Source organism: Adiantum capillus-veneris, chromosome 10 (genome assembly GCF_014529385.1).
Source record: "Adiantum capillus-veneris isolate H3 chromosome 10, ASM1452938v2, whole genome shotgun sequence".
In the NCBI taxonomy this organism is placed as follows: domain Eukaryota; kingdom Viridiplantae; phylum Streptophyta; class Polypodiopsida; order Polypodiales; family Pteridaceae; genus Adiantum; species Adiantum capillus-veneris.
The window spans coordinates 70,252,735-70,396,913 of record NC_140940.1 but is presented as its reverse complement, the minus strand read 5'-3'; the positions used below and the strand labels follow the sequence as shown (position 1 = coordinate 70,396,913).

The window sequence follows — 144,179 nt, the reverse complement described above, 5'->3', positions numbered from 1 at the left end:
ACAAATGTTGGGGGGATTTCCTGACCTTTTCTTTGACAACTATGAAAGAATCACATGTATTACAGTGGAGGAACACCATATTAAGTTGAAGGAAGGGGTAAAACCAGTTGTGAAAAAGCTACGATGGTTGGGGGTTATACAAGAAAAGGCACTCCGAGCCGACGTAAGGAAGCTACTAGAAGCAGGGTTCATCAAAGATCTTGTGTGGACTTCACATGCCAAATTAGGACAACTAACACCCATGAAGATCATCTATATCTTCAAGATCAACGATAAGGGTTCAACAGATCTACCAACCTATCTGTTTAGGGATTGTTATAACAACAACTTTGTTATGATGACTCTTGAGGATGTGGAACAAACCAAATACCAAGGGTACTCCATAAGGGATTGGATATTGGGTCAAGGACCAGAAACTATTCCAAGAGATGACCTCCGCGAGAAAACTTTTGAGAGTAATGTTAAGAAACCAGAAACCACCTCATCACGAAGAAAACGGAGTGACACTAATGTTACCATATACATGTGGTAGTGATGTGTGTGAACACACTAGGACCGCCGGGGCATTTTTTCCCTCTTTAGGAGGTTTTTTCCCCCGTGCATTGTATATACGCCCATCACTCTAGGGCTATCTATCTTTCCATTGCACACTAAGTAACACACTCTCTATTGTGTGCTTTGAGCTTCCTTCGTCTTCTCCAAGCTGTGTGTGTTTCTCTGCAACCCTAATTCCAACAATTGGTATCAGAGCAGGTCACGTCCTCCCGGGCTTAGTCGCCAACTGCTCCAGCACACGCCTGCTCACTTTCTCCGATTTCAGTGAGCTTTGGCAAGCGTTCACAGGTCGACAATTATTTTGGGCGAGCTCGAAGAGCTCGGTCTGCTCAGAATTTTGATTTGGGCTCATTTCGGCCTCCGTTTCCACTACGGGCAGTACTGCACAGGCTATTTCGTCATTTTGTGCAAATTCTCTGTCAGTGCCGTTTTCTGCATAACAGGTGCCTTATAGTCTTCTACGATTTGTGCTATATAGCACAAGTTGTTCCCGCTCCATTTCACCTATTTTCGGGCAGTTTTCACATCAGGTGCAGCATTTACCATGGCTGACAACAACAACACAGATGTGTTCAAGATGTTTGCTGCTGAGGACAGGTTGGATGGGGACAACTACCCTATGTGGGCTTATATGATGCAACACGTTCTTGTGTCAAAAGGTGTCTGGAACATTGTGCAGGGCATTGATGTACGTCCTGGTTCTGAAGATGTAGGCGATGTTGAGGATGTTGCAGGTCTCGCTGCAAGGATTGCAGCTGTTAGAGTTGTTTTGCCTACAGCAGAACAAGCTCGTTGGGATGTTAAGGATGCGCAGGCTCATGCATTGATTGCATTGTCTGTGAAGCGCACCATTATTCCTCACATCCGTTCAGCAAAATCTGCAAAACAGGCTTGGGATATTCTAGCAGGTCTTTATGCAAGCCGCAATGAGGCTAAAATTGCTTTGCTGCGTAAAGAGCTAGAGTCGAAGATTATGCATGAGGAAGATGATATGGACACTTTCCTTGCTAGTGTCAAGGATATCAATGAGCAACTCATTTTTGCAGGTGAAGTCATTTCTGACAGTTCCCTTGTGCAGACTGTTCTTGATGCCTTACCAGATTCCTACCAGACTTTTGCTAGTACTTGGAGACTGATGACCCAAGGAAATCCTGAAGTTGTCAAGTTTGATGCATTATGCACATTGCTGTTGCAAGAGTCACTTTCTAGAAAAAACAGGACTAGGCAGCGTGCAGTTGAACAGGCTTTTATTGCTTCTCAAAGAAAGGGTGGTAACAGTAATGCAGCCACTTCTTATGGTTCTGCTGCGAGTGGCAAAATTTCTGTTCCTAATGCTTCTGCTGGCAGCACTTCGTCTGGCAATTCTGGTGATAAGGGCAAAAAGAAGATGCGTTGCCATTATTGTAAAGCCAATGATCACTTGATCAAGTCGTGTCCTAAGTTGAAGGCCAAAGAGGCTAAGAAGAAAGAGGGTGGTTCCACTGCAAATGCTGGTTCCACTACAAATGCAGCCATTGTTGAGTCTTCTGTGAAAGGAGATTGTGATGCTGATGTTGATGCAGAATGGGCTTTTAGCGCAGAGTGCACTTACAATCCTGCTGTCCATGATGCATGCTTGTCAGTTGCTGCAGATTCACATGTGTGGTATTTCGACAGTGGTGCTACAAAGCACATTACCTCACATCGTAAATTGTTTACCTCTCTCGAGTCTGTCCCTCATGGGAATTCAGTCACTTGTGCCAACAACGCCTCTTATCCAGTTCAGGGAGTTGGAAAGATTGTGCTCACTGCTGCTAATGGCAGTTCCTTCACACTTGTTGATGCACTTTATGTACCTGGGATCAAGAAGAATCTCTTGTCTGTATCCGCACTTGCTAGACTTGGACTTGTAGTCAAATTTGTGGATGACAGATGTACAGTTCATGATCTCAGTTTTGGTGATGAAATTGTTGCATCTGGGCTTTTGTGCCGTGGGCTGTATAAGCTCACTTTGTATGACAAGTGTGGACAAAATTTTGCAAATGCTGTTGCAGATTCAAGGGCTATTTCAGATGCAAAACTTTGGCATGCACGTTTTGGTCATCTGAATTTTGCCAGTTTGCTGCGTTTGCAGAAATCTGATATGGTTGCTTCTTTGCCGCCTCTTGAAGCACCTATCAAACATGTTTGTGAAGGCTGTATTCTGGGTAAAATGCAGCGTTCTAAGTTTCCAAAGGATGGTTCAGTTAGGGCCACATGCAGGTTGCAGCTTGTGCATAGTGACGTTTGTGGGCCCATGCAAACTCCGTCCTTGGGCAATTACCTGTACTTCGTGACTTTCATTGATGATTACTCCAGGCATGCGTGGGTATTTCCGCTTAAAGCGAAGTCCGAAGTTTTTATGTGCTTCAAACAATTTTTAGCTATGGCTGAAAATGTCTCAAAATGTACTATGGGCACCCTCCGTTCCGATCGAGGGGGGGAGTATATGTCTCATGAATTTAATGCATTTATGGCTAGTCGTGGGATAAAACACCAATGTACAGTGCCTTATACACCTCAGCAAAATGGTGTTGCTGAGAGGAAAAACAGGTCACTAACGGAAATGGCACGATGTATGGTCAAAAGTCAAGCTTTGCCGCATTCTTTTTGGCTTGAGGCCATCATGTGTGCCACTTATGTACTTAACAGGTGTCCTACGAAAGCTTTGCAGTCTATTACTCCATATGAAGCATGGCATGATAGAAAACCTTCTATTGAGCACATGCGTGTTTTTGGCTGTTTGGCATATGCTTTGGTGCCACAAGTGCAGCGCAGAAAATTGGATGATAAGGCTGTCAAATGTATTTTTGTTGGTTATAGTGCTGAAAGCAAAGGTTACAGGTTGTATCATCCGCAAACAAAACGTATTTTGGTTTCACGGGATGTAGTGTTTGTGGAAGATTCTGTTCAACCCTTGCTGTCATGTACTAGAGACAGTAATGTAAGCTCACAGGACATTTATGACACTTTGTTGCCTCTTTTCAGTGGTGGAAATACGAATGTAAGTTCCAATGAGGCAAATGTACAGCCTATGGGGGTTTCTGAAAATGTTTTAGAACAGCCTATTACTGATGCAGATGTACATGATGTACTTGATGAGGAAAGGGCTGAAAATGAGCAGGCTAGAGGTATGCCAAAATGGCTGGTGCATACATTGCGTGACAGTAAATTGGATGCACCTTTATCTAGTCGTACTCGTTCAGGCTCTCGCCATGCATCTTATGCATCAGATTGTTATGCTTTGGCTGTGTCTAGTTTACATGATGTTGAGGAGCCTCTGTCTTTTGATGAAGCACAGAATTCAGAAAATTGGATTGCTGCCATGAAATCAGAATATGATGCACTTATAGAGAATGACACATGGACTTTATGTGATTTGCCTCCTGGCAAAAAGGCCATTGGTACGAAGTGGGTTTACAAGTTGAAACGCAAGCCGGATGGTGAGATCGATCGCCATAAGGCTCGACTTGTTGCAAAGGGTTATGCACAACAAAAAGGCATAGATTATGAAGAGACTTTTGCTCCCACTTGTCGTATGACTACTGTGCGTTTTCTATGTGCATTGGCAGCTCATTTTGGTTGGGATGTACATCAATCAGACATTGTTACTGCTTTCTTGAATGGTGACATATTTGAGGAAGTTTATGTAACGCAGCCTCGCGGTTTTGTCATAAAAGGACAAGAGGACAAAGTGTGCAAATGTAAGAAGGCTTTGTATGGGTTGAAGCAATCTCCTCGTGCTTGGTATGAGAAAGCTGACACTCATTTGGTTAAACGAGGCTTTTGTAACAGTCCAACAGAAAGCACATTGTATGTAAAGCGTGAGGATGATGTATTTCTCATTGTGGTTCTTTATGTTGATGATTTGCTGATCACTGGACCAAATGAGAGACATATTGCTGAATTTAAGGCTGATTTGAATGCTACTTTCAAGATGAAAGATTTGGGGCTGTTGCATCATTACTTGGGTATACAGTTTAAGCAGTGTGATGGTGGTATTGCCTTGTGTCAGAAAAGTTACATAGAGACATTGCTATGTAAGTTTGGACTTGAGGATTGCAAACCTATTGCCACTCCCATGGAAACAGGTTTGAAGTTGAGTCTACATGATGCTGGCGATCCTGCTGATGTCACTCTTTACCAAACTGCTGTTGGCTGCCTCATTTATGTATGCAACACGAGGCCAGATATTCAGTTTGCAGTCTCGCAGGTCAGCAGATTTATGCATAGCCCAGGGTCTAAGCATTGGCAGGCTGTCAAGAGGATTTTCCGCTACCTTAGTGGCACTTTACATCTTGGCTTGTTTTATCCCAAGGGGGGATCATTGCCGCCAGACATACATGCTTTTTCGGACTCAGATTGGGCTGGTTGCTTTGACACGCGAGTGTCCACAAGTGGTTTTTGTTTCATGCTTGGCAGTTCATGTATATCATGGTTGAGCAAGAAGCAACCTACTGTGGCCACTTCGAGTTGTGAGGCTGAGTACAGGGCAGTCTTCACAGCTACGGTTGAGTGTGTATGGCTCAGACGCCTTATGGCTGACTTGGGTGTTGGACAGGACACTGCCAACACTATCTACACTGACAGTCAGAGCGCATTGGCAGTTGCGAGGAACCCAGTTTTTCATGCTCGCACAAAGCACATTGAGGTGCATTACCACTATGTCAGGGAGAGGCTCTCAGCAGGAGAGATCAGCTTGGCTTATGTGCCAACACAGGACAACCTTGCAGATCTTTTCACAAAGGCATTGTCTCGTGAGAAGCTTGAAGCTTTCCGCAAAGCTTTGGGCTTACTCCCCTTTGTGGACTGATCCTGTCCTCAGGGCATGGCACTTCCCTTTACTCATGTGCCAGCTCTCGTTCACCGCATCACTCCAGGGGGGATTTGTTACCATATACATGTGGTAGTGATGTGTGTGAACACACTAGGACCGCCGGGGCATTTTTTCCCTCTTTAGGAGGTTTTTTCCCCCGTGCATTGTATATACGCCCATCACTCTAGGGCTATCTATCTTTCCATTGCACACTAAGTAACACACTCTCTATTGTGTGCTTTGAGCTTCCTTCGTCTTCTCCAAGCTGTGTGTGTTTCTCTGCAACCCTAATTCCAACAACTAAATCCAGTCCAGGGCTACATGAGTCACTATTTCCAATAGAGTGGTTTGAAGGACTCAAAGCAGGACCAACTACCAGAAGACCGGGAGTTGGACCAAATAGACGTGTCAGACCAACTGATTTTCAGAAATGTGTCAGAAAATACAATGGATATGGGGATCCATACGACCACTTAGCAAGCTTTATAAGCAAGTGCTAAGAGCAGAATGTATATTCAATTTCCATACTCAATTCGAGGGGTTTGAAATGACATTAGAAGGAAAATCATTGGCATGGTTCCAAAACATTCCACCAAGGTCAATCATGGACTTGAATACATTGCTCAAGGGTTTATAGATGCTTGTTCCAAAACGGGGATCAAACATAATATGGTGGCTCAAATCTATAGCTTTAAACAGAAACAAGGTGATTTTGTTAGTGATTGTGCAACTCGAATGAAACAATACATTGCAAGATGCCCAGAGCTAGAGATACCCGTAGAAGAAAGACTAGTATCATTGTTTCTAGAGGGACTGCTAAACAAAGAACTTCATGCTATATTGTATAGCAAGAAGCATACAACCCTAGAAGAGTGTGTGTCAGACAGATGCTATTGACTTAGGAGACAATTGTGATATTCCCAATGAAGAAGATGTCCCTAAGGATAACCAAAGCAAAAAAATAGCATCCACCAAACTAGCACAAGTGGGAATGGCTGTTGTAGTACCGCTTTCAACCATAGAAGACATGCTCAAAAGGATGAATGACATGATGAATGACATGATGAATAACATGCAAAAAGCACCTATGAACGGGGCCAGGGCAAGGGATACCTCAATAGGGGCAACCAATTAGGTCGCAAAAATGGTGTGCAATTGAGAGTAAATGGACCAACCATGGGACCAATGAGTGCTATTACCGACCAAAGTATGATGGGAATGTTCAATACGTGCCTATGAGGCCACAAGGACAACCCATGTACAAATATCAACCTAATATGGCCCCAGCTCAAAGACCACCAATGGGTATGGAGAGACCTCAACCCGTGTTGGGTCAACAACCTCCATATCCGGGACATAATGCAGTGCCTGTAAAGTACATGCATCCAGAGGGAGTCATAGATGAACAAGCACTAGTGCATGTTATACCCTATGTTGAGCCTAGTCCATCTACAGTAATGGTAGAAGGAGATTGGTATAATTCACATCCACCACCAATGGAAGAACCTGTGACTTATACTAAACCAGAGCTTGCACCAATGTATTATGTAGCTAATCAAGGTCATAGAACTCCAATGGTAGGACCCATCATTAAGCCAAGACCTAAAAATTGTCATAATTGTGGTGCAGATGATCATTGGAAAAATGAATGCCCAGAGCTTGACAAGAACCTCAAGCCAGTTGAAGCTTATTGCATACAATGTTGCAAAAAGGGAGAACACTTCCCGGAAAATTGTCTAAAAAATCCTTTAAACAAGGGTAAAACAGTAGTGAACGTAGTCCAAGTGATACCTAGTAGCTCTACTAAGAGTGAACCGATTGTTCCAATCAAGGTAATCACTAGAGCCCAGGCTAAGAAAAAGAAACATAACTCCTTTGATGATTCAGAAAATACAAAGATTTCCTCTCAAAAGACCAAAAGAAGCAAAAATAAATGGTATGAGATGAGAAAAAAGAAACAAAGGGTTGAAATCAAGGAGAAAGCAAAGAAGCTATTCCAGGAAAAGGTGAAAGAAACTGGAAGCGAAATCGAGGAAACCACCGTGAAATCTGGAGGATCAATTTTGGTTGACAAAATTTTTAAGCCTATTAATGTAGCTTTGGAAGCTTACTAAGTGGGGCTTTAAGCAGGCCAAAACATGGAAACCAAATGGAAAAACTATCCTTCTCCAGACATGGAAGCAGCTAAGCTTAAAGCTTATCAAAATTTTGTATGAATCACGCAAGAGATGATGGAAAAACAAAAACCCAAGCTCGAGAGTATGGCAAAACCTAAGGAGCTTGTGATAAGAGCCAATAAAGAAAAATCCAAAGTGGTGGTAGAAACCCACCATAAAACAAAAGATCCAGAACTTATAGTGTTGGACAACAAAGATGTCTTAGACGGAATTCCATTCGTAGAAGAAGACTATCCAGGACACTTATGGGAAAAAGTGAGAGAGATCAATGATGGGAGCCTAACTCTGAAGTCAGCTCCTATAGAGGAAGTTTGGTTAGACAATATATCTACTAATATGGACATGGATGTTTAATCCTTGTATGGGGATTATGGATTTGAAGCTTCAAGAATGTCTAAACCATTGATCTTGAAAACACTACCTCTTACTTGGGAGATAACGAAGATGAATCCATAGTGTGTATAACCACTCAATTAAAAAGAACGGAACAGACCCTAGAAGTAGACAACATTCATTCAATCATGTCTACACCCATCCAAAGCACTCTTACTTTAGGAGAACTATTAAAAATCAGGCCATATCTATGGAATGATTTACATAAAACTCTAGAGAAGGTGGAAATAACGGGGCTAATCGCAAACAATTTGGGAAAGTTGAAACATGAGATGGATAACAAAGAGATTAGATCTGCTCCAATGAACAACGTCGGAGAATACTACGAAGGGGAAGAAGGAAACACAACCCTTCCAGTGAAATTATATAAGGACATAGAAACCATGGCAATATTGGATAGTGGGGCAGGCATAGCCATAGCCATGAAAGTAGTATGGGAATCTTGGGGACAACCAGCCATTAGACAAACTCGAATGAAATTGAAATTGGCTAATGGACACATCGAAAGACCCTTAGGACTGCTTGAAAAAGTGATAGTTAATTCCTGTGGGATTGAATATCAACACACTTTTGCCATTGTAGACTTTGGAAAGAAACTCAATTACGAAATCATATTGGGAAGACCTTTCATGCAACAAGTACAACTCATCCAAGATTGGGGAAACAACTATCTGTACTTGAAGCAAGTGAAATCAATAACAAGGGTTAATCTAAAAGATCACAAGTATAGAGATGTCATGAAAACGTCCATACAAGAATTTGATTCAGTCTCTTCAGCTGAAACTAAGCTTCCATCTTGGTTGAACAAAGACATTCCTATTTGGATGTGCGGAGCGTCAGAAAACGGGAGCTTAAAACGAGATGAATGTATCTTAGAAAGGGATTGCACATATGAATACTATGTACTTGAACCCTTTCCAAAGCATTTGTTTGAGCCATTTGAGTGGACTCAAATTTTAGCGACAATGGATGTATGTGTAAATACGTCTATGCCTACTCAATTTTGCAATGAGCACGGCTACGACATAATTCCCATCCAAATGATCTCAACCCTTCACATTGAAGACAAAATTCTGGAACCCAAGGACTTGATGAAAGCTCAACAAGTTTTTTTAGACCTCTACTATGATGCAATAGATAAGTTAGAAAGAACACTCAGCTACCTCAAATGATTCGGGGTCGGAAAAAGAACATGTGAGAGCTAAGCTACTCATGAAAGGAGGGGAGGAAAAGTTTTTTGACTTTCCTAACCAGAAACCGAGAAGAAAAAAATGGTATAGATGAAAAAGAGACACGAGAAATTTGAAAGCTAGACCTATACCATCAGTCTCCAGTAGAACACAATTCTTGATGCAGATAGATGCACATGATTCTGTCAAGGACAAAATCACTGGTAGATATCCTTCAAATGAAAATTCAAAAATGTCCAAAACATTGAAAAACACGAGAAAGGAAACTCAAGTAAAACCTGAAAACCAAGAAAAGCGTTCAACCATGACATAAGTTGAACGAAAAAACAAATATCAAGAGTTGAAAAAAGCTGTAAAAGAGTTATATACGACTGAAACGGAAACCAATGAAGAGGATGCTAAAAATGTAATGAGTGTTCCATCCCATTACAAGAAATATACTCTCCAAGATCGGAACATCATAGTCAAACAACCTATCAGAGAATTACGAAAACACGGCAAATCCTACGAAGGGCCTGAAAACGCAGAAAAGATAGATCTGGTGGAACCACGAGAAGAGACTAGACCAGCCTATATTGCAAATGACCTTACGGAAGAAGAAGAAGAGATTTTATTAAGCTTACTAAAATAATACCGAGATATCTTTGCTTGGTCTTATAAGGATCTCAAGGGTGTTGATCCATAAATCTGTCAACATACAATACCCATGAGAGATGATGCAAAACTAAGTAGACAAAGGCCATACACATATAATGAAACATTTGCCAAAAATATCAAAGAAGAGATTGAAAACCTAAAGGAGGCCAAATTCATTTATGAAATTGAACACACACATTGGGTGTCTCCAATTGTGATAGTGCCCAAGAAAAATGGAAAGTTACGAGTGTGTGTCAACCTCAAGAAAGTGAATACAGCTACCATTAGAGACAACTTTCCTCTTCCAATCACTGAACATGTTTTAGAACGAGTTGTAAGAAAAGAAGCTTACAGCTTTTTGGATGGCTTTTCAAGATACAATCAACTTTTGGATGATCCCAAAGACCAGCATAAAACTGCCTTTCCAACTGAATGGGGTATTTTTGCCTATCCGGTTATGCCTTTTGGGTTAAGTAATGCTCCTGCCACCTTTCAAAGATTGATGAGCCATGATTTTAAAGAATATCTTAGGAAATTTTGGAAGTATATATGGATAATACATGTGTTCAGTCATCAATTCGGGCTGATCATTTTGAACACCTCAAAAAGGTATTCGAAAAATGTATTTATAGGATTTGCTTAAATCCTGAGAAGTGCACATTCATATTTGGACAAGGAAAATTTCTTGGATACATAGTGTCTAAAAATGGCATAGCTACTGATATGGACAAAATTCATGTTATTGTTGATTTGCTTAGACTGGCAACAGTTAAGGGGGTTCAAGCCTTCATGGAACATTGTGGATATTACAGATGGTGATAGACCGCTTTTGGCATGTACAAAGTAGAGTGTATATGCATGGTCATATGTATAAAAAGATGTAAATACATGCATTTGGGATCTCAAGTTCTAAAAAAGATGCAATGTATACACATTGTGAATAGTCAGGTTTGTGTGCCAGCAGTCGGACACATGTACATGCCTGGATAGGGTATCGGGGCCATGGATATGGTTCTAGGTGGATTATTTTGGCTCTAGATAATGTGTTTGATCTTTCTATAATGTAAATAATGCAAGTGACAAGTGTGGGCACTCTCATCCCGCTCGAGAAGTTTGGGACATGAAGTAACTGTCTATTTGTGGTACCTGATCTGCGGTGATGCGTGCATCACCCTAGAAGTGGTCAAAAATGGAATGTGGGGATGTGGAAACGTGATTTGGGTATCAAGGATCAAGCGTGCAAAATTTGGTGAATTTTGAAGTCCGTTTGGGGTTTTTCCCGCGAAAAATGCCCGGCCCGGGGTCAAAATTTGCCAAAACTGGGCCAAAAAAGGTGTGAAAAGGCTTCAAATTGCCACATCCATCACGGTGCTGTGATGGTCCAAGTTGACGGAGAAATGTTGAGGAGAAATATCAACACTTTCACCCCTCTGTGTGTGGGAGGAAGCAGGGTTTCTACAGGTGGTCTAGTGCAATCCCGTCGCGTTCGCGTCCTGTTTTCGAGTGTGTGGAGGAGTGAATGAGAGCTTTCTCTCGTCAATTTTTCACTTGGGAGAGTATATGGAATTTTTGAGGTTTCCATGGATGTGTGTGTGCAAAGAATTGAGGAAAGAATGTGCGGCTTTTTGCAAGACTATGTGACCCTGTATCGGTGCCATTAGGGTTGGTGCTACTCCAAAGAGTTCAACACAGTGGAGTTTGGTGAAGGCTTTGCAATGTTTGAGAGAGGCCTTTTGTGGCTAGAGTTTTTGAGTTTTTGATGGTTTTTCTTGTATATTTTGGTTATCAAGTGTGATTTCAAGTGTTGATCAACTCGACTCACCTTGTAGTGTTTGCGGGCAGCCAAGGTCTTGTAGGTCAAGGCATTTGGAGTTTCAATCGAGCTTGTGGGTAGATTTTTTAGAAAGCTCTTGAGTGGTGGTGAGTGACGTGAGGAATTTAAGTAAATTCCTTGTGTGGTGTTGAGTTGTCTGGCTGTGTGAGTGTGCGTACGGCATCTTTTGCTCCATTATCCTTTGGTGATCTTGTTGAAGAGCGGAAATTTGCCGGTTGTGCACCTAGGTGAAGCGGTTTTGTTGTGAAGTTTGAGCTTCTTTGAAGAAAAGTGGTGGTTTGGTTGAGGTGCAAGACTTCAACTTTTGTGGAATTACTCACGCAAGAGAGAAGCGCCTTCAAAGGGATGGCATATAGTCGGCCAGTGTTCACAGGGAAGGAGGATGTGAAGGACTGGATTGTGGATTTCGAGTAGCATACGCTTTGTATGCACATTGTGAATGACGAAGCAAAGCTTCATGTATTTCCTCTTGCGCTCAAAGGATAAGCTTGCGAGTGGTTTGAAGGTTTAGAGGAAGACAAAAAGCAAACATGGGAGCAAGTGAAGCTGGCAATTTTTGACAGGTTTGGAAAGAAACTAATTACAACAGAAGCGACGACAAAATTGAGAGGTTTGCAGCAAGATGTTCATGCTAACTTTAAAGATTTTTTTCAACACTTCAAAGGACTTTGGGTGCAATTGGAGGCAGCATCTCAAGTACCTCCAGGGGATTTCATTAAAGTGCGTGAGTTTATGGATTGTCTCCATCCAAGTGTAAGGGAGAAGGTCGATCAAGAGGAGCCTGCTACATTTGAAAGAGCTGTGGAAATTGCCGAGGCCAAGAGCAAGAAGATCAAGAGAAGGTGGGAGAAAGGCATGACACACGCTGAGTCGGTTGTGGTGCAACCAATGGTCCTTGTGGTAGCAGATGACAGAGTGGATTGAATGGTTCAAGGTCCGGATCTCATTACAGCCCGGGTTTTGCATGATCTTGCCGGTCAGTTGCAAGAATTAAGAATTAACATAATGAATAGGAACCAAAGAGAAGAGCGGCCAGCTGGGAGAGGTAGGGGACAAAGGCTACAAGGTAGATGCTACAATTGTGATGAAGAGGGTCACTACGCCCCTGATTTTCGTGAGCCACCAAGAGAGAGAGGAGGGATATACCCCTTATATGGACGGGTCGAGGGAGAATAGAAGAAAATCATCAAGAGCGGGCACTAGAAGCACAGCCGCCGCAACAACAACCACAACCGTTGCTTGCAAACGGAGAAGGTAGGGCTATTAACATCATTACCCTTGAGCATCAAGATGTGGATGTTTTGTCCAATAAGAGAGCTAGCATGAGAGGGAGAAAGAGAAAGAAGAAGAGAGGGAAACAAGAGCAAGGAAAGGAAAGGCTAAGGTAGAAGACAAACCAGAGAGTAGCAAGAGGCGACGAAGAAGGAAAATAGGTCCAAAGGACTACCCCCTTGGCCAAAGCGTTGAAGGCTATGATATTGTTGACGACATACAAAATCAAAAGGCAAATATATCTTTTGGTCAGTTGGTGGCTTTGGACGCTAACTTGAGGAGGCAGTGGACAAAGTGTGTGAGTACGTAGCTTCCTTCCAAAAAGGAAAAGCATCAAAGCATGGTGTCTTCCTTGAGGGTTGGTCACCCGCTGGATATGGTTCCAATAGTTGAAGCTATGTTGGGAAAGAAGATGGAAGTGCAAGCATATGTGGATGGTGGTGCCCAGGTGTGTGTCGTGACTGAGGCTATCATGAAGGAAGAAGGCGTCAAGATGTTAGTGAATGCTTCGATCCGTTGACAGACGCAAAGCGGACCACGAACCCCGACGGCCTCTAAAACGCCGGGGGTCGAATGGCTCGCCTCGAGCCTACCACGGTAAAGCAAACAAGGGACACCACCTAGCTTTGAGCGGCTAGGACGCAAAGCCCACGGTGATATGAACACCGCAAGCCTATACACCGAGAGAGAGAAATGGAGAAGGAGAGAGATAGAGAGAGAGAGAGAGAGAGAGAGAGAGAGAGAGAGAGAGAGAGAGAATACTTGCAATTGATGAAAACAACCTCGGGGGTGTGAGGGTGAGTTATTTCTGAAATATATACAAGGTCGCATGCCGTGATGGTAGAGAGGTAGGGAGAGGAGATGGTGCAACCTACTTGGTGCATTCTCTAGGGCGACTCAATGACGGTGAATACTCATTGCCAAGAGCGTGCATACGTGTGTGCATCGACCATTGGAGTCGAGAGGTGGATGTGGTTCCCTTCGCATGGTGCAATTTCCAAGGCAAACCCAACACACAAGACCCCCTCCCCGTGATGGTGATGGTGTCAATCCCTCCTACCACACTCTACCCAATGCTTGGTTCCACATAAGTTGCCTCCCCCGATAGTGACCTCTCAGTGCCAATTTATAGGTGTTGGCTGCTTGGATTATGGTAATCCCAGTGTGGTTAGGGTAATCTTAATCGGGGAGACAAAGCAAGTGGTGGGCCCGGTGTGGTTGACCCTTGCTTTGTTTTGGGGAAGGTTATTAAAAGATGGGAATCTCTAGGTGGGCCTTTGTCACCATCACCTAGAGAGAGGATATTTACAAAATGGAAATTTACAATGGCTCGGGTGGAAAACTGAAGATAATGGTAAAATAACCTAAAAATTACTGGGATGGCGTCGTGGTTGCGTGTTGTCGGCGAATGGCGTGCTGCCCGTGCATCGGTGTCGAGCGTACTTCTTTTCGGAGTCGGCCGGGGCATGCCTTCGGCGCATTTCTGTTTTTGTTGTTGGCGGCGCGTGCTTTGGATCCTTCTTCTTTTTTGTTTGTTGATGTCGTAGCCTTTTCCTTCGTATTGCTGTGTGGTGCGTATATACGTGTGTGTATGTATTTGTGCATGAGGCGGGTGTGTGTGTGTTTTGTATAGGTATGTGTGTGCGAAAGCGTGCGTGGGAAGGGAGGGCTATATATATATATATAATGTACATATATAATTTTTTAATTTCTTTTCTTCTTCTGCATGTTAAGTATGGAGCGTGATTTACCCTTGTAATTTTCTGTGGTAAAAGCGCACATTTGTAAGGCCCCCATTATGAGGAGAAGCCATCGTGCGTGAAGGAAAATCACTCACCGGAAACCAAAATTTTCACGGACAAGAATTAGGGGCAACTTTAGATGCCTCGGGGGCGGAGGCCCCGAGAATTTTTTTCGCCGGAATATTATGGCCGGACGGCGGCCGGAAAGTGGTCGGAAAACAACCGGTCGGTTGGCCGGTGGCCAGTAGTCAATGGCCGATGGCCGGTGGTCGGAAGTCAATGACCGGTGGCCGGTGGCCGAATTCAAAAGCGGACTTGTCTTCTCAAGGGCGGCCACACATGGGCGGATTGGAGGGTCCGATTTGGACTTATTCGCACAAGGGTGGCTACACATGGCTGCCTCTCATAAGAGAGGGCAGCCCTTTTGGCCTATAAAAGGAGGCCATTTCTACACACATTTCATAGTGTGAAGTTGATGCAACAAGGTGAGTGTGAGGTGGTGAGAGTGAAGCAAGGCGGGAGCTCTATCAAGGGTTTAATCCCTTTGTAAACTACTTCTTCTTTTGAAGTGCTAAAGCCATTGAGTGGCTGCTTTCCCATGGATGTAGCCCACATTGGATGAACCACGTATATCGTGTGTACTCTCTCTCTCTCTACTCTATAATCTCTTGTGTGTGAAATCTATCTCTCTCCATTAAGTAATCTACTCAAAAATCTATTTAGCTACGTCTTATTTCCTAACAACTGGTATCAGAGCAAGGTTTTCTAGTAGCTAAATTATCTCAAGGAAAGGATTCCTTGAATTGAGTGGGAGTTATGGCGGAGGAAGGGAAGCTCAAGATTAAGAAGTTCAACGGCAAAAACTACCAACATTGGAAGATGCAGCTTGAAGACTATCTCTACCAGAAGGACCTCTATTTGCCACTGGGCGGTCTTGAGAAGAAGCCCGCAACAATGGCAGATGAAGCATGGATTGTCCTTGATTGAAAGGCACTGGGAACAATCCGGTTAAGCTTGGCGTCAACGGTGGCCTTCAATGTTTCGGAGATGAAGACCACGGAGGACTTGATGAAGTCACTTGACGACTTCTACGAGAAACCATCGGCATCCAATAAGGTATTTCTTATGAAGCGCTTGTTCAATCTAAAGATGGCAGAGAATGGTTCAGTTGCAGAACACCTAAATGACTTTAACACAAACATAAGTCAACTTCGATCAATGAAAATCAATTTCGATGACGAAGTGCGAGCTCTCCTTACACTATCATCTCTACCGGATAGTTGGGACAGCCTTGTGATGGCTGTAAGTAATTCTATCTTTGGCACAAATACTCTTAAGTTTGATGATGTTGTGGGTGTTCTCCTAAGCGAGGAAATGCGAAGGAGAAGCACAGGAGAATCATCAAGTGTTGCACTATCAGTGGAAACAAGAGGAAGGCCTAAGGAGAGGTTCAAAAACCAAAAGGGTCGTGATCGCTCAAGGTGGAGCAAGTCACGCACAAAGTTAGTTCTTGAATGTTGGAACTGCAGCAAGAAGGGCCACGTCAAGAAGGATTGCTGGTCCAAGAAGAAGAAGGAGACAGAGTCTCAAGACAACAAGCCAACATCGGAGGTCAATGTGGCAGGTAAAGTAGAGCAAGATGCTCTAATTCTCTCATTAGACAATGTGTCTAATTCCTGGATAGTAGATTCCGAGGCTTCATTTGATGCGACACCACACAAGCAACATTTCCAAGACTACACCAAAGGTAATTTTGGGTATGTATACTTGGGAGATGATGAAGCTTGTGAGATTGTCGGCAAAGGTATAGTTTTTGTCAAAACTGCTAACGGAAATGAATGGAAGCTTAAAGATGTTAGGCATGTTCCTTCTCTTCGCAAAAATTTGATCTCTACAGGACAATTGGACGATAAAGGTCACAACATTGCATTCGAAAACAAACGGTGGAAGATCTCAAAGGGATCTTTGGTGGTTGCCAAGGGAGAAAAAGTCGGTACACTTTACTTGTGTACTATTAGCACGCAACCTTCAGCTTGTGCAGCAACTACAGAAGTTAACAGTGCGGTGTGGCACTACCGACTTGGGCATATGAGTGCCAAAGGAATGCAAATCCTTCAAACAAAGAAGCTTCTACCAGGTTTGAAAGAAGTGGACTTAGAGTTCTGTGAAGATTGTGTTAATGGTAAACAAAAGAGGGTAAAATTTCAAAACTCAGAACATGAAAGAAAAAATAAAAAACTTGAGTTGGTTCATTCTGATGTTTAGGGTCCTGCAAGTACACCATCACCTAGTGGCTCATTGTACTATGTAACATTCATAGACGATGCGATTAGAAAAACATGGGTTTATGTCATGAAGAATAAATTCGATGTATTTTCCATATTTCAAAGGTGGAAAGCCTTTGTGGAGAATGAAACAGGTACCAAGGTTAAATGCCTCAGATCCGACAATGGAGGCGAATATTACAGCCAAGCTTTTGAAAGATTTTGTGCTAGTAATGGCATTTGGAGGCATAGGACAACCCCAAGGAAACCTCAACAAAATGGGATTTCGAAAAGGATGAACAGGACAATCATGGAACGAGCACGAAGCATGCGGCTACATGCAAGCCTACCGCTTGAGCTTTGGGCGGAAGCTGTAAGTACGTCTGTGTACTTAATCAATCGGTCACCCTCAACGGCATTGGATGGGGGAGTTCCAAAAGAGGCATGGACAGGTAAACCGGTGAATTATGCAGTTCTCAAAGTGTTTGGGTGTGAGGCTTTCATGCACATAGATAGAAGCCTAAGATCAAAGCTAGATGCAAAGTCCAAAAAGTGTTTCTTCATTGGCTATGGAGAAGGAGACTTTGGGTATCGCCTATGGAATCCTGAAGATAATAAAATCTTAAGGAGTAGGGATGTAATTTTTAACGAACAAAATATGTACAAAGATTACTTGGAAAGAAAACAAACAAAAGAAACAGGTGATGAGTACATGGAGCTTGAGGACGGTGAAGACTCAAGGACTGCAAACGGTGACAATGTGCAACAACGTCAACCAAATGAGGAGCCTCAACCTATTCCCCGAAGATCTACAAGAGCAAGTAGACCTCCAGAAAGGTTTGTTCCTTCCTTCAACCATCTCTTGATCTCAGATTCTGGAGAGCCGGAATCATACGAAGAAGCTATGCAACATGAATCCAAAGAAGAATGGACGAAGAGCATGCAAGTGGAGATGGACTCACTACATCGCAACCAAACATGGGAGTTGGTTGAGTTGCCTAAAGGTAAGCGGGCACTTCAAAACAAATGGGTGTACAAGCTGAAGGAAGAAGAAGGTGGGAAGAAAAGGTACAAGTCTAGGCTTGTGGTAAAAGGTTTTTCTCAAAAGAAAGGTATTGACTTCAATGAAATATTTTCTCCTGTTGTAAAAATGAACTCAATTAGGCTTGTCTTAGGCCTTGTGGCTGCTCATGATCTAAATCTCGAGCAAATGGATGTAAATACGGCATTCCCTCACGGTGACTTAGAGGAGGAAATCTACATGCTTCAACCAAAGGGGTATGAAGTAAAAGGTAAGGAGAAAATGGTTTGCAGATTAAAGAAGAGCTTGTATGGTTTAAAGCAAGCATCAAGACAATGGTACTTGAATTTTGATCGATGGATGTTGGATCATGGATTCACAAGATGCAACTCGGATCACTACGTCTACACGAAGAATTTGGGAGATGGGAAATTCATCATCCTAATGTTGTATGTTGATGACATGTTGATTGCAAGTGCTAACATGCAGGACATCAAAGACTTAAAAGAGGAGCTGTCCAAATCTTTTTTAATGAAAGATTTAGGTGCTGCAAAGAGAATACTTGGTATGAAAATATCAAGGGACATGACAAAGAAGACAATAAAGCTATCTCAAGAAGGTGCTAGAAAAGTTTCAATGCAAAATACAAAACCAGTTTCTACACCTTTGGCTGGTCATTTTAAACTAACGAAGGATATGTGTCCAAAGACACAAGAGGAGATAGCTTATATGTCTAAAGTTCCATATGCTTCAGCGGTAGGTTCTCTAATGTATGCTATGGTCTGGACAAGGCCAGACATTGCACATGCAGTGGGAGTTGTGAGTAGGTTCATGGACAAACCAGGTAAAGAGCATTGGCAAGCTGTGAAGTGGATACTTAGGTATCTAAAAGGGACAACAACAAATGCTTTGTATTTTGGAGGAACTGATATTTTTCTAGAAGGGTATGCTGATGCAGATATGGCAGGTGACAAAGATACTCGAAGGAGCACTACTGGCTATGTGTTCACGGTTGGAGGCACAGCAGTAAGCTGGGCTTCAAAGCTGCAGAAAGTGGTTTCACTTTCTACCACGGAAGCAGAGTATGTAGCAATGACGGAGGCAAGCAAAGAAATTCTGTGGCTTCACAGATTCTTAGAAGAGCTTGGATTCAAACAAGACAATTGTGTCTTGTACAGTGATAGCCAAAGCGCTATCCATCTTCCGAAGAACTCAACCTTTCATTCAAGGACAAAGCACATTGAGGTGAGATATCACTTCATACGCACTCTTTTGGAAGAGGGACAGCTAAAGCTAGGAAAGGTGCATACAAGTGAAAATCCTGCAGACATGTTTACAAAGGTGGTCAACAAGGAGAAGTTGAGTTTTTGCTCATCTTGAATCGGCATTCAAGGATAAGAAGCCAGAATGGAAAGCAGTCACAGGTTTGGTTTGGAGATCAGTCTCCAAGTGGGAGATTGTTAAGTATGGATCCTGATTTACCCTTGTAATTTTCAGTGGTAAAAGTGCACATTTGTAAGGCCCCCATTATGAGGAGAAGCCATCGTGCGTGAAGGAAAATCACTCACCGGAAACCAAAATTTTCACGAACAAGGAAAATTTTCACCGGAATATTCCTTTTCGTCGGAATATTATGGTCGGACGGCGACCGGAACGTGGTCGGAAAACAACCGGTCAGTTGGCCGGTGGCCGGTAGTCAATGGCCGATGGCCGGTGGTCGGAAGTCAATGTCCGGTGGCCGGTGGCCGAATTCAAAAGCGGACTTGTCTTCTCAAGGGCGGCCACATATGGGCGGATTGGAGGGTCCGATTTGGACTTATTCGCACAAGGGCGACTACACATGGCTGCCTCTCATAAGAGAGGGCAGCCCTTTTGGCCTATAAAAGGAGGACATTTCTACACACATTTCATAGTGTGAAGTTGATGCAACAAGGTGAGTGTGAGGTGGTGAGAGTGAAGCAAGGCGGGAGCTCTATCAAGGGTTTAATCCCTTTGTAAACTACTTCTTCTTTTGAAGTGCTAAAGCCATTGAGTGGCTGCTTTCCCATGGACGTAGCCCACATTGGGTGAACCACGTATATCCTGTGTACTCTCTCTCTCTCTCTCTACTCTATAATCTCTTGTGTGTGAAATCTATCTCTCTCCCTATTATGAGGAGAAGCCATCGTGCGTGAAGGAAAATCACTCACCGGAAACCAAAATTTTCACGACAAGAATCAGGGGCAACTTTAGAGGCCTCAGGGGCGGAGGCCCTCGAGAATTTTTTTCGCCGGAATATTATGGCCGGACGGCGGCCGGAAAGTGGTCGGAAAACAACCGGTCGGTTGGCCGGTGGCCAGTAGTCAATGGCCGATGGCCGGTGGTCGAAAGTCAATGACCGGTGGCCGGTGGCCGAATTCAAAAGCGGACTTGTCTTCTCAAGGGCGGCCACACATGGGCGGATTGGAGGGTCCGATTTGGACTTATTCGCACAAGGGCGGCTACACATGGCTGCCTCTCATAAGAGAGGGCAGCCCTTTTGGCTTATAAAAGAGGCCATTTCTACACACATTTCATAGTGTGAAGTTGATGCAACAAGGTGAGTGTGAGGTGGTGAGAGTGAAGCAAGGCGGGAGCTCTATCAAGGGTTTAATCCCTTTGTAAACTACTTCTTTTTTTGAGGTGCTAAAGCCATTGAGTGGCTGCTTTCCCGTGGACGTAGCCCACATTGAATGAACCACGTATATCGTGTGTACTCTCTCTCTCTCTACTCTATAATCTCTTGTGTGTGAAATCTATCTCTCTCCATTAAGTAATCTACTCAAAAATCTATTTAGCTACGTCTTATTTCCTAACACTGCGGATGGCCGGCGGCTTACTCTTCTGCGCAAGGCGGAAAGGGAGGGGGGGGTAGGATAGGGGGTGTGAGTGTGTGTGGGTGGGTGAGTGTGTGTGTGTGTGTGTGTGTGTGTGTGTGTGTGTGTTGTGTTGGCGTATTCGCTGCTGCCCGCATGGCGTGTGTGTGTGTGTATCGAATGCAGCGCGCGACGTACAGCGCATGGGGAGAGAGAGGAGAGGGGGGGGGGGGGGGGGGGTGTTGTGGGGTGTGTGTGTGAGTGAGAGGGAGTGTGTGAGTGTGGGACTGTAGCGCTGCCCGAGAGAGAGAGAGAGAGAGAGAGAGAGAGAGAGAGAGAGAGCTTTGGCGTGGCCTGCCGGTATCCGGATGAGAGAGAGAGAGAGAGAGAGAGAGAGAGAGAGAGAGAGCTTGGCGTGGCCGTGAGAGGGAGAATGAGGGAGAGGGGGAGGGGATAGGGGTGAGGGGATAAGAGATAGAGAGAGTGTGTGAGGGAGAGTGAGGGGAGAGGGGGAATGGCGGGGTATGGGAGATGTGTGGGTGACAGGGAGAGGGGGGGGTGGTGTTGTCTTGCATGGGCTTTGAGGACGAAGGGGAAATAAGCCAATGCAGGGGGGGTGTAAGGGAATATATATGCGGGCCAAAGAGGGGGGGGAATGAGGCCGAGGGGGGGTGTGAATGAGCCGAGGGAGGGTGAGGCGAGCGGTGAGGGGAAGAGGGAGGAGGGGTCGGGGGAGGGAATATTGGTGGGCCAAAGAGAGGGGGGGGGGGGGGGGGGGGGGGGGGAATGAGGGTAGAGGGTAATGGGAGAGGGGATAGGATGAGTGTAAGAGTGAGGGGGGGGGGGGGGGGGGGGGTTCTCACGCGGCTCACACTGAGGGAGCCCGAGAGAGGGGTTGGGGGTTCCTTCTCTGAGTTTCTGCCTGGCCGGGGAGGGTAAATCGGGAGAGAGAGATATTAGGTAAGGGGGTATGTAGGGAAAATTGGGAGGAGAGAGTGCGAAGGTTTTATCTGATGTTCGTAGGGCGGGAGGGGGGAAAAATAAGTTACGGTGGGGGGGTACTGAGAGTGGGGACGGAGGTGAAATGAGTTTTTTTCTTTTTTTCTTCGATTTCCGAAAGTCGGCTATCATTATCCCTCTCTCTTTTGGCTAGAGGCATTCATGCTTCTAGCCCTTCTTTAGTTTCTTCAGCTGTAGAGTTAGAGGGTTCTCCCTCTTCTGGAATGTCTAGCACGAATTCTGGGTCAAACCTAAGGAAATACCTCTTCAGTCTCCATCCATTGACTCTAGTCTTGTGAATTCTCCCATCTGCTTCCATCAGCTTGTAGCTGTCGTTGTCGTAGTGCTTCTTGATGATGAATGGCCCTTCCCATCTGGGTTGAAATTTCTTATCCTTCCTGGTATCAAATCTATTGTCGTATCGCAGCACTAGCATGCCTTTTTCCAGTCCTTTCTCTTTAAGCCCTTGATTGAAAGTGAGTCGGCGTCGTTCTGCCTGTGCTGCATAGTGATTGATTGCTTCTTTCCTATCCAGTTGGAGTCTCTCTAGATCCAAGATGTGGTTTCGAAGGTTTACGATTGGACGGTGGGTCTGGCTGGCCAAGACTCGTAAGCTGGCTATTTGTACCTCAATGGGTAGAATTGCCTCCTTGCCATAAAGTAGATGGAAAGGGGTGAAACCTAGTGATGTTCGGAACGTTGTTCTGTAGGCCCAAAGAGCTACCATGAGATGTTTATCCCAATCTCCTGTATGGTTGTTCACCTGTTTTGTGATGATCTTGCAAATCATTCCATTTACCTTCCCTACCAGACCATTGCATTGTGGATAGTATGGTGTGGAATGCCGACGTGTGATGCCTAGCTTCTTCATCAATTCTCCTACCACATCACCTTTGAATCCTGATCCTCTATCTGATATTATCTCAAGAGGAGTGACAAAACGGCAAACGATATGCTCAAAAATGAACTTTGCCACCTCTTGGGCTGTAATGCGGGTGTTGGTCGTTGCTTCTGCCCATCGCGTCATGTAGTCTACACCCACTACGGTGTACAGTTCATCTGATTGGGCCCTTGGTAAGGGACCAATTGCATCTAATCCCCATTTCTCAAACGGACCATATGAAATGATAGAGGTTTGTGGCTCGTAGGTTAGCATACGATCACTGGCCACTTGACAAGCCCTACATGTTTTACACCAATGGTGTACATCTCTGTTCAAACTACGCCAAAAGTATCCTGCTTGTAGAATCTTCCTACTAGTGATATCTAGAGCAAAATGACCACCGCAAATGCCGTCATGGCAGCTTGAAATTACCTCTGTGATTTCACTGGAGGTTGGCTCCCGCTTGAGAATTTGATCCTTGCCCTTACAATACAAGTGGTCTTCTATAAGGCGGTACCTAGTAGCCTTCCTTACCAGCCATTGTTTTTGGCCTTTAGTGTGTCCTGTTGGACATTCCCATGTATTCAAAAAGCTGATGATATCAGGCATAGAGTTACTGCCTTGGAAGAGGGGTAGTTTTAATTTGATTGCTCCTATGGTAACATCTTGTATTCTTTCTTTAGCTAGTGCATCTGCCTCCTGATTTTCTGCTCTGGGAATATGGAAGAGTTTTACTTCTTCAAACTTCTTCAGAAGGTCCTTAACTTGGCGAAGTTGACCAAGTAAAAATTGATTTTTGCACTCCCAGGTGCCATTTATTTGCCTAATCAAAAGCAAAGCGTCTCCGAACACATTCAAGCGCTGAATTTTTTGTGAAATACATTGTTATAGCCCAAGGATTAGGACTGCATACTCTGCCTCATTGTTAGAGTGGGAGTGTAATAACTACCCCATGGAGAATACTCTTTCCTGCTATTCATTGAAAATGACCATGCCTGCTGCAGACTGATCCATTGTTCTCTTGCATGCTCCATCAAAGAAAAGAGAGTGAGCTCTCCCTAGCTTAGGGCTCTCTTTATCTGTTATTCCCTCCTTTGCTTCCGTGTTTACCTTTTAGCTTCTTCTCGTAGTGGCGATGAGTGAGAATTCCTGCTAGACTAGCCCTGGTGGAGTTTTCTACGTGTATGGTGTAATCAAACTCTTGTAGTCTAATTAACCACTTTGAGATCCTAGATGAGACATCCATGTGTCGCATTACATATGGGAAAACCTCTTCCATTGTCAGGATTACAAATGGTCTAGGCAAGAGATAGGAGCGGAATTTCGTGGTAGCAAATATAAGTGCTAGAACCATGTGTTCTACTTCGATGAATCCCTTTTCTGATGGGATCATGACTCGACTAGATAAGTAAATAGGGCGCATGAAGAATTTTTGGGATCCTTTTGCATTAGCATTGCTCCCAGAGTATCATTTCCCACACTAGAGCTCACATAGAATGGCTCGTCCCACTTAGGAGGTGAAATAGTGGGAAGCTTAGATAGGACTTGCTTCCCCTCAGTAAACTGCTGCTCATTCTCTTGACTCCATGAGAAAACATCCCTTTGGGTGAGTTGTTGTAGGGGAAGGACCACTTGAGATAGCAGGTGAATGAACCTGCTTAAATATCTTACCTTCTGAAGGAAAGAAACCAACTACTTGGCGGTGGTGGGAGATGATAAAGATACCAGAGCTTGAATTTTGCTAGGGTCAGCCTCGATTCCTTTTGCTGAAATTACATGACCAAGGAGAGTGACCTTGCTCTCACCAATGTGACAGTTGTCCACGTTGAGTTGGCCACCCAGGGTTTGTAGCATGGTTAAGCTGTCATAGACTTTGCTTAGATGAAGGGCTCGTGAGCTATAGATGCAAAAATCATCTATGAAAACCCGTATTGATGTTCCAAAGTAGGGTTGGAAAACAAATGTCACATAGCGTTGAAATGTGGCTAGGGCGTTGGTGAGGCCAAATGACATCACTCTGTAAGCAAAACATCCCCAAGGTGTGATGAAGGTTGTCTTCTTTTGATCCTCCTCCGCAATGATAATCTGGAAGTATCCTGAGTAGCCATCGCATACTATGTAGCGTTCGTGACCTGCCACTTCATTGAGTATTTCATCCTGGAATGGGAGGTGAAAATGGTCCCTCTTCGTGGCTGCATTGAGAGGTTTATAATCCACACAGACTCTCCATTTACCATTTTTTTATGGTGTGACTACTACTGGGGAGACCCATTCTGAGTCTTCGACAGGGTAGATGAAACCTGCTTGTAGCAAACTCCTTACTTCTTTAAGCAATGCCTCTTGTTGGATTACTCCAAGTCTTCTGAGCTTCTGTACTACGGGTTTACTGCCTTCCTTGAGCTTCATGTGGTGTTGCACTACTGTAATTCCTGTGATCTTATCATAGCCATCAATGAACAAATTAGTGAAGTTGCCTAACATGGAGACATACTCCTTCCTTTCTTCATTGGTTAACTCATTTGAGAGCATTTTTTGTATCTTACCTGCATCCTCCAATGACTGCTTACCTGATGGTCCCTCTTGTTTTGCTGAGGTTTGCTTCAGATTGTGTTAATTTGTTTGGGTCTTTAAGAATGACCCCCATTACTTCGATGCTACTGTCACTCCCGTTGGTGGTGGTTGTGTCTTCTCCTGAGGTAGACGAGGAGTCGTTGGTGGACTCATCTTCTGAAGACTCCAAGATCATATTGCGCTGCTTTCCAGTCCTCATGTCGTAGAATATGGACTTCCCTTTAGCATCCTTCATCTGGATCATCCCGGTGCTCAAGTCTTGTTTGGCTTCCATGGCCATAAGCCAAGGGCTTCCAAGAATGATGGGGTAGCCCTCCCCTTTGTGTGGCATGACAAAAATGTCTACTTCCACTTCCGTATTGAATGCTTTTACTTTGACCGCATTTACAATGCCTACGCATTTCACTCTTACATTGTTTTCCATCTTGGCTCAGCAGGGTGCCGGCCTACTTACCTCTAGACCTAGGTGGTGCATCATCTTCTCACTCATGACGCATATTTGTGCGCCACCATCTATGTAGACATTTGAAATCTGCTGCCCTTTGATGTGAGCATCCATGGTTGTCAAGATGTCATCGAGATCCCTCCCAGAGATAGCCCCAGCTATCCGTGGTTTTCATTTCCTGATACTTACCATTTTCATCCATTGCCTCCTCATTCTGGGTGCAAGGTGGAGTAATTGGGGCCAAGTTATCTTCGGGCCCTGCATTAACACATCCTGAACTAAGCCATAGGGTTGTGCTTCCTCACCTAGTGAGAAGTCTACGATGTCTATCTTCCGCCGCGGTTTAGCTGCTTGCTTGCTAGACTCGGCTTTCCCTTTCATCGTCTCTTCTTTTTGAGATGCCTCCTCGTGCCTCGCACGCTTCACTCCCATAGCATCCACTTCTTCTACCTTCGCTTTTCCTTTGTGCTTCTCTCGAGCTGACTCTTCTACCCACTACAAGAGGCTATTCATATTAGCGACGCTCACACAGCGACGCTCAAAAAAAAAAATCCGGCGTCGCTATGAGCGTCGCAAATTTCTTAAGAAATTTGCAACGCTCATAGAGACGCCGGCTGGGCTAAAAAAATAATCGAGCTCGCCCAAAAACTCAGATCTCAGATCTGAGTTTTTCGGCGCCCTCAAGCAAGGAACAGGCTATGCTCTCCCTCTCTCTCTCTCTCTCTCTCTCTCTCTCTCTCTTTTTCTTCTCCACACACACACACACACACACACACACACAGACGAGGAGAGGAAGGAGAGCCAGGTATGCTCCTTCCCTCTCCTCGTTCTCATGTTCCCTTCCCCTCTTTCTCTCTCCCTCTCTCTCTCTCTCACACACACACATACACATACACACATACACACACACATAGTGTTTTTGAGAGAGAGAGAGAGATAGAGAGAGAGAGAGAGAGTACAAACATAAACAAAAACGCACACACACATACATAAACAAAGAATGCACACACAAATTGAGAGAGGAAAAGAGAGAGAGAGCATGCATAAACAAAAAACACACGCATCGAGAGAGGAAAAGAGAGAGAGAACATGCATAAACAAAAAACGCACACATTGAGAGAGGAAAAGAGAGAGAAAACATGCATACGATCCAAAAAAACGCACACACATTGAGAGAGAAAGAGAGAGAAACTAATTTAACGTCGTAGGAAACTAATTAAAATTGAAAGACATAAAGATCTAGCCGACGAGGAGTTGAACTCAAGACCTATTATTCAAGAGGGAAATGGCATAATCAATCTATCATACTTGGCATGGGTGATAGAAAGGTTATACCATTTATCTCTTTTTATTGACACACACATCCACACACGCGCACACACACAAGAAGAAGAGAGTTATAACGTCGTAGGAAACTATCTTAAAAGACGTTAAAGATTAGGTTAGATGTAGACTTACGTTAAATTAGATTTAGGTTTATTTAAGTTAAATTAGATTAGATTTAGGTTTATTTTTAACTAGATTTACGTTTATTTACGCTAGCTTTATATTTACGTTATATTAGATTAGATTTAGGTCTCCATAGACTGCGATGCCTGCATGAAGCGGGTGAAGAAAGCCCTCAATGGAATATAGGGTATTGCTGCCTTCACTCATGGTGGGCTCCATCGATCCAAAAGTACTAGTGAAATGTCTTCAGAAGATAGGGAAGAAGGTGGATCTTCAGGGCGGCAAGAGTCACTACATCCCCGACACAATGACCATCTAGACAACCTCTAGTCATTCAACAGCAACTTCAAAGTTAGTAACAAGAGCAAGAACGGTCTAAAGGGCCAATTGCTGTCGTCAAATGTGGATGGAGATGAGGCAGCGTCACCGCCGAAAGTTAACTCTCACATCTTTAGTGATGAGAATGCCAACTCTTGCCGAGTTATGTGAAAAATTATGTGTTAAATCAGTTTTAAGGTTCTTATAATCCCTGTTAGTTTAGTTCTTTGTTTTTAATATAACATAATTTACGTTAGATTTAGATTTATGTTATATTAGATTAGACTTAGGTTTATTTAGGTTTACCCACACACACACACACACACACACACACACACACACACACACAAGAAGAAGAGAGTTTTAACGTCGTAGGAAACTATCCCAAAAGACGTTAAAGATTAGGTTAGATGTAGACTTACGTTAAATTAGATTTAGGTTTATTTTTAGTTAGATTTACGTTTATTTAGATTTACGCTTATTTACGTTAGATCGAGTCCACGCAAGAATTACTTACGGTTTAGGGTTTAGAGTTAGACGAACAGTGAAAAGATCTACTGTGAAAAGATGTTAAGATGCTGTGAAGTGCTACAGCTAGAGAAGAGGCAAAGGGGTTTTGTCCACTACATGCAGTATCATGTAGACGTGGGTGTGTAGATTTCTTGTACCCACAAATATAGGTATTGACCAATAAAGACGAGATTATAACCCGATGGTTCTGATCTCCGTGCACCTCTAGACCGAGGTGTGCGGGGATTGGACATGACTAGAGAATGTGAGGTAAAGAGAGAGAGAGAGAGAGAGAGAGAGATAAGACGAAGAATGCCAATAGAATATTAAATTTGTTGTCCAGGTTATAAGATTTTTATCCTCATTATGAGTAGTGACGAGGATGTGGGACCGTCGAACCGAAACACCTATCTCTCAACGAGGGTCTTATGTCCTTGTAATCAATGCAAGCATGCTGTGCGACAGACAAGACGTGTTTCTTTGCAGCACGTTCGCAAATTTGGCGAGTTCGATCCATCTATTATAGATCGAGTTGTTGTCAATTATAACTCGTCGGACTCTGACGCTGGCCAACAAGCAGCAATCTTGCAACCCAATAGACGTGTTCGCAGGCGCTTTGGTCAATCAGCATATGTGAGGCCACAAGATGTAGCCTCTGACAACTCGGGGGATGATCATGCAGAGCACATTCCCAACGAGGCAATGTTTGAGCCCGAGATTGATGAAATGATCGAGACGATCATGGATTCAGAAAGGCTTATCTATGATGATATGAAAAGTGAAGCCGATAAGCCATTGTATAATGGAGCACGTATGTCTAGATTGAAAGCACTCCTGGTTCTTCTCAACATGCAGGCAAAGTTTGGATGGAGTGACACTAGCGTCACAGCGCTTTTCAGGTGATCTATTACAATTAGTTTACTTTAATAAAACTCTAAATGTATAATGATCTGATACATTTTTTCATGACTGTATCGTATTTTTATGTTGTGTAGATTGCTGAAAGAGCACATACTACCAGCTGACAATGTGATGCCAGATTCCCGAGGTGAAGCAAGAAAGATTTTGCGAAACTTGGGGATGGATTACAATTCTATCCACGCTTGTCCTAATGACTGCATTCTTTTCAGAGGGGAATACATAGACATGGAGAAGTGTCCGAAATGTGATTCCGAAAGATATCGAGTAGATCTCTACGGGACAAAAATTCCACAAAAGGTTTTGCGACATTTTCCTCTACTTCCTCGCATCAAGCATTTCTTCGAATGTAAGTCCATGGCCGCCCTAACATCATGGCATGAGGAGAATAAATCTTTGGATGGTGTGCCACGAATTCCTGCAGATTGCGCAGCCTGGAAACATATAGATGGAACATGGTCGGATTTTGCCAGGGAAGCTCGAAATTTGCGCTTAGGCCTGGCTATGGATGGCGTAAATCCATTTGGTCAAAGATCAACATCTTACAGTGTATGGCCCGTTGTCATCGTCAACTACAACATTCCCCCGTGGTTGACTACGAAGAAGGGGCACCTATGGCTAAGCTTGATTGTGCCAGGGCGATATAAAGTGGGGAATATGGATGTGTATCTTCGTCCACTATTGGAAGAGCTACAACAATTGTGGATTGGCATAGAGGTGGTGGATATGAGCCGACACACAGGACGACGGAATGCTTTGATCAGAGGCATTCTAATGTGGACCATGCATGACTATCCCGGGCTAACAGAATGCTCAGGTGATCTATTGACACTCCTCACTCAGACACTGTAAATCTTGTTTTTTCCCATAGTTGATCTATTATCATGTGTATACATGCAGGGCTTCAAACAAGCGGATACAGAGCATGTGTCACATGTGGACCTAGACTGAATGCACGTAGGACACCCTCACTGAAGAAGCAAATCTACGAAGGTCATCAAGCGTATCTTCCAGAGAATCATGTGTTACGCGACGGCTTTTTGGGAAGAGAGCCACCAAGGATGTCTGCACAAGCATGGTTAGAGCAGAAGGAGATGTGCGATGACGGATTGCCTCCAGGGATGAAGAGACTATCTCTATGGTACGAGTTACCATACTGGCCCCAACTCATGATCAATCACTTGCTCGATCCAATGCACATATTCAAGAATGTGGGTAATCTACTATGGGACCATCTGACCGGCAAGAAGGATACTTTGGGAGCCAGAGTTGACCTTAGAAATGTGGATCGTATGGAGCAATATTGGCCGCAAACAGCGTCTGATGGATCGATAAAACTTCCTAAAGCACCATGGATTTTCACAGGAGCCCAAGAACGCAAAGTAAAAGAGACCATTCGATCTTTGCGGACCCCCACTGGCGTAATGCACTCGCTCCGAACGTGTTTTACTAAAGAAGGAAAGCTTACCGGTTTGAAGTCACACGATTGGCATAAAATGTGTCAGGTACGTTCATAGTGGACTTTAATATCATTGCATAAAATGTGGACTTTAATATCATTGCTGCACATACTTTACAGTTTATTGTACCGGTTGCCATTGAGGGATGTTTGTCTCTCGACATCCGTAACACAATCTACAAACTTTCAAAGCTGGTGCAATGGATCTCACAAAAGGAGATCAACGTAGACTCTATACCATTCGCCAAACTAAATGCTGCGGAGCTTGTGTGCATGTTTGAGAAACATTTTCCTACTACCATGCTAACCATTCAGGTGCATCGTCTTGTTAAAATAGTTGATGAGGTGGAAATAGCTAGCACAGTTCATTCCAGATGGATGTTCTTCTTAGAACGTTTCATGAAAACGCTTAAGGGATATGTGCGTCAAAAGGCAGATCCGGAGGGTAGCATGGCAGAAGGTTGGTTGGTATCAGAGTCCCTAGTGTACATTGGAGAGTGGCTAGACGGATTTGATAAAGCCCGGGACATGCTATGGCGAACCATAGATGATGAGCGCATATCTGGGATTGTCATGTGCAATCTCGGTGTTGAGAAGAAGATGACGGAAGATCTAGAGGCTAAAATCAACCGATTTTGCATGCTTCACAATCCAGTGATGCAAAAGTGGATTTCACAATATGAGGATGCAAAGCAAGAGCGACAAAGGGCACGAATCGAGTGGAGACGGGGAAGACGACCACTGATGCACTATCCAGCGGTTCTGGAGAGCCTACCAACCTTCATGAGCTTAAGATGGTTGCACAACCAATTGAAAAGCGCACAACAATGCGGTGACGAAGTGACTGAGGAAGAGTGGGAGTACTCTCGGGGTTGCGCGACCAAGGTAAGTTTGCAATGTACGACTAGCAAGTGACTTTATTTATAAACGTTTGAACGGCCACTCATAATCTTTGTTCGTTGTAGTATAAGTCATACACAGCAGCATGGTGTAAAGGTCGACATTTTACGGTGGAACGAATCGACAAAAAGCGTTTTACTCAAGATTGTGGAATCATGGCAAAATTTGAACAGTCTAGTCGACGACGTTCCTCTGATGCAGATCCTGTGGTGGCGGAACTCACTTACTTCGGCACGCTGTAAGAGATTTTGAGGATCGATTACAGAGGATTTTTTGTCGACTTGTTCGACGTGCAATGGTTCAAGATAATCATGGAGGGTCGCAACGCTACTGTGCGTAGAGGAGAGTCTGGTTTTCTTGAGGTGGATTCTACTAAGAAATGGACTGACCTAAGAGACACTTTCGTACTACCCGAGCATTGTGAACAAGTAAGTATGTAAATAGTTAAGATCACCCTTTTCCAAGTTATGTGCTTGAAAGCTCTCATGTAAGTTATGTGGCTCTGGCAGGTAATATTTCATCCTACAAAGTCTACATCAAACTGGTGGTACGTCATAGAGGTAGCCCCTCATAGTGCAAGGACGTATGAAGGCTACCATGTGCCAATCACAATGGCATCAATGGAGGAGATCAGAGAAGATGCTCAATCATAAGCCGCTGCGGTGGTGCCAGACGAGCATCAAGATGCTACTACTCTATATGGGGTGCATGCAGAGGAGCTACAAAATGAAACAGAGGATATGTGTTTAAACGGAGAGCTCTATATAGATATTGGAAGTTATGCTGAGTTATGCGAGGATGAGAGAGAGATCTCTTAAAGCCACAAATATTGTATTTGAACAATTTTGCTCCGTGTTGTAAAAGCTCTGGCTCTCTAAGTACCTTCCATGGTGTATAACGCTCTTTTCTACTCGCGCTCACATCTTTTGATTGAAAATTCTGAGTTTTCGACTTGCCTCTTCTATCACTCAATTCATTGCATCATTGTATTTATATGCGTCATTACGTCATTGTATTTAATGGTCTTTGCGTCATTGTCTACTCTATTCATTCAATATTAAGTTTAAATATTCGTGTGTTTAATGCAGGTATGGATGATGAGGAGTTTCTTTCTTCTTTGTCACCGCAGCAGAGACAGTGGTACGTGGAGCGTCATCGCTCTGGCACATCATCGCGCATTCCTACTCCATCCACATCTCCCTCTCTTTCGGAGCATTTGGCGCGCTCCGAAGCTTCGGCGTCGACGAGACGAGCTTCACACTCGTCTAGACACCGGCGCTCTAGTGGTGGCGGTGGCGGTTATTGTGGGGATTCCGCCACCGATGCCTCCACACCGCCTCGTGTTTGACGAGGCTCTTTACCCTCCCCTTCTTTGCCCGCCCCCACACCAGCCACAGCATCGCCATCTACGCCAGGTTTTGCACGGCTGACTGTTCCTAGAAGCTACACACCTCTACCTACTCCGCCAGGAGCCACCCCACTCGACACTCCTCGCTTCGGGGCCCAGACGCCGGTGGAGACACCTGACGTCCGTACCCCCATCGACACACCGCTAGAGACCCCTGCCAGGACACCCAGGTTCACGCGTCACCGGCCAGAGGGCTTGTCTTACTCCGTCGACTTCAACGGCGGCATCATCATGGATGATGACGGCAAGAAGGTGATCTCGCGCATGCGTGGTCTTTGCTCTCAGCTGTTTAGACACTACATACTAAACAAATGGAGTGAAGTACCAAGTGATTTAAAAAACAGAGTCATCAGCATACTTCATGATGAGTTTCCCATTCCAACACGGGATCAACGCTTCAATGAAGACCTGATGAAGATTTGAATGCGCGAATACTACAAACACAAGCGTTCCGAAGTGCAAAAAGCAATCAAGAATGGGTGGAACACTACTGCATTCTTGTATGAGTATGTGTTCACAAGATATGGACTGCCAATAGAAATTGTCAGTGATAGGGGAACTCATTTCCTCAATGAGGTAATCGAGTATCTTCTTAACGAATTTATGGTCATCCATAACAAATCAGCTCCCTATCACCCACAAGCAAATGGACAAGTTGCGCATACGAATAAAATTCTTTGCTCAGTATTGACTAAAGTGGTTATTTCAGGAAGAACAGATTGGGAAATGAATCTCCATGCTGATCTATGGGCTTATCGAGTTTCATTTAAAACAGCTTTAAATGCAACACCCTTTAACCTTGTTTATAGTCTTGATTCCATACTGCCAATAGAATTTCTATTGCCGACACTAAGGGTAGCTAAGGATCTTGAGTGGATTGGACATGAATTGTCAAAGAGACTTGAAGATTTAGAAAAGCTAGATGAGCAAAGGCTAACTGTTGTAGCTCACATCTATGCACAAAAGCAGAAACAAAAGCAGTTTTTTTATTCCCTTCTTATTACAAAAATCTTCAAAAAAGGGAACTTAGTTTTAGTCTATTCCCTTAAGCAACACATTCCTAAGTTTAAGAAAAATTAAAGCGGACCATTTATCATTGAAGATGCAGTTAAGTTGTGCACCCTAGATGGTGAAACAATGGCTAATTGGAATAGTGGATGTCGTTTAAAGAAGTACAATTTTCCATTAACCAATGAATTGTTAGAAAAGATGCATGCAACTAAGCAAAGAAAGATAAAATGACAGCACGTTATTGACGAAGCCCAAGAGGAATCTCGGCTTCGAGTACTCAAAAGAAAAGCTTCTCTCAAGAATCAACAAATACCTATTCCCATCAACACTCTAGAAATAGATGACCAACAATGGGAATTGCAGAAAGATGCAGTGTCAAGAGATGATAAATGGTTAGATGAAATGGACCTTCACATCAAAGTACAGCTGAACACTCATAGCACGAATGCATTGGTCAACACAGGAGCTCAAGTAAATGCAGTCAGTTATTCCACATACAAGAAAGCAACAAGTCAGTCTTTGACAACAGGAATAGCAACTATCAAAGGATGCAACAAGAACCCAACACCAACATTGGGAGTAGTCAACTTAAATGTGATTGTACATGGATGTTCATGTCCTCATCAGTTTTTATGCTTACCAGATGAACATATGAATGAGATAATGATTCCTTGAATATCATGGACGCGAACGTACAAGGCAGTACTAGATTGGGATACCAATCAGCTCAAGCTATCACCTAAAGGCGGACAACTCATTGTTCCAATTGCACCAAGAAAGGAGGAATGGAAAGGGAGTGCCCAGCAGAGCAAACCACAAAGCAATCAATCTTCTCCATCCTATCGACAAGAAAATTCTACAACTGCAAGGAGTCAGGAAAATTTGGGTACCAAAAGCACAGCTTAAGGACAAGCCGATTCAAACCTGGGTGCCCAAAACATCCTCTACTGTACTGAAGATGGTTCCAAGGTTCAAAACACAAAGAGGAGCATCTCTGAGTAGAGAACCTAACATGAAATGGATTTGGAAGAAAAAAGGAGCACTTATCTTCTTCGCAACTGGAAAATCGATCAAGCAATGGAGAGTTAAGTCTCGAAAGATTCCACCACACCATTCAACACAAAGCAAACCAAGATATCAATGGCAGGAAAAATCTTGACAACAACCATTATTGATACCAACAACTCAGGCAATCAGCGTGCTAAAGCATCCTGATAGTACAATCAAGCAAAGAGCACACTAGCTACAAGACTTGCTTTTTCGAAGACAGCATCAGAAAGCCTCGACATCAGAAACCCTTGAGTTAATTACTCAAGACCCAACTCTTGCACAGCATAATGGTTTGAACTGCATTGATCTTCAAAGCATGGTAGAGCCAACCAAGGCTATGCATAGACATGATTGTTCAACCCATGCACACAGTCGTCCCGGAGTACGCCATCTAGGAGGGGTGGAAGGGAACTAAGTAATTAAGGGCAATGTTTGAAGAGGAAGGAAAAGTTTGATGTTAACGTATGATTTTTTGCAAAATTACCTAATAATGCCCTTATAAATCATCAACAGGGGAATTTAACTAATAATATCTCCCCGATGAGTGTAAATAGTGTATATACTATCATAAAATCATCAAAAAATAGTCTTTTTTTGTTATTTATATCATTTTTCTTGATATTGAGACTTTAAAAATAGAGAAATCTAGCAAAAAACAAGTTGTGTTTTTCAATGGATTTTCTTAATTATCAAATTTTCATTTCTTTTGTAGGGCATTTTGTTATTTTCTTTGATTTTTTCAATGAACAGGTCAAAAATTAGTAATAAATAGCAAAGGAGCTCCGATGAAAAAACTGAAGATACACTCATGATCAGAAGGACAAGCCGGACAGGCACAAAAAATTTCAATCAAATCGGCAGATGGAATCGGGAAGCTTAAATTAGGCATCCATACCTACTTTTGGAGAATTCTTACAAAATGAGCTACAAGAATCCGATTGGAGAAATTTTTGAGTCTAACATAGATTTCATAGCCTAGTAGGACTAACAGGGGATTTGGGGGAAAATGGTTCGGGAGGTCCGAGTATAGATACCCAAGGTAGTCTAAAATCACCTCATTTCTACTTGTCGCCTTTGGAGAGAGAGCTTTTTGACCTTCTTCGCGCGCATTTTTTGTAGTCCACAGTTGCCTCTTTTCAGCGTCGTCTCACGTGAGACATGAGGGGTAAGTTCTGTACTTATCAAGGATCCATTCTGTATGGCTGGTAGCTAGTCTAAACCCCTTTAAAAAACCCTAGAATCCGAGCAGTGCACGAAGACCTACGACCAAAAATTGACCATAGTAGCCTGTCAAGTCAACCAATTCAGACGAGACTTGAACTGTAGCATGCCCCTAGATGTTAGAACGCTTCTATATCAACAGTTGACCATTCGGCAAGGGTCGAGGGGGGTCCCAAGTAGAAAAGCTAGGTTTTTGGCAGATGCCAGAATTGGATTCTGACTCCACAGACAGCTTATAGATTGGGTCTTTACACAATGTATATGGTTGGTTTCATAAATCAATCAAGCCAAGCTCTCGGAAAGTGAAAAATAGCTCGAAGGCTACAAAGTGTCAAATTTGACATACGAGGTCAAACTGACTCCAAATGGGTCAAAATTGGATGAGTTGCTTGAGGACTATGTATCGGACAAGTCCATAACCTCAAAAGTGACTAACCAACTACACAGGCCATTTAGTCACAAAAATCGGTGATTTCAGATTCGACAAAGCACGAAGTGATGGCGACAAAACAAAACTTTACCAAATTCAATCTAGGACTTGTTTTAGGTGTATAGAATATGTTTAGGTCAAAATTTTCAAGTTTTGCAAAAAAAAAAATTGACTGCTGTAAATAATCGCGATTAATTACTTTTGCAATTTTTTGGCTTGAAAATGATACCATTACCTCACTTATCACTTGTACACACCTATTACATTCCACATTTCAAGTATGAGTCAAAGTGATCAATAATAACTTGGAATATTGTCAAAAACGCAAAGAAGTCCTTGCAGACCAATTTCTGAGTTATGAGTCACATTTTTTGATCCAAATCGCCTCATATCACATACATAGGGTCAACATCATGCCTAGAACTAAGTTGCACCAAAAAATGTTCATTTTGATGAAAAAGTTAATAATCGCGATTATTTACTTTTTTGCCAAGATGAGGATAAATTGCAACTTTGCCATCATGGGACCAAAGTACATGATGTCCTAATCCCACTAACCAAGTTTGAACAAATTTGGAGCTCAAAATCTCAAAGTTCTTTTATATCTACTGTTTTAGAGACTGAAATCCTAAATCTGGCACCATTCTCACCCTGTGCACTCAAATGAAGGCACACTTTACTCAAAGTATCTAATTGATATGTATTTCAAGCCTATGATGCCAAAATTGCAAAAAGTTGAAAAAATTCACCAGCTGTAAATAATCACGATTATTTACTTTTGTTACAAAATTTTGCTTGGACTTCATGATTTTGATCTTTACATGTTTTTATGCATTTATGCATGTTCAAGAAATGATTTGAAGCAAATTGCACTCAATTTGTCAGCAATTCAGAGCGAAATCTCCCAGATTTTCTAACTTTGGCACTCTGTTCACTTAACAAGAGCAATGCAAGTTGCGGAGAAGGCCAAGAAGAGGGTCACTCAAAAAAAAAAGTTGTAAGGGCTACCACCAATACGGCTGGACCCCAGTTCAATAAAGACAGCCAAAGCAACCTATCTGTCGAAAGAACAGCTTGAGGGAGAACAACACAAAGATTTTCACAGGTAGGTTTAAAAGTGAAGAAGGACATCAAGTAGAACTACAGCTTTTGCCAAAAGAGGTCTACGATGTCGCAAAAAGCCCAAACAAAAGAATCCAACAGAAGGCTTGGACTCAGAGAGTTCTACAACCAAGAGCCATGTGGTATAGACTTTCAGAAAGCCTATGAGATTTTGGCTACAATCAAGGAAGATGGAACAGCCCAGATCGCTGACCAGCAAGGACAGAAACAAGTAGAGGTGGTAATTACGAAAGAAATAGTGGCTGAAGCTCTCAAGTTGCCAACAGAGGGGATGACGATGAGAGCTAGAGACAGAAAGATAGCAGGTACCTTCACCAAGGAAACCATTGCGGCAACCTTTGCTGATCTCATCCAGAAACAAGTGGAAGAACCAACACGGTTCTATCACCAACACTTCCACTTCCTAGCAAAGAGACCACCAAGGTACACAACATCCAATCATGCAATTGTGACTACATTTACACAAGTGTTAAAGTCGACAACCAGGCAGAGGGCAAGATAACCTATCTGGGAGCGCCTAAGGTACTCACAAGAATAGCCTACCATGCTATCGACATGGCAGACAATTTGTCACCTGCCCCATATCATAACACATGGATTGTGTCTGCACAGCCATCCCCTAGAACCACAAGGTCCACCAAAAGAGCTTACAAATCCGATGAAGAATCTGTCGAGAGCTCACCTGAAGCACATAGCAGCGAAAGCTCAGATAATGAGGAAAGAAGAGCCTGCATTGAAGAAATGAAAAGAACAGTAGTGGCTACACATGAAGAGGATCCTCAACAAAAGAAGGCAAGGTTTGAAAGAGAAAATCACAGCTATGAAAGAAGCCACCAAGCTGCAAGAGAGGACCCTGCAAAGTGGGTACCTAAAGAAGTAAAAGGACCAACAATAAAGCACCCTGCAAGGAAAGACGTTGAAGACCCTACAGATTTGTTGGAATACATGTACGCTGAAGCAGAAGCATTAAAGCTAAAAGAAGCTCAAGAAGCTGAGAGAAAAGCTAAAGAAGATGCGGTAGAGCATGAAAGATAGGCTGAAGCGACACAACAAATTGAAGCCCAGCATGAACAAGATGAGATATCCCCCAGACCATCATCGACATTTAGAGAACAACAAGATCACCCTATGCCAAGCCCTCCACCATCACCAACAGTTAGATCCACCAAGGGCGAACAAACTAAAGAAAAGGAGCCTGAACTAGAAAGAGCAGCAAGTCCTTAAACAAAAAACGCAACAAGTTTTGAGCAACCAAAGGCACAAGAGACAGAGGAAACACCATCTACAACCACCCACCACAAAATGGCCGAGGCATCCATGAAGCCTCAAGAAGACAAAGCAGTAGAAGCAACCACAAAGTCTCAAGCAGAGGTAGAACCCTTGCCGCCACCACAACCATTAATTGCAAAATCCAAGGAGCCATAAGAGACTGTTGAATCATCTAGGCAGCTCATAGAAACTGAAGACTGGCAGAATAATGATGAGGTAATTCTCCAACTTAATGAATATCCAAAGCAGATGCAGGAGATGACAGAAAAAATGCGATCAGCAGTACTTAGCTGTAGTGCTAAGGCTAGAGAGTTGGAAATCGTGATAGACGCTCTTCAAGGAGATCTAGAGGACAAATTGAATGTCATCACCAATCTACAGAAACAAGTCCAGGAGTTGAAAGCTGAAGCTAAACAACACAAGCTAGCAAAATAAAAGCAACAAAAGGAAATGGAGGAGCTAGGTGAACTTCTCACAAAGTTGTCAGATGCCTGCAAGACCAAGGATGAACAACTGATAGAGGTTACCAAAAAACTCTTAACTACAACTCTGTCAGTTCAAAATATCCAAGTACAGTTAGACGTAGCAAACGCTTCATTGAAATATTCAAAGTAGAGGATCAACGATCAAGCAACCTTCTTGCGATAGATAGGAGAAAATCTCGCAGTTGCCTCAATCAAAGGTACAGACAAAGTGTATAAAGCACTCGAGAAAAATAATAAAGATCTCGATCTAGAGCTAAAGCTAGAGCAGTCACAATGCAGAGACCTTGTATTAATGCGGATATAAAGAGAAGAAGAGATTCTCAAGGAGATAACAGAGCTCAAGAGAGTTAACCAGCTACTGCGAGATGGATAGCAAGAGACGCAGGAAGAAGCAGGTACGTCAGAACAGCCCCACATTGATATTCCCTCAGTCTCTTTCGTTGAGATGGAAACACAGTTGGCAGAAAGGCTAGGTGGAGAAGAAGAATTTCAAGTACCATTAATAGAAGCTAATGAAGTGCCAATGATCCATCTGTCAAAAGCTAAAGAAGATGCACTTAAGGAGAAGGTTACCCAGGAGACGGATGAGCAATGGAAAGCAACGATGGATTGGGAGTTGAGAGTTCTTCATTCTGTCAATGTTACTCAACTCACTCCCAACCAAATCAATGCACAATGGCATCAGCAATCACTGCCATATCCCTTGATCAAGGTAGAGCTGCTACAAGTTAAGGAACAACTATATAAAGACATGCAAGCAGAAGGCACAGATGAAGTCCACCCCAAGTGGAGAAAGAGCTGGCTGAACAAGAATCCTAGATACTTGATTCTGTTCACAAGAGCACCTGCGACACTTCAAAAAAACCCTACTTTTTGTCTTGTACCAAGTGTAAGGCTGTGGCAAGCACATGAGGCAATGACAAAGAAGCGGCCTACATGGCTGAATTATCCAAGATTTCTAGCTCCAAAAAAGGGAACGCCGACAAAGGAATACATGGTGAAAATCCTAACGAGCTCCATGGCATTCTTCAACAGTCTCCTTGATCTCTCATATGCTATGCTTTACAAAATTTTCTGAATGCTACTCACATGCATTAAAGCCTTTCATGAGCCAAAGCAAGCAGGAGCATTGTGGATGTCCTTCCTCGAGGGTAATAAGGGTCTATGCTACTACCTCAGCGGCCAAAACCTTCCGAAAAAGTTCTTTATGGCTTCTACATCCACTGCATATTCTTGCCATCTCATAATATGTTGGAGTTTGAGGAAGCATTCTACAGAGGGTTTTTCACTTGGCGAACGAATATTTTTGGGCCAGTGATCAACAACCTGACTTCCAGATTTGTAGGCTACTCCGCCATTGAGCTAAAGAACAGAGTCACTATGCAATTTTTGCAGGTTCTAGACAAAGAAAGAAAGATCAGATATGAAAAAGCTTTACATGCACTTAAAGACCGCCTCGCGAGTATCAGCCTGAAGATTATTTCAGCCCATAGAGCTATGTCAGGGGACAACACAGGCAAGGAGGGGGGGAATGTTAGCAGCAAGCTAACTCGGATACCATTTTTTGGAGCTCTCATTGTTAAAAAAATTATTATTTGGATGAGTCAGGAATATTGTAACTCCTATTTTCCGGTTAAACTTTATAATTGATGAGCCGGAGCTACAAGCTTCCAGATTGTATCAACCCGTCTTTACCTATCTTTAGTTAGAGCTCCCAGATTATTAGTTTGACCACCAAAAACCATGGCTAAGGTATAAAAGCCAATTTTTGTAAGTTATTTTGAAGTTCTTGGATAATGAAATACACAGCGTGAGCTAACGGCGCTCACTTCTCTCCTTCTCGCGCTTCCTACTCCCTCCCCAGTTGTCACATTGCAGTCGTGTCTGTTGCGTTGCAACCACAGTAAGATCTCTACGCATTGACGTAAGCATTTCACAGTATTTCATAGCTTTTGGCATCGCCGCGACTCGCGGACTAATTTCATCATAAGTAGGAATTTACACTTCAAAATCAAAAACTAAGCATAGGCGGGGTATTGGGGCATCATTGCTAAGCATTTAGATGCATTCTGGGTCAAAAAGGACTAGGTCAAAAATCCACTGCTGTTAATAATTGTGATTTTTTCACTTGACATATAGTGAGATTTGAGACCATAGGCATGTGTGCTTAGGTCTTATAAACATGCCCTAGAAGTTTCTTTACGTTTGGATGTCATTTGATGATGTAATGGATGTGATTTGTTTGCCGATGAGCGATTGGCTTTTGGTGAACTTGAGTGTAGCTTGAGTTATATGCGAGTTATTTGTTGTTTTCCAAGAGATTGACAACCTCTTGTAGCCTGTATACACTAGTTGAGTCAGCTTCATCCCATGGATTGACAATTTAATCGTGGTTCTTGCTACATCTGCAATAAGATAGGAGTGAGGTTAGACACCCGTCCCACATTGAGCTTCCATCCCCAATCATAAATGGAAGAATTGTACAATGTGTCGCTTGGAAGCCGAAAAGAGGGATTATTATGCATTTGAGAACATGTGCAATTCCGGAGAGATCAAGTGTTGGGATCCCAAAAAGTACCTCTTTGACACATTGGTGACACCGGTACTTCTTTATGGAGTGGAGGTGTGGGGTGGTAGCATCGGGAAATCTACTTGGAAAGAGTTTGAGAATGTCCAAAAGCGTTTTTTCACCAACTTTCTCCAAGCCAAGACACAAACACCCTACATGCTCTTACTTCTTGAGTCCGGATCGCTTCCCATTGAGGTCTTGGGCATGCAAAGGGTTATGGAGTACATGCTTAAGACACAACATAGCCCTTTGTATAAACTTCCTAGAATCGCATATGAAGCAAGTCAAAAGGTCCAAAAAACATGCAAGAGAAAAATACTAAGTTCAAGGTGGATGCTTTACATCAAGAAATGGTTTGGAAGATGGGATGCATGTCACTTGGTCAAGGATGCATCAATCGACTCCCAAGTTAATGAGGCCTTCTTACAATGCCAACGTATCATGGCTTGGGAGAAATCCGGAGGTTCTCGCTTCAGCCATTACACCTCACACATTGCCCCAAACTACAAATCTATCTTCTTCTCTGAACGACGACCGAACCCATCCCTACATCCTTGAGCCCATCCCGTTGAGTGCGATCTGCACCATTGCCTCCATTCATCTTAGCTCCCATTCTCTATGCTATGAGACAGGACGATGGGGCAGAGGAGTCTCATCGACTTTGCACCTTATACCCTCGTCAAGTGCGAGAGAATGAGTACCACACACTACTTGAGTGCTCAGTTTTTTACTACATTAGGTCCTCTTTTCCCCATATATTCAACCATGAGCTCTCCAAACATACCTTCCTCTCCCAACCACACGGTGGACTCTCTATTGCGATGCTCCTTTCAGCCATTTTTGAGCATCGAGAGTCACTTATGACCTCCACTCACACCATGTGACATGTTCATTTGGTCCCATAGGTCATATTTTACCTCCGAGGATGATAATAGAACTCTCTCTCTCTCTCTCTCTCTCTCTCTCTCTCTCTCTCTCTCTCTCTCTCTCTCTCTCTCTCTCTCTCTCTCTCTCTCTCTCTCTCTCTCTCTCTCTCTCTCTCTCTCTCTCTCTCTCTCTCTCTATCTATCTAATCTATCTATCTATCTATCTATCTCTCTCTCTCTCTCTCTCTCTCTCTCTCTCTCTCTCTCTCTCTCTCTCTCTCTCTCTCTCTCTCTCTCTCTCTCTCTCTCTCTCTCTCTCTCTCTCTCTCTCTCTCTCTCTCTCTCTCTCTCTCTCTCTCTCTCTCTGTGACACACACACACACACACACACAGTCACAATTCATAATTCATTGCATGGAAGGCACCGCATCTGGAAACACACTCTTAGCATCAGATCCCCTCAGTTACCTTCACCACCAGTACCCCCATCGCCACCCTTCAGCTCTCCACCCTTTACATGCCCTCCCTCTCTCTCTCTCTCTCTCTCTCTCTCTCTCTCTCTCTCTCTCTCTCTCTCTCTCTCTCTCTCTCTCTCTCTCTCTCTCTCACTCACTCACTCTCTCTCTCTATCTCTCTCTCTCTCTACACACACACAAACATTCTCTTTCTACAACCAGTAGGCCTCCACCTTCTGCATCCCCTGGGCTTGAGAGAGAAATATCCTTTGCACAGTAGCACCTTCAGCTTATCTTTTTGAAACACACATACAGATACATCTTCATTGATCCTTACATGCCTGGATTTTATGTTCTCTCTTCTATACTTATAAGAAGAGTGAGTCTTCAGGCAGGCAAGGAGCACTGGTAGCCTCGAAGAATCCATCTTCGGAGGATCCGGTATCTTGTGGAGGGCGCATTTCAGCTCTCATAATGGCGATGCTGATGGATAATGAGATGGCAGTACTGCCTACCTTCTTGGAAAAATTCCCATCCTGCAAGAACTTCCCAACTAGCCTACACATCCTTGTTCTGGATGAGGAAGAGCTTTCCCTTTGGCAGACTCGGATGAAGCTGGAGGCTTGCAGTTACACAGGTATGCACCCACACATTGAGGCTTCTCCAATGGTGGGCACATTACATCTCTATGATTCTATTCTACAATGCAGTCGAAGCACATTCTTGGCCATGGGCACTTCCCACACTACGTATCGCAGCACCCATCGACCTCGCTGAACCTGTGAGGCGATTGCAGCAAGCTCTACAGGACCTCTCTCTCTCTCTCTCTCTCTCTCTCTCTCTCTCTCTCTCTCTCTCTCTCTCTCTCTCTCTCTCTCTCTCTCTCTCACACACACACACACACACACACACACACACACACACTCTCACTCACTCACACTGTGACACACTGTTTTGTTGAGGCCTCACTGCCTGAAAGCGTCGGAGTGAGGAGGTTTGGACACGTATTCGGGGGAAGGGGACGGAATCCCTTCCCCCATTGTAATAGTATATATTATTTTTCCCGAACACTGGCTATGACAATCCGCAATATCTTCAGTCGGCGTTCCATCGACCTCTCAGGGAAGCCTTTCAAGATTGATAGACGTCGGGCATCAAAACTGAAAGGGTGGTGGTAATGTGTGTGCTAGTCTCCACCCAATCATGCAATCTTATAGCCTTCCCCTAGCGTACACACTGTCCGGCCGTGTCGGTGGCCTTTCCCGTAGGACCCATGTCCTTACATTCCCCCCCCCCCCCCTGGAGAATTGTTTTCGTCCTCGAAAACGAACGTAGGAAAACGTTTCTTAAGTGTGGAGACATTCTCCCATGTAGAACCTTCTTCAGGTCTATCTAGCCATTTTACCAACACCTGTCGTCTGACATGATGTCTGGTGCAAAGCTCATGAGAATCCAAAATCTTTTCCGGCTCAAGAGAAATGCCTGGTGGTTCAATAAGGTCAACTCACACACCTGTGTCAATGACATTATCATTCTGTCCTAGCTGTTTTCATAAACGGCTAACATAAAAGATAGGATGAACTCGTGAGTGCTCTGGACGAGCTAACTTAAAGGCCACTTGACCTATACATTTGAGAATGGTAACGGTCCACAATAGCGTAGTGAAAGTTTAGCAACTTTTCCCGTCTAGCTAGAAGACCGTAGAGTCGATATATATGCTCTACAAATAGCCGTGCTAATTTTGGTGTCTTAATCGGTCTTAGTGGGAATGAATTGACCCATCTTTGTGAGACGGACTACAATTACCCATATGGCATCATGGCCACGATTTGTAGTTGGTAGTCCTACTGCAAAATCCATAGAGATACTCTCCCACTTACCTTGTGGAATCTCTAAAGGATGTACAAGGCCACCTACCTTGAGGCGCTCTACCTTATCAACTTGGCACTATTGGCAGTTTAGTACGTACTCTTGAACATCATGATGTAAGCCCGACCAATAAAATTGCCGTCGAACTAAGACATACATCTTACAAATACCTGGATGACCAACACTTAGACTATCGTGACACTCAAATAAGATTTGGCGCCTAGTGTCTGAGTCCTTTAGAACACATACTCTACCCTTGTGGAGTAAGTAGCTCTGTGTGTTGGAGTTTTTATCTGTGCATACAGAGACATGTTGATCTGGCTATACAGAGACATGTGAGTGTGAGGGGTCCCTTTTTAAAACTACACTCCACATTTTAGCATATGACTGATCTTCTACACATTTGCCACGTAATGACTCCAAAAATCCACTCTTTATTTCCGTGAAAGCAAGTGAATTAATATGAGGCATCCGACTTAGTGCATCTGCTACTACATTACATCGCCCCTTGCGATATTGTAGCTTACAATCATAATCTTGAAGGCTTTCTGTCCATCTAGCTTTATGTACCTTCAAGTCCGTTTGAGTAGTAAACCATACTCTCATGGTCAAAAACTACTTCAAACGCGGTACCATATAAATTGTGTTGCCACTTTTGTAAAGCGTGAATTATGGCATAGAGCTCTCTCTCATAGATAGAATAATTCTGTTGAGCTCTATCTAACTTTTTACTTTCAAAGGCTATAGGTCTTCCCTCCTGGAGAAGTACCGCACCAATTGCTTTGTCACCAGCATTAGTTCTACCACAAACGGCTTAAGTGGGCCAACAATTGCTAGGATGGAAGCAGTGGCTATAGCTACCTTGAGCTGTTCAAAACTGCATTTTTGGGCTTCTTCCCAAGAAAAGGTCTTACCTTTTGCTTTAAGTTGATCCATCAAAGAAACAAAGATTTTGGCATAATCACAGATATATTGTCGATAAAATCCATCCATGCCTAAGAATATTTGAAGCTCCTCAACCGTGTTGGTATGTGGCCATCGAAAAATGGCAACGACCTTGTCAGTGTCCATCTTGATGCCAGAATAAGAGATCACATGACCATGCCAATGTATCTCTGTTTTAAAGAAATTGCACTTACTTTGCTTAGCATACAAAGCATGAGTTCGTAGCTTTTTGAACCCTAATTGTAAGTGTTCTATGTGTTCATCTTCAGCCTTAAATGAGAATGTCATCAAGGAAAACCACAACAAATTTCCAAGATAAGGACGTAAGACACTATCCATGAGTGTCATAAATGTAGCTAGAGCATTGGTTAAACCAAAAGGCATAACAAAAAATTCAAATGCCCGAACCGTGTTCTAAAGGTAGTTTTGGAGATATCTTATACGCACCTGGTGGTATCCTGGATGAAGATCTATCTTTGTATAGTATCTTGCCCCATGGAGTTGATCAAACAACTCATCCACTCGAGACAGAGGTTACTTGTTCTTGATGGTCATGGCATTTAATCCGCGATAATCTACCCACATGTGCATAGTACCATCTTTCTTTTTTACCAATAGAATTGGTGATGCCCAACGAGAAGTGCTAGTGAGGGTTGCTTTTCAAATTTTGTCCCACCTCTCTCTTGGAATACACTCGATGGCAAGGCTTCGCAAAGGAGGAGGGACTTGATGCATTAATATATATATATATATTGTACATAGCTATGGTTTTGACATATTTGGATCTCAAAAATAAGAAGAGGTAGGAACAACCCCTATGAAAAGAAAAGAAAAAAATAAAAACACTGGATATTGATTCTACCCGACGATCACTACATGTGAAGAGTAAAAGTCAATAGTGAAAGGGAGGAGAATCTTATGCATTATGGAGTTGGAGTCAACAAAAAATTATCAAATTCAAGCATTATTCATTTGTGGACACAAGGATTGCACATGAAGTCAAGAGGGGACCACTTGGAAGACTTTTGGAAGAGAAAAGACAAACACATATGTTTGTGGGATTTTTCTCTGTTTTTTCTATTCCAAATTGTAAAATGTTTTCAACAGCAAAGTTGTAGGCGTTGAGCTTATCTTTTGGCCCCTTTTTTTAATAATTTTTGGAGCAATAGTTTGGGAGGTATGGCCAAAATGATGGAGCCTATCTGTCCACATGGAAAAAGGTCATGATTACCTAACTCCACACACACAATTTCTTATAGGCTTCTCTCCATTATTACTGTATTTTCTCTTATTTTATCAAGATTCTCTTGGACTCAAGCTATGGAAGGTGGCATGGAGACAAAGCTTTCCATGATGAAGGCAATTAGGAGGAAATTGGTTAATAAGCAGGGCACACGGAGCTCTCTCATTGGAGGAATGCCTCTAACTGAGTTTACTTTGTGATAACTCCTCTTGCTGGTAATCTCTTTCCTAATCACTCTCTTGGCCTATAAAAGGAGGCGTGCACTTTTGTAAATGGGGACACTACACACACACACACACTACCTCATATGCATACTATCCCATATTCACATACACACCCTTGTGCTACATGCTAGTAGCATGAACCCTAATCACATAATCACAAAACCATCACCATCACGATGCACAAAATGAGCACCATATCTTTACACACTTGTAATGAAGGATTGAAGACACGATTTCAAGAATAAGAATGATGGATACACTCATGATATTCCTCGCCATCAACTCCCATCCCTCCATTATGCTTCCTACGATCTTGCTCCCTTCTTATCTTCTTTCCCTATGTTACCTATTGTATTCATCTTTTGCAAGCAAACAACACATTCCATCTTTGTTCCATACCTCGTGTTGTTTGGGATACACTTCAATGTGAGTATGGTTTATACTTGTTCTTTCTATTTTGCTTATGTTAAGGTGTGTTGATTTTCCACCATACACACTCTCTCTCTCCCTCTCATATTCCTATCATCTTGCTACTTGCATCTTTAGGTGTGCATATTCGCCACCTTTGGTATGAGAAGTGAGCATACTTGCATGTCTCCCTTACCTCATTATCTTCCTTACTACATGCACAAGTAGTAAACCCATTCTCACTCACTCACCATTCCTCTCATCTTGTTTTCCGACCACCCCATTCCACACTTGGACATGGGTCTTGAAATTGTTTTCCATGGCATGTTTGATTGTGTATATGTATGCATCCTAGCCGCATACCTTTCTAGGTGGCACCCCTATTGTGTACCTCCCATCATGAGTCCATTGTGCATAGTCTTGGTGTAGAGGCCACCGGGTCTGTTTTGCACTTCCGCCTCTCATTTGGTGCCCCCACTGAAGAGGGCTTTGCAAATACCTTCCGTTTATAAAACCTAAAGTTTTTGGTGGAAGCAAGTGGGCCTACGCTCTCTCTAGTCCTAGAGAGTTCAAGTGAAGTACGACCACCCAAGCGTCATTGTCGCATGCAAAATGGAAAGCCGATTGATGTAGACTCTTCTCACCCAGTCTATTTTGAACCCAATATGGAGGATTATGTGGACTTCAACAAGAAGTAGAGGCATGTGGTGAAGGTGTCACCTTGTCAATACTTAAGGTATGCAACTCTAGTGGTCAAAGCCTTTCCCCACACCCAACATGGATAACAACAATAGGCAAGAAGTCTTTCCTTTTTGTTTCTTGCAACACATGCATGCAAACATGTACATTGATAGGAAGATATTCTACCAGCAAAAGATTGTTTTCCTATTCGGAGTAGAGATGCTTGATGCAATCCTTAGATCCCCAAGTCCCATCATCTTGCCCATTCTTGATTACTACCACTCTTTTGATGTAAGCATATTTATTCTATTCTAGTCTTGCGCTCTTCTTAGCTCCTGCTCTAGTTTTCCACCCAGGTATAAAACCTTTATGAATCACTACGTCATTCTGGAAAAAGAAAATTGTGAATGTTTTCTCATTGATTTACTACCATAGCAAGTGTCTCTCTTTTCCCACATTCAGTGGCAAGAAGGAAGAAGACATCACCCCACTGATTTTTTGGATAACTTTGACATCACTTGTGTGGTTTCCAATAAGGACGACGACGCCTCACAACTGTAAATTTTTCCTCTACTGATGAAAGTAGAGGCCAAGTCTCCGTACAATGCTTTGACCCAAGCTACCAAGGATGCATGGGACCTACTACGTGCTCCATTTGTGAAGAGGTTTGGTGGAGTCACAACCTCAGAAAAGTTATGGTAGCTGCTGATAGAGTTAAAGCAAGGAGGTCTGCTAGAGTATGCCACTTATGAATCCAAGTCTGTGGATTCGTAGGGGTGATGGGTTGCCTCATTGGAGGAAGGTGAAGGAGCACCTGATTTCCTAAAGAAGGATCGGTTTGTGGCTGGGGTATGGCCAACTCTTAAAGAGAAGAAGAAGGGAAGGTTTCCTGCTACGTATGAGCTAGCAGTTGAAGTGTCCTGCTTTAGAGAAAAGAAGTTGCACCTACAAGCCAAAAATGCCGATGAAGAGGAAGCTGTTAGGACCCGAGCACCTCTAGAATCACCTACAACAGCCTCCCATAGGAGTCAACCATAAGAGGCCTCAAAAGAATAGCAAGACCTGTCGAGCCGCATCATACTCATCTGCAGAATCTATCTGTGCATTTGGTGCAACAAGGGCATGCACACAATTGCAATCAAGATCAAGGGAGAGGACAACAAAGGCAAAACCAATAATACCACTCCTACAATTGTGGAGAGGATGGCCATGGCATGTATTAGTGCCCACACCCAAGGAGGCAGAATTTCATTAGAGGAGCAAGACAAAATAAACTCTCACCACCAAGAAAAAGACAACCACCACCAAGGTGACCACAACAAGCACCACCTATGCAAATCTTACAATGACCTATTCAGCAACAACAGCCACCACCACAAACCCTCATTCTACCCTTTCCCCCACCACTAGCCAATGACCAGGCAGCGAGTTTCATCGGTCTTGAAGATAAGGAAAAGGGAAAGGTGGAGAAACACATCAAGGGAGTAGAGGAGGGTAAGACCAATATTGAAGAGGTAGAGAGGTCAATCAAGAGGAAGTCTAAGCCATGAAAAACAACTGGCATTGCAGATTTCACAATTGGTGAGTTTATAGAATCTTGTGATCTTGTGAGTGATGTTTTTATGTAGGGTTTGAGCATCCCTAAGGGGGAGGGATACCCAATTATCTCAGAGAGACCATGGCTCATGGCCATGAGAGCAAAGCAATATCTAGACACAGGAATTCTCAAGATGCAAGGTAGAAAGGACAAGGACACTTTTATACAACACAAAGACTAGTAAGCAACAAGGGATGGACCTAGAGACTAGTGTACTCTCTAACAATTCTACTATAGCATCGGAGGAAGAATCTACAACAATGAATGATAGTGACAACTCTCTTGAAATCATGGGTCTCATTCTCGCTGATCACAACAAGGTGGATCCACCAGATATACAACTGCAAGAAGGAAGCACATGAAGTGTTTGGCACTACACCAATCAAAGGAAACAATTGGCGACCAAACTGGGATGGTTGTTACCAAGGAATGGGACTATGGAGTCCACCCTAAGGAGATTCTTAAGCAAATGGATGCAGTGGCAATTTATTGGCAATCTACATTTGTCAACCTAGATGTAGAGATTGTGTTTGATTGTACTGTGTTTGATGCATTTAAGCAAAGCTTTAAAGAACCATTAGCACAAGGGATGGTCATAAGGGTCACAGAAAATGGATCTCAATGTGAGAAAGATGGCAGTATGGTCTTGCATGCATATAGTCCAGATTAAGTGTTTTTCAACAAGTGGATTGCAGCATACCTTTTGTATATGCTATGCACTTTGGTACAACATGTATCAAGCTTCTCTTTGAGCTGCAGGGTTGGTGGCTTATTACCAATGTCAGGAAAGGCAATGGACCTTTTTGACAATACCCAAGAGGACAGTGACTCTTTTGCTTGCTTCACCTGTAGTGGTAAGCTAGGTTCTGAAGACAGTAGGAACTTGCCACATCAACAAGGAGGCCAGAAATGGAGGATTCTTCGTACAATCTTGGGGATCATGATCCTAAGTTTTCTCTTGGAAGGAGCTAAAGTGATTATCCTATTCTTCACTTGGGATCCTGGAGGATATTGGCACAAAATGTTGGAAGCCATAGGCTTCTCTTTTACTCAAAGGCAGTTTGAGTTGTTGACCATTGAGGATGCTCTAGCCAAGGAGCCTTGTCACGATGTATTTCTTTTCGTGAAAACAGGTGAATGTCCGAGATATTTCACTAATGGACACAAGAAATGGCTAGTTCAGAAGGCAACTAGATATCGGCTCTTGTACTACTTAATCAACTCAATTATGGAACTAGAGGCATGAATGCCTCTAGTTTTAGAGGGAGGGCTAATGAGGGCTGCTTTTCAAATTTTGTCCCACCTCTCTCTTGGAACACACTCGATGGCGAGGCTTCAAGGCTTCACAGAGGAGGAGGGACCTGATGCATTAAAATATATGTATATTTTGTACATAGCTATGGTTTTGACACATTTGGATCTCGAAATTAGGGAGAGGTAGGAACAAACCCTATGAAAAGAAAAGAAAAGAAAAATCACTGGATGCTGATTCTATCCGACAGTTACTACCTGATGGTCACTACAGGTGAAGAGTAAAAGTCAATAGTGAAAGGGAGGAGAATCTTATGCGTTATGGAGTTGTAGTCAAAAAAACATTATCAAATTCAAGCATAAATCACTTGTGGACACAAGGCTTGCACATAAAGTCAAGAGGGGACCACCTAGAAGACTTTTGGAAGAGAAAAGACGAACACATATTTTTGTGGGATTTTTCTCTATTTTTTTTATTCCGAATTGGAAAAAAAAATTCAACAGCAAAGTTGTAGGTATTGAGCTCGTCTTTTGGCCTCTATTGTTTTTATCATTTTTGGAGCTCGGTTTGGGAGGTATGGCCAAAATGGTAGAGCTTATCTGTCCACATGGAAAAAGGTCATGATTATCTAACTCCACACACACAATTTCTTATAGGTTTCTTTCCATTATTATTGTATTTTCTTTTATTCTTGTGGTATTTTTCTCTATTTTTTCTATTCCGAATTGGAAACAATTTTCAACAGCAAAGTTGTACGTGTTGAGCTCATCTTTCAACCCCTAACTTTTTTATAATTTTTGGAGCTATGGTTTGGGAGATATGGCCAAAATGGTGGAGCCTATCTACCCACATGGGAAAAGGTCATGACTATCTAACTCCACACACACAATTTCTTATAGGTTTCTCTCCATTATTGTTGTATTGTCTCTTATTTTATCAAGATTCTCTTGGACTCAAGCTATAGAAGGTGGCATGGAGACAAAGGTCGCCATGATGAAGGCGATTAGGAGAAAATTGGTCAATAAGCAGGGCACATGGAGCTCTCTCATTGGGGGAATGTCTCTAACTGAGTTTACTTTGTGATAACTCCTCTTGCTCGTAATCTCTTTCCTAATCACTCTCTTGGCCTATAAAAGGAGGCCTCCTCTTTTGTAAACGGGGACACTACACACCCACACACACACACACACACTACCCCATATGCACACTATTCTATACCCACATACACACCCTTGTGCTACATGCTAGTAGCATGAACCCTAATCACATAATCACAAAACCATCACCATCACGATGCACAAAATGAGCACCATATCTCCACACACTTGTAATAAAGGATTGAAGACACGATTTCAAAAAGAAGAATGATGGCTACACTCATGATATTCCTCGCCATCAACTCCCATACCTCCATTATGCTTCCTACGATCTTGTTCCCTTCTCATCTTCTTCCCTATGCTACCTATTGTATTCATCTTTTGCAATCAATCAACACACTCCATCTTGGTGCCATACATCGTGCCGTTTGGGATACACTTCATTGTGATTATGGTTTATGCTTGTTCTTTCCATTTTGCTTATGTTAAGGTGCACGGATTCACCACCATACACTCTCTCTCTCTCCCTCTCATATTCCTATCATCTTGCTACTTGCATCTTTAGGTGTGTGGATTCACCACCTTTGGTATGAGAAGTGAGCATACTTGCATGTCTCCCTTACCTCATTATCTTCCTTACTACATGCACGAGTAGTAAACCCATTCTCACTCACTCACCATTCCTCTCATCTTGTTTTCCGACCACCCCATTCCACACTTGGACGTGGGTCTTGAAATTGTTTTCCATGGCATGTTTGATTATGTATATGTATGCGTCCTAGCCACATATCTTGCTAGTGTGCCCCTATTGTGTACCTCCCATGATGAGGCCATTGTGCATAGTCTTGGTGTAGAGGCCACTGGGTCTATTTTGCACTTCTGTCTCTCACTAGGTCTAATGAAACCACGGGCGAGGTAGTCATCCAACTGAGTCTCAACCTCCTTGGCTTCTTTAAGACTGATACGATAAGGTGGTTTACTCATCGGTGTAGTACTTGTCAAGACATATATGCCATGCTGCACATCACGTGTAGGGGGTAAATCTGGCGGTAAATCACTTGAGAATAGATCACTATACTCGTGAGTAAGTGAGTTATCTTTTACCGTGCAAAAGGAGAAAGTAAACTAGAGTGATGTTGGGATGGAGAATCTTGTAATTCGTGTAATGTTTGTTTTACATCAGATGCACGCTGCTCAATAGAATTAAAATTGAGAGCACTTTGCTCGTTAGATTTGTTAACACTTTGCTTATCATTAGAATTCATTGCACTTTGTATACCATTACTAGAATTCACCGCACTTTGCTCTTAAGAATTCACAAGACTGGGAGACAAGCGGTAACACAAAAAGACTTCATCTATTAAATCTGTTGTCTGCAAAATAAAAAGCTCGGCTATACATATAAGAGGTGCAGATGATATATTTTTCTCACCAAGCAAAAGCACATGTTTACCATTGGCCATAAAGGATAAGGAGTTGTGTTCATAACTAGTGTGCAATGTGTTTCCTAAACCATGTAGCCACTCCTGTCCTAAAACTACAACAACATTGTCTATGTTCATAACTTGAAAGTCAAGGGTCATCGTTGTATAATCTTGAACAATTATCTCAACCCCTTATACTACCGTGTCCCATACTTCTTTATCATTGACAGACATTCGTTCGACCACATATTTGTGAGAGCAGGGAGTCTGTGTAAGCTTCAATTTCTTGAATAGCTTATAGTTCAGGAAGTTATGAGTTGCACCATCATCCACTAAGATATGAACACGTTGTCTGTTAATAGTGCCATGCATATGCGAATCAAATCATGGGGGCCAAAGGTGGGCTGCCACATTGAAGCAGGCACACAACACTTCTGCTTCTCTTCCATATGAAGAATCTCTACAATACAATATTTAGGAGATGAATCTAATATGAGGCGTTGCACCGTGTGCATGGCCTTTTATTTGCCTTGCAAAAGAGGACAATCTTTCTTGTTATGTTGGTCCGAAATACATCTAAAACACAAATTGTGCTTCTTTGCACGCTCAAAATCAGCAGTATTGAGAGACCCACGTGGAGTATCTCATGATTGCTTAGGCTTCTTAGCCTCTTGTGGGCGTGGAAAGGTTGATTGTCTCTTATTCCTCTTGGAATGTGTGGGAGATCAACCTCGCCATTGGCTCTTAGCCACATTGCTCTTAGAAAAATTATTCTTAGAGTAGGGAACATTTCCTTTCCTCTCTTGGTCATCATCATATCTTTAAGAATGACTGATGGATTTTTCCAAATTTTTTGGATGTTGGGTCTTGACATGAAGACGATAGTCTTTGTCAAGACCCCTATTAAAACCCCGTATCTTTTCGAATTCATCTAGACCTAGTTTTAATATTATTTCCCGATACTTTGAAAGGTACTGTGTGAGAGAGAGGCCAGACATGCGGCATGCATCCCATGCTAACCAATTCTTATCTTCTTCATTGGAGTCCAAAAAATCTTTGGAGAAAGAAGCTTGAAAGCCCAAGATGGAGGACGAGCATCTACTATTGGAAATGTCATCCACCACTTATAGGCCTTGCCTTTAAGAGATAGACTTGTTTCCACAGCCGTCTTTATATCCGAGGTGTGTCTCAATCTATGAATATCACTCCATTTGTGTAAGAACGTATTGACCGTATCCTTGTTGTGATCACGCTCTTCCTCGTGAAACTCAGGAATGGTGATATTCTTAAGTAATGCATTGCTACCTTGTGCATCTTCTGAAGAACTTGTCTCTTAGACTCCTTGAGTCGTGCGAGCTTGGTTTCCTTGAAGCGTGCCACTTGTGGCTCCTTGATCCGTCTCTGAACTCATAAATTTCATCGTTAGATGTGTAACATTTGCATTGAGTGCAGAGAGGTTACGTTCAAGTACGCTTTGGTGATTTTCCAAAGTCTTGAAAGCAGCTATATCTACAAGGCCATGATCTCCTAGATCATCATCGTCATGCATATTAGTATCAGCAGTACCCATGGTGTCCTGATTTTGATGTACATGCTCAAAATCAAAAGTGTGCATAGGTGGGATATCCTCACTGGCCATGGTAAACACACACTAATGTAAAGAGAGAAAAAAAAAAGTCAACTTGTACTTTGTAAAGCTTGAAGTCTTTGTGTTTTTTATGCTCGGCGAAACGCATCACATGCGAACCTCGCCTAAGAAAATTGTAGCGCTTCACGTGTCGTTCGTTGTAAGAACACCTTCGTGGATTCTTCACAAAAACTCGTCGTTTTTGTGAAGGCTTTTGTTCACTTTGAAGCTAACTCCTTGAGGAAAAAAGAATTTTTGGAGGAAAACTTGCCTTCTTCCAAGAAGTAAAAGGGTGAAACTACTTCCTTGAAGTTTGAAGCTTTCCCTTTCCTTCTAGCTTTCTTTTCAACACAAGTATGCTATGTTTCCTTGTTATACACAACAAGGCTCAGTAGCTTGATGGTAAAGTGTTGGCCTCTTACCCTCATGGGGTGGGTTCAAACCCTCCTTCATGCAAGGGTTAAGAGGGTCTTCCTACATGCGCAATCAATATTGCCAACGAAAGCCTTCGGAGCCTCGGTGCCGTTGTCGGTCGAGTTTGCCTTGGTCGCCCGCCTTTGTCGCCCCCTGTGCAGGGTGTAGGTGGGGCGGCCGCAGCTGACGGTTGCGTGTCTTATAGCCTCCCCCTAGTGTACGCACTGTCCGGTTGGTGGCCTTGCCTATAGGACCCATGTCCTTACAAAAGCTAACCTGCACGTGCCCGCCATCACCCTATAAGGGTCCGTGGTTGGAGATGCTCTCTCTCTCTCTCTCTCTCTCTCTCTCTCTCTCTCTCTATCGGGGGATATGTGTTCGCTACGTGAGCCGGGCAGGCGTTGGGCCTCTAGCTGTGGGAGGTGTGAAAGAGAGAGAACAAGAGACGCGCGCAGAGAGGGGAAAGGGGCTCGTAGAGCCCATGGAAGGCCGTAGACGATGACGCCTAAGAATCAAGATGTACTCAGAGGCTCATGGCGCTACATTTTGGTGCTAGTCCTGCCGCGTTCCATGCACCTCGATTTTTGATATGCCATGTCATCGAGTTGCTTCCCACCTAGCAACGTCGTTGCTTAGGGGAAGTGAGGGCTATTATTAGAGGGCCTTTTAGGGCATGAAAATGGGTTGTTGAAGATGAGATGAAAGGAGGTAAGCAACAAAAAAAGATTAACGAAGGAGGAGCTTGGAGGGGAGGGTGAAGGCAAAGCTCTCTCTCCTCTCTCTCTCGTCCTCGGCTAGAGGAAGGCATGAAGGGAGGAGCGAACAAAGCTCCCTCTTTCTCGCTCTCATGCTCGGGAAGAGGGGAGCTTGAAGGAGAGGCGTGAAGGGAGGAGCGGTCAAACTCTCTTTCTCTCGCTCTTGTTCTTGGCAAGAAAAGGAGTAAGTCGAGGCTTGAGCAAGCCAAGGCGAGAAGAAGATTTACAAGCAAACGGGAAGCTTGAAGTAAGCAAGAGCAAGCTTGGCAACGGGGACGAAGGAGATTCACAGGAGGAGCTTGGTCAAAGTTTGAGAAGGAGCTTGATCGAAGCAGGAGAAGCACTCTTGGCCTTGAACCAAAGCAAGAGAAGAAAGCAGGAGGAAGTTACAACTAGAGAATGTCAATTAAGCCGGTTCAAAGCATTGATGATCAAGGCAGTGAACTGAATTGAAGCCTGCAAAATCCACAGGGCAATCGAAGCAGATGAAGCGACATGAGGGAGTTTTCATCACTGTCATCAGCTAATGTTTGATTAATCATTCTGTTAAGCCCGGTGTCACAGACGGCCCGGTTAATTCTGTAAAGCGGGAGCTTAAAGTCCTAGTTAGTAGATGATCCGAGTGGCGGCGTTGTTAATAGCCCGCCTTGGCTAAGGACTAAGTTGTACTCAAAGTATTATTCAATTAATTGATGATTGCGGTGATTGCTAGAGCTGTCAGTGTCTCTTGTTCTCTCTCTTTCACACCTCCCACAGCTAGAGGCCCGACGCCTGCCCGGCTCACGTAGCGAACACATATCCCCCGATAGAGAGAGAGAGAGAGAGAGCATCTCCAACCACGGACCCTGATAGGGTAATGGTGGGCACGTACAGGTCAGCTTTTGTAAGGACATGGGTCCTACAGGCAAGGCCACCAACCGCTTTTTCCATTTCCCCTTTTGCCTTCACACACAAAAGTCTTTAATTACCCTTTTGGGTGGCCATTGGCCATGCCCTTTAATTGGGCGGCCAATTTAACTCCTAAACAGGCGTCCTTTCACTTGGTTGTCTTTGGGCACCACACTTAATGTTCATTTCAACTAGGCGGCCTTATGGACCCCGGCCAAGGCAATGCCAAGCACAACATTTTTCTCCAGCAGCACTGAAGTAAATCCACAATCAACACGCTCCCTTGTCTAGGTCAATCTATGCATGTCCTCTTTGATGATACACTTTTGTGTGCTGAAGCGAAAAGATATTGGGGATAAATAGCCTGTCTAGGCGACGACATTCGGAACACGATTGAGAGCCAAAATCTCCCAGATGGCACTCCGGCCGAGCGGACTAGACTGGCACGGAACCGGCCCTCGGTGAATCTTCAACGGCCAATATCTTGGCGACCAGAACCCCGATCACTGATCTGAAAAGACCGACATGCTCCACAAAGCGAGCACTTCAGGCCCGTGCATTCACTTCATTTTTTTCCAATCTGGTATGGATCTACAATCGACTTATACTTCAAACTGTTATAACTTCTTCACCATAGCTCCAATCGATGAGCCGTAGAGACAGGCTGATAGAGCACTTCAAGCGCTACAGTTTTAGATCATAATATCCCATTTGTGCTCACTTCAAGAAAACTCATTTTTGGCATCTGTTGGCCCTTTTAAGCCGCATCTGGCATACATTAAGTATTAAATTTGGCATGTTAACAAGCCCTGATTCACTGACTATTAATCAAGTAGGTTTCAAAGAAGCTTGATGTGCATTTTTTGGCATCTTTCTTAGCATGGGAGCGGAGCTGCACGACAACCCGTTTGCCTACACAGATGCATGGAAGGCACCGCATCTGAAAACACACTCTCAGCATCAAATCCCCTCAGTTACCTTCACCACTAGTACACCCTTCAGCTCTCCACCCTCGACATGCTCTCTCTCTCTCTCTCTCTCTCTCTCTCTCTCTCTCTCTCTCTCTCTCTCTCTCTCTCTCTCTCTCACACACACACACACACACACACACACACACACACACACACACAAACACACACACAGTCGCAATTCATAATTCATAATTCATTGCTTACATAACTTGGACAATCTCTCTCTCTCTCTCTCTCTCTCTCTCTCTCTCTCTCTCTCTCTCTCTCTCTCTCTCTCTCACACACACACACACACACACACACACACTCTTTCTACAACAAGTAGACCTCCACCTTCTACATCCCCTGGGCTTGAGAGATAAATAACCCTTTCTTAGTAGCACCTTCACCCTATCAAGATCCATGGTTGGAGATGCTCTCTCTCTCTCTCTCTCTCTCTCTCTCTCTCTCTCTCTCTCTCTCTCTCTCTCTCTCTCTCTCTCTCTCTCTCTCTCACACACACACACACACACACACACACACACACACACACAAACATTCTCTTTCTACAACAAGTAGACCTCCACCTTCTACATCCCCTAGGCTTGAGAGAGAAATATCCTTTGCTTGGTAGCACCTTCAGCTTATCTTCTCCATACACACATACAGATACATCTTCATTGATCCTTACATGCCTAGATTTTATGTTCTCTCTTCTACACTAATAAGCAGAGTGAGTCTTTAGGCAGGCAAGGAGCAATGGTAGCCTTGAAGAATCCCTCTTCGGAGGATCCGATATCCTGCGGAGGGCGCCCTTCAGCTCTAATAATGGCAACGCTGATGGATAATGAGATGACAGTATAGCCTGCCTTCTTGAAAAAATTCCCAGCCAAGAAGAACTTCCCAAGTGGCCTGCACATCCTTGTTCTGGATGAGGATAAGCTTTCCCTTTGGCAGGCTCGGATGAAGCTGGAGGCTTGCAGTTACACAGGTATGCACCCACATATGGAGGCTTCTGCAATGGTGGGCACATTATATCTCTGTGCTTCTCTTCTAGGATGCAGCCGAAGCGCATTCTTGACCATGGGCGCTTCCCCCATTACCTACCGTAGCACCCATCGACCTTGCCGAGCCTGTGAGGCAGTTGCAACAAGCTCTATAGGTCTCTCTCTCTCTCTCTCTCTCTCTCTCTCTCTCTCTATATATATATATATATATATATATATATATATATATATATATAAGGCCTAGGGAACTGAGACATAGGATCCTCCTCCCTACCGCCCTTTATATAGGCCTAGCTCGTAGCTCTTGCCCTAAGCGGATCCCCAATCCACACTGGTCCCCAGTCCAGGCCCTTGGCCTAGGTCCCTGACCCCCTAGGTTGGGCCTTGCCCCGTAGGACCCTTGTCCTGACATTACTCCCCCCTTAAGGAAGAGTTTTGGTCCTCGAAAACACAAGTAATAATATCTTCTTAAGAATACTGATGTTTTCTTTATTGACGTCCCATATGTGAGTCAGTTGTCTGTATGACCGATAATTGGTGCAGTGAGGAGGTTCAATGAAACCAAGAGCAACATCTTGATTTTCAACATTGTTGTCTTTTTGCAACCACTTGGGTCTGAATGGTAACTCCATTTATAACTCACTTGAGTACTGTAAAGGAGTAACCACAACTAAGAGTCACTTGGGTCTAAATGGTAACTCCATTTATAACTCACTTGAGTACTGTAAAGGAGTAACCACAACTAAGAGTTGTCCAAATGCATAACCAGTTTTCAGATCTTATGAAGGTACTAGAATAATGCAATGAAACCTTGGCGTAACTTTCCATGCAGTTGTGAGCCAGATTTCCGACTCGCGTGAGTATCTTGAAAAGTTCATAGATAGGGAGTGTCCTCTTGTTAGAATTCTGAAGAGTCTGGAACACAAAGAACTACATGTTCATCCCTAATGAAGGTTACTTGCCAACATACTTTGTCAGCACACCTGGTAAGTCCTTGACGTATGAAACTATCAAAACAATCTCCAACCCCACCACAACCGGTGTTCAAAGTTGAAAACCGTACTTAGGCAAATTCTAGAATAGGGAGAAAATCATCTATTCAGAAATGCGTTGTGCTAACGTTTGCTCTTAGCAGATCCTTTAGCAAAAGAAATATTTGTAAGTTGCCCATCCAACATGAGATGAATAGCAGCAGTAAGAGTGAGGTGTTGTTCCCCAACCACTTACAGACAGTCTTCCCTGACTGTCGATAAACCAGGACTCAATCATTGAGTATCCAGCCATATATTTTATATGGAGTGAAGACAACCAACTAGGTTGAAAGCGGGTGGACCGGAGTAAGCTCCTAGAGTTTAGACCATCCAACCATAGACACCCATCCTGAGCCAGTGCCTTGCATGGCAGGGTGTAAACTCATAATAAATCTGCAGGAGAGATTGCACATGCAGTGCAAAAAGGTACAGAGAGAATAAAGTCCATGAATTGGAATGCTGCTCCAAATAAATTAGTGCTAAACACTAGGGCCCATAACACCTAGTGTGCATGCATTTAACACAAATTTATCCAAACCGCAGTTCCATGACGAGACTTTCCACAGTACGTAAGTGAAATCCTTTCAACAAGAGTTAGATCATAACACAATGTGAAAGATCAGTCACACCTAGGTACCAACCATGGGACATTCTCAGTAACTTAGCATACTTGGCTATATGTAGAAACGACCCTCCGTTAAGGTGGTCTCACAGCACTTGTCATCGCAAAAAATCTGTACTGAGTACCTGACAATTTCTGGCCACCACTGAAATTTTTCCTGATACGGTGTGCTCCAAATGGTCTAATAAACGGATGCGACCAGCACATAGGGACTTCATCACGACACATCATTAAGAAGTAGGCGCCAGTGCCAGTCCCAGAGACTCATATTCACCACATGTGGAATATGTCTCAAAGAAGGATGGCCGAAAAAGCGACATCAATCAAGTACAGGATGTACTTGTGTGTGGAGGTAACTATAAACACTCTGCGACAAGAGTGAGAGGGACCCTCATTCATTGCTCCACACTGGCTAAACCGAATTCCTTGAGTTCCTAGACCATGTTTTATCCCATGTGACAACATGTGCCGAATTGAACCCAACTAGTAGGTTCATAACAGCATAGGACAAAAATATAGATTGGACACTTGGCCCAAAATACTTTGTGCCGACATGCCCTTGGCATGGCTCTGTAACATTCAAGCGTACTTAGACGTCTTGAAAAACCAAGCAAAGCATACTAAAAATGGAATAACACCAAATCAATAGATGCGTACCTAGAGATTTGAACGTAATATACACTTACATGTATTCCAATGGAGAGGAGCACGTCCCCTACCTGAAAAAACAAACAACATTGCACTGGAAACCCTGGGTGTTGCCTATGGAATTAAAGCCCTTGGATTAGAATCTACGTAGTCAAACCCCTTGGTAAGACTCTTTGTAGAAACTGCTCAACTTACAGATAACGGTAACCAACATAGTCAACCGTGTACAAAATGATTGGAATCAACTTGAAAAGTGTCTCCGTCCGCTACCGCGTGTGGTAGATTGCGGAATTCTTTCCTTGAAAGTATAACTGGGAGAGATCAACTGTTATCCTCAATGCAAATCAAACTGTGATCCTTAATGCCTATGGGGTGATCTAACAATCACCCGCAGGGTCTTATCCCAAAACAGTATGTCCATAGACACGCTGTAGTGCTATAGAGAGCAGGAAATCCACACAAGTGAACTAATGAGCTCTTATGGACAGCCATGCTGGCTCAACTAATTGTTGCATCTATACTCCGTGGTAGAGATCAGCTGATGTGAGTTTAAGATTATCAAAAACTCAATTCGAGCATTACACCCAAAAGATCTGGAATGGCAAGACTCTTGCTTGGCCATTACATCAATGGGAACTCCATGGGATGGATTTGTTCAAGCTGGAGGATAATCTCCCAAGAAATACCAGCATTGGGTCTTACCCTAGGTCTGACAATGGCTCTTAGCCTGTGTGGCTTATAGCCCTTATGCCAATAACAAATTAGTGTTCAATCGAGAAACCGATGAATACTAATTGCAGTGGCTTCTTGGCCACTTACTTGCTGAGAGTTAGAGCACCTTGGCTCAGGTCTGTCGACTCACAAGCAAAACATGTATCAAAAGCTTCTTAGCAAGTTTTCATTATTCTTAGAGAGAAAAAGAAAGAGAGATAAGAAGAGCATGCTGGGCTGAGGAATTTTCCTTAAATTTCTAGAGTGTGTGCTCAATTGTTTGCTCTGACGCCTCTTATGCCTGACTTGCAACTTATCCTATAAGTATGCTACAAGATGCCTGTTTAACGCTCTTAGTGAGAGAGGAAACAGAAAACACAAGCCACAGCTTGACCCACTTACCATGTATGGGGTCGTGAATTTACAAAGATGACTTAATATGGCACGTTGCCTGTGAAATAAGTTCTAGATTTAGGTTCCATTTAGTGGTATTGCGCGTTGACAGCAACCAAAAATTTAACCAATCCAGAACTTAGTTTGTCTGTGATGACAGAGTGTCTGGTGTGATAGCGGAAGCGTAATTGCGAAATCCGTGAATTTATGCCACCTGGTTAGTATGCCTTGCATCCAGTTTAAGCCCTTGGCGAGAGTGATAGCCTCAAACATGAGAGCCAAAACCATTAGTGCTTTGCACAGTCTAAACTGGTAGGGATTCTGTGTTCTGATATTCCCTATTGTGCTAGTTCCCCGAAGCCTTGCTTCATATAAAATTGCCAAAGCGGTTTGCTTTGCACAATGACAGTAATTGCCAAGTAAAGTGTAAACAGGGAAAAACAATAAAAACTTAAACTTGGCTAACCTAATCGTTGTTGCTGCAACCAATTGTCTGGTATGTAATGAACTAACCTGCAATCATATTGCCAATTTTCCCACCAATTTTGTATGCTCACAGCATAGTCCAATTGCGGGAATCTTCGATGCAAGATGCCCAAATCTTAGTCAACAGGTATTGGGACCGACGTACAAGGAGCATGGCAGCCAAGAATTGACCTTGTCAAGCAATTTCTATTGAAATTGGCTAGTGCCATGTGGTGAGCATCTTTGCCGGCTTGTGGAAGCAGTGACAAGAAGTCAGCCACGCCGAGCTCTGTGCACCCTTGCTAAAGTCGAGCCATAGGTTGTGCAAATCTCCTTGAGATTCCATGGTCAGCAAAAGTTAACTGCTATTTTTCCTTGCAGCAGATCAGAACTGCAGGTACTCAAGTCATGCTTGAGTCATGTTGGCAAGTTAAGTATTTGTTCGATGCCAACAAAAGTGTAATGCTTATAACGACTGTCACAAGCCGTGCTTGTGTTTGGAGTGCCTAAATTGCACGCACACCTAGTGCATGGAAAGATTAGCATTTGATTCTCATACATTACTTTATGTAGAGATACAACAATTAATTGTAGATCAAGTTATGCGGATAACAATGGAGTAGGAGCAATCTAATGCTTTGACAAAGTGTACCTGAAATTGGTTGTCGAAGCATGGAAAAGCTATTTGCAAATCCGGATTGACTGAAAACATCCGGCCTAGACGTAGCACGATAATTTTTCAAGACATGCCGTGCATGCCTGATCGTACTGATGATGGAGAACAATCGTGCTTGTTATGTTTATGTGAATCAGAGAAACACCTTGTGCTTTGGACAAGCCTTGCTTGTGGATGCATATACACGTCTAGTACATGGGCGGTTACACGGCATCACTCACAGCCCTTGCATGCTATACTATTCAAACAGGTACTTGAATAGGTTGATAAATACAATTGAAATTGAAGACTTACCTCATAATTTACCTGTATAAACTTGTCGTGTTGATCACATGGCCGAGATGCTCGAGCTTCCATGAACCTTAAACCGAGCATCAACATTGTCTTTGCCTAGCATCCTTGTTCGGAACCTTGCCCGAGGTCAGCAAGCACAAGTTCCCTTTTTCAAACAAACACGATGGTATGTTTACCTAAACTTCTTTGCTCGACCATCAAATCCCAAACCGTTTTTAGGAAGTCGAGCTTTCCAAACTTTGCAATCTGTTTCGGGTCTGTTTTTTGCTGCATGGCCGATGTATTTTAGCTAGTGATATATGCAAGCATGTCACCTTTGATTGATTCTTCACTCGAAGCCAAAAACCTCACACCACGGTATGCATGGCCATGGGGCTTGGCCCTTAGTAAGGAAGGGTGCCCAAAATAGGGCACCCCTGTGCCAATAACATGTGAAAAAAAAGCTTCTTGCTTCATCCATGGCAGCAACAGACGGCAGCGCGAAGGGAAAACAACAAAGCATGCACCGGCGGTTGCTCGAACTCCACTGCTACAGAAACGTGAATTCGTCCTTGGGCCGGCGCAAATCCACCAAGACCAGGAGCGTTCGAAACGGTGCAGCTCTTTCCCACGCCTCCCTTGTCTGTAAGAGTCTGTTCTCACGCCAGTCATGGCCCTCCGAAAATCCGCCATAGCCTCCTGTGGGTAAGAGCCCGTTCTCGCGCCAGTCATGGCCCTCCAAAAATCCGCCATAGCCTCTTGTGAGGAAGAGAGAGAGAGAAGGAGAGGCCATGAGAGAGACTCATGAGGCCACGCAAGAGACTCATGCTGCGATCGAGAGAGAGAGAGAGAGAGAGAGAGAGAGAGGCCAAACATGCGAGAGAGGGAGACCAAGAGAGAGAGAAAGACCTTCCCCCCTCCTCCATGGATCTCCCCTCCCCCTGAGCTCTGATACCAATATAAGGCCTAGGGAACTGAGACATAGGATCCTCCTCCTTACCGCCCTTTATATAGGCCTAGCTCGTAGCTCTTGCCCTAAGCGTAGCTCTTGCCCTAAGCGGATCCCCAGTCCACAGTGGTCCAGTCCAGGCCCTTGGCCTAGGTCCCTGACCCCCTAGGTTGGGCCTTGCCCCGTAGGACCCTTGTCCTGACTCTCTCTCTCTCTCTCTCTCTCTCTCTCTCTCTCTCACACACACACACACACACACACACACACACGCACACACACACATTGTTTCACTTATACCACACTGCCTGAATGCGCTGGACTGAGGAGGTTTGGACTTGTGTTCGGGGGGAGGGGCCGTAATCCCTTCCCCCATTATAAGAGTATATATGATTTTTTCCTGAACACTGGCTATGACACTCCCCAATATCTTTAGTCGGCGTTCCGTCGATCTCTCACGGGAGCCTGTCAAGATTGATAGACGCCGGGCATCAAAGCTAACCTGCGCGTGCCCGCCATCACCCTATCAGGATCCGTGGGCTGGAGATGCGCTCTCTCTCTCTCTCTCTCTCTCTCACACACACACACACACACACACACACACACACACACACACTGTTTCGCTTAGACCACACTGCCTACCAACGCCAAAGTGAGGAGGTTTGGACACGTGTTCGGGGGGAGGGCCGGAATCCCTTCACCCATTATAAGAGTATATCTGATTTTTTCTTGAACACTGGCTATGACACTCCCCAATATCTTTAGTCGACGTACTGTCGCCTGTCAAGATCCAAAGACGTCGGACATCAAAGCTAACCTACACGTGCCCGCCATCAACCTATCAAGATCCGTGGGGTTGGAGATGCTCTCTCTCTCTCTCTCTCTCTCTCTCTCTCTCTCTCTCTCTCTCTCTCTCTCTCTCTCTCTCTCTCTCTCTCTCTCTCTCTCTCTCTCTCTCTCTCTCTCTCTCGTTTGCCTACACAGATACATGGAAGGCACCGCATCTGACAACACACTATCAGTATCTGATCCCCTCAGTTATCTTCACCACAGTACCCCCATCGCCACCCTTTAGCTCTCCACCCTCGACATACTCTCTCTCTCTCTCTCTCACACACACACACACACACAAACAAACATTCTCTTTCTACAACCAGTAGACCTCCACCTTGTGCATCCCCTCGGATTGAGAGAGAAATATCCTTTGCTTGGTAGCACCTTCAACTTATCCTCTCCATACACACATACAGATACATCTTCATTGATCCTTACATTCCTGGATTTTATGTTCTCTCTTCTACACTAATAAGCAGAGTGAGTCTTTTTGCAGGCAAGGAGCATTGGTAGCCTCAAAGAAGCCCTCTTAGGAGGATCCCATATCCTGCAGAGGGTGCCCTTCAGCTCTCATAATGGCGATGTTGATGGATAATGAGATGGCAGTATTGCCTGCCTTCTTGGAAAAATTCCCAACCTGGAAGAACTTCCCAATTGGTTTGCAAATCCTTGTTCAAGATGAGAATGACCTTTCCCTTTGGCAGGCTCGGATGAAGCTGGAGCCTGGAGGCTTGCAGCTACACAGTTATGCACCCACATATTGAGGCTTTTGCAATGATGGGCACATTGCATCTCTGTGCATCTCTTCTACAATGTAGCCGAAGCGCATTCTCGGCCATGGGCGCTTCCCACACTACCTACTGCAGCACCCATCGACCTTGCCGAGCCTGTGAGCCGGTTGCAGCAAGCTCTACATGAGCCGGTTGCAGCAAGCTCTACAAGACCCTCTCTCTCTCTCTCTCTCTCTCTCTCTCTCTCTCTCTCTCACACACACACACACACACACACACACACACACACATTGTTTTGCTTAGACCACACTACCTGAAAGCGCCAGAGTGAGAGGTTTGGACACGTGTCCGAGGGGAGGGGCCAGAATCCCTTCCCCGATTATAATAGTATAGATGATTTTTCCCTAACACTGGCTATGACACTCCCCAATATCTTCAACCGGAGTTCCATCGACCTCTCACAGGATCCTCTCAAGATTGATAGACGTCGGGCATCAAAGTGGGTCCTAGTACACGCTTCCAAGACTAGGTGGTGCCCTCATCTCATTTCCCTTGTGGTGCAGTGGAGTTTGTTTTGGTGTAGAGGCCGCCATTCCCACACACACACACACACACACACACACACAGAGAGAGAGAGAGAGAGAGAGAGAGAGAGAGAGAGAGAGAGAGAGAGAGAGAGAGAGAGAGAGCTATCACTATGAATGAAACATTAACCTCAATGTGTGTACAAGGAATGGATAACTTCAAGCACTCCCAACACAAATAGCATGTAGATTACTAAACAACAACTCAATATTTAGACAAAATCACATCAAGCACTCTCACACACACATAAAAGATCTCTCTTAATTAACATAAGTAAGAGGAGGGGAGGTTACTAGCATAAAACAATTTGCACTCTAAAATGTACAAAGAATAGAGTGAATGAATGAGCTTTATGGGCTCATGATGAGTGATACAAAGACTCAATGAGGCCGAGGGAGGCTTGAAATTACAAAGGGGGGGGCCTCTTTATATAGGCAAGAGAGTGATTAGGAGTGAGGTTAAGATCCAAGTGCAATTTGTACAAATGAAGCTTGATTAGGGACATTCCACCAATGAAGAAGCTCCTTCCAAGTGATTTGTTGACCAATTTGCAACTAATTGGCTCCATCATCACTTGTGTTGTCTTCACTCCTTCCTCCATAGCTTGAGTCCAAGAGCTTCCTTATTTTAAAATGTAAAGAATCTACATAAAATCAATGCATATCTAGTAATAATAGAAAGGGGTTGAATGAAAACTTATGAATTACAACAAGATTAAGCATGATTTGAGAGGTGATTAGAAGAGGAATTTGTGATGGTTTTATGAGCTTCATAGAGAGGAGGAAGGAGGGGAGGGTGAGGAGACTAATGACTGATTTTTAGAGAAGGACTCAATGTGGAAAAGGAAGGGTGTGTGTGTAAAGGTAGAGGGGGTGGTCTATACCACAGTTGAAAAAATTGGCATCCACCATTTTTGCCATATTTCCTAGACCGTAGCTGCAAAAATTATCAAAAAAATATGGTCAGAATCTCCAGCTCATAAGCTACAACTTTGATGAAGACAACTTTTCTTGGATCGGAGTGGACGTATTTTTAAAAAATCCAGCAAAATCATGTGTTTGTTTCCTTCCTTTACCAAGTCTTCCACCTGGGTCCCATTTGTTTGAATCATCATATGGCTCCAAAGCCATGATGATATGAGCCCTTCATGACCCTTGAATCATGGGTGCATGGCTCCATAAACACATCATATCTTTTCTTTTCACATTTACATATTTTCCCTTCCCTTTACCACTAGGTTCTACCTTTCACCTCTTGTGAACTAGCCAAGGAAAAATTCCCATCAAGTCATTTTTTGAATTTTTCCAAGAGGTTGTTCGCACTCTTTCTTTTATTGTAAACCTCTAGAAGCAGGGAAAACCAACAAAATATAGTAAACAAAAAATTTGTGATAGGATCGGGTCAGTATCACCTCCCCTCATTTACCTTCACCATCATTACCCCCATCGCCACCCTTCAGCTCTCCACCCTCAACCAACGTCTCTCTCTCTCTCTCTCTCTCTCTCTCTCTCTCTCTCTCTCTCTCTCTCTCTCTCTCTCTCTCTCTCTCTCTCTCTCTCTCTCTCTCTCTCTCTCTCTCTCTCTCTCTCTCTCTCTCGTGTGCGCTCACGTTTGCCTACACAGATGCATGGAAGGCACCGCATCTGACAACACACTCTCAGCATCAGCTCCCCTCATTTACCTTCACCATCAGTACCCCCATCGCCACCCTTCAGCTCTCCACCCTCAACATGCTCTCTCTCTCTCTCTCTCTCTCTCTCTCTCTCTCTCTCTCTCTCTCTCGTGTGCGCTCACGTTTGCCTACATAGATGCATGAAAGGCACCGCATCTGACAACACACTCTCAGCATCAACTCCCCTCATTTACCTTCACCACCAGTACCCCCATCCTCACCCTTCAGCTCTCCACCCTCACCATGCTCTCTCTCTCTCTCTCTCTCTCTCTCTCTCTCTCTCTCTCTCTCTCTCTCGTGTGCACTCGCGTTTGCCTACACAGATGCATGGAAGGCACCGCATCTGACAACACACTCTCAGCATCAGCTCCCCTCATTTACCTTCACCACCAATACCCCCATCGCCACCCTTCAACTCTCCACCCTCACCATGCTCTCTCTCTCTCTCTCTCTCTCTCTCTCTCTCTCTCTCTCTCACACACACACACACACACACACACACACACAAACATTCTCTTTCTACAACCAGTAGACCTCCACCTCTTGCATCCTCTGGGCTTGAGAGAGAAATATCCTTTGCTTGGTAGCACGTTTAGCTTATCTTCTCCATACACACATACAGATGCATCTTCATTGATCCTTACATGCCTGGATTTTATGTTCTCTCTTCTACACTAATAAGCAGAGTGAGTCTTTTGGCAGGCAAGGAGCATTGGTAGCCTCGAAGAAGCCCTCTTCGGAGGATCCGATATCCTGCGGAGGGCGCCCTTCAACTCTCATAATGGCGATGCTGATGGATAATGAGATGGCAGTACTGCTTGCCTTCTTGGAAAAATTCCCAGCTTGGAAGAACTTCCCAACTAGCCTGCACATCCTTGTTCCGGATGAGGATGAGCTTTCCCTTTGGCAAGCTCGGATGAAGCTGGAGGGTTGCAGTTACACAGATATGCACCCACATATTGAGGCTTCTGCAATGGTGGGCACATTACATCTCTGTGCTTCTCTTCTATGATGTAGCTGAAGTGCATTCTTGGCCATGGGCGCTTCCCACACTACCTGCCCCGCAACACCCATCGACCTCGCCGAGCCTGTGAGGTGGCTGCAACAAGCTCTATAGGACTCTCTCTCTCTCTCTCTCTCTCTCTATGCTTCTGGCTGATTTGACGGCCTTCCTGTTGCGACTTTTAGTAATGCTTTCTAAGCCCCTCTCTCTCTCTCTCTCTCTCTCTCTCTCTCTCTCTCTCTCTCTCTCTCTCTCTCCCGCGCGCGCGTGCGCACACACACACACACACACACACACACACACACACACACATTGTTTCGCTCAGAACACACTGCCCGAAAGCGTAGGAGTGAGGAGGTTTGGACACGTGTCCAAGGGGAGGCGTCGAAATCCATTCCCCCATTATAATAGTATATATAGATAGACTTATTTTCATTCTTTGATAAGCACAAACCCCTCCATTTTACAACACTAAAAATCATGCATTGTAGATTAATGAGAGCACTAAAAGTCATGAATTGACAATACATTGGTTTTAGTATTGTTAGGTGGTGATCACACGAGGCTTAATTATTTAAGCGGATAACTTAGTCCTCTTTGTGGTCATACATAGAAAGTTGAACTTGCTCCCTTCTAGGGGGTGAGGTAATGATTCACGACCAGCTTTGTAACTGTCTTCAATATATGGCTCATAGGTGGATTTTTCCTTGTCAGTGTCACATGCACGAGATTCTAAAAAAAAAGGGAATCGACTGTAATCAACCCATCATCCGTCAGGTGGCAATGAGATTTTCTCAAGGAATTGTGTGTGACCATGGTTAAGGCTGAATAGCCACCAATTCTTTTACGAAAAAGAGCATAATAGGCACAATTAATGATAACTGATAATTGTGTCTTGCATGACCACGCCTTTGGTGGCTTAAGAAATAAAATCTTGATTTGACTGAGCAATGGGACAGATCTCGAACAACTTCTTCCTATTCGAGAGGGCTCCAGAAGTCAACCAGGTGTGAGGCTAGTTTTTACCTCAGTTTTGAGGGGAAATGACAAGACTATAACAGTTTCGTGGCTCCTAACTACCACGATTAGATAGGTGGAGAGAGAAGAGCTTGTGACTCTTGACCGGGCAAAAAGCCAATGTGCTAGCCGCCTTGCCGAGATCTCCTCCTCATGAAGCACGAATAGGAAGGTGATTTGACTTCGAACAGAAGCGGGCTACCGCCAGGCCCAAACGTTACAAAAATCGGCTCTTTGCAGCATCTCCCAACACAGCCTAAAAGGGAGAGGGTAGTCGGGCAGACCCTTGCCCCCACGCCATTTGCGACCCCCTCAACATGTAGCACGATCAGCTGCATGACGGGCTCCTCATGCAAGCTTGAAGCCAAACCTCCGGACTGTTCTCCTAAAGGTGCCCCCAGCCGATGAGAAGCAGCTGGAGCTGTTCGATGCAGGGCTGCGTTAGGGTTGGGAGGCCCTCGCTACAAGCGAGACTATATAATAATACTACTTTTAGCATCTTGTATTGATAGATAATCTACTTCTTATGAAAAGCTACAATTTTTTTAATGTTTGGAGAACTTTAATTTCACAACCAAGGGTATTTTAGGAATTTTGGAAAATTCAAAGGGCGTTTTGGGAATTTCTGACAAAATATTGGGGGCATTTTGGGAATTTTTGAAATTTGAGGGGTATTTTGGGAATTTCCTCAAATTAGAGGGATATTTTGGTAATTTTCTTGTAAAACTAGTACCACTAATATTTAAGAGCCAGCGAGACTCGGCTCTAAGTGGAAAGTTTTTTTGAAAGTCAAAAGACTTTGCATGTGCCAAGCCTTTGTGCACGTACATTTGCATTCTTCATGTTCTTTGCCTCTTCTTTGACTCCCGACTCCTAGGCTTTGAGTCCTTTCCGGGGAAACTTGAAATTCTTTCGGTTTATAGGTCAAATTTTGACCGGTATTTACACTAAAACTTGTGTAAATTCACCGGTTTTCTTCAAGGCAAGCTCAAAATCTAATCGAGATTTTATGATTTTAGGCGGTTAAAATACATTGTACCCCTTTTTTTTTTCCTTGGCAGTGGCCCTTTCTTGTCTTAAGTGTTTTGAATTAAATTTGGAAAAATGACCAAAACACCCCTCAAATTTGTCTACATAACCAACTCATATTGGGTCTAAAAATAATGAAGCAATTAATCTCCAAAGCCTACATAACCAACTCATATTCTAGTTTTAGCATCTTGAATTGATAGACAATTAGTCTTCTTTTGAAAAGCTACAAAAGAAAATTATCTTTGGAGAAATTTAATCTCACAACCGAGGGTATTTCGAGAATTTGAAGGGCATGTTGGGAATTTTTAAAATTTGAGGGGTATTTTGGGAATTGTGTTTTCCCTTGATTAAAAAAAAACCATAAGCGCGAGGAAGATTATATTAGTCAAACTCAGCATACGACCTGGACCAAAATAAAAAAGAATACACAAAGACTTAAGCATTATGATGTATACCCATTGATTTTTCGTCGAATACAAATCAAACCCAGTCAACGGCAAGTTGAGAGAGAGAGAGAGAGAGAGCGCCACCAGCTATATGCAGGGCATTGCAGGGACAACGCCAAGTTGAAGAGAGAGAGAGAGAGAGAGAGCCACCAGCTACATGCAGGGACAAGTTCTCGTCAATTTTACTGCAGTCTTACTTATAAGGTGGTCTTGCAAGACGAGGATAACCTGCAGCCCCCGCTTGAATTTTACTGCAGTCTTACTTATAAGGTGGTCTTGCAAGACGAGGATAACCTGCAGCCCCCGCTCCATCAATCAAGTGTGGCCTGAGTTGTAAAATGTGTCTTCCCAATTCAAGCATCCTGATCTTTGTTTCCGTCTTCAGCTCGGTGCTTTTGTTGATTATGATGTCTCCAACAGCAGCCCAACCAGGTCAAGCCTCTCTGTGCGTGTGGGTGGAGAGAGAGAGAGAGAGAGAGAGAGAGAGAGAGAGATAGATTTTATTATCGTCCTCGGAGGTCAAATATGACCTATGGGACCAAAGTTACATGTGATGTAGTATGTGTATGGCTGATGAGTGACTCTCGATGCTCCAAAATTGTAGTGATGAGAGTCGCAATGGAGAGCCCACACTTTGGCTGGGAGAGGAAAGTGTGTAGGTCTAAGTTATGGCTGAAAATGTGAGAGAAGCAAGTTCGGATGTGATCAAAAGCTGAGCACTCTAGTAGTGTGTGGTACTCAGACTCTCGAACTTGCAGTGAGCATAATGTGCACAATCGATTTGACTTTTCTCCATTGCCCCAACGCCCTATTTCGCATCGAAGGAAATGGGAGCTAAGCCGAATTGCTGCGATAGTGCGTATCGCGGACAAGGGAATAGGCTCAAGCATGTAAGTGTGAGTACGGTTTCCTCTCTCAGCGAAGAACATGGTTTTGTAGTTGGGGGCAATATAGGTGGTGTAATGTATGAAGCGTGACCCACCGGATTTCTCCCAAGCCGTAATACATTGGCGTTGTAGAAAAGCTTCATTCACTTGAGAGTCAATTGAAGCATCATGTAGCAAGTGTAATGCATCCCATCTCCCAAACCACTTCTTTATGTCTTGCATTCATCTCGTGCTCAAGATCTTGCTTTTATGCGTCTTTTGAACTTTTTTGTTGCTTCCCATGCAATTCTAGGAAGTCGATGTGAGGGGTTTTGACGCATCTTTATCATGTACTCCACAACCCTTTCCATGCCCATGAGAGAGAGAGAGAGAGAGAGAGAGAGAGAGAGAGAGAGAGAGAGAGAGAGAGAGAGAGGCAAGCTAGGCAACAGCAGCATTCATGCATAGTTTACGCCTGTATATACCAGTTGATGCAAGTCACAACATGCATTCCGATGGAGTCAAACGCTTCTCTCTTAGGGACAAAAATAGAAAGCAAGGCTCATAGGTCTTCTCTGTTCATGATGGCTTTATAATGGAACGAAGATCTATATCTGTCTACCATCATGATAAAGTCAATAATGTGAGCTTTTGCCGTGCGATGAAGGTCTTGGATGATTGTAATTTCGTGCAGTATAGGTGCATTGTCAGTCCATCGCCAGGCTTTGTGAGTGCTTACTAGTAGCTATTTGCCAATACCTGTTGTAAAGAAATCTGCAATGAAATCTGTGTAAGGGGGCTTATGACATGCATTAACTGATTGTTTTTTATCGGATGTGGATGTACGTTGTTCACCTCAAAAAGCCTTTTGCTCGGTGCGCAATTAAAGGCTCTTCTGGTGTCCCAATGCAATAGATGTACATAATGTGTGTGAATTTTTTATGAATCTGCAACAGGCTTTCTAAGTATAGACTGCGGGGGCTTGGAGGAATTTGTAAGTCTTGCAAACATAACATGGGTGATGGATGAAGAATACGTAACAACAGGGCAGTCAGCAACAGTGAAAGATTCTGCAGATGTCAGCACTACAAGTGAGACTGTGAGGTATTTTCCCGAGAAAATACCAAAGAATTGCTATGAGCTGAGCCCAGCGCAAGAAGGGCGGCCCTACATAGTTAGGGCGACCTTCCACTATGGAAATTTTGACAATAAGGACAGGATGCCTCAGTTTTCTCTTATAGTGGATGCTACAGTGATGGTCAGCGCTGTGGATGAGGGTTATTATGAGATGTATGTGGCTGCAAAGAGTGATACTATTAGTGTGTGCCTTGCTCGGGATGTGTCCTCTTTGACCGGTGACCCTTTTATCTCCGCCCTTGAGCTTCGGCCTTTACCTCTTGGTACCACATATGACACTGTTGCCTTGTCACAAGGGTTTGGCCTATTTAGCATCTACAGCCGTGACCTTGGTTCAAATTACTCTTTCTCTCTCAGGTATTCCTTTTTTTCCAAGCATGATGGATTCTTCGTCTATTTGACAAATTAGTTTTGCTTTGTTTTGTGTGTGTGTGTGTGTGTGTGTGTGTGTGTGTGTGTGTGTGTGTGTGTGAGAGAGAGAGAGAGAGAGAGAGAGAGAGAGAGAGAGAGAGAGAGAGAGAGAGAGAGAGAGGGGGGGGGGGGGGGGGGGGGGGGGGGGGGGGGCGGGGGCGCTGTTGTGGAGGAATTGCTTGCATGCATATGAGAGAGAGAGAGAGAGAGAGAGAGAGAGAGAGAGAGAGAGAGAGAGGAAATGGAATGATATATTAACGAATACAAAGGCCAAAATGACCTACGAGACCAAAAGTTTACAATGTTTGGTGAATCTAATACAATGTCCGTGAAAGCTGAAAAACAACTAAACGTCTAACTAAAATGGGGGGGTCTAACAAGCTTGGGCACCCCATGTCTAGAACCTGTTGCGATATGAGAGAGAATCACTTAAAATACTTCACAACTTTAAAATCATAGTTCAATTTGGTCGACACGGCCCGGCGTAGTTCTGTGCCCAGAGAGATTGGCCCCAAAGATTGGCGTCCTTTTCGATATTTCTTTTATATTAGTCTTTGTGCAAAGTACAACTCCCGCAGGGTCCTCCGCTTCTCCGCGTCCAAATGCTCTGAAGAGTGAGGCCCTTAGGACTCTTTTATTCTTACAAGGGATGCCCAAAAGCAGAGTCCCAAAGGCAGTTAAACTCAAAAGCAAGATGTCCCAAAAGCTTTTAAACTCAAAAACAAAAGTTCCAAAAAGCTACTGGCTCCAAAAACTGTCCAAAAAGCAGTCAGGGTAATTCACGGAATTTCTGTATGGTTGTCAACGCAAATTACGGGCCTATCCGTAAAGCTATGTCAACAAAAATAGCTGTCCACGTCAGTATGTCAACAAAAATCTGGGTCTCCGTATATCTGCCACGTCAGCCTGTTAGCGCATTAGGCGGACGTCCGTACAATTTGTCCGTACTGTCGGCCTGACACATCACCAGTTTGTGACAGGGGCAGCTTATGAGGTAGGCATCATGTACACAGTATCCAAAGACATCTCTCATCAGATGATGGCGGATAACATCAATGTCCTTCAGCACTCCGGCGGGACGGCTCCGATGTCATGAGAGAGAGAGAGAGAGAGAGAGAGAGAGAGAGAGAGAGAGAGAGAGAGAGAGAGAGAGAGAGAGAGAGAGAGAGAGAGAGAGAGAGAGATGAAATGAAATGCTTATTTACGTCTATGAGATGAGAAAAATTACATCGTCGTCATATGATCCAAATGTCTACAAAACTCTGAAGTGTAAAAAGCTTAAAATGTAAACGAAGAAGTGATTAATAGAGCCGGTTGGTAGCATAACGGAGTAGGCTGTCACTAAAGATCCCATAGCATAAACACTTTGATGGGTTGCTACATCATTGGATCAATCTCCTCCTCTATAAAGAACCTTGTAGGAGTTGCTTAATACCTCTCAATAATTGTCTAGAGTCTTCGTGTGGCAATGGTAGCTTTATTGTTGACGAGATTTGCGAGAGGGATGAGGGTACAACTTTATCCAAGAGACCCCCATGTACTGAAAATTGACGCGTCCTACAATCATGCGGAGGGGTGATGCTTTGTTTGAATGGGACCGTTGCAAGAGTTGTTGAACTCTATAATTAAGGATCTTTGTGTCTGTGTAACTCTAGCTAGCAAGAATAGCCTAAGATATCATTGATCAGTGTAATGAATGCATCCCTATATCTCATAAAACATTGGGCTCTTACATAGGTCATGCTCCTTTGTCTCTGCTCTTAAGTTCATCTCTCTAGACAAAGGTCCAAAGTCCTCTCTAAAGAGACAATTACGTCATCCCCATATCTCACAAAATATTGGGCACTGGCATAGATCATGGTCCTCTGTCTTTGGCTCTAAGTCGCATATCTGGCATATCCTTTTTTTGTTTGCCAAAGAAAGAGGCTGATTTCTCACACTTGAAAAATTTATCAGAATGCCCAAGTGGTGCTTATTCTGCGGGCAAGTACATCATGATTAAAAAGCAGCCCAAAGATAACAATCTAGAAACTCGTAAGAGATGGATACAACTAGCCACATGGCAAATTGTAAAAAACTGAAAGCCATGGAAAAAACTCTCCTAAAGAGAGTAAAAAGTGTCCTTACAAGCTAAGTGGAGAGATGATGATGGCAGCACCTCAAAGATAGGCTCTTTCACTAAAAGCAAACTCTGCTAATGTATATCAAAAACATGAATTACAAAAGAGGCACAAGGGGTGAAAAGGATAAGGAACATCTGCAATGGCAAGAGCTCTAACGTCGGGTATTGCTCGCCAATTGGTATGATTTGCTAGCAATTGGCAATGGATAGACAGAAAGGAGGGAGAAATCGATGACGAAGATGAGGGAGAAGAGGAAACTAATATCACCAAGAAACTGCAAGAGGATGCCACAAGATGAGCAACAAAGCACTTCGTTGGAGCTGACAAGAGAGTATAGAAACCAGCCCACTTGCTCAAGATGGCCCTTGACTAGAGCTTGGGAGGGAACTCCAAGAAGATAGTGAAGGAGTTTCGGATGACAACCACCTAATGTAGAAAGCTGATATAGCGGTGGATTGGTCATTCACTTGGAATGACCACCTTTCCGTCTTTGAAGCTGACCACACGCACATACTCCCATCTTTCCGAAGATGCCACAGTTTAGGCCTGTCAAGAGTTCCTACATACCGAACACCCAGATTATTCGCGGAACAAAGAGTTGTGGGTTGTCTTCAAGTATTATTTTTTACTCAGAGATGCCAGAGAATTGAAGAAGAGTTGTGATGTGCCCACTATGTTTTCCCACTGAGTACCTCTACTGTCTGATCCACACCATGCCTTGTGGGTTTCACCAGATTGTGTACACGTCCTTTTAGACCAGGGCCAAAAGATTTCGAGCACAGGTGCAATCTGTCCAATCGAGCTTTCAGTATTTTGTAGCGCCGATGTTTTCTTGGATAATCAATATCCATGTTAGCCCTGTGGATGTAGATGCAGGTATGCAAGGAAGGCACTCAAAAGGAAAAGGTAAATTGGTGGCCACTACGGTAGACCCAATACTTGAGACAAAAAAAAATAAAAGGGCTAAAGTGATGAAGGACACAACAAAATCCTTAATAGCATTGATAGTAGTAGAGAGTTAGTAGCTTCGGATGAAGCACCCTGTCCGCCGGCATTGGTCTACTCCTGTTCTGCTCCTGCTACTACTTGTTCTGATGGGCCAGTGATATGCTCAGGTGTTTCGGATCACCATATACATGTCCCAACTACGGCTGCCCCATCTCGCCCTCCCTTTCCTATTTTCACTCCTTCCATAGTGATTACCTTACTTAACCCCATTGCAGTTGTCTTCGTTGTGAGAGTGCGCGTGTGCGGAAGTGTGTGTGTGTGTGTGTGTGTGAGAGAGAGAGAGAGAGAGAGAGAGAGAGAGAGAGAGAGAGAGAGAGAGAGAGAGAGAGAGAGAGAGAGAGAGAGAGAGAGAGAGAGAGAGAGAGAGAGAGAGAGTGTGGAAGAGGGGGCGATCAGCCTCCCATGACTACCAAAACAGAAGACTCGTACAATGATTAAATGATGATGAAATGTGTTACCCCTGGCCCCATACATATGAGTGTCCAAGGTGGGCGCCCAACTCAAGTGGGTGGCTGGTCCCAAACTCGGGCAGCCGGACAAGGTACAACCTATGCTTGCAAAGCCCCATGGTAGCGTGCAATCGTTGCTACAAGCCGTACAAGGAAGTGCCCTACAATTGTGTGAAGCAGCATAGTGGTGTAAATCTAACACCCCCTCTCAACACTTGATGCTGAACAAACCGCATGAAGCCGAAGAGGCAAATAATGAAGATGTCTACTACAATGCCTGCAGTAGTCTGGGGTGTCCCAAGATCTCCATGGTAAAGTGCCGTCTCACGAGTAGTGTAGCAAACTAATGTACTCCGCCGATACAGGATGAAGATACTACGTGAAGGTCCCAAACTGAGTGTGAAAACGACTCCTTGTCGTGAAAGAAGTGCCAATAGACCTACAAGTGTCTTGCCCAATAGGATCTGTGGTGTTTGTAGACAAACCGTCTGGAGAAAATGAGGAATCCCATGAACCGTCATGAGAATGACCGGACGCTTGTCAATGCATGAACCTGCAACCTAGTGTGGCCAGCTGGCTAAGCTGTGTAAAACTCCAGGAAGGCCAGATGTAGCAATTTGTGCCGTAATCATCCTCCAAAACTGGAAAGTCAGACTAAACAGTTTCTTTTGTAGAAGCTACCGTAAGCTGTAGCAGTCACCAAGAGACTGCACGGACCACCACCGGATGGTGTCCTGTCAGTAGGTAGGGTAATCTAAGATGAGGGGAAAGCCAGACTCAACAGTCTGTGCAGGGCCTCTGAGAAGAGGTGTGGTCAGACCAAGTTGTCTGCACCGTAATCATCCTGTATTAAGAAGGGAAGCCAGTCTGAGAAGTCAGTCTGCACTATGAAGATCCTCTGAGAAGAGGAAAGGCCAGACCAATCTGTCTGTGCCATCTTGCGTGTATCTCCTACCTCCAATCCTCCGGTGTCAACCAAAACAAAATCCACACCAACAACGCCACCAAACCACAACTCGGTGTGGCTTTCAATATGAATGAGCTAGGAGTGGTCTACTGCCCAGGTCGGGGGATAAATCTGTTGTAAGGTTACCGAGGGTGAGGGTAAGCAACTCTGAAGGTAGCAATCCAAATGATCAAGAGTGTAGAAGAGAAACTGCACTACCATGCAACCAAGCTCCATGTGACTCCGGATGTAGTCATGTAATGATGCCTGATCTCCCGCATCCTGCGGGTAAACTCTCCAAGAGAGTCCAAAGCACTGAAGTCCCACTCCAATATGTAGATCCAAGCAATGACCTGTCCAAGAAGAGATCCAAGATCCTCTCCCTAAATCCATGTAGATGTTCCTTTGTAAGCAAGCGATCCGACGTTCGAGGTCAAGTGGTAAGTGTCCGCCCACCCAAGATAGTGGTGTCTTCTCTGGGAATGTCATGATCCCATATGCCATGAGCATGACCATATCTTGTATGAACTCCTGTGATGAGTGCATAGGTGTGTCCAAAGCAAACCACAAGTCACCACCTCCTCTAGAGTGCGCAACCGTTGAAATGAATGGATTTCCCAAGGATCGTACACTCATAGATGATAAAGCCGATGTTGAAGATACCGTATACTACAACAGTCACTGAGAGACCGCACGGACCACCACTAGATAGTGTCCTGGTAGGAAGTAACTTCATCCTCTGTAAAAGAACACAAGCGAAGTGTCTGCTGTCCACCCAAAAATGCAACTGCAAGGTGATGAAAACGCTGTTGTCCAACGAATTTCAGCGTGCTTGTACGCTCCCGGCATGGTCCGGAGCGGTGCAGAGGGTCTGAGGAGGATGGTGAATCCCTGGCACAACCCCAAGTGAGGAGAAAACAACAAGAGTTTATGGCTGAGATCTGAAGTAGATAAAGAGGAATTTTGACAGCGAGGCACCGGGTGCCGAGCCGTGTGGGAAAGCAAGATCCAATGGGTTGGAAGTTGAGCGATGCCCCCCTCTGCGAAAACGTTGTTGATTTTAAAAAACGTTAGATCTGGCCAAAACTGCAGGTAGAGGGAGGGGTGTTGTAGTGATGAATTGGTCTTAGAAGTGTAGCGCTAGCAGCCAGAAGCAAAAACGCTCGCCTGATCTACAAAAATGCAAGTGGAGGTGGGTCCTCCGTGACTAAAAAGCGCCAAAGTCCATTGCATGCCAGGGTTTTGCAAAACGCTCATAGATCTGCAAAAAACGATGATGCTTTCCAAAAAACATTGGTTGTTGTGATCCCTTGAGAGGAGAACCTCTGCAGAAGCGCTGGTCCCATAGAGAGCCTAAAGCTGCTGATACCATGAGAGAGTGCACGTGTGTGGAAGAGAGAGAGAGAGAGAGAGAGAGAGAGAGAGAGAGAGAGAGAGAGAGAGAGAGAGAGAGAGAGAGAGAGAGAGAGAGAAACTGTGACGTGGCATAACCCTAACACACACACAGTCTGGCTAGGATGCAAAAATGCTGATGTGGCTAGCTTCCGGAAAAATTGGTTGGAAAGATGACGTGGCAGGAACCGTACGGACAGGCCCGCTTTTTGCGGTGCATATCAAGGATGTCCGTACAGCTGGCAAGCGCTTTTTGTGGCAGACTCTACGGCAGTTGTGAAAAGCTACTGGCTACGCAATTTGTGTGTGTGTGTGTGTGTGCGAGAGAGAGAGAGAGAGAGAGAGAGAGAGAGAGAGAGAGAGAGAGAGAGAGAGAGAGAGAGAGAGAGAGAGAGAGAGAGAGCTCCTTTGCTTTATGTTTAAAAGCTTTTGGGAACAACTTTTGGGGCTCTCCTTTAGCATCCCTTGTAAACCCTTTAAATATGTAGGTAGGCCTCTCACAACTCAGAGCATCTGGACGCAGAAAGTTCATAAAGTTTGTTGTGTCTTACGCCCTTTTCCATTGTGTTCAGAATCCAAGATTTCTACTCCATTTTTCTTGAAGTGAACAATTGAGAGCAAATTCTTCTTGATTTGAGACACATACAATGAAACCGGTCTGTTCAATCCAAAAAGGGCGGTAGACTTTACTTTAAACCTTGATTTAGCTTTCACCCATTATTAGTCGTCTATTATACCTGCGCTATAGTGACACAAGAGAGGGGAATGGGATACAGATGCTAGAATGCACCTGTATGAGAAGACCGACACCAGATTGGCCCCTAACGTAGGCGCCCCTTTCGGTATTTCTTTATTGTTCAAAAGAGGGAATAAACGCTGTGGATCCCTACAAGCTGCCCCGCACAACTCGGCTGAATTTCCACTGTTACAGCCCGATTTCGGCAGCATAACTGTACTAGGACCCTTCACAGTCAGTATTCCCACGCATTGACTGACTTTCCCGACGCATACGGGCACTTTGCAAAACCTGGCGAGAATCTGCAGCACGCTGAATTCTCTGTTTTCAGCCCCGAAAATGTGCCAGATCACCTGTACAGCGGCCCTCTTGCGTCCCCGAACCTCCTAGGGGTATTAGGGTCTGTTTAGGGCCAAAACCCTAAACCTGCAAAAATACACAGCAGGCTGTAATTTACTGTTTCGGGCTCCGTTTCGCGTGCCGGTCGCATCCGTAGCAAGTCCTCGAGCTCCTGCACGTGTAGGGCTACTTGCCCTTTGAATCGGACGAGATTTCGAGCGTGAAACCTCTCCGAATCACCTGTACCTACGGGGGATTAGCCGCTAGCTAATCTAGTACCTGTGCAAGAGGCTCTTGCCTCGGCAATCGCGCATGAACCCACACAACTGTACATTGGTCAAATGAAAAGCCCACTAGTGGGGCATAACATACTGCCAAAGGGGGGAGAGAGGGCAGTGCGTAGAGTGCAGGGCATCACTCCTGGCACCGCACTGTGCATAAGAGGGAAAGCAAGCACTCCATAGCTCTTAACCTGTGACTAAACTGAAAATGAGGCTCTCCCCCTCCTAAATTCAGCGCCAACTCTTGTTGCATGAGGCAAGTGCACCAGAAGGTGCCACTTGGCACATTTACAAGCATTTTCCCGTTTCGGGGTTGCCGCCTAAAAATCTCCCAACCGGCTGCCCAGTTGACTTCACGGCAGAGTAAGAAAATGTTCCCTTTGTCATTCCGGAGGTAATGACGTCAACACATTTTCAGGTCCCAAAATAGCAGTTCCCTAAATTTTAGGAGATGCTGCCATTGTATCTTTCTAGGTCATCTGACCCTCTTTGTACACTGCGGCCACATCCAGAACTGAAATGTAGCCTCTGTAGAAAAGGATTCCACTTTGGCTAGTCAATGACCCCACTTTGGCTAACCATAGTCCTTGTCCAACCTTAGTGCTGCTTGCCCTCAGGCCTGGACTCCCTCTGGACAGTTCCACACTAGCTATGCAATGCAGGGCAGTTAGATTTCCCGAGGGGTGTTTCCAAAAAGTGAAAGTAAATAGATAATAAGAAAGAAATCAACAAAAAGGATAGATAGTAGTCACACGCTGGTGACATACCCCCCTCTTGAAATCTCAAACGTCCTCGTTTGCATCTATGTTGTTCATGCTCCTAGTAAACACTGATGTATTCAACACCTGTTGACACATGTACGACACATACATGCTCATTGTCAACGCTGGTGTATTCAACACCTCGTCGACTCATGTATTGCCTGCGTGTGAACCCTGTCCCAATGACATAGTGGTAGCTTCGCACTCTGCCATTGCTTTGAGTCACTAACTTTCCAATGACAAAATGGTAGCTGCACATTTTGCCACTGTCTTATAGTACACGTTGGATCCCGTAACACTTTCGAGCATACCCAAATCGACAGTTTAAGAATGCAGTTACACATGTACTCTTTAATAGAAGCAACTACTGTATCCTTGACAAACTGACAAGAAATACTCACTTCTATAGCACTAACCAAACTTTTGGACATTCCATAAGAGCAATTGCCAAACTGACAATCTGTACAGCTCTAACATTCATGTAACAGGTATTTCATTTGAGCTCACTTTAAATACCATGTACATCATTTGTTTCAGAAGCCATTGTCACACTGACAATCCATGTAGCTTTGAAACTCAAGGGGTCAAGGTAGGTTGCAAATCAAAGGCTTCAAGGTAAAGTGATAACACAGTTGGTGACTCTGCAAGTTCACCTTCCTCCATCCACTTAGCATCTATTGGTGGATAGTTTCTGAACTTTACTAAGTAACGCCTAGCAACCTTGCCTTTCACTTTCCTTTCTTTGTGTGCCAAAATCTGTTCAGGGACCAAGATCTCGTCAAGTTCCTCGACTTCCGGCTGATCTTCAGCTGGCATATCTTCTGGCACATCACCCACATAGGGTCTGAGAAGACTCACATGAAACGCATTGTGAATCTTCCAACTGTCAAGCAATTTCAGCCTATATGCAACATCACTGATTATGCCGCACACTTGAAAAGGCCCATAGTAACGCATGCTGAGCTTTGGAAACAGTCTTTTCTTGCCCTTCATCTTCTTTAACCTTGCCTTTTCAAAGCGTAAAAGCACCCAATCACCAAGTGAATATACCACTTCACGACGGTGACGATCAGCTGCTTTCTTTTGCTTCGCCTGAGTCTTTTCTAAGGCCACTTTGACCTTCTTGTACATTTCATCCATGTCCTAAACATACTTATCTGCTTCAAATATCTTGTCCTTTGTATGCAGTATGGGAGGAATTTTCTTGCCACCTTCAACTATCTCAAAAGGTGCCTTGCCAGTTGATGAATGCACTGTATTATTGTATGCATACTCCACCAATGGCAAATACTGCTCCCACTTTCCTTTATGCTCTGACACATAGCACTTCAGCAGATCTAGGACAATAGAATTCGCCTCTTCTGACTGCCCATCTGTTTGAGGATGAAATGACGAAGAGAATTTGAGCGTTGTGCCCATATTCTCAAACAAGCCTCTCCAGAACAAACTTGTCATGCGTGGATCACGGTCGCTAACAATCGACTGTGGCATGCCATGATACTTGAAAATATTGCTCATAAACAAGCGTGCCATCTGATCTGGCTTTATCTTCTTCCTGACAGGAATAAAATGAGCCTGTTTGCTAAATCTGCAAATAATAGTCCAAATACCATCGTTTCCTGTCTGCGTTCTTGGAAGATCAAAGATAAAATCCATAGCAATACTTTCCCATGGTTTATCTGGAATAGGTAGTGGTTGCAATAACCCTGGTGCCTTTTGCCTGTCAAACTTGACCTTTTGGCATATTAGGCATTCTCGCACAAAGGCATCCACATCTCTTCTCAATGTAGGCCAGTAGAAGAATGTCTCAATCGCTTTAACTGTAGCATCGATACCACGATGCCCTGCATACGGTGGGACATGACTCTCTTCCATAACTTTGCGTCGCAATGGCTTTGTGACACAATCTGCCATGCATCATCATGAACCCGTCTTTAAGAAGATAGCGTTCATGACGTTGTCCATCCATTAGTTGCTCGAAGACCCTTGCAAAATCTTCATCATTTGCATACTGTTCTCTCATATCATCAAGTTCATGATGATAAGGAATTGACACAGCTGAAATTTGTGGCTTCCTTGACAAGGCATCAGCCACAACGTTCTTCTTGCCTTCCACATGCACAATTTGAAAATGGAACATGGACAAAATATTTGCCCATCGCATATGCTTCTCAGATAACTTTGTCTGTGTCAAGAAGTATCGCAAGGTCTGATGGTCCGTTTGGACAACAAAGTCTGCACCTACCAGGTAGTGTTTCCAACTTAAGAGCGCATGAATCATAGCCAGTAACTCTTTCTCATAGACCTGCATGGTCATCTCTGGCCCTTGCAAAATTCTGCTCTCATAGGCTACTACCCTGCCATCTTGCATTAGCACTGCACCAATGCTACTACCACAGGTGTCACACTGGACCACAAATGACTTCCTAAGATCTGGCAACACAATGACTGAATCCGAAGTCATCTTTTCCTTTAAAAGATTAAAAGCTGAAATCTCTTTCTGTGTCCATCTAAAGGTGACTGCCTTCTTTTGAAGAGCATGTAAAGGTGAAGCAATCTCAGCGAAATTTCGGATAAACCGTCTGTAATAGGAGCATAGTCCCAAGAAACTTCGGACATCGTGCACCGTCTTCAAATTTGGCCATGACTTGATCGCTTCAACTTTTGTAGGATCCATTCTGACACCATCCTTTGAGACAATGTGTCCCAGAAAGTGGATCTCTTCCAGAAAAAATTCACTTTTCTTTGCATTGATGAGCAACCTATGACTACGTAACTCTTTGAACACAATGGCCAAGTGATGCCTATGCTCCTCTTCATTCTTTGAGTAGACTATCATGTCATCAAAGAATGTACCAACAAACTGCTGGTGTGGACGGAAAATTCTGTCCATCATCCTATTGAACGTAGCAGGAGCATTTGTGAGACCAAAGGGCATCACTAAAAATTCGTAAAGGCCAAACGTCGTTCTAAAAGCAGTCTTGTGCACATCCTCTGATCTAATGCGGATCTGATGGTACCCACTCTTTAGATCTATCCTGCTAAACATAGCTGCTCCTTCTAATTTGTCCATAATATCATCAATTCTAGGTATAGGGAACCTATTCTTGATGGTATTCTTGTTCAGTGCACGGTAGTCGATGCACATACGCCATGAGCCATCCTTTTTCTGCACCAACAACACTGGAGAACAGAATGGAGATGAACTGGGCTGAATCAGCCCCTTTTGTAACAGCTCCTGTACGTGGCCCATTATCTCTTTCTGCTGAGCCGCACTAACCCCGTACGGAGGCTTATTTGGTGGGCTACTGCCTGGCACCAAATCTATCGCATGGTCCTCGGGTCTCTCTGGCGGTAATTGAGACGGTAATGAATCGGAAAAGCAGTCACTATACTGTTGTAAAAACATTGACCTTTCCTTATCTAACACAGATAAATTTGATTCATCACAAACTGACACTTCACGTGCAAAAACCAAGTACGCAGAAAGATGCTTTTTCATTACAGAAGTAATAGCAGAAGCTGATACAGTAGGAATAGACTCCCCTTTAAGCTTTACATCCAGAATGTGAGTCTTTCCCCTGCTCTGTACAGTGATCTTTTTGTTGTAGGCATCCATGGACCATGATTCCCTGTACACGAAACAACCAAGGAATACCTAACAACACATCACATCTGTCCAGTGGCATGATGTAAAATTCTTCAGTATCTACATAGGACTGGATATGTAGGCGCAACTTTCCAATGATGGGTGTCACAGCCTCTGTATGGCCAGGACAGGCCAAACCTGCCTCTGCTGTATACCCCATCTCTTCAGGTCTGATTCCCAACTTTGAAGCTAATTCTGGGGAAATAAAGTTGGCTTTGGCGCCTGGATCAAAGAAGATAAGCACTGTTTGATCCCTGACCTTTCCCCATGCTCTGCAAAGCTCACTTGCATCTGAATTTGGCTTGTCGCCCACCATATCTGGTACTAGACCAGCCATGGGCTTCTTTCCTTTCCTTTCCTCCTTGTCTTCGGAATCAGCTGGCCTTTTCTTTGTAGGACAATTGTAAGCAATGTGGCCAGGCTGCTCACAAATAAAGCATTTGTTCTCTGACCTCAGGACCACCTTTTGCTCTTCAGACTTGCGAGGAAAACGTCTTTTCCATTTGTTCGCTGGTCCCTTTTCTGATTCAGCCGAAGCTTTGCCTTTCCCTGCGTTGGCTGGCTCCTGAGTCACTTTAGAAACCTCCTTGGGAACATACTTCTTCGTTGAATTTTTCTTGGCTGATCCTTGACGCCAGTATTGAATTCACAATCTTCTCTCTTGAGCAAACCATTGCCAGTGTTTGCTACCTCGATGAGCTGCGTCAAAGTAGTGACTTTTGTCTTCGTATAGTACTTTCTCAATCCTTTAGGTAGGCCACAACAATATTTTTCAATCTGTTCTGTCAATGGCACAAACCTATAGGAAGTTACTGGAAGTAGAGCTTTCCAAAACTTCCGATTGTAATCATCCAGATTTTTGCAAGTGGCAGCATTAAGCTGGTGCCATTCTGTCATGACATCTGCTTCAAAATCATCAGATAACCATGCTGCTGCAAAAATCTGCTTGAAGTAAATCCATGTGGACGGAGCTTGCCCTTGCAACAATAAAGTTGTCCACCATTGTCCCACATTCCCTGTCAAGAAAGTGGCTGCCTTGCGGACCTTTGAAGCCTCTGTAAAGTTTCCCCCTGCATAGGCCTTATCAAACTGCTGGAGGAATGAGAGAGCCTTCTTCCTGTCATCAAACCCTGTAAAGGTCGTGAAAGACACACCTTTGCCACCTTCTTTGTACGGAGTTGGCCTCTCCAACGGCGTTAAATTGTCATATGGAAGTGACTGAAACATGGGAACACTGTTAGGGTTCATTTGTGTTCCCTAACCGCAATTAAGTTGACCTGGAAACGCCATATTTGGCTGCTGATTTGTAATTCCAGCCATACCAAAATTTGCTTGTGGCATCCCAAATTGGCCCTGAGTGCTTTGAAATCTTGGTAGCATGCCCGTGACACCGTACATGGGGTTAGGCATCATCGTTTGAGCACCCCCGAACACTGTTCCTGGCGTGTAAAACTGATTTCCAGGTGCATGACCAGCCATGCTCTAGAATACTGATCCACCTCCAAAATAGCCAGGGTGTACTGAAGGTGGTGGGAAGACCTGTTGCATAGCCTGTAGGTTGCTTCCCTGCCCATTAGAACCAGCTATAGGCTGCTGAAAGGTGGCGGGCTGAACTGGTACAGCTTGAAAGACTGGCATCTCAGCCACGTGTTCTTGCACCTTAGGCACAGGTTGTGGAGACTGCATGTTGTCCGTCAAGTGTACAGGTGTTTCCATTGACTGTGCAGTATGAATCACCTGTGCTCGAGCCTTAACAGGCTTTTGAATATGATCCAGTGACCCAACTTGCTGAGACGGAACAGGAGGTTGCAGAAAGGCTAAAAACCTCGGATTCTGCATTACTTGTGTGAACATAGCCACAGCAGTAGCCAACTGGGTCCTGAATATATCATCATCCGTCTGTGGTGGTCTTGAGGACTCACCCACTTCATGTGTCTGTTGACCCTGTGAAGAGGAAACCTCTTCAGTCACATCATCTGGTCTGTCAGCCATAATTGCTATTTTCTGTGTCTGGTCTATGATCACCTGTGTCTTCAAGCCCAAACTAACCAAGGCTCACTTTTATGGGAAAAAGTGATTTAATCCCGTTGATGGAACCATGAAACCGGCCTGTTCAATCCAAAAAGGGCGGTAGACTTTACTTTAAACCTTGATTTAGCTTTCACCCATTATTAGTCGTCTATAGTGACACAAGAGAGGGGAATGGGATACAGATGCTAGAATGCACCTGTATGAGAAGACCGACACCAGATTGGCCCCTAACTTAGTGGCCCCTAACTTAGGTGCCCCTTTCGGTATTTCCTTATTGTTCAAAAGAGGGAATAAACGCTATGGATCCCTACAAGCTGCCCCACACAACTCGGCTGAATTTCCACTGTTCCAGCCCGATTTCGGCAGCATAACTGTACTAGGACCCTTCACAGTTAGTATTCCCACGCATTGACTGACTTTCCCGACGCATACGGGCACTTTGCAAAACCTGGCGAGAATCTGCAGCACGCTGAATTCTCTGTTTTCAGCCCCGAAAATGTGCCAGATCACCTGTACAGCGGTCCCCTTGCGTCCCCGAACCTCCTGGGGGTATTAGGGTCCGTTTAGGGCCAAAACCCTAAACCTGCAAAAATACACAGCAGGCTGTAATTTACTGTTTCGGGCTCCGTTTCGCGTGCCGGTCGCATCCGTAGCAAGTCCTTGAGCTCCTGCACCGTAGGGCTACTTGCCCTTTGAATCGGACGAGATTTCGAGCGTGAAACCTCTCCGAACCACCTGTACCTGCGGGGGATTAGCCGCTAGCTAATCTAGTACCTGTGCAAGAGGCTCTTGCCTCGGCAGTCGCGCATGAACCCACACAACTGTACATTGGTCAAATGAAAAGCCCACTAGTGGGGCATAACATACTGCCAAAGGGGAGAGAGAGGGCAGTGCGTAGCGTGCAGGGCATCACTCCTGGCACCGCACTGTGCATAAGAGGGAAAGCAAGCACTCCATAGCTCTTAACCTGTGACAAAACTGAAAATGAGGCTCTCCCCCTCCTAAATTCAGCGCCAACTCTTGTTGCATGAGGCAAGTGCACCAGAAGGTGCCACTTGGCACATTTACAAGCATTTTCCCGTTTCGGGGTTGCTGCCTAAAAATCTCCCAACCGGCTGCCCAGTTGACTTCACGGCAAAGTAAGAAAATGTTCCCTTTGTCATTCCGGAGGTAATGACGTCAACACATTTGCAGGTCCCAAAATAGCAGTTCCCTAAATTTTAGGAGATGTTGCCATTGTATCTTTCTAGGTCATCTGACCCTCTTTGTACACTGCGGCCACATCCAGAACTGAAATGTAGCCTCTGTAGAAAAGGATTCCACTTTGGCTAGTCAATGACCCCACTTTGGCTAACCATAGTCCTTGTCCAACCTTAGTGCTCTCTTGCCCTCAGGCCTGGACTCCCTCTGGACAGTTCCACACTAGCTATGCAATGCAGGGCAGTTAGATTTCCCGAGGGGTGTTTCCAAAAAGTGAAAGTAAATAGATAATAAGAAAGAAATCAACAAAAAGGATAGATAGTAGTCACACGCTGGTGACATACAACACATGAGACGGTTCCTTAGTTTCACCTACAGATGCTAAAAAAGGAAGTCCGAGACCCTTCGACAGGACATTTTGCATTATTTCCAATAACTGCAATGATGGGTTCCTGTAGAAGCTTTTAGGAACTATACGAGTCTTTCTTGCTAGACAAATCTCGGGATGCACCAGTATCTAGAGTTCAAGAATCATCAACAAATGGAGTTTGTATTGATGAGCATGCCTCTTCTAAGACTACCCATAGTTCAAGGTATGCCTCATCATTGTTTGCAATCATAGAAGAGATATGCTAATGAGCATACCTCTTCTACGATTGCCCATAGTTAAAAGCCTCCCTCAGCATTGTTGGCAGATTCTCTTTCCTTGGACCAAGAAGCTTCATGGTGCCGTTTTTCTCGTCTACTTTCTCGCCCAAGTGCTATGTCTGCTCTTTGGTAGCATCGATATGCTTTGCGAAAAGCACACGCCTGAAGCTCTGATACTAATGTAACGGACTTGGACACCCCAAGTCAGGAATCTGGCACGACACAAGAATCACTTAAAAACACTTCACAAACTTTATCACAATTCACTTGAGTCGACATAGCCCATCGTAGTTTCGCACTGAGAGGTATTGGCCCCAAAATCTGGCGCCCCTTTCGGTATTTATTTTTTTATATTAACGCTTGAGCAAAGTTACAAAGCCTCTCTACTTAGTTTCTGGTCGGCGATTGTGTCACTGTAGACCAAGGAGATGGGAGCGGATGGCCATGAGACTTTGCACGGGTAGGGAAATCACCTAAATCCCCACTCCTGCAAAGTTTCATGGACAACATAATCCGTCTTGACGGTCTACTGTGGCACAATCGCTAGTTTTGACCATTGGGCCCTTAGGGAAGCCAAAATGAAAAAATTGGCAATTGTGCTACCCTAAACCGATGAGACGGAGGCGGATGGACATGAAACATTGTAGGGGCAGGGAAAGCACCTAAATCCCTGCCCTTGCAAAGTTTCATGGCCATCGCAATTCGTCTCGACGGGCTACGGTGGCACAATCGCCAGTTTTTTACCATTGGGACCTTAACGAAGCCAAAACGAAAAAATTCGCGATTGTGTCACCCTAGACTGACGAGACGGGAGCAAATGGCCATTAAACATTGCAATCCGTCTCGTGGAAACTTTCTCTTACGGCCTCTCCCCAACAAGGGGGTTCGCCCCGTTTGCGGGTCTATGGGTCATGGTTCTTGGGGGGTTTGTCGGCTCTCACTGGATTGTGTACAACTATAAGATAGGGTGCTCGATTGAGATAGGAACGGGGCAGACAGTGGTGCGAAGGATGGGTGAGGTGAGGTGACGAGTTCCCCACACCTTTTTTCTGGTGACGTTGGGATGCAAATCCCCCCCCCTCCCCCCGCCCCCTCGGGCGAGTGCCAAGGCTACCTTCCACCGACGAGCTTGACTACTTTTTCGGGCCGTTTTCAGGTCTAGCGGGTCTCGACGCGCTCGGGGTGGCCGACGGGGCTCGACAGGCAATGAGTGATGGTGGACCGTGTCCAGAGATTGAGGCACCGACTACGGTAAGCTCCCGCCCGAGCCGCGGTGTGATCAAGGAGCGCAATGGACGTTTTTTCCACCGCGAGCTACATGCGGCTTGTATTGATACGGAAGGTCCCGAACCCTGTGCATAAGTAAACCAAAAGCTATTTTATTTTATTTTTTTGGTGATCCAATGATATTTCAAATAAATAGAATTTTATTATTAATTTACACTTTTAAAAAATAAAAAATTACATAAAATATATACATTTTTTAAATTATCACCTAAATAATTAGGTTGAGATATCTTGATTTTTAATTTATTATATTATTTAAAAAAAATGACATGGCTATTGAGGTGGCCATGCATGAATGACATGGTCATCCATGTGGCAAGCTGATGTGGATGATTGATGACATGGAATGCATAGGTGGAAAGATGAGGTGGCGGATGGGATCCCCTCATTTGCCATGTCATATGATGACGTGTCAAAATGGTGACATATAATGATTAGGTGGTGTAATGGAAATGGCCTATGAACTTTGAGAGTAGCGGAATTAGGAAAGTAGGTGAAGCACTTTTAAGTGATTGCTTTGTGAGCATAGCGGGTGAACTTAATTGATGGTAGCAACATAAACATGGTACTTAGTTAACTTGGCATGAACAATACTTTTGCAAGAGAGAGTTTAGAGAACATGAGGACCGGATTCATATGGAGCCGGTCTCCCCTCCAATAGGCATTTGTATTATAGTTTCTCCCATCAAGAGAGACTTGGTACAATACAATCTTTGTGTTCCTTGTGACCTTAGTGATGCAATGAAGATGGAAAGCTTCATGTATCACAAACATAACATAACATAAACTTGAAGAAAGCATTAACTATCCCAAGCCTCAGTCCCAAGGCCTCAAACACCTTCGAAGGTGGAGAGCTAGCGGGGAATGAGGATAGGGAAGAGGAAGAAGAAACATTCTATAGGAGAAAGAAGTGGTTCCTCACTTATCATTACTCTTCTTGCTAGCATACATAATAGCATAGTAATGGAGATGGAGAAGATGGCAAGCTTAATCATTGAAGCATGACTCTTGGTTGGATTTGCATTCCATAGCCAAGAGTGTTGGTGTAGGCTTTCACTCTCACAAGCTTGGAGAAAGAGGTGGTGTTCCTCAACTTTCACCAAGCTAGAATGGTGTCTCCAATGAGTGTGTGTGATGGTGTATATCCCCCTAGCACCCCCCTTTCTTGCTTTGGGCGAACATTCTACTTGCTACAAGCTCATTGGACCCCTCTCCCCTTAGCCAATCACATCCAGCATGCAGTCAAGCATATGGGTACTCTTTTGACAAGTGTCCTCCTTACCCCTTAGAGAGAGAGAGCTTGAAAATATCTAGATATTTGTTAGGTGGAAGTAAAAGCTCATTGGACCCCTCTCTAGCCCAATCAATAGCATTCGAGCACCCATGTGGTTAAGCTTAGTGAGAGTCTGACATGTGTCCCATGTGCTCTTTTAGAATTCCCCTTAACTTTGAGATTTTTATGCATAGGAAGTTTCTCAAGCAACTTCCTCATTAAGTGAGTAGGTTCTCTTTTTGACTCAAGCATCTTACCCCCCATGCATAGGAAGCTTCTCAAGCAACTTCCTCATTAAATGTGACAAGTATCTCAAGTACCTTAGTCATCAAGCATGACAAGCACCTTACGTGGAGTTCCCACCTCAAGCACAGCCCTAGCTTGTCTGAGTTTAGGTCGGGTTCTCACCTCAAGCACAGCCCTAGCTTGCCTAAGTTTAGATCGGGTTCCCACCTCAAGCACAGCCCTAGCCTGCCTAAGGTTCTCACCTCAAGCACAACCCTAGCTTGCTTAAGGTCAAAAGGACTTTTAACACTAACCATTGGAGGTCTTTAATGAAGCTAACCCTAAGGTCTTTTAAGCTTCATTAGTTAACCTTGCTCTTTGGCAGACCATCTCTCATTTGGGCCCCTTTACCATTGGCCCCGTGTTGAGATAGATCCGTAAGCACATGTCTATATTCTAACCTTCATTCCCGTTTATTATCCCATATTAAATGATCAGTTTAATATGAGAAAATCATTTGGGTTGGTTAGATATTTAGATATTTGATGACAGGTGGCAAAAAAGGACATGATGAGTTGGCAAGGTGGCGATGTGGCATGCTTGGTGGCTCATGAGGTGGCGAGTGATGTGGCAAACCATTCAAGCAATACTTACATGTGGCATGTGAGGTGGTGGATGACATGGCACTTAAAGTGAAGTGGCATGCAAGGTGGTAGTGGAGGGTAGTGGATGAGATGGCAATTAGAGTGACATGGCAAGCCAAGTGTTACGGTCAAAGTGTTGACTGTGGTGATGTGGAAGGTGAGATGGGGTGATGACATGGACCTTTGGTGACGTGGTGGCCTCCTTGTATGAGGTGGACTAGCCAACTAGGATTGGGAGAGTAGAACCAAGCCATGGTTGGTTGACAAATGTGAAAATTTATAGGTTTGGTATTTACCAAACCTTAGGAGGCACACCTCAAGTGAATGGTGCAAGTGAAAAAAATTAAAACAATGTAACATGTCTTTCCCTTACTCAAATTGACTCAATTTTTTTTCTATGAGGACCTTACACTAAGAGTTATGACATATATGAAAATCAAAATGAGTGACAATGTACATTATTTATTAGATTAAAAAAAAAGAACTATATCAAGGTTCTCTGAGCAGTTTTTGTTATTTTCTAAGGCAGATCTTTAAAAAATGAACCGTTGAAGTTTAATTTTTTTTGCATGGTCACATTTCTTGGGTCATAATCTATCAAATGACCGTTGGATCTTGCAAAATAAGTTCTACATCATTAGATATCTGGTGTTAAAAAATTAGGTTTTTAGAAATAGAGATTCTAACAAAGAAAAATGAATATTAATTATGCAAATATCCAAAAAATTATCAATAAATCAAGTTAAATTGCTTGCCAAGCGAACATTTCATGTGCAAAAGGGTAAGTAAAGAAAAAAAGCCCATAAAAAGTTATAAGTATTTCTTCATCAAGGTCACAATGCTGTGACAGGCTGAACCAGATTAGTCCTTGCACAATGAAATTACTATTAAATTCTGAAAAAATGAAGATCAGATCTTTCCATTGTGTTTGCAACTATGTGCGTTGTGTGGCTACCAAATCTTGCCTCTTCAAAGTAAGTGCAAGCAAGTCAAATGTACGTAGGAATGGCAAAAAAGAGGCTGTTTCTTGGTTGTCTTGGTGGGGGGAACCGCTGAAAGTGGGTACATCTTATCATGCATACACCCATAGTTGTATACATCTCTTCTATGTCAAAAATCTGTTCCATTCCCCGTTCCCATTCCAACTTCCTGTTCTGAATCCCCATTTCGTGTTTTAGGCACGAGAATTTGTAATAGAGAATGTTGATTCATGCCCGTTTCCGCTCCCCGTTCCGTGTTCCGATTTCCCGTTCTTGGTAACTATGCTATAATTCATCCCATATAAGCTCTCTAACATATTGATACTGAATCTCAATATGTTTGTGCGTGCAAGGAAAATAGGATTTTTGTTAATGATCATGCAACTTTGGTTGTCACAATGTAGTGTTGTTTCTGTCTTCATTGGAACACTCAAAAATTTGAGCATTCTTCCTTCGCACATATCAATCTGTATTAGAAACACTCCTAAAAGAAAAAATCTTGAGATTGTACAATGCTCTTGATCCCAATTCAGGCCATACAAAGCCACTTCCAGCTTGCAACTCTTATTTACATCGTTCTGGGATTCAGTGGACGAATGTGGCCTGAATACAAAGTTCCCCTTTCGGGCTTGGAGGAATTTTCTTGTTAATTTGCACCGTTCTTACCTTCAAAGCTCCCAGTCATGCGTGCAAGTGCGAACTGTTGCAGGATGATTGTTGCAGAACAGGCGTGGGTCTCAAGGCTGAGACAATGCAACTGTGCTTACAACCAGGCCCTCTCCTCTTCAACAGGTGCAGATGATTTAGTCATGCAAGTATGGCAATGATGACGCTGCTATGATATGTTGAAATTTTGACCCAAAACCAATTGCAATCATTTTTGAGGAGTGAAGTCTGAATGCTCCGAAAAGCAAAAAGGAAATCCACCGTCAAGCCTTCCCAGCTGGGTTGGCCCAACTTAGAAAGAACACACAACACAATTCTTCTCACGTAAATGGATTTTCCAAAACATACATTTCAATTAGATCTAGGATGGGATGAACATGGCTAACCAAAAGCCTTTGAGCATGAAGATTTTCAGAATCTAGGCTTAAGACTCAAGAGGAGCAACAAAAAAATCCAGCTGTTCCAAATCATGTTTGCTATAAAGTCTTGATGGTATCTGAATGTCCCCTTTCTAAGTATAGAAAGTGAGGATGAAGAACGTGTGTTTGCTTGTATATGAGTGAGCTCAGGCCCCTATTATAGGTTTGAATATGCTACAATCCTTGAGTCAAGCAACACCTTAGTGTGAATTTAAGAGCCCTTTTAATGTCTATTGAAAATAGACTCCAGGCCTTTGGGCTGCTTGTAGTTGGATGAAGGTCATGTTGGGGGCATGGCACTTTTCATTGGTAAAGAAACAATTATATTCTTTCTTCTAATACTAATAGATTTGCGCTACAATCACCAATTGAGAGACAATGGCAAAAGGTGCAGTTTTGAGTCATCTTAGTTCTTTAACGCACTTTTTAGGTAAATGAATATTGTTTGAGTGGTCAGAATTCTTTATTGCAAGTTTCTGATGGGGTCTTCCAACATCACATGAAAACAGGTATCCAAATGATACCTTGGACCGGATTTGGTTGTCAGACACGCCCCTAAACAGCAGCATTGTTTCCACAACACATGAGATAGTGGAGAGGAATAACAACTTTGCTCCTCCTATCCTGCTTCAAACAGCAATTACGGGCACAAATTTGTCTTACTCCGTCAAACGAAGTGTCTCATCAAGTGCAAAATACCTTGTGACGATGCATTTCTCAGAATTCAGTCCCAATGTGACTGGATCTGGCCAGCGCGTCTTTGACATATACACAAATGTATGGCAGCAAGGACTTCAGCCCTGGGTTTCAAATGTAGATATTTTCAACTTGAGTGGTGGACAATTCATGGGTAAGTCCAATTATGTAAGTGGTACAAAACTCGTGTGCGTGTGCGGGGGGTATGTGTGCTTGTGTGTACCGGCAGAAATAAACCAATTTGATTGCTCTACTGTGGCACTTCTGTAGCACATCTCTTTCCAGTTTTCATTACCTTTTTTGAGGCACCATATACATTTTTAACAACATGACATTCAATGTATTTACCTGATGAAGTGTAGCAATGCAAACATTTTCAGCTGAACGGTTTCTTTTGGGTAAAGGTGTGACAGATCACTGACTTTAGGTTTGTTAGGAGTAGATGTCAGCCACAGCATCCCAGTTGTAGAAGAAGATTTAGACGCTTAAAATAAAGGAGCAGCCACAAATGTGGGTTATTTGTATTAGGAGAGCTGAGAGGAGGTGAATCTCGAAGAGAAGAGGTGGGAAAAATGTGAAGCCCTCTGAAGTTCATTGGTTTCTTCGTGGATGTCTTCACAAAAAACAACATTGCAGCTGATCACAATCTTTTCGTCTTCCGATTCCATAATCAATGGGCCTTGCATCTAGAGCGATAGGCAATAGAAATCATCCCCTGCTTGGGGGTCCACCTTTTTTAATCTACAACATTGATATAGAAAAAACTCCAAAGTAGGAGGTTGATGACCTAATATCATTGCAAACTTTTTATGAAGTCTTCTATTGCAACAGCTTCAGCTGGGAGCACATTGAGGCTGTAAACTGCTATACCGATCGCTATGCCCCTTGTTGGGCAAGCCTGCACGATGTATTAGGCAACAGCCCACAATGAGTCATGTCCATCTTGTGCTGTTCTTTCTCTGTACTATTCCATTTTGTTATGGATTGCATGAGGAAGTGAGCTGATGACGGATACCCTTCTTGCAGAAAAGAAATCAAATTGTGTGTGGGGAAACTTGTCCTTGTTGTTAGAACAATGGATCTTTACCTTATGGTTGCATTGATCCTGCATCTCAAGATCACACCACTCTTCAAACTTGGTAAATGTTTCTAACTTGTCTTCAAGAGATGAACCCAAGTCATCCTAGATTAGCATGGAAAACCTGCTCCGCTCCCTTGCAGAGACTTAGGTGTGATAGGTCTGGACACATCCTCTTGCACAAGACTCAAGACCTCTCCCAGTATTGTCTTCCTGACTAGCGTAGCATAGTTTATTAAAGAAGCAGAAACCAAAACTTGTCACCAAACGGTGCATCTTAAGACATATACATGGTGGCATTTTGGCACATGTCCTAAGCACTTCATATGAGTCAAATTATACATTTAGCACGTTTTATTAAAGTTAAGGCAAATTATGGAGATCTTGCCATAGAGAGCAGTGCACTCTCACTGAAGGAAGAGCATACACACCAACTAACCGTAACAGACGATCTTAATAATGAATTTCAACAACAAGAAATCTACCAACGATATCTTTATGTACAAGAGAAGCCTGAAAACTATCATAAACAACCATCATTATCCTTTTGGTCTTGGAGGTAGGGACCACTAAAGAAAACATGAAAACCTTTATGTACAAAAATGCTACCAGCCCGAGCATGATGTTTGTGCTGTACGGCACAAAGAACATCCCACTTCTTAGAGAGCAATGTTTTCCAGAAAACATGTTGCTTTTTTTGTGGACAAGTTCCTCACATTTTGTTGAACAATTTTCATGTAAAATAAAGTAAGGAGGGCTTTCTTTTTATTTTGTAATCAAATTGAAATCCTGAAGGCAAAACATCAGCCCGTAGGCATAACAAAATAATGGGATTTGGTAGTGAAAAAACCCATGTATACAATAACAACAAACCATATCGGAAAACCTACCTGTGATACAGAGTTACAAAAAATGGGTGATACTACAAAAGCTAGAAGCAAGGGAGTAATGGTGGAAAGCAACAGAGAGCTGAAGTAGAAAGAGACCACTTAATCTTCGACGAGGAGGTTGAAAACTCCACCAAGGATCTCTGATATCAGACTTTGGATCTCCAAGGCTGCAACAACGCATCCCCACAGAAGGAGAATCACCACTGCAAAGAGATTGTGCACCAAAACTTAGGGAGAGGGATAGCCTCTAGCTATCCGTGTCAATGATTAACAGGGCTATGAAATAATTAGCTGCCAAAGAAGCCGAAGGCGAGGCTGAAATCTCCCTCCTCGACCACCCCAAGGCCACACCAGCCACCTATTTCCATCAAAGAATTAAACAGTAAAAACATATAAAACAGGCAAACATACACGTGCACACACCACTCACGGGCAACTGCACAAAAATGCATAGACACATGCATCACACAAACGCAAGCATCCACACAAAGCTGGCGTTAGAAGAGAAGAAACCAAAACAGAAAACAAATAACCATTGCAGGTACGCAAAAAGGTGGTTTTGGGGGGGGGGGGGGGGGGGGGGGGGGGGGGGCGGTTTGGTTTACACTTCGACTGAAGCAGCCGGAAGTTTGAACAACATAGAAACATGGCACAGGGAATGAGAATGAACAATGGGGTTGGGTTTGGGACGCCAAAAGTTAGGGAATGGAGTTGGTGGCCTGAAAGATAGACTTTGAGCTTTGCATAAGTGTGCTCATCCATTCATTCATGAGAGTACATATGGATAGGTGCACTCACACATGCATGCAGGCACACTTCAACACTGTCTTGAAGTCAATATTTGGCAACAAGATTTGATGACATGGTTAGCTTAGATGCACAAAGGTATTCATATTGGTTCTGGTTCCAAGGTTAATGTATTATTAACATGTTCAGGTTTTGTTTTTTGAATATCGAACAATAAGCTGCAATAACTTTTGCTGTTTTTTATGTTCATGATTGAAACTATTCTCTCTTTTATTTCTTATTCTCACAGGTGTTGAACTTTATAGTACACAGCCCATCACTCCTGTAAATAATTCCATAGTCCTCAACTTCAAGAGCTCTCCAAACTCCTCCTATGACCCGATTATTTCGGGTATTCAAGTGCTCCTTCTCACAACAAATCCATTATCAAATTTGACATCTAGTGATGATGGTAAGTGATGCACTTCAACTTCTCCTTCTTGAGTTCATTGTGCAATAGGTGAAATTTTTAGCACTTTCGATGCTCTGTAGTTCTCTCTAATAAAAAGAGGAAAATGGTATAACCTTTCTATCACCCAAGTGTGGTAGATTGGTTATGCCATTTCCCTCTTGAATAACAGGTCTTGAGTTCAACTCCTCGTCGACTAGATCTTTAAGGTCTCTTGGGATAGTTTCCTACGACGTTAAAACTCTCTTCTTCTTCTTCTTCTTCTCTCTCTCTCTCTCCCCCCCCCCCCCCCCCCCCCCCCCCAATATGATGTGATTGTATTTTGAGATTATGTATTTTGTGATGTTGATGATGATGATGAGGATGTAGGGTAGGCTTACATTCCTACCCACTTCTAGGTACCCTCATTTATTTTTACTTTTATGTTTCCCAGACTTTGTACTAGAGTCACACATGGATGTAACCTTTTGGTCTCATAGGTCATTTTGGCCTTTTAAAAAGACATTTCATTTCATTTCTCTCTCTCTCTCTCCCCTACCTACCTACATTCAGTTCAGTTTTGTATCAGTTTTGTTTCATTTGTCTTTCCGATAGACGGATGACATACACACCATGTACATTTGATTTGTCTCATAGGCCGATTTCGGCCTGACATAGACGTTAAAAATCTTTCTTTCTTTCTTTCTCTCTCTCTCTCTCTCTCTCTCAGTGTTTTTGTTTACTTAATTTCTTTCTTTTTATCAAAACCTTGTATCCGATTCACCATGATATAGGTCATTTTGGCCTGAAGAAGACGTTAATATAACATTTCATTTCTCTCTCTGCAGATGAGGATGAATTCTAGTAGTAGTAGTAATTTTGTTCTAGTCTTTTGGTACCCAGACATGGTATCAGATTCAGTATTTTTTTTTTTGTAACAGATTGGTCTCATAGGTCATTTTGGCCTTTTGAAGACGTTAATATAACATTTCATTTCTCCCTCTTTCCCTCTCCCCCCCCCCCCCCCCCCCCCCCCCCAACTCCATGACAAGCAAAGCAGCTTCTCCATGGCAAGCAAAGAAACCATTTGCGGCCACCAACAAGCGCCTCTCTGTATTCGAAATAGAGATGAAAGAATTGAGGAAGGAGACAAAAGAATGGAGGAAAGAGAAATCGACCTTGATCAAAGAGTGGATGAAGGATAAAGAGGAATGGAATAAGGAGAGGAAGAGATGGCCATACTCAAGGAGGAGATCGCCTCCCTTTGAGACCGCCCATCATGTGAAGAAGGGGAGATCGTTGAGACGAACAAAGAAGCCATCAAAGAAGAGCTTACAAAGGCAATCACCGTGAGCATTAAGGGCAAGATGGAGGCCACAAAAGAAGAATGGGTGGACGTAGTGAAGCAGACCATCATTAAAGAGGTCAGGGAGGCGGAGGAGCAAGAGACTAAAAGTGGACGACAAGAAGAATAAACGCCTACTCGTACACACTACCCTTGAGGAGGAGAAGATGCGATATGCCTGCAGACTCAACATAAAAGTCACGGGCATAGTGGAGAAGAAAGACTCCACACCCGACATGAATTGTAGAGAACTATATACCAAGCTTGGGTACAAAGAAGAAGAGCCACCCCCTTCAACAAGTTTTGGAGAGCTGGAAAAGACCTAACGAGAGAGAGGGCCCTCATCCTTCAATTCTCTTCCGAAGAGGCAAGGACCTATTTCGTTAGAAAAAGGGTGATTCTACGAGAATTCATGGCCCCCCCATCGACCTAGACAATGACCTCACAGCTACAAGTAGAACATAGACAGGTGTGCATGCCTAGGGTGCTCAAAGAAATTGAAGAGTGCCTCATATTGCAATGGGCGGGTCATTATTGATGGAAAGGTTCATAGGGACTAACGGCCTAAGGGACACACATGAGGGGATTCAACTCGTGGTTTGGAATTGCAATGGTGATCTATGGACACATCTAGAGCAACTAAAGGAGGTGATGAGCAGTCCAGACATTATCCTACTGACAAAGACATGCGAAAGCAATGAGAGTGGCCTGCTGAGGATCCACGAATTCCGGTGGAGTCTATCCATGGGAAGTATACATGTCAAGACACTTCCTTAGGGTCTAGAGGAGTGGCAGAGTATGATGTAGATTGCAACACGAGATCCAAAGGCTCGTTTCATTTGGATCCACTGAGAGATTACACAAGATCAGATTATATACATGGCCCTTTGTTACTTTTTTTTTTTTCGAGAAAAAGATCCTTCTATTAGTTAATGAAATTGCCCATAGGGCTACAACCACCTCTTCGAGAGAGGGCTACAACAACCATGAAGGGGAGACTCTCCCAATGAAAAAACAGCATATGTACAATGAGGCTAAATCAAGAAATGGGAGGAGGGAAAAGCCACACAGGTGGACGGTAGTGCCATCTAAGTACACCCTGGACCATGGTGAAAAAAGGCCCAAGACGCTAGAGTCGAAGGAAGGCCTCTCTACGCTCCCGCATACAGTCGAAGCTACCCTGAAGTCTCTCAAGCTGTCCTCTGAGAATGTGGATCAGCTCTAGCCAAAGATCGCGAACAGTCTCTGCTGGTGGTACAGGGTGAGCCTCAAAGATGCGGAAGCAGCGGGCCCGCCAGATGAACTAGAGTGTCAGGCCACTGATGAGCTCTCAGCACTCCTCTCTCTCACTGCACCACTCCTATGGAGTAAGCTCTGTGGCAGGCTGGAGTGTAGGTCGCCCCCCCTGCATCACTATCATCCTGCTGGTGGAAGATAGCTCAAACTGAAGTGCCGGGCCCGTGAGAGTGGACCAAGCCGCTGCCCCCCAAGTGTACTGCCGAGCCGTGGAAAGAGCAGGCATCAGCCGAAGAACACGAAGCCACACGTGCTGTGCCGAAGGACAGTCCCAAAGACAATGGCGCTGACTCTCCACAAGGTGGTCACAAGCTGCACATGCGGCCGAGAGATCACTATGCACCAGCCAACTCCCAACTGCTGTAGCTCTGTGTGCGATCAGCCAATGAAACAAAGTGACTCGCCTCGGTTGTCTGGAGTCCCACAACCTCTCCCAAAAAGCTGCCAAGAACTCAACTGTGAGACCCTCCTCCTGCCAATGAGGTGTTGCAGCAGGGCGAGCCTCTCTGTGTGCTGCCAGTATGTGATGTCTCAGTCGAACAATGTATTGAAAGAAAGGGACACCTGGGTGGTCTGCAGAAGAGAAAGGGTCCCTCCAGAGCCACTCTCCAGGGTCCCACTGTACTCGTGCCAGTGGACAACACTCCCAGGCCCACAGCCTCCAATATCCTGTCTCAAGAGCTGCTGGGTCATGATCGATGACACAAGTCCTCCCACAGATGCCCTATACTCGGATCCTCTGAAAACAGTACTTTGCCACCTGCGGGGCCTCTACTGCAACTTGCTGTATGCGTCCCTCACCCTGTAGCTCGAAAAACAGGGAGGGAACAGTCTCTGAGCAAGCCCTAACAGAGATGAGAACCTCCAGTCGCGTAAAGGCTCCCATCCATCTGGGCGCTTCTGACTCCAGAGGCGTGAGCCACTCAGCTAGTACTACCTCTGAGATGTCCTGGCCATAGTTACCCGGAACACGGAACGGGAACGGCAATGAGATCCCCGCGGAACGGGGGAACGGCTAGGGGTCCGGAACGGGATCGGCGCGGAACGGGAGGTATAAAAAACACCCAAATAGTGCATTTTTTAGCTCCTTGTGTTTAAATACGAGTATTAGAGTGCTTTGACTCTAATACTCACAAAAAACTCGTTTTGAAGACCATTTTCAACCTTGCTATGACTAGATGATGAGAGAGAGAGAGAGAGAGAGAGAGAGAGGGAGAGATTTGAGAGAGTGGGAGGGAGAGGGAGAGATTTGAAGGCTTGAAGCCTTGAGCCTTGAGAGAGTGAGTCTTGAGAGGGAGAGATCTTGAGAGTGTGAGAGGGAGAGAGCTTGAGCCTTGAGGATTAGCTTGTGGAGAGAAAGGGGGAGGGGGGTGCATTTTATGAGTCCTTGAGGCCTTGCACCCTTCAAAAAGAAGCCCAAACATTTACTTCAATTTTTTCAATTTTTGCCAAATTTGTTTGTAGCCGTTGGCCGTTCCAAGGGCATTTCGGAACGTTCCGAGGGCGTTCCGGAACGGCCGTTCCGGTTTGCACTGGCCACCCGGAACGTCAGACGTTCCGGGACTTTTCGGAACATTGGGGAAGGGATCTGCCCCCCGGAACGCCGGAACGGGGGCGTTCCCCGGTAACTATGGTCCTGGCACATGCTTTGCACCCCTCTCATGCCTTGTAGCTGAAAGCCCTGTAGCTTCTCTGACAAGCTTGAAAACTGTAACCAGTCACCTAGAGAGCGTGCTGGACCCGTTGCCATGGAACCCAAGGAAACATGAGGCCGACTACCAACCAAGTGACCTCTCTGAATGCTAATCATGGGGTTCCAAACAAGGGGTTGTCGTCGCAGGTGCTCCTCCGTGCAAGTAGGCTGACGTTGCTCCTGGCCTCGCTGCAAGTGCTCCCAAGATCGAAGCAACCCCACAGCGAAGCGATCCTCCAGTTTCCTGCTCAAACCAACTCTACGCATCTCTGTGAAGATCCATCTGGTCGAAGGTTGCCAAGGGGCCTCCTGCCTGAGGCACCCTAGCACGAAGCCGCTGTAACAAGAACTCCTGCCAAGGCTCCTCACCTGGAAGAAGACCTCGGACGATGAACTTCCCAAGAAGGGCTCTGCTTCGATGTGCTGGGTCAATGATCCCAAGCCCTCCCTGTGAACAAGGAAGAATGATGACCTACCAAGCCACTTTGGCTCGGGCAGTCAGAGTGTCGCCCTGACCAAAGGAAATTCCTGATGAGCCGCTCTACCTGGCTGATACAAGAACTCGAGAAGATCCAGCAAGAAGTGATGTACCACATAGTAGTCAACAATACCTGGTTGGCCACTACAACTCTGCCAGCTGAAAAAAGTCGTGCGGAGCTCCAATGTAACAACTTCCTCCTGATGGACAGGAGGAGGGGAGTAATCTCCTGCTCGGGAGACAAGTCCAAACCAACTTGACAGCCCAAGTACCGAACTGCAGTCCCTGGGGGAATCCACCTAAAACCCTCACCTAGCGTCCAGTCGGGCACAGGAGCACTACCAACCGAGAAAGCCACTGTCTTTCTCCAGTTGATCAGTGCGCCAGATGCACAACAGAAGGTCTCAAGAGCCTGCTCACACCATAGTAACAGGGAACGGGCGGAACGGGGCCCTCCCGTTCCCGGAACGCGTTCCCAAGCCTGGCGCCTCCTCGAAACGGGAACGGGACCGGAACGCCGTTCCCTTCCCAGGCATAACCGGAACGGCGGGCGGAACGGGGCCCGGAACGGCCGGAATGGCATCCGGAACGCGGAACGGCAAATCCGGAACACCAAAGTTTTAAAAAATGACAGTTTGGGGCAGATTTTTTGAACTTTTGGGGGGGTGTTATTTCCATCCTCTCCTATATAAAGAAGGGCTTTAAACCCTCTCTCGCTCAAGCTCTCTACCTCACCCTCTCCCTCAAGGCTCCCTCTCCCTTTCCCTCTCCCTTTCCTTCAAGGCTACCGTTCCGGCCTCCGTTCCCGTTCCGCCACCCCGAGGGCCCCCCGTTCCGGAAACGTCCCGGAGCCCCCCGTTCCCGTTCCGTGTAACTATGGCTCACACCTGTGAAGGTTGGCCTCGTGGCCATCCAAGTACAAGGCTGAGTCGTCAGCAAACTCAACGTCCAGTAGCTCATCTCCTCGAATAGGGAGTGCTAAGCCTCGTAATCCAACCTGCTGCGACACCAAAAACCTGCTCATTGCCTCAGCATAGAACAGAAAGAGTAAGGGGGCAAGAGGACAGCCCTGTCTGACTGAACGTGTGAGCATGAAACGATCACCTCTACCTCCTGACAAAAGTACCTGACTGTGTGTCTGTCTGTACAAAGGTGACACCCCTCTGATCCAAGCATCTGAGAAGCCCATCCTGCGTAGAGTGCCCTCTATCACTTTGTGACATACCCCCCTCTTGAAAGCATTGTAATCGACCGCGATTACGCCTGCAAAACCGACAAAAGCCATAAACCGTCTTAGCACACACTGACTGTTAGTACCTACGTACTAGGAACACACATCTAGCACATGTACAAAATCAACAGTCACATCACACGACATCACAGGACATCACTAGACATCACAGGACATCACATGACATTCAACATTCATTCGGATCTTAGACCATGATTTATCGGCAATGTAGCTAGCAATCACATCTAGGTCCAATCGGGACCTCATCGATGTCCGATTGACTAACCCCTATCGCAACCATGTCTATTCGAGATCAAGTAGACCAAAATGCTGCAGTCATTTTGTCTATCAGTTCCTGCTCTCACAAGAAGTCAAGAACAAATCAGTATCATAATCAGGAATTCCATTTCATAAAGTCATCCAGCAGAATACTGTCAGCTCTCAGTATCCCTGAAGCTCAAAGAGACATCAGTGACTTTAGTATCAAAATCGAGGCATCTGTTGACAAAGGAGCGGAGTAACTCCCCTCTTGTGCATCCCACTGCACTAGATCTTCGGCCAAGCTGAGTTTCTGGGTTCCGTTTGGAGTAGACTATGCTAAACCAAAACATCGAGGTAAAGTTTCTCAATCCGAGGAGTATCTGCTAGGTCCTCCTCCTCCATCCACTTCGCATCAAATGCAGGAAAGTTCTTGAACTAAACCAAGAACCGCCTTTGGACTTTACCTTTCTTCGTATCCGTATGTGCCAAAATCTGTTCAAGAACAAGGGTCTCCTCGTTTTCTTCCATTGCGGGTTGCTCATCAGGCTCCACATCATCAAGCACATCACCCTTAACAGGGTTCAAGAGACTCACATGCAATGCATTATGAATTCTCCAAGTATCTGGCAGTTCCAATCGGAAGGAGACACTCATTTATCTTTTCAGTAATCTGGAAAGGTCCGTAGTATCACATACTAAGCTTTGGAAAAAGCCTCTTCTTTCCCTGTTTCTTTCTTAGGCGTGCCTTCTCAAAAGTAAGAGCACCCAATCATCCTCCTTCAGTTTCAAGTCGCGACGATGGCGATCCGCTGCCTTTTTTTGTCGTTCTTGAGACTCCTGCAAAGTCTCGCGAACCTTGGCAAAAGCCGTATCCAAATCTCGCGAATATTCATCCGCTTCAAATATCTAATCTTCATGGCGTCTTCCCCGTCGAAGAGTGTATCGTGTTATTGTAGGCAAATTCCACCAAAGGTAAGTTCTTTTCCCATTGAGTCTTCTGATCCGAGATACAAGACTTCAATAAATCTAAAACCACTGAATTGGCAATCTCAAATTGCCCGTCAGTCTGCAAGTGGAACGATAACGAGAACTGCAACTACTTGCCAACGTTCTCCCAAATTGCCTTCCAAAACAAACTCATAAATCTGGGGTCTCTGTCGGAGACAATCGTCTCACGTGCCATGTAATCGGAAAATCATCGTGATCATTCTGTGTTCTTGGGAGATCAAAAATGAAATCCATTGCAATACTTTCCCAGGTGTGGGTGGGTACGGGTAAAGGCTGTAACAATCCCTGTGCCTTATGCCTGTCAAACTTGACCTTCTGGCATACCAAGCAACTACGCACAAACTCTTCCACATCCTTTTTGAGTCTCGGCCCAAAGAAGTATCTCTCTACCCCCTTCATGGTGGTAGCAATGCCGCGGAGACCCGTAAAAGGTGGACAGTGGCGTTCAGTCATAACCTTATCCCTCAACGGCTGTGTAACGCACAACATAGTCTTTTTCATCAAGTAGCCTTCCCGAAGGGAGTATCCAGCTACTGTCTCCCCATCCCGTATCCGTGTGAAATATCTGCAAAATCTGTATCTGTGGCATACTGATCGACCATATCCTCGAAGCTCCTATGATGTATCGCGGAAATAGCCAGAACCAACGGTTTCCGAGACAAAGCATCTGCCACCACATTCTTCTGTCCCTGCACATGGACAATCTGGAAGTGGAACTGTGACAAGATGTTCGCCCACCGCATGCGCTTTTCCGAAAGCTGCTTCTGTGACAAGAAGTAGCGCAAACTCTGATGTTCTGTAAAGACAGTAAAATCCGCTCCGAGTAGGTAATGCCCCCACTGATTAAGAGCATGGATAACCGCCAAAAGCTCTTTGTCATGATCTGTGCTGTCATCTCCGGCCTAGAGAACAAACAGCTCTCGTAAGCTATGACATGGCCTTCTTGCATCAAGACTGCACCCATACTACGACCACAAGCATCACAAAATACTTCAAATGACTTCTGCAAGTCCGGCAAAGTCAAATCTGGTCCTGTAGTCAATTTCTCTTTCAATGTCCGAAAGGCAGTCACCTCTGTGGGGTCCCCACGAAAAAGGTACTCCTTTCTGTGTCAAGGTATGCAAAGGGGAAGCAACCTCTGCAAACTTTCGTATGAACCGCCTGTAGTACGAACATAGTCCCAAGAAGCTTCTAACTTCATGGACATTCCTCAAATCGGGCCAATCACGGATAGTCTCTATCTTGGCCGGGTCCATTTGCACTCCTGCTGCTGACACAATGTGTCCCAAAAAGTGTATCTCTGGTAGGAAAAATTCACTCTTCTTTGCATTAATCACTAACGTGTGATCTCGTAATGCCTGAAAGACTTGAAGAAGATGATCTTTGTGTTCTGCCTGATTCTTGGAGAAAACAATGATGTCGTCAAAGAAAATGCCAACAAATAGCCTGTACTCTCGAAAAGTCCTGTCCATCATCCGGTTAAATGTCGCAGGAGCATTGGTTAAGCCAAAAGGCATCACCAAAAACTCAAATAACCCAAAAGTCGTCCGAATAGTTATCTTGTAGACATCTCTTGGCGCTATCCTGATCTGATGATATCCACTCTTCAAGTCAATCCTGCTAAAGCACGAGGATCCCTGTAACCTGTCGAGTATATCATCGATCCTAGGAATCGGAAATCTGTTCTTGATGGTGATTTCGTTGAGAGTGCTATAATCGATGCACATTCTCCAAGATCCGTCTTTCTTCAAAACCAACAACACTGGAGAGCAATATGGTGAAGTACTAGGCTGGACAAGACCCTTTTCCAAGAGGTCTTTCACTGGGTTCATAATCTTTTCATTCTGTACTCGGCTCACACGGTAAGGTGGCCGATTCGGTGGCGTGCTTCCAGGTATCAGATCAATGGTTTGATCTTCAAGCCCTCTAAAAAGCAATCGGCATGAGTGTGGAGAAAAATCTTGGCGTTCTTTTGATCAGGTCAAAACATATTCAACCATTATCCAGCGTTCAGTTCTCTCCCAAAAGAATGAGTAAGAAACTGAAGTTCATCAAGTACAATCTCTAAGCCCTTCATTTATCAAAGTCGCTTTCTCGGCCCGGTAGTCAACCACGGCGTAGTTCTTGTGGTACCAAGGGATCCTGAGTAGAACGTCACTCGCGTGCCCTGAACACCCCTGTCATTGCAAACAAAGTTTGCCAATGCTCGGTGTAATGGCAACATCCCATCTGGGTGCTAGTCGAACTACCACCGCCTATGGCGTCAATCTGTTAGGCGTATTTCCAAATCGAGCCGCCAATTCCAAGTGAAAAGAAGTTGGCCTTGGCTCCTTCAAAAGAGCTTCTTGATCCTTCACTTTGCCCCAAAAGCGGAAAAGTTTGTACTTTCATTCATTAAATTCTATGCAGGTCCCACGCCATGTGGTACCGGTTCTGCTTTTCTATCTGCCTTTTCTGCCACATTCCTCAGCTGCTCTCGAACTCTCAGGCCTCTTGTCGTCTTTATCATTCTGTTATTTCTGTGCCTTTTTAGGGCACTTCGCGGAGATATGTCCATGTTCCCCGCATCCAAAGCACTTCCCCTCTCTGATGAAGCGAGCTCTCTCCTCAGGAGTAAGCTGGGTTGTGCATCCTTTTTCTCTGGGTTGCTCTTTTTCTTTCTACTTTCATTCCCAGAAGTCTGTTCGGCTCGTTGTGTCATGGCCTCATCTGTGGGGTAGGTCAGACTGCCAGAGTGAATGGCAAAGCCCCGCTTCGCATGACTCATCAACTTCTGAATAGAAGTTGACTTTTGTTCCAAGCAGTGATCTCGGATTTCTATAGGTAGACCCAAGGTAAACCGCTCAATCTGTTCTCTGAACGAGATCTTCTTGAATGAAGAGGCGGGTAGAAAAGAGCTCCAGAATCTTTCACAACAAGCATTGATTGTATCTTTCTTGGTCATCCGAAGATGGTTCCAAGCAGCTCGTATATCTCGCTCAAACTCTTGAGTCAACCAAGAAGAAATAAAAAGCCTCTTGAATTTCAGCCATTTAACTGGCACAGTCTTGTTTAAAAGAAGCGTGGACCACCAAGTACGAGCATTCCCCTTAAGGTAAGAGGTAGCTCTCCGAATCTTGGAGTGCTCTGAATAGCGTCCTCCCGCGAAAGCGATGTCAAACTGTTGTATAAAAGACAAAGCCTTCGAAGCATCTGAGTATCCTGAAAAGTATCAAACTTGATCGAGTGGCCACCTTCCTTAAACTCGCGGACTTTCTTGCTTTTATCTTCGAGAAAGTCATACTGGTTGGCTTTGTAAAAATTCTTCTTGTTCGCATAAAACTTTCCGTCATCGGAATCTGAGCTGTCTGTAGGCGAGTCCTCAGTAGAACTGTCAGTCTATGGGCGAGATGTAGCCTTCTTTGCCTTTTTCTTGCCCTTTCCGAAGCTTTGCGTCTTGCTTCGCTTTTTGCTTTTTCTGTCTTCTTCGCTCTAATCCGAGGAGCTAGAAGAACTGTCAGAAGAAGAAGAAGAAGAAGAACTCGGTACTCTTTCAAATCGAACACGCTTCTTCCGTTTCTTTGCCTTGTCAAATGTCAACCGACAACCCAAATATCCTGGGAAGTCAGTGTCTTTCTTCTGCTTTTTTCCCGTGCTTTTTGCCTTTCTTTTGCACGTCGAAAAGCTGATCAATCCGTGCATCAACCACGGTCTCTAGTTCCTTCTCCGTATATTTCTTGGAGGCAGAAGGTTTCTTGAGAGCGGGTTTCGGGAGTGGTGTTGTGGGTCTTTGCCACTCCATCTGTACCCCTTCCAAAGAGGTCTAGGTCACATATTTTGCCATCTTCAGGTCCTTGGCAAAATTGAGCATCATCTTTGTTGCATCGCCAATCAATTGACGACGCTCCATCTCTCTTTGCTCCGCCTGAGTAGGCTAAGGCGGGCCATACTCTCTGTCTGAATCTTCGTTGTGATCCCAGCCCGCATCTCCAGATGCAGAGGGAGTCAACTGATCATTGCCTAAAGCCATAGGTGCCGCGGAAAAAAAATTTCGGGGATCGGATTTCCCGTAGAAGAGAAATCGGCCGTGCTCTGATACCACTATAACAGACTTGGACACTCCAAGTCAAGAATCAACCGCGACAGCACCAAATAACCACTTCAAAACAATTCACAGATCACAATAGATTTGCACTAGCCCGGCGGAGTTCCGTGCCTAGAGATATTGGCCCCAAAGACTGGCGCCCCTTTCGGTATTTCTTTTTGTATTAATCAATCATCAAAGTACAAGAGAGCGGTTAGGGTTTCACTCTCAGACTCTGCGTCTAGATGCTCTAAGAAGTGAATGCCCAAACCACTTATTTAAAGTTACAAGGGATGCCCAAAAGCAGAGCCCCAAAAGCTTGAAAGCAAAAGCAGATTCTCTCTCTCTCTCTCAATGAGAGTCAGTAAAAAGCAAGTTCTCTTTTTCTCTTTTTCTCCCAAATCAAAGCGAAAAGCTGAGATTTGCGTTTTTTAAAAAAAAATAAAAATTCCGCCTCCGCGATTTTCGGAAATTAGGGTTTTTGGCATAAATTAGGGTTTGCAGGAATTTTAGGGTTTCTGGCAGAAATTAGGGTTTCTGCTGTCCGCCACGTCATCACTTTGTGACAGATTTGGAGAGCTGCCTCTTACTTTAAGGGGAATGCTCGAACTTGGTGGTCCACGCTTCTATTAAACAAGACTACGTCAGTTAAATGGCTGAAATTCAAGAGGCTTTTTATTTCTTCTTGGCTGACTCGAGAGTATGAACGCGATATACGAACTGCTTGGAACCATCTTGGGATGACCAAGAAAGATACAGTGGACGCTTATTGCGAGAGATTCTGGAGCTCTTTTCTACCCGCCTCTTCATTTAAGAAGATCTCGTTCAAGGAACAGATTGAGTGGTTTACCTTAGGTCTACCTACAGAGATCCGAGATCACTGCTTGGAACAAAAGTCAGCTTCCATTCAGGAGTTGATGAGTCATGTGAAACGGGGTTTTTCCATTCACTCAGGGAGTATGACCTACCCCACCGATGAGATCATGACGCAAAGAGCCGAACAAACTTCGACAAATGAAAGTAGAAAGAGGAAGAGAAACCCAGAAAAGAAGGATGCACGACCCAAGTTCACTCTTCAGGAGAGAGCTCGCTACATTAGGGAAGGGAAGTGCTTTGGATGTGGGGAAACTGGACATATCTCCGCGAAGTGCAATAAAAAGGCATAGAAAGAACAGAATGACAAGGACGACGAGAGGCTTGAGAGTTCGAGAGTAGCTGAGGAACATGGAAGAAAAGGCAAGATGAAAACAAGACTGGTTCCAAATTGCGTGGGTACCGATCCCAGCACGTTGGACGAGAGTACAGAACTTTGCCGAGCTTGGGGCAAAGTGAAAGACCAAGAACCCCTGATCTTTTTCGATGGAGGAGCCAAGGCCAACTTCATTTCACCGGAATTGGCGGTGCGGCTCGAGATCACTCCCGATCGGATGGGACCACTTGCAGAGGGAGTTCTAGCGGCACCCGGCAGGGACGTAGCCATTACACTTGTCATTGGAAAACTTCGGTTGCATTGTCAGGGGTATTTGGGACATGAGAACTTTTACATAATGCCTTTGGAAGGTTGTGATGTCCTCTTGGGAATTCCCTGATACCACAAGAACAACGCCGTGGTCAACTATCGGGCGAGGAAAACTCAATCGGGCATCTAAGAGGTCCTGAGTGGATCTAGATGCGATTGCTAACTGCATTGCCGATAAATCATGCTCTAAGATTCGAATCAATGTTGAATGTGATTTGTCATGTGATGTCCTGTGATGTCATGTGATGTGACTGTTGATTGGTACATGTGCTAGATGTGTGTTCGTAGTGCGTCGGTACTAACAGTCAGTGTTTGCTAAGGCAGTTTATGCTTTCTGTCTGTTTTGCAGGCGTAATCGAGGCGATTACAATGCTTTCAAGAGGGGGGTATGTCACAAACTGTGACGTGCCGTGCCCAGTACACACACACACACAACGGTCCTTGGTCCGGAAATTCCGCTGTAGAACAGCTGGTAGAGACTGACGTGGCATTGCTGACGCGGCAGGCCAGCAGTACACCGACGCCCGCAAAAAGCGATGCTGATTGCGGAAATTTTTGGCAGCTTTTGGGTGATGCTTTTCCTACGCAGGGAGATAGAGAGAGAACTCCTTTGCTTTATTTTGGGGGCTGAAGAGAGCTTGTGAGAGAAAGCTTTTACCTTATTTTTAAAAGCTTTTGATTTTCAGCTTTTGGGCTCCGCTTTTAGCAACCCTTGTAATCTTTAAATATGTGAGGAGGCCTCTCACAACTCAGAGCATCTGGATGCAGAGTCTAAGTGTGAGTGCCTGCCCGCACTCTTGTACTTTGAACTCAGATTAATACAAAAAGAAATACCGAAAGGGATGCCAATCTTTGGGGCCAATATCTCTAGGCACGGAACTCCGCGGTGATTGTCGTGAACTGTGAATTATTTTGAAGTATTTATTTGTGCTATCGTGGTAGATTCTCGACTTGGAGTGTCCAAGTCTGTTACATGCACTGCGAGTGTTTGTAAAAAAGTGTACCTGTGAGGTCCCCAACCCCAATCAGATTGGGGTGACTTGATAGATGGCCTTCCTTTATTCTCCTTTTCCGTTGACGACACCCTACTCCGTTTCCACAAAGTAGAGATACGAGCAACAGAAGAGAGGGTATAAGGGTCATACGCCACAGGCCAGGTCGATAAATCTAATGAAAACTACTCCCTAACATAAAGATGAAATCGCATTGACATATTTAGAATCCATAAACAACGCCTTTTTCCCCACGTTTAAGAGGCATGGCCGCCATCCATAAACCATAAATATGATATGAGACTAGCAATTTTATGGGCACGTAGATTTGGGACATCTCGACTCTTGGCACAATGAGTCTCTAATTTCACTTCTCTCAATAAGAGGGAGTGGAGAGAAGGTAACTCCGACTTCAAGGCAAGAGAGCTTCCGCTTCTGAGAGTGTGTCTGTGTCTTCAAAGCCTCTTTATATAGGCTCTCAAGGCCTGCTAAGAATAGAGGAAAGATAAGTTCGCGTACGTTCGCGGCTCTATAAAATTTTTTATTATAAAAAACATAATAATAATAATTTTAAAAAAAATAATAATAAATATGTATATATATATATATATATATATATATATATAAAATTATTATTATTATTATTATTATTATTATTATTTAAATTTTATTTTATTTTTGCGGGCTCGGATTCCGATACACGATTTCGAGTCTCTAAATTTAGAAGAAGCTTGGCTTCCAAGACAAGAAGTCTAAACTTAACTCTCTCCTCTTTCTTTCCTAAAATTGCTCCTTCTTTCTTAAAGGTCAACTCTTATCTCTAGATACAGTTTTGAGACTTAAGTTTTTCATCAACCTATTGTTTTCAAGTGAATAAGGGTCATAATTAATAGTTCTAAAGCCCGATTTTTGATCGATCGTTCCATTAGAATGCTCTTTAACTTAATAAAATGCAACCCTCAAATATTTGCAAAGTAAATGAAATACTTTTATTGAAAAATGTTGGGTACATTACAGTACCACAATGTGTCTACATTCGTGTTATAGAGAACGTGGCTAACAGTCACAGAGTTTGTATCAAGTCTGTCACCCCGAAGGCTTCCGTGTGGTGAGGGAACTCAAGAACCTAAACATAAAACCGATCCAGCACTGTATGCATCGTCCACTTAGTTTGATCCCTACCACACAATGCGAACGAGAAACCAACCGTTGTGTCCATGGCATGTGCCCCTTTGGTTGCTAGAAATAGTGCATGGACTCTGAAGAAAGCCGCCTCAAGGTTGAGAGAAGAGTCCACCGATAAATCATGTAAAGTAGTAGTCGAAGAAGTCTCAATGGCGACCGATGTCAAAACCGGTGAGCCCACATGGGCCTACCACAAAAGGTGACGCTGCACTAGTAGGGGCATCCGCAGGTATGGATGCCTCTCGAGTCTCGCGCCAGACGACTCGTGGCAAATGCACTGCCAAGAGACCTCCGAGCTACTGAGGATTGACCTATCCTCTGGGCCAGCGGCAAGGTATGAGAGGGAACAGGCAACGAAGTGGGGTGGGATAGGCTGAGGGGGCGGGGTTGCCGGTGGTGAAGCTGAGGTGGAGGGGATATCCGCCGGCTCATCCTGCTATAAAGGGTCCCCTGTGGAAACCACTGCTATTGGCCTGGTGCAGGTCGACCACCAGGGGCGCCAAACTGGCGTGTCAATCCCCTTGGCCACGAATTGGCCACGAACATGCTGCTAGCCCTCCTCTGCCTGGGCACCTGACTCGGACGAGGTACCCGCCTATGCTCCTTGTGTCTCTGGTTGCTGAGCGTGACGAGCCCTAGTAAGCTGGGTCTGTGCTATGGTCGAGGCCTCCTCCGTGGACAGGCCTTCGCAAGATGGCTCATTTGTTTACAAATGAAGCACTGGTTCGGGAGACCCGTATACTCCACTCTCTGTCTAATCCAACCACCACTCACCCGAGGCAGTAGAACCACCTTTGGGAGTGTATGTGTGTCTCTAACAAGAACCGGCATACGGGGTCTCCAAGACCGTCCCAAACATGGAGCCAATCCTGAAGAGTAAGGGAAGATTCTCCTGCCTCCGTTCTCAAAAGAAAACTGAGATGGGAATATGTGCCTTCTCCTCAAGCACATATGTAGTAAGGTAGAAGCCATGGTGCCACTACGTGAAGTAAGCTCTAGCCGCCCGAATGCCAAGCGAGCTCTTCGAGATCACTTTGGTTGCATCTCTGGAGACTCGAAATCTTTCTGGTAGTAGCCTCTCCTGAGAATCTGCACATTGATGATCTTGCCCACTTTTGTGAGGAGTCGCGGGCTTGGAGCAGGTCTCGAACCTCGCCTCTACTGGGTCGTGTGCAAACAATCTTGTAAGTGACGGAGGTGTCTTGAAGCCGCTCCACCTCGGCCATCAAGCTCACTTGTTCTTCTGGCGAAAGAGCAAGTCGAAGGGTCGGCTCCGCGGTGTCGGACGAGGGGGCTTTTGTGGAGTCCCTTTGGGATGGAGCAGGGGCTTCCATTCTATGTTTGCTGCTCTAGGGAGAAGGCAAAAAAGTCGACAATGAACACTTGTGCGCTGAGGGCAGCCCTCGTTGTACACCGGCTCATGGGTGCGGGGCGGAGCTAGGGGAGAAAGAGGGGAGGAGTGGGGAGGGGAGTAAGTCAATTGGGGCGGGGGAGGGGATAAGGCTGGTAGTGCAGCGCGTAGACGGGTTGGTAGGTCAGCAGGATGGAGGGGGGAGCAAGAGTACGAGGGCGTTTGGGGGTGGGAGCGATGGCGTAAGAGCAGCAACAAGCTCAATATTAACTTTGTTCCATAGTCCACGATGCTTACTTTTATCTTTGTATCCTTGAAATCTTGACCCGTCAGATCTTGAGTCAGGACACTGACGGCTTTGGGCTTGGGGAAACCGTCCCTTGGTGTGAGTGAAGTGGGACCCATGGGAGTGGTTTTGGTGGGATCCTTTCGATCACCCGGGGACCCCTTTCTTCCAGTACATGTCACATACTGACAGCGAGGAGAGAGGCTCGTCCTGCTGCAGCCCTTCACTGGTCTCACGTCCGAGTTCTTGGCAGGATTTGGGAGCGCTTGTGGGATGAAAGTTATCCAAGGTGTGGGACGGCAGGCAGCCAAGGCAAGTCACCATGTTCAAGTGGCTAGTTGCGCATCCAGCTATTGTAGTCGGGGGTTGGTTGGTGCACAATGGCCTCTCGACATTATGTGCCGCCTATGACCACCCACTTGAGACACAACGGCACTGTCTAAGGGACTGCCCCATGGTGCAGGAGGTTTGGCTTCGGATTCTTCGGCTGATGCCTGCACTTTCTACAGCCAACCAGTTTACTTGGGGTGCTGCAAGGTGGTCAACACTTTTTTTTTTTTTGAGAAAAAAATCCTTTTATTAGTTAATGAAACTGCCCATGGGGCTACAACCACCTCTACGAGGAGGGTTACAACAATCATAAGGGGAGACTCTCCCAATGAAAAAACAACATATGTACAATGAGGCTAAATCAAGAGATGGGAGGAGGGAAAAGCCACACAGGTGGACGGTAGTGCCATCTCAGCACACCCTGGACCATGGTGAAGAAAGGCCAAGGGCGCCAAAGTTGAAGGAAAGCCTCTCTACGCTCCCGCATGCGGTCGGAGATGCCCTAGAGTCTCTTGAAGTGTCCTCTGAGAGTATGGATCAGCTCTAGCCAAAGATCCCAATCTGTATCTGCTGGTGGTACAGGGCGAGTCTCGAAGATGCGAAAGCAGCAGGCCCGACAGATGAACCAGAGTGTTAGGCCGCAGATGAGCTCCCACCACTCCTCTCTCTCACTTCTCCACTCCTGTGGAGTAAGCTTTCTAGTAGGCTGGAGTGTAGGTCGACCCCCTTGCATCACTATCATCCTGCTGGTGTAGGATAGCTCAAATTGAAGTGCCGGGCCCGTGAGAGTGGACCAAGAAGCTCCCCCCAAGTGTACTGACGTGCCGTGGAAAGAGCTGGCATTAGCTGAAGGACACGAAGCCAAACCTATTGTGCCAAAGGACAATCCCAAAGACAATGGCACTAACTCTCCACAAGATGGTCACAAGCTGCGCATGTTGCCGAGAGATTACTGTGTACAAGCCAGCTCCAAACTGCTGTAGCTTGATGTGCAACCATCCACTAGAACAAGGTGACTCGCCGCGGCTGTCTGGAGTCCCACAACCTCTCCCAAAAAGCTGACAAGAACTCAGCTGTGAGACCCTTCTCCTGCCAGTGAGGTGCTGCAGCAAGACGGGCCTCTCTCCGTGCTGCTAGTATGTGACGTCCCAGTCGAACAGTGTACTGAAAGAAAGGGACACCTTGATGGTCGAATGAGGAGAAAGGGTCCCTCCAAAACCACTCTCCAAGATCCCACTACACTCGTGCGAGTGGACATCACTCCCAAGCGCACAACTTCGAGTGGCCAGTCTCAAGAGCTGCAGGGTCAGGATCTATGACACAAGTCCTCCCACAGATGCCCACAACTCAGATCCTTTGAAAACAGCACTCTGCCACCCGTGGGGCCTCTACTGAAACTCGGTGTAAGCGACCCTCACCCTGTAGCTCGAAAAACAGGCAGGGTACAGTCTCTGAGCAAGCCCGAACTGCGATAAGAACCTCCAATCGCGTGAAGGCCCCCATCCATCTGGGTGCTGCTGACTCGAGAGGTGTGAGCCACTCAGCTGGTACTGCCTCTTTGATGTCCTGACAGGTGCTCTGCACCCCTCTCATGCCTTGTAGATGGATGCTCTAAAGCTCCTCTGATAAGCCTGAAAACAGTAAGCAGTCACCTAAAGTGCGTGGTGGACTCTCTACCATGGGACCCCAAGAAACGTGAGGCCTACTACCAACTAAGTGTCCTCTTCTCAGTGCTAACCATGGGTTCCAAACAAGGGGCTTCCTCATGCGCTTCTCCGTGCAAGTAGGCTGATGTTACTCCAGGCCTCTCTGTAGCTACTCTCAGAAACGGAGCAGACTCACAGCGAAATGGTTCTCCAATCTCCTACTTAGGCCAACCCTGCGCATCTCTGTGAAAATTCATATGGTCGAAGGTCGCTAGCAGTGTGACATGAAATGTTTCGTGGTTTCGGTCGTTTCGGGGTTTCGAGGTTTTGAAACGTTTCGTTTCATAGCGTCAAAAACATGAAACAGGTTTCATAAACAACATTAAATTATATATTAATTAAATATGATAAATATGATACAATGTAGCACACATGACTCTAGACTTTAATGTCCACGAGAGAACGAGAGAGAGAGAGAGAGAGAGAGAGAGAGAGAGAGAGAGAGAGAGAGAGAGAGAGAGAGAGAGAGAGAGAGACGTGCTCATTGCTCACTGCTTAGAAGCGACTTCAAGCGAGCACGATCAAAGAGACGTTCAGTATTGATGAAAGTTAAAACACAGCCACTAGTTTCATGAATCATAACTGATGCATCATTGATTCATTTAGCAAAGTACTTCTATTGAACAAAGTTCAAACTTAATTCAATGTCACAAACCATAAGTTTTAGGGACCACAATCATCTGTTAACTGGAGCTAGACCTCAAACTTTAATAAAAAACCAATGCATAATTGGAGCTAGCCCAATTTTAAACGTTTCATAAAAAATGTCTGTCCATTTCATGCGTTTCGGCAAAACGTTTCATAGGTTTCGGGGTTTCATCTACATGAAACGCGTTTTTATGTCACACTGGTCTCCAGGGGCCTCCAGCTTGAGGTACTCTAGCACTAAGTTGCTGAAGCAAAAACTCCTTCCAGGACTCCTTCCCTGGAAGTAATCCTCTGACAACAAACTTCCCAAGAAGGGCTCTACTCTGCTGTGCTGGGTCTGTGATCCCCAACCCTCCCTGAGAACAAGGAAGAATGATGACCTGTCAGGCCACTTTGGCCCGGGCTATCTGAGTGTCACGCCCTGACCAAATGAAGCTCCTGATCAGCCTCTCTACCTGGCTGATGCAGGAACTCAAAAAGATCCAACAAGAAGTGATGTACCACATAGCAGCCAACAACACCTGGTTGGCCACTACAACTTTGCCTGTCAGTGAAAGTCGTGCAGAACTCCATTGTAACAACTTCCTCGGGAGCAATCTGTTGTTGCTCAGGAGACAAGTACAAAACAGCCTGACAATCCAAGTATCGAATTGCAGTCCTTGGAGGAATCCATCTGAAACCCTCACGTGGCAGCCAATTAGGTGTAGGAGCACTACCAACCGAGAAAGCCACCATCTTTCTCCAGTTGATCAGTGCACCTGATGCACAACAGAAGGTCTCAAGAGCCTGCTCACACCTGTGAAGGTTGGCCTCCTGGCCCTCCAAGTACAAGGTTGAGTCGTCTGCAAACTCAGCATCCAGTAGCTCATCTACCCGAATAGGGAGCGCTAAGCCATGTAGACCAACCTGCTCTATTGTGAAACCAAAAACCTGCTCATCGACTCAGCATAGAACAGAAAGAGGAAGCGGGTATGAGGGCAGCCCTGTCTGACCGAACGTGTGAGCATGAAACGATCTCCTCTACCACCTGACAAAAGTACCCGACTGTGTGTCTGTCTGTAAAGAGCTGACACACCTCTGATCCATGTATCTGAGAAGCCCATCCTGCATAGAGTGCCCTCCAAAAAGTCCCAATCAACTCTATCGTAGGCCTTCTCAAAATCGAGAAGTATCACCAAATCCTCACCACGGAGGCGTGCAAGGGCAGATACCTCCCAGAAAGTGAAGATGTTGTCAAGGATACCATGCTCCTTAACAAAACCTGTCTGTGTCCCATGTATGATGCTCTCTAGGAGTTGCTGAATCCTCAAACTCAGAGCCTTGGCGAGAATTTTGTAGACTGAGTTGAGGATGGTGATGGGCCGCCACTGTCGAATATCATCCAAGGAGCCACCCTCCTTGAGAATGAGGTAAATCATGCCCTCACTCATCCTGTCAGGCATCTCTCCAGTGTATAGGATGTACTGAAAAGTGCTGCAGAGATCTGAGTTAAGCAAGTCCCAGTACTCTAAGGAAAAGCTGGGAGTCAAACCGTCCTCAATTGGACAGCTACCACGGGAAAGTGCTCTGAGGGACATGTGGAGCTCCTCTAACTGAAGAGGCAGCTCAAGCCTCTGGCGCATCTCCTCAGTCACAAGACAAGGCATTTGTGCCCACACCTGCTCTCTGCATGCATCTTGATGCTCTGACTGAGGCTCTGCTGACAGCAGGTCACGGTAAAAGTTGAATCTCATCCAAGGAGCCACCCTCCTTGGGAATGGTGATTGGCCGCCACTGTCGAATCTCATCCAAGGTGCCATTCTCCTTGGGAATGAGGTAAATCAAGCCCTCACTCATGCTGTCAGACATCTCTCCTATGTGTAGGATGTACTGAAAAGCGCTGTAGAGATTTGAGCCAAGTAAGTCCCAGTACTCTAAGAAAAAGCTGGGAGTCAAACCATCCTCAACTCGACAGCTACCACGGGAAAGTGCTCTGAGGGCCGCGTGGAGCTCTTCTAACTGAAGAGGCAGCTCAAGCCTCTGGCGCATCTCCTCAGTCACAAGACAAGGCATCTGTGCCCACACTTGCTGTCTGCATGCATCCTGACTCTCTGACTGAGGCTCTGTTGACAGCAGGTCATGGTAAAAGTCGATGGCACGCATGTTCTCTGGCTCTGAAGCAACTGACCTTTCAGGGCTCCTCAACTGGTTGACCCTAGCATGCGCATGTCGGGGCCCCATTGTCTCAAAGAAACCCCCTGTCACTCTGTCACCCAACTTGGGTCCACTGAGATTCCAGTCGATGAAAAGCAAACTCCTGGCGTCTCTCCTCTGTGCTGGAAAGCTCCCGGCGAGCCTGTTGCAATTGCTCCTCCAACCAAGGACTGTCTAGATGTTGTTCCTGCATCCTCTGCAAGGAAGCAACACCCCATCGGAGACGTTGCTCCTCCTCTCTCGCTGCAGCCAGGTGGGCCATAGACTCCTGGAGAACTAACCGACTAAGCTGAGCAAGACCAGAGGCCACTCTGTCAGCAGGAGAGTCCTGCATGTCTAAGCCCTCTGTCCAAAGAGCCACCACTCGCTCTCTGAGCGCAGAGTCTAGCAAGACCCTCTCAGGGATGCGAAGCATCGTGCTCCCCCTCATCTGCCTATTTGTCATTGTGAGAATCACTCGTGCATGGTCCGAAAAAGAAGTCCCAGCCAGAATGCAAACTGACCCACCCAAGTCACAGAAGAGGTCACTAGCGTAGAAGCGATCTATCCGAGATAGATTCACTCCTTCTACTTTGCGGTCCAAACGAGAGAAGGCCAGCAGGCTATCTGGGGACCTCACAAAGCTAGAATGTTGCCACACATCTGAAACCCACAGTCATACATAACCTCTCCCAAGTTGCCAACTCAACTCCATGTACTGTAGTATGACTACCTCCAGCGTCACCATGAAACGCGTTTCGGCAGGTAAGGACAGGTGAAACGTTTCAGCCTTGAAACGTTTCGCTCACCAAGTGAAACACAAGCCGTTTCATTAACAGCAAGTTACCATAGTTTTAGTTTCAAAGTCACTAAACGCACGTTTCGGTCTCACGTTTCACTGTGCTCTCATTTTGGACTGAAACGTTTCGTGGTGAAACACCGCGTTTTAGTGTGAAACGTTTCGGCCTTGAAACGTTTCGCGGTTACGTTGACTACCTCCAATCCTATCAGAGGGGTCCTCCAACATGTTGAATCACCCCCAATGCACCATTTCTGCGGCAGAGACTCTACAATGTGAGACCAAAACTTTGCACATGCACTCGCCACATTGGGCGCATAGATGTTCAGGAAGCCCATGAGTAATACACTTAGCCTTGCCTGGCACAATACTCCCTCTGCCCACAATGGCTTGCTGCAAAGAATTTGCAATAGTCATACATACCCCTCCCTGGACGCCTCCAGGTCCAAATGCAGCTGACCAAAATGTCTCATAGCGACCACGCAAAATCTGGCCACATCGTCTAATGCGGCTCTCACAAAGATGATACTCCTGTAGCATAAGAATGTCAATCTCACCACCCACAAGGCATCTCTGAAGCTTCTGACGCAGCGATCCCTCTGACCCTGAAACTGAGGCCCTCCTAATCCCTGCACGTTCCATGAGATAATCCTCATGGAGTCAGTTGGAGAAAATAGCTGCTGCCACAGCAGCCAACCTCGCTATCTTTGAGGCCGGTTTGGATGGGGAGTAATCCGTATCCGAACGACCTCTAGATAAGCGCGAAAGAAGTGACTGTCCCGCTCCATGCCCAAGCCGAGCGTGCACCCCGAAGGGCTACATCCTCTGTCCAAGAATCCTCATGTACAAATACATAACAAGGAGGAGGGCTCTGAGTGTCAGCAAACAAATGCACCACAATGTGCCTGCAATCCACTGCATCCGAGCGTCATGCTGAACTTGGCAAGAGGCCAAAGTGTCTGCACCAGATCTGTCACCCCTAAGTCCCCTGTGTGGTGTGAGAACTCAATAGCCTGAGTCTGGAGCCAGTCAAGAACTGTGTGCTGGGTCCACTCTGTGGATTCTCTACCGCATAGCGGAAAGGACAAACCTACTGCTGTGTCCAAAACCTCTAGCTGCAAGAAAGAGGACGTGAACTTGAAAGCAAGCTTTCTCCAGGTCGGGAGAAGAGTCACCCAGGAACCGTGTGAAGCTCTAGTCGAAGAAGTCCCAGTGTCTGCGAATGTCAAAGCTAGTTAAATCTCGAGGGACTGCTGCAAAAGGAGAAGTCTGCACCAAAAAAGGCGGCCTCAGGTGGGGCTGTCCCTCTCGAGCCACACGGCTAGTAGAGAAAGCACTACCAAGAGATCGCCTCGCAACGGGCGCATATCCAGTCGCCTGCGGCTGAGGAGTGGAGGGGTCAGGAGATGAGACTGAGAGCCCCACCGGGGAGAGAGAGCTTGGTCAACACTTACGTGCCCAACACTTCGTTTTGAGATGGTTTCAATTAGCAGGATGATTGTGATACAGGAGGGCCGACCTACACTCCAGCCAGCCACCGAGTTAATCCCTCGACAGCGGAGCAGAGATAGGGAGTGGTATTGGGAGCTCATCTGCAGCCCGACACTGCGGCTCATCTGGCGAGCTGGCTACTTTCGCATCTTTGAGGCTCAACCTGTCCCACCGGCAGAGAGTGTCCGCAACGTTTGGCTCGAGCTGATCCACACACTTAGGGGCCAGTTTGAGAGATTCCAGGGCAGCTCTGGTCGCATGCGAGAGCGCCATGAGGCTTTCTTGTGACTCTGGCGCTCAGGGCCCTTCTTCACCATGGTCCATGGTGCACTAGATGGCAGTACTGTCCACTAGTGTGGTTGTTTTCTCCTCCCATTTCCTGATTTAGCCATCCTTGTACATATCTTGTTTTTCATTAGGAGAGTCTCCCAACATGTTGATGTAGCCTTTTCTAGCACGGGCAGATTGTAGCCCATTGGGCAGTTTTCTTAACTAATGGAAGGATCTTTTTCTTGAGGAAAAAAAAAGATATGGACTGAGAGAGACTTGTTTATTTTTCCAAATCGTGTGCTTTATGAAATGATTTCTGATATCCTGTGTGATATTTATTGTCGTTGACTTTATATCTTCTGTAGAATATGTTCTATAACAAACCTACATTTCGACTTACAAAAACTTGGTTGGATTTTGTAGCACGCACAATTCGTGATATAAGGGACTATTATACGATCAACGGGTCATTTGGAGATCCATGCATGCCAGAAAAGTTTCCTTGGACATGGGTTTATTGCTCTCTAGGTGAAGGCATCCCTAGGATTACATCCATGTAAGTGGTCTTGTGTTTTTGATAGCATGATGAATACTTGTTGAAAAATGCTTGTATAAATCAAACACCTAAATTTTAAGGGCAATCTCTAGTAGCTAGCAAATGAGAAGGAAGAGAGAAAATGAAAGGAAATGAAATCATACTATTAACGTTTGCAAAAGGTCAAAATGACCTACATGCCTAAATGACACAAAGGATCTATCTCCTCCATAACAAAGAAGCAAGTGTGCCTAATCTTGCAACATAGCCTGGATCTTTTACTGCAGATAGCAATGTATCATGCTCTCTTTCGACGCTTTGGGCGTCTTGAGCAATGTAAATTTATGGCCTTATTAAATAAAATTCTCTCTTTAGTAGCACCACCTGTAGTCAGCTTATCTTGCTGAGGTATAAAGAAATACATCATCTATCTCTGCATTGGCCTCTATGCATTAGTGTGTTGTTCCACATAGGTCACTCCCTCAGTCGGAGATCTCTAGCGGGTGCAAACCAAGAAATCTTTGGTGTGGGCTGTCCATGACTCCGTGGAGTTGTCCAAATCTCTCTCAAAAAAAAGAAATGGGAGTGTCCTCTCACCTGTTATTAAGCACAGATATAATGACAAGAGATCTGACAAGTGAGAAATTATGAAATCAAAACCCTAATGTGACCTCGCATTCATGATGGTGCATTTGGGTTCATGATGTCTCCTTTGAGTTAAAGGTGAATTATTTCCCAGATTGAATGGCTGGTACAATTAGTGATGGTTCTCAGACTTTTGTTTTAATGGATGCTGGAGATTCGAGGAAGATCTGACCGCATGCACTACGAGGCATTCTCCCACACTGCTGTTGTGGGCAATTAGGATTCAGGATGGCCAGCCTTGATGTACGCCTTCATGGGAACTAGGGGAGTGGTTCTAGGCTAGATGATGCAATGATGCCTACTGTATCTTTCTTATGAATACACAGTGAGGATTGACAGATCAAATCTTGTGAGACCGCAGACATGGGATGTGAATGTTCATTTTCATCACAAGAACATTGTGAATGCAATTGGATGAGCTAATCTCAATTTTTGTGTGTTTCAGATTCTTGTCCAGATGGGCTCTCAAGGGTGTGATATACAGTCAATTTGACAAGTTGCTAGGCCTCACTGAAATGTAAGTAAACTTGTGAAACTAGTGTTATGGAATGGTATTAAAAGCTATTTGAGAAAACAAGAGAGACGTGAATTTGTCAAGCTGATTTTGCTTTGAATTTGGTTGTTTCAGCCATCTTGATGGAAACAATCTAACTGGAATGATCCCTGAATTCAACCCACTAAGTAATTTGGAAGTCCTGTAGGGTTGCCCTTCTCCCTCTCCCTCTCTCTCTTCCTCTTTCTCTCTTTCTCCTTTTCTTTTCTTTTCAATGCAAATAGGAAAGAAAATGGCCTTGATTTGATCATAATCTTTATACTCTCCCTTTATGTCTCTTTTCTCAATAGTGATCTTAGCACGAACCGTTTGACGGGACCAATTCCAGAGTTTGCCATCTTGACGAAACTACAAACTCTGTAAGCTCTATGCATGTGCATGTGTGCACACATGATGTAGCTGTATCTCAAAAGTTGTCAGTAAGGCTTTCTTTTTCTGAGTAATGCTGTCAACTTGCATGTGTTTAGGAACCTGGAAAACAATAGACTTTCAGGTTCGATACCTGCTGCATTAAGCACTCTTCCAGGCTTAAAGGAGTTGTAAGTCTCTTTTGCTGAAGCAACTTGGTATATGATGATCTAAAAATCTGTCTACATCTTTTCCTTCCTTCTAATTTGTCTCTCAACCTTTGGGAGTTTGTAGGTATTTAGCAAACAATCAACTTGAAGGAGAAGTACCACCAGCTCTTTTGTCAAAGCTCAAGGCTGGCACTCTAAACTTCACGTGAGTTACCTTGCTTGAATGTTTGGTTTGTGAAGAGAAGGGTGCGCACTGCGTTTGTGTGCGCATGTGTTTGTTTGAGTCATTCTCCGGCTCAGTGAAAGAAGAAAAGTGCATTATATGGGCCAGTGATTGGGCAAATAAATTGAACTTGGGCAACAATTATGAACTTTATGTGAGAGAGATTTAGACTCTTAAAAAGTATATGCTCTCTTAATTTTAGGGGAATGACATCAGAAGAGCATTGGGGTCGACTAAGAGTGAGTGCAATACTTTTTGTGGTTAAGAAGTGTATGTTAGGAAGTTCAATTGATTTGAGCCTTGCCATTTGAGATGCAGATGAGAGTTTTCAAGCATAATTCAATAGAACACAACTGAATTAGAAAACACACGCGAGCATGTCGGTGAAGGCATTCGCCTCTCTCTACAGTGGTGAGGGTTCGAATCCTCGTAACGAGGGGTAGTAAATTGGGACGTGTTGTTCATATCCCTTGTTGGGTCACACTCTAGAGGGACACCTTGTGCTCGCTTGGTGTTAACGTTGCAGGGCTTATGCCCTTGGACACTGGAGTGCATCCTCCTCCTGGGGTGGGTCACGAGAGGAGGAGGTTCCTAGTTGGTTGCTATGAGTTCTCTCCGTCGTTCCAAGCACGTGGTGCATCAATTAGGTGGCCATGGTGATGCCTACGTTTGTGAATAACCCGATGGTACGCGGCCCTTGCCCAACCATGTAACATGGCTAATATTTGGAAGGGATAAGCACCTCTCCCTCTGGTGTGTCGAAAAAAATAAATAAAATTGGGACGTGTTAATTTCTACGCATTGGGAAGAGATTGCAATTTATCTACATTCTCCTTTATTTAAGGATGGTTGGTAGCATTTTCTCATGTATCTTGTATACCTTCTATATGAGAAAAAAAGGAATACTCCATACATGCAACAAGTAGTCATGACAAACCTCTCCCTCTCAAACAACTACAAGCAGATGGAAGTCATGTAACAACTACAAGGAGATGGATCTCCCGGCTACAAGGACCACCTATAGGCACACGTCGGAACAAAACATCCGAACCCGACTGTAGCTACCATCCAACATCACCACCTAGCTGGGGCCACCGTCCAAGAACGTAGGCGCACACTTGTAAGACCGAGTGTCCCAACCACCCACCTTCATGCACTCATTGTGGGTTTCATTTCATGTGGTATCATTTATTTTTAATGTCATGTCAATATCCATACGATAAGATGTGGTTCATAAACTAAATCCCATTGGTGAACACATTAATCATGGGCACGAGTTAGCACACATGAGGATCATTGCCAGAAGTACTTCAGCTAAGCTTTCCTGACTTGGTCTCCATATCAAGAGTGATTGCCATGTATCTTGTTAGTTCGGTCGTTGTCGATTGCACATTGATTGTTGTACATAGGTTTTTCTTATGTTGTAAACAGACTTGTTTTTGTAGACCTTTGCATCATTCTAAGTAAGGAAGAACAAGAAGCAACTTTATTCCATCCCGATTGTGTGCTCTCTTGGTTGTATGTGTGTGTGTGTGTGTTTTTGCAAGAGCTCAGGCTCTCTCGTTCTCTATTTTTTACAATAATACTGCAATAATAATAGTTGTAGCCTAATTAAAATGAATAGCCATTATATTTATTTGTCATTGAGGTGCTCTAATGCTTACGTTTTGGGTAGAACAATTGTATAAAGGCAAACAATCTTTTGCTGATGATTGACTATTTTTTATACAAGGAGAATCAATAATACTTAAGGTTACTTTGAGGATAGCATTGATGTTTGCAAAATCATGAACCCTTGGCATTGCATGAGGCATATATCCTTGTTTTTAAACACTCATTGAAGTCATGAATTGATATGAAAACTTTGTTTCCAAGTTATTCCTCTCAACTTGCGTTTGTAACTAGTTTACCTCATAAAAACCAAGATAGCAATACAAATCCTCAAGGATACACAAACATTAATATTATCACCCACAAGAATTCAAACGAAATCAATATACTAAGTATAAGCAAAGAAACATTAATCAATTCAGGAGGTGTATGAAAGAATTTTGGTCCATTTCAGCTTGTGTATATAAGTTTAAAGAATGACATGCATTTATAGATAGTCAAGGACTTGTAGATGGCTAAGCTAAAATCAATAAAGATAAATTTCTTTTTGGAAAGAATTTTTAATGTATCATAAGTAACTTATGCTTATTGTTCATTGAAAATAATTCCTATGGGTATTTATGTTACTTGTTTCTTATTTGATTGAGATGTCATGTATGTAGGTATGGAGGAAATTCACAGCTTACATGCAATGGTGAATCGTGTGATTTGTTCATGGCTCCTCCATCACCTCCATCTTCAACAGATAGCCCCCCTTCACCCCCAAGTGTACCGCCACCACCTAGTTATGCAACAATAAAGAGAGCATCTACGTTACAATTATTTTTAGCTCTACTCCTTTTATTCAAAATGCAAGCACTTTAGAGCCAAACCACAATTTTATTTTTTTCGAAGCTGTACCGCGTATGAAAAAGTAGAATGATTTTTTTCCACCCAACCAAACTCTATTAAAAATCCATTTGTATCTGACTTGTATTTTTACAATAATAGAGGTTCTTTTGCATTCTTGTGATGATTTGTGTTTCCTAGTAGTTTACATGGTGCATATAAATAATGACTAACTTAACGTGTGAATACTTTGAATGGTTATTATGTTACTTGATTTTCATATTTGATCGGTTTGGTTTAAATGAAGGCCTAAGCAAGAAAACAAATAGTCATGAATTGCCAAAGCAAGGTTCCTACACTACACAAACAATCTGATTAGCTAATGTATCTATATATAATTAATGATGAAGTTGAGGTAATGGAACTACTTGGGTAAATAATGTTTAGACAACTAAACACGTTTCTATATGATGGCTTTATGAGAGTAAAGAGGGAAAATGCCATTGGTTGAAATCCTTTTTTAATGTCTTGAACTAAAATGTCAACCCAAGTTTGACTAAAAGTATCCATATTGGTTATTATCGAGCAAATAATGAGCAATCCCAAACATAGAGCGAGACCTTTTGAGAAATCCTAAGTCCAAGAAAATCAGAACTAAAAATTACTATTGATAGTATTGGACCATTCCAAACACCGAGGAAGACTTCCTAAGAAAAGAGAGAGAGAGTGGAGGGTGAAATAGAGTGCATACAGGACATAAGAAAATGATAAAAGAGAATCTTTAAATACCCCATCTAAATAAAATTGGCAAACTATGAATTAATGAATGACAAAATTTAGGTATACCATAACTTCAAAATATAAATGATTAAGTAGAAGCGACGGACCTTGTGGTGCGTGATTCGATCGGTCCACCCATCCACGTCCGCTCCTACTATGGATAGAGAGAATCTTACTTCACTTGGAGTCAACCAGAACACCTCCAATTTACCTACGCTAGACATAAGCCAAGGCTACTTCGCCTCTCTCCATGAACCCGAGTTCTAAAAGGATTCCAAATACGAGCAGGTGGTAGAAAATTAACACCAACCACACCGGTTTAGGTGATATGCGTCTTTGGTGCCACACTAGGTGTTTGGGCCAAGCCAAGGAACAATCCCCAATGCATTAGCAATGTAAGTCATTTAACTAAGCTTAATAAAAAAGAAGAGGATCTAGGCAACACACGCGATCTAGCAAAACCCCACATCATCGATCCTTTCATCTAAGGCTAAGTGATGTAGGTGATCTTAATCTTGTATCGACGTTGTCATGAGAAACATAACACATGATTTCAATCAAAATAATGTTTTACATATACCAAACAATCCTTTCCAAGACAATCAGGCTGTACAGGGACTCTATTCTTACACCTCCGACATAAACCATCAAATTACTTCATAATCCAATCTAAAACCATAAAACTTTAATTCAAACATCATCACATGGGGTGAACATTTCACCATACTGTAGCGAAGATAATGTGTCGTGCCCTCTATAGTGGGTGCTCCTCAGTGCAATGTGCGTGAGATCTCACTCAACAACATGCCAACAAGGAAGACAATGAACAACAAAGAAACAACAGTACAACTCAGTACTGAACATGAACATCATGAACATCGACTAACTCAAAGAAACCAATACAGACTCTGGCATGGAAGCACACTTAGCTCTAGCCTAGATCTCATAGGTACAGTGGGGGGGTCGAGGCTCAACTGTGCAGGGATGGTGCATATGTGCTGTGTACAACTCAAGATGACCGACTCTAGACGACTGACCACACAAAAGTAGATGATGATGCGTACCCACGACTGAAACCAACCACTCATATGTATCTCCTAAAGAGTCACCAACAGCTGGAAGATATCCCAATCGATCTAAGCCTATCTCCTAACTGAGGTGGTGGTGCTCTGGCCACCGTGTCCACTGGACCACCATCCGTAACACTTGCCACGTGTCACTGCCCAAGCGAGAGTCTGCCCAATGTGAACTCAAGCCCTGAAATCAAGCGAAACTTCAACTAACTGCTTGTCCCATGCTAGTGACACTGTAGAACTTCTACAGGTTACCCACCACAAGACCACTCACCGTCCCGGTGAGATTGAACAGTGAACTAGAGAGAACAGTGAAACACCAAGGAAAACGTAGTACACTCTTGATTGAAGAAGGTGATGTTTGGAGAAGATTTTGAGTTCCTAGTAGGAAGTACCAATGAAGCAATGCTGATATTTGCAAGATATGTTGAAGAAGTACCGACCCCGGCTCTGTTAGGAAATAAGACGTAGCTAAATAGATATTTGAGTAGATTACTTAATGGAAAGAGATAGATTTACATACACGAGATTATAGAGTAGAGAGAGAGAGAGAGAGAGAGAGAGAGAGAGAGAGAGAGAGAGAGAGAGAGTACACACGATATACGTGGTTCACCCAATGTGGGCTACATCCACGGGAAAGCAGCCACTCAATGGCTTTAGTACTTCAAAACAAGTAGTTTACAAAGGGATTATACCCTTAATGGAGCTCCCGCCTTGCTTCACTCTCACCACCTCATACTCACCTTATTGCATCAACTTCACTCTATGAAATGTGTGTAGAAATGTCCAATCCGCCCATGTGTGGCTGCCCTTGAGAAGACAAGTCCGCTTTTGAATTCGGCCACCGGCCATTGAATTCAGCCACCGGCCAACCGACGGTTGTTTTTCGACCACTTTTCGGCCGCCGTCCGGCCATAATATTCCAGCGAAAAGGAATATTCTGGCGAGGAGAAAAAAAAAAGTCTCGGGGGCGGGCCCCTAAAGTTGCCCCTGATTTTTTGCCGTGAAAATTTTGGTTTCCGGCGAGTGATTTTCCTTCACGCACGATGGCTTCTCCTCATAATGGGGGCCTTACAAATGTGCGCTTTTACCACAGAAAATTACAAGGGTAAATCAGGCTCCATACTTAACAATCTCCCACTTGGAGACTGATCTCCAAACCAAACCTGTTGACTGCTTTCCATTTTGGCTTCTTATCCTTGAATGCCGATTGAACATGAGCAAAAGCTCAACTTCTCCTTGTTGACCACCTTTGTAAACATGTCTGCAGGATTTTCACTTGTATGCACCTTTCCTAGCTTTAGCTGTCCCTCTTCCAAAAGAGTGCGTATGAAGTGATATCTCACCTCAATGTGCTTTGTCCTTGAATGAAAGGATGAGTTCTTCGCAAGATGGATAGCGCTTTGGCTATCACTGTACAAGGCACAATTGTCTTGTTTGAATCCAAGCTCTTCTAAGAATCTGTGAAGCCACAGAATTTCTTTGCTTGCCTTCGTCATTGCTACATACTCTGCTTGCGTGATAGAAAGTGAAACCACTTTTTGCAGCTTTGAAGCCCAGCTTACTGATGTGCCTCCAACCGTGAACACATAGCTAGTAGTGCTCCTTCGAGTATCTTTGTCACCTGCCATATCTGCATCAACATACCCTTCTAGAAAAATATCAGTTCCTCCAAAATACAAAGCATTTGTTGTTATCCCTTTTAGATACCTAAGTATCCACTTCACAGCTTGCCAATGCTCTTTACCTGGGTTGTCCATGAACCTACTCACAACTCCCACTGCATGTGCAATGTCTGGCCTTGTCCAGACCATAGCATACATTAGAGAACCTACCGCTGCAGCATATGTAACTTTAGACATATAGGCTATCTCCTCTTGTGTCTTTGGACACATATCCTTCGTTAGTTTAAAATGACCAGCCAAAGGTGTAGAAACTGGTTTTGCATTTTGTATTGCAAACCTTTCTAGTACCTTCTTGATGTAATCTTCTTGAGATAGCTTTATTGTCTTCTTTGTCATGTCCCTTGATATTTTCATACCAAGTATCCTCTTTGCAACACCTAAATCTTTCATTGAAAAAGATTTAGACAGCTCCTCTTTTAGGTCTTTGATGTCCTGCATGTTAGCACTTGCAATCAACATTTCATCAACATACAACATTAGGATGATGAATTTCTCATCTTCCAAATTCTTCGTGTAGACGCAGTGATCCGAGTTGCATCTTGTGAATCCATGATCCAACATCCATCGATCAAACTTCAAGTACCATTGTCTTGATGCTTGCTTTAAACCATACAAGCTCTTCTTTAATATGCAAACCATTTTCTCCTTACCTTTTACTTCATACCCCTTTGGTTGAAGCATGTAGATTTCCTCCTCTAAGTCACCGTGAGGGAATGCCGTATTTACATCCATTTGCTCGAGATTTAGATCATGAGCAACCACAAGGCTTAAGACAAGCCTAATTGAGTTCATTTTTACAACAGGAGAAAATATTTCATTGAAGTCAATACCTTTCTTTTGAGAAAACCCTTTTACCACAAACCTAGACTTGTACCTTTTCTTCCCACCTTCTTCTTCCTTCAGCTTGTACACCCATTTGTTTTGAAGTGCCCGCTTACCTTTAGGCAACTCAACCAACTCCCATGTTTGGTTGCGATGTAGTGAGTCCATCTCCACTTGCATGCTCTTCGTCCATTCTTCTTTGGATTCATGTTGCATAGCTTCTTCGTATGATTCTGGCTCTCCAGAATCTGAGATCAAGAGATGGTTGAAGGAAGGAACAAACCTTTCTGGAGGTCTACTTGCTCTTGTAGATCTTCGGGGAATAGGTTGAGGCTCCTCATTTGGTTGACGTTGTTGCACATTGTCACCGTTTACAGTCCTTGAGTCTTCACCGTCCTCAAGCTCCATGTACTCGTCACCTGTTTCTTTTGTTTGTTTTCTTTCCAAGTAATCATCCAATTGTCCTGTAGAGATCAAATTTTTACGAAGAGAAGGAACATGCCTAACATCTTTAAGCTTCCATTCATTTTCGTTAGCAGTTTTGACAGAAACTGTACCTTTTCCGACAATCTCACAAGCTTCATCATCTCCCAAGTATACATACCCAAAATTACCTTTGGTGTAGTCTTGGAAATGTTGCTTGTGTGGTGTCGCATGGAATGAAGCCCCGGAATCTACTATCCAGGAATTAGACACATTGTCTAATGAGAGAATTAGAGCATCTTTCTCTACTTTACCTGCCACATTGGCCTCCGATGTTGGCTTGTTGTCTTGAGACTCATTCTCCTTCTTCTTCTTGGACCAGCAATCCTTCTTGACGTGGCCCTTCTTGCCGCAGTTCCAACATTCAAGAACTAACTTTGTGCGTGACTTGCTCTATCTTGAGCGATCACGACCCTTTTGGCTTTTGAACCTCTCCTTAGGCCTTCCTCTTGTTTCCACTGACAATGCAGCACTTGATGATTCTCCTGTGCTTCTCCTTCGTATTTCCTCGCTTAGGAGAACATCCACAACATCATCAAACTTAAGAGTATTTGTACCAGAGATAGAATTACTTACAGTCATCACAAGGCTGTCCCAACTATCCGGTAGAGATGATAGTATAAGGAGAGCTCACACTTCATCATTGAAATTGATTTTCACCGATCGAAGTTGACTTCTGTTTGTGTTAAAGTCATTTAGGTGTTCTGCAACTGAACCATTCTCTGCCATATTTAGATTGAACAAGCGCTTCATAAGAAATACCTTATTGGATGCCGATGGTTTCTCGTAGAAGTCATCAAGTGACTTCATCAAGTCGTCCGTGGTCTTCATCTCCGAAACATTGAAGGCCACCGTCGACGCTAAGCTTAACCGTATTGTTCCCAGTGCATTTCGATCAAGGACAATCCATGCTTCATCTGCCATTGTTGCGGGCTTCTTCGCAAGACCGCCTAGTGGCAAATAGAGGTCCTTCTGGTAGAGATAGTCTTCAATCTGCATCTTCCAATGTTGGTAGTTTTTGCCGTTGAACTTCTCAATCTTGAGCTTCCCTTCCTCCGCCATAACTCCCACTCAATTCAAGGAATCCTTTCCTTGAGATAATTTAGCTACGAGCAAACCTTGCTCTGATACCAATTGTTAGGAAATAAGATGTAGCTAGATAGATATTTGAGTAGATTACTTAATGGAGAGAGATAGATTTACATACACGAGATTATAGAGTAGAGAGAGAGAGAGAGAGAGAGTACACACGATATACGTGGTTCACCCAATGTGGGCTACGTCCACGGGAAAGCATCCACTCAATGGCTTTAGTACTTCAAAACAAGTAGTTTACAAAGGGATTATACCCTTAATGGAGCTCCCACCTTGCTTCACTCTCACCACCTCACACTCACCTTGTTGCATCAACTTCACACTATGAAATGTGTGTAGAAATGACCTCCTTTTATAGGCCAAAAGGACTGCCCTCTCTCATGAGAGGCAGCCATGTGTAGCCACCCTTGTGTAGATAAGTCCAAATCGGACCCTCCAATCCGCCCATGTGTGGCCGCCCTTGAGAAGACAAGTCCGCTTTTGAATTCGGCCACCGGCCATTGAATTCAGCCACCGGCCACCGGCAATTGACTTCCGACCACCGGCCACCGGCCATTGACTACCGGCCACCGGCCATTGACTACCGGCCACCGGCCAACCGACGGTTGTTTTCCGGCCACTTTCTAGCTGCCGTCCGGCCATAATATTCCGGCGAAAAGGAAGATTCCGACGAGGAGAAAAAAAAAAAGTCTCGGGGGCTTCCGCCCCCGAGGCCCCTAAAGTTGCCCCTGATTTTTGGCCGTGAATATTTTGGTTTCTGGTGAGTGATTTTCCTTCACGCACGATGGCTTCTCCTCATAATGGGGGCCTTACAAATGTGCGCTTTTACCACAGAAAATTACAAGGGTAAATCAGGCTCCATACTTAACAGGCTCAATGAGGTAAGCTGACCAGAAAGTAGAAACTGAAGACTGCCAAGATGAACAAATCCCACAAAGCTAGTGTAAATGCAACCAATCTTGAAATGCATTGATCACATACACGAAGTCATTAAGCCAATGGGAAGCTGACTGGACAGGTTCATTTTCTGCCTTCTATTTAGCAAAGTGGTGGGCTGCAGTTTCTCCTTTTTGCAATTGGTGCACATGAATGATTCTTGCAGCAAATTCATTCTGAGCTTCTTTGTATACATGGGCATCTTACTGCCATTACTTCATTCTAGAGGGGACGGGGTAGGTAGCTACGGGAGGGGTGGGTATGGGTGAGGGGGTTGGGCTGGATAGGGGTGAGAGGAGAGGGGTGAGAGGGGTCTAGATAGGGGCGAGGGGGGCTAGATAGGGGCGAGTGAGAGAGGGTAGGGGCGAGAGAGGAAGTGAGGGGGTGGGTAGGGGCAAGGAGAGAGGAAGGGGGTGGGTAGGGGAGAGTGAGAAAGAGTATGGGCGAGAGGGGGTGGATAGGGGTGGTCGGGGGGGGAGGGTAGGGGCGACAGGGTGAGGATAGGGGTGAGAGGGGGTGGGGAGGGGCGTGTGGGGAAGGGAGGCTGAGGGCAGGGCCGAGTGAGGGTAGGAGGGGGTAGGGAGGGGTAATGGGGCTAAGGTTGAGGTGTATGTGAACTTTTCTAGATCCTCGACGCTTGCTGCTGGCTTAAGTGGCTTACTGGGTGTAGTGATAGTACAAATGTTGGAGTTGGAGGAGAATGTCTCTTTAGGTAGAGATTGAATAGAGACCCATAACAAGGCATAGACTTGGTAGCGTCCAACTATCCCAACAGATCTTTGTCTGACCCATCAGGTGGAGTAGGTTGTTCTTGTTCAGGGTTGGTTTCCATTGACAAAGAACTTTGTTGCACTATGGGATCCTCCTTTTTGGCGAATGGGTTGCATTGGGGAGCCAAGATTATGTATCCACATTGTGTCGTTTCCCCAATCATGAAGTGCTTTAGAGTGGCGCAACCATGGTCTACCGATGAGCAAAGGAAATCTGCCATCAACCTGGGGAAGAGGAACCACAACAAAATCCAAGTTAAATGTGAAGTCTTGTACCTGCAGAGGCACCTTTTCCACTATGCCCACTAGGTAGACTGTCCTCTGGTCGGCTAATGTAACTGTGAAGGGAGCAGGACGAGTAGGCTGTAGACCTAAATCCACCATAGTGAACTCAGGCATCAGGTTGATGCTAGATCCACCATCCACTATCACTCCTGAGAACTGCCACACCAAGATGGACACGGTGAGATGAGGGCTTCTATAATCAATGAGGGGGGCAGCAAGATGGGATATCATATAGGACTCTGATGGTTGCACTAGGAGGTGCCCGCCACTAGGACCTGCTCCAAGGTAAAGTGCTTGAATAAGTGCAAGGGTGTCACTTCTAAAACTCTCATCTAGCCGCAGTAGGTCATATAGGGACACTTGTTGGAAGGTGTTCTTCAAGATTGTCTCTGCTCTAAGCTTTTCTTTTTCTACCAATGGTTTCTATGGTACCTTGATATTCTGTAGATTAAAAACTGCTTCCAAGAAGGCTTCATCAATATCAGAGAGTAAAGATTTGGATTCTTGCTTGTCACTGGGGTGATGGCTTGTCAACAACTGAAGGTAGGGTATCCACTGTTGTGAGAATGTGTGGGGGAGTTGAACATGCTGGAATGTTAAGACCGAGAGCGACTCTTTAAGCCTGAGCTCCTCTACCAATTGCAGCTTATCTTGAGGGGTATCCACATGGGAAGAAGGGGCCCGCTGAGGAATGGTGCTAACTGCTATCAAATTGAGCTTGGGAAAGGTAAACTCATTCTGGTTTTGACTTGGGTTCAAAGCCGTGGATGCATGAAGTTTAGGGCAATCCTTACTGTAATGATCCTTCGTTTTAGGGCAATGACGGCAGGGAGGGGACCCTTTTGGCAGGGGGCATTTTCTTTGATGATGTCCATATTCCCCGCATCTGTAGCATAGAATGGGTCGATTCAATGGGCGAGTCGAAGGGCTAGGTGGTCCTTGCTCTTGGTGCACGGAGTTGGAGGTGGAGGCATAGAAACTTTGATGGGATGAGGGAGCATGGGTATGATCAAAGCTCTGAGAGGGAAAAGTACTTTGCATACCTTGCATAGGAGGGGTTGTCAGCAAAGGTGGCATGTGGTTTGGATGCTCATAGGGGGAAACCATGTTGGATGCAGGTGGTGGCCCTTGTTGAACATTAGGATCAAGACTTTGCTGTATTTGTCGCAATCCCTTTAGGTAGTGCTTCTCCTCATGTCTAGACTTTTCACAGAAGTGGCAGTTAACCCGAAGGGGGCATTCATGTGGAGGGTGCCGTGGAGAGCAGAATGAGCTACACCAAACCATAGCCTTAGTCTCCTAATGAGACCTGAGCTCTTCTAGCTCGCGCTTGATCTGGTCCAAAGCCTCATGATGTGGATGCTTCTCATGTCTAAGAGAGAAGGACCTCTCCTCTTGAAGAGCTCGCTGTAATTTTAGGGCTTCCAGCTCCCTGCGTAAAGAGGTTATTGGATCAGATGGACTTTCTAAAAGGACACAGGTGGTCTCTACCTGAGGAGAGTCGGTGAACAGCTTCTGAGCTCCTTCTATCCGAGTAGCCGTTGCTACAAATTCCTCCAGAGTGGCGTCAGGTCGGAGACTCTGTCGGAGTTTTTGCTGAGAGCTTTTGGGAAGAGCCTTCTCCACTCACTTCTTAACCATAAATTCACTTGTTTGCTGAGAAAGGTTAGCAACCCAAGACTTGGTTCTGGTCATGAGTTCTGCAAAAGTCTCATTTGGCTGGAGCATCAGGTTGGCTAATTCAACTAGAACCTTGTCTTGGAAGTCCCCTGGCCTGAAAGCTTCACAAAACTGTCGTCGTAATTTGGCCCAAGTTGTAAAGTGGTTCTCTGCAAACTGACTGTACCATTTGTCGGCTAAGCCATCCAAGATGGAAAGAGTACTAAGTAGGCGTCTTCTCTGTTGAGACCTCGACGCCTATAGAGGGATACAAATCTTCGAGCATGGTCGTAATTATCCTCTATGGAGTGACCCTTGAAAGTAAAAAACTTAACATTCACCTTAGCTAGAATGCTTGTGAGCTCCTCCATGGTTGTCTGTGCAGGAGCGTGTTGCACTGGAGCTTGCTGTAACACAGGGGATGAGACATTTATTGATGGGGGTGACTGGGGAGGTGTAGAACTGGTTGAGGGGGAAGGTAGGGGTAATGGGGCTGGTGGAATTCTGCTTGGCACGAAGGGTTGATGCTTCCTGTGATAGTACTTCAAAGGACTTAGTAGTGGGCTTTGTCGCTCTTTTGACTACCTTGTATGTGTCATGCAGTAACCACAAACCCACCCAAGCCTTGAGCATGAAGACCTTCACTTACTGCACATTGGTCCAGACTCCACTAAACCAAGGCGAGTGACTAGACCTCATGGTTAGACCTGGACTAGAGAGGACTAGACCCAGCCTAGAGACTACTAGACCAGGATGAGAGACTAGACAAGCAAGTCTAGACGAGAAAGTTGAAAACTAAGCAGGTTGAGGGAAGGCTAGATGGACCAAGATGAGGTAGGCCCAAACCTGTGCAAACAAATTGAGTGATACAAAGAGTTGAACCTAGGTAGCTCCTTGACTCGACTTTCGATGGAGTGAGACTTCTGTTGATGTCCCATCAAGCGTGCAAAAAATGAGAGCACCTGTAGCGAAGATAATGTGTCGTCCTCTCTATAGTGGGTGCTCCTCAGTGCAATGTGTGTGAGATCTCATTCCACAGCATGCTAACAAGGAATACAATAAACAATAGAGAAACAACAGTACGACTCAGCAGTGAACATGAACAACATGAACATCAAATAACTCAAAGAAACCAATACATATTGTGACATGGCAGCACACTCAGTTCCAACGCAGATCTCATAGATAGAGTGGGGGTGTCAAGGCTCAACTGTGCAGGGATGGTGCAGACGTGCTGTGTAGTACAACTCAAGATAATCGACTCTAGACAACTGACCACACAAAAGTAGATAATGATGCGTACCCAGGAATGGAACCAAGCACTCATATATATCTCCTAAAGAGTCACCAACAGCTGGCAAATATCCCAATCCAGCTAAGCCTATCTCCTAACTGAGGTGGTGATGATCTGTGGCCACGATGTCCACTGGACCACCATCCCTAACACTTGCCACCTGTCATTGCCCAAGCGAGAGTCCGCCCAGTGTGAACTCAAGCCCAACTGCAACTAACTGCTTGCTCCATGCCAGTGACACTGTAGCCCCGCTACACCTACTCTAGGTGATGCACACCCATCCTGCAAAACCAACTTTTAACATATAACATGGAAACAAAAACTTTGGTAGTACAACGATAAGAAAAAAAAAAGGCAAGAGCCACATTGGCTTCCACAAGCAGAATTCACGGCCAAAATGATAAAGGGTCCTCAACCCTTAACCATAAACCATATTCCTTGCTAAGCTAACTTTCACACTTGGAGGTTTGACTATGCACACTCCCATTAAACCAAGGCAACTCACATGGCCCTTAAAGAATAAATTTTTATGTGTAAGAGAAAGTCCAATTAGAGAATAAAAATAGTCGTAAAGAATTATTTTGGAAGTGTTTAACAATGCATATATGAGCTAGTTTTGACCTAGAAGGGTAGAAAGCAATACATACATGCACATGAGACATCCACATCCATCATCAAGGCTCCATAAATTTTAGGTGTACCATGTCAATCCAATCATGATGCAATACAATCCCACCACTTTGATAAATCATATGCCATAACTTCACATGAAGGTGCAATTTTTTTTTTCTATTTTTGGAAGTACACAGGACATGTAAAAGAGAGTGTTTTAATTCATACCATAGACTAACACTTTATCACATCATTTTACCATATGAAAATCATTCTAACAACCACAATACGACAAGAATGGTGTTTTATTCAAACTACCCATACGGCTTGGATTGACTAACAATATATCCACACATAAGTTTATGGGTATCAAACACATGAAATCAACTCACCAAAATAAAATCCATAAAACATATATAAACCACTCATCAAACTCACGACTCTATATGGTACTTTCCCCAGGAAGCATCCTTACACGTATAGGTAATCATGTACAAGAAACGGTTAATAACTCAAACTCATGAAATTATAATGGTGATCTAAATACATTAATCAAAATTATTAATCAATATTTTGATTTGGATAAATGGATTTTCTCATCAAAAAATCTATATAGTGGTTCTCCAAGGAGCCTGGAGTCCAAAATATTGACGTGCAGTGCGTAGCAAGTAGTATTTTGACCACTCCTCACTTGAGTGAAGTTTTCATATGATACATGGGATAAAAAACAATTTAAATAATGTTTTCAATCTCTCACTCAAAGGATTTGGCCTGATTCATAACGGTTTAGAAGATACGGCCAAAACAATATTCCTATCGTCTATGTGACATGAAAGCAAAGAGTGCTTTTTATGCATCTACATGATCATAAACATACCGTATGAATATATCACTATTGAGTATCCTTATACACATTAAAAAACGCATACATGTGCCTATGTACGTAGAAAATCAACCATCGAGAACGTAGTTTTCCAAAAACGAAAGTAAAGAGAGAAAGAGATGATGGCTATGGAGGTAAGAGCTTCTTAATGTGACCAAGAAGTGATTACCGGTGATCAAAAGACTTCTTGATTTTCCGCAAGAGAGTAGTGATGAGAGCTACATAGAGGATTTTTCTACGAAGTTTATGTAGAGAGCTACACCATGAAAAGAGAAGAGAAATTAGTAAGTAGAGAGAGATGGCTCTTGTTCTTCTTCTTGATATGAACAAGAGAGAGATTCTTAAGGGGATTTTGAAGGTGATCTTGCACCTCCCTATGAAATATTGATGGGGTAAAGGCGTTGTGCCTCTTACCCCGGTCGAACACGCTAGAGACGTCCGATCGCCAATCACTTATACACACCTTATTCTTTACTAGATTGAAGAATAAGGGGCTCTCTCGCAAAGTAGAAGCAGTTTCACCTTCCAAATTTGATGCAACAAGAAATAGGGCTACCCCACATGAAGTATAGGTAGCTCAAATGCATTCAAGGAGAGTTTTTGATAGAGGGTCAAAAACCTAAAGAGAAATGCAAGCACCAATTTCTAAAGAGATGCTCAAGATAACAACTTAGGTTATTCAAAAGTTGAATGAATCTTTGAGAAACCTATCAATTCAACTTGCACAAGTTGTAGGCTCCAAAGGGCAAGTAAAGAAGTTAGAGAAATGAGAGTCATGACCTAAGTGTGTATTGCAGTGTTGGAATTGCGCGGATTCTAGGCATGAAATGTAGAACTTCCCTTGGCCCAGTGGGAAGTCGAGGAGGCCTAACTTGAACTACCCAGTGTTGAATGTAGTGGAAGGTACGTGTCAACAACCCAATGTTGAATTTAGGGGAAGGTACGTGTCAACAACCAATGCTTTTGTAGAGACCAAATGTAGTGAGACCTCAACTATGAGGAGGAAGAGAAGCAGTTCCACCATTTTTGGATCCAAATGTGCATATGGGGGAAGTTACAAAGATGTAACAAGAGGAGTCTGAAGCGAATGGAATCATGTGTGGGTGTGGAAAAGGGGAGAAGAAAGAAGTAGTCACATCACAAAGAGACCATTGGCAAGTCAAGAAGGTGAAGAAAGAATGAGTCACATCACAAAGTGACCATTCGCAAGGCAAGAAGGTGAAGGAAACCAAGGAAGCCAAGAGAAGCTGACATTGTATCGTCATCCAAGACTTTTCTCTTGGAAATGGTATGGCTCCATGCAAAATTTTGGAATACATGAGAGATAAGGATCCAGACAGCTCATGGCCTCAAATTATTGCATTGTGTCCACAAGCTAGGAGGGAGTTAACAAAGGAAATTAGCACTAAGAGAAGATGAAAGAGAATGTGCTAGTAGTAAAGATTGCACAAGCTAAAATGAATGAGTACACTACACATATGCTAGATTGTTACATCAGATAGAGAGCTATGGTAGAATAGGAAGTAGTCCAATAGAGGAGGGAGCACTGGCATGACAGTAAGATTAAGGTCAAAGAATTCAAGAAAGGTGACTTAGTACTGCTTTATCATTCCAAGTTGGGACCTAAGAAACCAAATTTCTTAGTAAGATTAAGGTCAAAGAATTCAAGAAAGGTGACTTAGTACTGCTTTATCATTCCAAGTTGGGACCTAAGAAACCAAATTTGAAGATAGCTTGATCAAGACCCTATGAGGGAGATTGGGCGTTCTCTAATGGTACAATAAGAGTCATACATTTTTTAGGATTGTTGTTGCTAGGAGTATACAATGGAGCCAAGATCTATACTATGTCAAAATAGAGGAGATCTTACTAGAGCTAGTACCAGACGTACAACTTGAATCTACAAATGAAAACCTTGGATTTGTTTCATATCATATCAGTGGAGGCCATTTGAGAACTAGTGCAGATCCAACCTCAAATCAATAATGGACACCACTTAGATTGCATTCACATGGATACCAAACCAAACAAGTCAGTCCAAAACTAGTGGGACAATTTAGTCACATCACCTATTGTTCACTAGCATAAAATAGATGCCACAATCATAAAAAGGATATTGTCAGTAATAAAAATTATAATGGACCACTGCATGAGCGACACATCACGAACGGTACACATAATTTGGAGACGACCAAAGAGTGGTGCATTCATGATGCATATATGTATAACTATGTGAAGGGTTTTTCCATCCTCACTTTACTCACATCCTCTTGTGATATTTGCATTGCATTTTGAAGAAGTTTCCTTGAGCTCTCAATAGAAACCATCTTTGCTACACAACAATTCCTTAACACTTTCAGCAAGGCTACCCAAAACTTCTCCTTGCTCTCTATACGGATCTTTTACCACTACAAGTAAGACGTCTTCTACACAAACATACTCGTCTAAGTCCAAAAAACCTCAAAAAAATGCAAGCAACATTAGACACTATGTTCACCAAAGATGAGAGTTTGAAAGCCTCTATAGCAAAAGCACTAGGAGTTGTGGCACACAATAAAATTGCAAAGTATGTGTTTCAAGAAAGAGAGCAAGCCCTATTAAGATTATGGCAATTACAGGTAGTGGTGGAGGCTGCAACATTACCCTTCAATGCAGGGATTATACAACACATGTTAACCATTCAAGATGACAAGGGAACAAGAATAGTGAATGGTAGATTACGGGAACTGACAGCTGGTGAGTTGGCCCATGTGTTTAAAATACCGAGTACAACAAAACCCACACCAGCCATAGCTGACAAATTCATCAAATTTTTGAAGGTGGATGATCATGCAAGGAAGAAGCACAAGGATGGTGCATGTGGAATTCCAATAGCTACACAAGAACGCACCCTGGTATAT

At 44.3% G+C, this 144,179-nt stretch overlaps 1 protein-coding gene across 1 annotated transcript; it reads left to right on the top strand.

Annotated features, from left to right (window-relative positions):
- Window positions 1-72,598: 72,598 nt before the first annotated feature.
- On the top strand, window positions 72,599-129,081 carry LOC147449032 (putative LRR receptor-like serine/threonine-protein kinase MEE39). The gene is made up of 11 exons (XM_086522508.1): window positions 72,599-72,988; window positions 74,379-74,916; window positions 96,537-96,877; window positions 99,728-99,889; window positions 124,413-124,545; window positions 125,615-125,686; window positions 125,798-125,866; window positions 126,013-126,081; window positions 126,190-126,261; window positions 126,365-126,445; window positions 128,737-129,081. Exons 1-11 carry the CDS (start codon window positions 72,895-72,897, stop codon window positions 128,936-128,938), a joined length of 1,833 nt encoding a protein of 610 aa, XP_086378634.1. The 5' UTR covers window positions 72,599-72,894; the 3' UTR covers window positions 128,939-129,081.
- The last annotated feature ends 15,098 nt before the right edge of the window (window positions 129,082-144,179 follow it).

Excerpts from the sequence above, each read along its gene's own strand:
- LOC147449032 (XM_086522508.1), top strand. The coding sequence starts at position 72,895 with ATGTGTCTTCCCAATTCAAGCATCCTGATCTTTGTTTCCGTCTTCAGC. Across the intron at positions 99,890-124,412 it reads TTTGACATCTAGTGATGATG|CACGCACAATTCGTGATATA; the intron begins GTAAGTGATGCA and ends TGGATTTTGTAG. Across the intron at positions 125,867-126,012 it reads CTAAGTAATTTGGAAGTCCT|TGATCTTAGCACGAACCGTT; the intron begins GTAGGGTTGCCC and ends TTTTCTCAATAG.